The sequence below is a fragment of the Scyliorhinus canicula genome, chromosome 6 (assembly GCF_902713615.1).
Source record: "Scyliorhinus canicula chromosome 6, sScyCan1.1, whole genome shotgun sequence".
NCBI lineage: Eukaryota > Metazoa > Chordata > Chondrichthyes > Carcharhiniformes > Scyliorhinidae > Scyliorhinus > Scyliorhinus canicula.
The window spans coordinates 4,768,227-4,912,405 of record NC_052151.1 but is presented as its reverse complement, the minus strand read 5'-3'; the positions used below and the strand labels follow the sequence as shown (position 1 = coordinate 4,912,405).

The window sequence follows — 144,179 nt, the reverse complement described above, 5'->3', positions numbered from 1 at the left end:
AGCTCATTCAGAGACTGTCCCACCGTGGGACCCACCTTCAGCAAGCTCATTCAGAGACTGTCCCACCGTGGGACCCACCTTCAGCAAGCTCATTCAGAGACTGTCCCACCGTGGACCCACCTTCAGCAAGCTCATTCAGAGACTGTCCCACCGTGGTACCCACCTTCAGGAAGCTCATTCAGAGACTGTCCCACCGTGGGACCCACCTTCAGCAAGCTCATTCAGAGACTGTCCCACCGTGGGACCCACCTTCAGCAAGCTCATTCAGAGACTGTCCCACCGTGGGACCCACCTTCAGCAAGCTCATTCAGAGACTGTCCCACCGTGGGACCCACCTTCAGCAACATCATTCAGAGACTGTCCCACCGTGGGACCCACCTTCAGCAAGCTCATTCAGAGACTGTCCCACCGTGTGACCCACCTTCAGCAAGCTCATTCAGAGACTGTCCCACCGTGGGACCCACCTTCAGCAAGCTCATTCAGAGACTGTCCCACCGTGGGACCCACCTTCAGCAAGCTCATTCAGAGACTGTCCCACCGTGGGACCCACCTTCAGCAAGCTCATTCAGAGACTGTCCCACCGTGGGACCCACCTTCAGCAAGCTCATTCAGAGACTGTCCCACCGTGGGACCCACCTTCAGCAAGCTCATTCAGAGACTGTCCCACCGCGTCCCACCTTCAGCAAGCTCATTCAGAGACTGTCCCACCGTGGGACCCACCTTCAGCAAGCTCATTCAGAGACTGTCCCACCGTGGGACCCACCTTCAGCAAGCTCATTCAGAGACTGTCCCACCGTGTGACCCACCTTCAGCAAGCTCATTCAGAGACTGTCCGACCGTGGGACCCACCTTCAGCAAGCTCATTCAGAGACTGTCCCACCGTGGGACCCACCTTCAGCAAGCTCATTCAGAGACTGTCCCACCGTGGGACCCACCTTCAGCAAGCTCATTCAGAGACTGTCCCACCGTGGGACCCACCTTCAGCAAGCTCATTCAGAGACTGTCCCACCGTGGGTCCCACCTTCAGCAAGCTCATTCAGAGACTGTCCCACCGTGGGACCCACCTTCAGCAAGCTCATTCAGAGACTGTCCTACCGTGACCCACCTTCAGCAAGCTCATTCAGAGACTGTCCCACCGTGGGACCCACCTTCAGCAAGCTCATTCAGAGACTGTCTCACCGTGGGACCCACCTTCAGCAAGCTCATTCAGAGACTGTCCCATCGTGTGACCCACCTTCAGCAAGCTCATTCAGACACTGTCCCACCGTGACCCACCTTCAGCAAGCTCATTCAGAGACTGTCCCACCGTGGGACCCACCTTCAGCAAGCTCATTCAGAGACTGTCCCACCGTGTCCCACCTTCAGCAAGCTCATTCAGAGACTGTCCCACCGTGGGACCCACCTTCAGCAAGCTCATTCAGAGACTGTCCCACCGTGTCCCACCATCAGCAAGCTCACTCGGAGACTGTCCCACCGTGGGACCCACCTTCAGCAAGCTCAGTCAGAGACTGTCCCACCGTGGGACCCACCTTCAGCAAGCTCATTCAGAGACTGTCCCACCGTGGGACCCACCTTCAGCAAGCTCATTCAGAGACTGTCCCACCGTGGGACCCACCTTCAGCAAGCTCATTGAGAGACTGTCCCACTGTGTGACCCACCTTCAGCAAGCTCACTCGGAGACTGTCCCACCGTGGGACCCACCTTCAGCAAGCTCATTCAGAGACTGTCCCACCGTGGGACCCACCTTCAGCAAGCTCATTCAGAGACTGTCTAACCGTGGGACACACCTTCAGCAAGCTCATTCAGAGACTGTCCCACCGTGGGTCCCACCTTCAGCAAGCTCATTCAGAGACTGTCCCACCGTGGGACCCACCTTCAGCAAGCTCATTCAGAGACTGTCCCACCGTGTGACCCACCTTCAGCAAGCTCATTCAGAGACTGTCCCACCGTGGGACCCACCTTCAGCAAGCTCATTCAGAGACTGTCCCACCGTGTCCACCTTCAGCAAGCTCATTCAGAGACTGTCCCACCGTGTCCCACCTTCAGCAAGCTCATTCAGAGACTGTCCCACCGTGTCCCACCTTCAGCAAGCTCATTCAGAGACTGTCCCACCGTGTGACCCACCTTCAGCAAGCTCATTCAGAGACTGTCTCACCGTGGGACCCACCTTCAGCAAGCTCATTCAGAGACTGTCCCACCGCGTCCCACCTTTAGCAACATCATTCAGAGACTGTCCCACCGTGTGACCCACCTTCAGCAAGCTCATTCAGAGACTGTCTCACCGTGGGACCCACCTTCAGCAAGCTCATTCAGAGACTGTCTCACCGTGGGTCCCACCTTCAGCAAGCTCATTCAGAGACTGTCCCACCGTGTCCCACCTTCAGCAAGCTCATTCAGAGACTGTCCCACTGTGTGACCCACCTTCAGCAAGCTCATTCAGAGACTGTCCCACCGTGGGACCCACCTTCAGCAAGCTCATTCAGAGACTGTCCCACCGTGGGACCCACCTTCAGCAAGCTCATTCAGAGACTGTCCCACCGTGTGACCCACCTTCAGCAAGCTCATTCAAAGACTGTCCCACCCTGTGACCCACCTTCAGCAAGCTCATTCAGAGACTGTCCCACCGTGTGACCCACCTTCAGCAAGCTCATTCAGAGACTGTCCCACCGTGGGACCCACCTTCAGCAAGATCATTCAGAAACTGTCCCACCGTGGGACCCACCTTCAGCAACATCATTCAGAGACTGTCCCACCGTGGGACCCACCTTCAGCAAGCTCATTCAGAGACTGTCCCACCGTCGGACCCACCTTCAGCAAGCTCATTCAGAGACTGTCCCACCGTGGGACCCACCTTCAGCAAGCTCACTCGGAGACTGTCTCACCGTGGGACCCACCTTCACCAAGCTCATTCAGAGACTGTCCCACCGTGTCCCACCTTCAGCAAGCTCATTCAGAGACTGTCCCACCGTGGGTCCCACCTTCAGCAAGCTCATTCAGAGACTGTCCCACCGTGGGACCCACCTTCAGCAAGCTCATTCAGAGACTGTCCCACCGTGGGACCCACCTTCAGGAAGCTCATTCAGAGACTGTCCAACCGTAGGTCCCACCTTCAGGAAGCTCATTCAGAGACTGTCCCACCATGTCCCACCTTCAGCAAGCTCATTCAGAGACTGTCCCATCGTGGGACCCACCTTCAGCAAGCTCATTCAGAGACTGTCCCACCGTGGGTCCCACCCTCAGCAAGCTCATTCAGAGACTGTCCCACCGTGTGACCCACCTTCAGCAAGCTCATTCAGAGACTGTCCCACCGTGGGACCCACCTTCAGCAACATCATTCAGAGACTGTCCCACCGTGTGACCCACCTTCAGCAAGCTCATTCAGAGACTGTCCCACCGTGTGACCCACCTTCAGCAAGCTCATTCAGAGACTGTCCCACCGTGGGACCCACCTTCAGCAAGCTCATTCAGTGACTGTCCCACCGTGGGACCCACCTTCAGCAACATCATTCAGAGACTGTCCCACCGTGGGACCCACCTTCAGCAAGCTCATTCAGAGACTGTCCCACCGTGGGACCCACCTTCAGCAAGCTCATTGAGAGACTGTCCCACCGTGTCCCACCTTCAGCAAGCTCATTCAGAGACTGTCCCACCGTGGGTCCCACCTTCAGCAAACTCATTCAGAGACTGTCCCACCGTGTGACCCACCTTCAGCAAGCTCATTCAGAGACTGTCCCACCGTGTCCCACCTTCAGCAAGCTCATTCAGAGACTGTCCGACCGTGTGACCCACCTTCAGCAAGCTCACTCGGAGACTGTCGCACCGTGGGACCCACGTTCAGCAGCATCATTCAGAGACTGTCCCACCGTCGGACCCACCTTCAGCAAGCTCATTCAGAGACTGTCCCACCGTGGGACCCACCTTCAGCAAGCTCATTCAGAGACTGTCCCACCGTGACCCACCTTCAGCAAGCTCACTCGGAGACTGTCCCACCGTGGGTCCCACCTTCAGCAAACTCATTCAGAGACTGTCCCACCGTGTCCCACCTTCAGCAAGCTCATTCAGAGACTGTCCCACCGTGTCCCACCTTCAGCAAGCTCATTCAGAGACTGTCCCACCGTGGGACCCACCTTCAGCAAACTCATTCAGAGACTGTCCCACCGTGTGACCCACCTTCAGCAAGCTCACTCGGAGACTGTCCCACCGTGGGACCCACCTTCAGCAAGCTCACTCGGAGACTGTCCCACCGTGGGACCCACCTTCAGCAAGCTCATTCAGAGACTGTCCCACCGTGGGACCCACCTTCAGCAAGCTCATTCAGAGACTGTCCCACCCTCTTCCAGGTCATTTATAAAAATGACAAACAGCAGTGGCCCCAAAACAGATCCTTGCGGTACACCACTAGTAACTGAACTCCAGGATGAACATTTGCCATCAACCATCACCCTCTGTCAGGTCCCTGTTCCTGTGTTATACTTTTCTTTGTTCTTTGTTCTAACTGTAAGGGACCTACATTTGTCTTCACCATTCTTTTTCTCTTCACATATCTATAGAAGCTTTTGCAGTCAGTTTTATGTTTTCTGCAAGCTCACTCTCACATTCTATTTTCCCCTTCTGAGTTAAACCCTTCGTCCACCTCTGCTGAATTTTAAATTTCTCCCACTTGTTGCACGTTTTACTTGAGTGTAATACGCGTTTATTGGAGTGTATTAACACGCCTCCGTTTAAAGGCCGTGTGCTTAACACTGCTAGGCTCTGTATGTGTAATTTCAGCTCGGGAGTCGCCAGGTGTCGTATATAAACACCTCACAAATATTCCAAGGTCAGGTTCAAAGTAATAAAACTATACACCGATTAGTAAGTTCCAACGATCAATATTTATTATACAAATATAATAAATACGCATGCACACGCTAAAGTCTAATACCTATTTCTACTATTAAACGACTAAATACTTATCTAAGTGGGAACCAGCAAGGTCAGGGGACAAGGCCTTTGGTCCTTTATGGGCTGCACCTTCTGTTCGTTATTAGAAGAGTACTGTAAAAGTTCACGTAGCGAGCGTCGTTTTGGGACTTACTGAACGGTGGCTGGTGCTCAACGGCTGGTGATGGAAGACAGGATCAACGGCTGGAGTCGGAGTCAGGATACAACAGCAGATCTGGGTCGAAGTCAAAACAGGAGTCCAAGCCGGAGCACAAAAAACAGACAGAACCATGTGCGGGGTCTATCTTTATAGTGGTCCCCAATGTCCGTGCCTTTTCGGGGCGGGCCTTTACCTTCCATGCATTGATTGGATCATTTCCCAATCGATGTCTCACTAATCCCCCAATCTGAGGGTCCCTTCTCGATGTGTGGGGTGGTCTCTAGGGTCTTTTGAGATGGATACTTCTGGTGCCGTTTTGTCTGGGCCTTCACTTAAAGTATCCATTCAAACCCAAATGTTGCTATTGTGTGTGCCCAGATCTGGATTGCCTCATTAATATGCAAAACGTTTTGCTATTAACACCTTTGGTTGAGATCTTCCACCTGGCCAGAAACTAGTTTTGCTGCGTGCAAAATGCTAATCGGTCTTTGCAGACTGCTTGTCTTGGCTAAACTGCTTTCTCCCTGCAGTCTTAGCAGTTCTCCATTTTGTTAGCCCAGTGTCCATCTTAGGTGGCTACACACTCCTCAGGCTTGCTGCTTTTTCTGGCCAATTTATAGCTTCCTCTTTGGCTTTAACACCCTCCCTGATTCCCCTTGTTAGCCATGGTTGAGCCACCTTATCGTCTTACGTTTGCGCCGGACAGTGATGTACAATTGTTGAAGTTCAACTGATGAACTTGCTCTGCTTGTTTTGAGGAACTTCTCTTCTCTTATCTGGTATGTTGGGCTGGATTCTCCGGACCCCCTTCCGTGTGTTTCTCAGCCGCATGGCGTTGGCTGCCGGCACGATTCTTTCTTCCTGCCGCTTGTCAATGGAATTTCCCATTGTAACCGCCCCACACTGCCGGGAAAGCTGCAGGCGGGAAAAGTGAATCACAACGACCTGGGAATTCCTGCCCTTGTCCCTAAAGAAAGCTCTTCACAACCTCATTACGACCTCAAGTACATTTGAAATCTCAGTGTAAAGTCAATGATTTCTCTGCTGGCTTGGCCATGTTAATTGGATGAATGTCGGCTGTATACATCATTTCCTGACTCTTTGGAAGGGCATTTGAAAAGGTGCAGAAATGGAGAATTCTGCTGGATGAGAACAGGATCCAGAGAAAGCAGAAGCCAGAGAATCGTTTACCTTCTCAGTTCACTGTCTTCATCTGCAGCAAGTGCGGCAGAGACTGCCATGTCAGAGTGGGCTCCTTCATCACACCAGGCGAAGCACTAACCCTTGTCTCACCAGAATGTTGCCTGGGATGGAACATTTCAGTTATGGAGAGGTTGGATAGGCTTGGGTTGTTTTCTCTGGAGCAGAGAAGACTGAGGGGCGATCTGATCGAGGTGCACAAGATTGAGGGGCATGGACAGGGTGGATAGGGAACAGCTGTACCCCTTAGTTGGAGTGTCAGTTACGAGGGGACACAAGTTCAAAGTGAGGGGTGGGAGGTTTAGGGGGGATTTGAGGGAAATTTTTTATCCACAGGGTGTGACGGTGTGGAATGCAGTGCCTGGGAGGGTGCTAGAGGCGGGTTGCCTCACACCCTTTAAAACATACCTGGCACATCTTAACATTCAAGGCTATAGGCCAAGTGCTGGCAAGTGGGACAGGTCAGGGCCTTTCATGCATCAGTGCAGACTTGATGGGTCAAAGAGCCTCTTCTGCACTGGAGTATTCTGTGATTCTGTGAAGACTGCCACCATCACCACTTTTCAAGTGTAATCACTATTACAATGTAGGAAACATGCAGCAAATTGGTGTATAACAAACAGGAACACAGCAGCAAGTTGGTGTATAACAAACAGGAACACAGCAGCAAGTTGGTGTATAACAAACAGGAACACAGCAGCAAGTTGGTGTATAACAAACAGGAACACAGCAGCAAGTTGGTGTATAACAAACAGGAACACAGCAGCAAGTTGGTGTATAACAAACAGGAACGCAGCAGCAAGTTGGTGTATAACAAACAGGAACACAGCAGCAAATTGGTGTATAACAAACAGGAACACAGCAGCAAGTTGGTGCAGTAACACAGCAGCAAGTTGGTGTATAACAAACAGGAACACAGCAGCAAGTTGGTGTATAACAAACAGGAACACAGCAGCAAATTGGTGTATAACAAACAGGAACACAGCAGCAGCAAGTTGGTGTATAACAAACAGGAACACAGCAGCAAGTTGGTGTATAACAAACAGGAACACAGCAGCAAGTTGGTGTATAACAAACAGAAACACAGCAGCAAGTTGGTGTATAACAAACAGGAACGCAGCAGCAAGTTGGTGTATAACAAACAGAAACACAGCAGCAAGTTGGTGTATAACAAACAGGAACACAGCAGCAAGTTGGTGTATAACAAACAGGAACACAGCAGCAAGTTGGTGTATAACAAACAGGAACACAGCAGCAAGTTGGTGTATAACAAACAGGAACACAGCAGCAAGTTGGTGTATAACAAACAGGAACACAGCAGCAAGTTGGTGTATAACAAACAGGAACACAGCAGCAAGTTGGTGTATAACAAACAGGAACACAGCAGCAAGTTGGTGTATAACAAACAGGAACACAGCAGCAAATTGGTGTATAACAAACAGGAACACAGCAGCAAGTTGGTGTATAACAAACAGGAACACAGCAGCAAGTTGGTGTATAACAAACAGGAACACAGCAGCAAGTTGGTGTATAACAAACAGGAACACAGCAGCAAATTGGTGTATAACAAACAGGAACACAGCAGCAAGTTGGTGTATAACAAACAGGAACACAGCAGCAAGTTGGTGTATAACAAACAGGAACACAGCAGCAAATTGGTGTATAACAAACAGGAACAGAGCAGCAAGTTGGTGTATAACAAACAGGAACACAGCAGCAAGTTGGTGTATAACAAACAGGAACACAGCAGCAAATTGGTGTATAACAAACAGGAACACAGCAGCAAGTTGGTGTATAACAAACAGGAACACAGCAGCAAGTTGGTGTATAACAAACAGGAACACAGCAGCAAGTTGGTGTATAACAAACAGGAACACAGCAGCAAGTTGGTGTATAACAAACAGGAACACAGCAGCAAGTTGGTGTATAACAAACAGGAACGCAGCAGCAAGTTGGTGTATAACAGGATAACGATCAGATAAAGTGTTTTATTAATGTTGATTGAGAGACAAATATTGACGAGGATAAAACTGTTTTTCTTCACAATGGTGTTGTGTGATCTTTTACATAATAATAATAATAATCTTTATTGTCACAAGTAGGCTTACATTAACATTGCAATGAAGTTACTGTGAAAAGCCCCTGGTCACCACATTCCGACGCCTGTTCGGGTCACAGAGGAAGAATTCAGAATAACCAATCCACCTAACAGCACGTCTTTCGGGACTTGTGGGAGGAAACCGGAGCACCCGGAGGAAACCCACGCAAACACGGGGAGAACGTGCAGACTCCACACAGACAGTGACCCAAGCCGGGAATCGAACCTGAGACCCTGGAGCTGTGAAGCCACTGTGCTAACCATTGAGGGGAGTTGGGACCTGGGTTTAAGGCTCAATAGATTTAGATTTATGGTCACATGTACCAAGGTACAGTGAAAAGTATTGTTCTGCGTCCAGTCCAGGCAGATCGCTCCATACATGATAAACATAGGACATGTGAGAAATACACAATGTAAATACATAGACATGGACATTGGGTGAAGCATATGGAGTATAGTGCTGTAATAGTAGAGAAGATGGGTGGAGAGATCTGTTCAGCAGGGAAGAAGCTGTGTTTGATTCTGTTGGTGTGTGTTCTCAGACCTTTGTATCTTCTGCTCAATGGAAGAGGTTGGAAGAGAGAATAATCCGAGTGGGAGGGGTCTTTCCCAAGGCAGCGGGAGGTGTAGATGGAGTCAATGGATGGGAGGCAGGTTCGTGTGAAGGACTGGGCTGCGTTCACGACTCTCTGAAGATTCCTGCGGTCCTGGGCCGAGCAGTTGCCATACCAGGCTGTGATGCAGCCAGATAGGATGCTTTCTATAGTGCATCTGTAAAAGTTGGTAAGAGTCAGTGTGGACATGCTAAATTTCCTTAGTTTCCTGAGGAAGTACAGGCACTGTTGTGCTTTCTTGGTGGTAGCGTTGACGTGGGTGGACCAGGACAGATTGTTGGTGATGTGCACACCTAGGAATTTGAAACTGCTAACCATCTCCACCTCGGCTCCGTTGATGCTGAGAGGGGTGTGTACAGTACTTTGCTTCCTGAAGTCAATGACCAGCTCTTTAGTTTTGCTGATGTTAAGGGAGAGATTGTTGTCGTTACACCACTCCACGAGGTTCTCTGTCTCCCTCCTGTACTCTGACTCATCATTGTTTAAGATCTGACCCACTACAGTCGTGTCGTCAGCAAACCTGTAGATGGAGTTGGAGCCGTATTTTGCCAAACTGTCATGTGCATGTGTGTATCCGGGGTATAGTAGGGGGCTAAGATCGCAGCCTTGCGGGGCACCGGTATTTAGGACGATCATGGAGGAAGTGTCGCTGTGGGCGGCATGGTGGCACAGTGGTTAGCACTGATGCCTCACAGCTCCAGGGACCCGGGTTCGTTTCTGACCTCGGATGACTGTGGAGTTTGCACATTCTTCCTGTGTCTGCGTGGGTTTCCCCCGGGTGCTCTGGTTTCCTCCCACAGTTCAAAGATATGCAGGGTAGATGAATTGGCCATGTTAAAAGTGCCTCTTAGTGTCCAAAGGTTAGGTAGGGTTACACGGATAGGGCAGGGGATTGAGCCTAGGTCGGGTGTTCTATCGGTGCAGGGGCCAGTGCAGACTCGATTGGCTTAATGGCCTCCTTCGTGTCGTATGAGGAATGGTTGAGGACTCTGGATCTGTACTTGTTGGAGTTTAGGATGAGGGAGGATCTTGTTGAAACTTACAGGATACTGCGAGGCCTGGATAGAGTGGACGTAGAGAGGATGTTTCAACTTGTAGGAAAAACTAGAACCAGAGGACACAATCTCAGACTAAAGGGAGAATCCTTTAAAACAGAGATGAGGAGGAATTTCTTCAGCCAGAGGGTGGTGAATCTGTGGAACTCTGCTGCAGAAGGCTGTGGAGAAGGCTGTGGTCACTGAGTGTCTTTAAGACACAGATAGATAGGTTTTTTATCAATAAGGGGATCAGGGGTTATGGGGAGAAGGCAGGAGAATGGGGATGAGAAAAATATCAGCCATAATTGAATGGCGGAGCAGACTCGATGGGCCAAGTGGCCTAATCCTCCTCCTATGTCTGCTGGCCTTATGGTCTTTTGCACTGTTGGGATGCTGTGTCTATCCATACTGCTTGTGGTCTATGGGTCAGAAAGGGGCTGGTTTAGCAGACCAAGCAGGCCAGCAGCACGGTTCGATTCCCGTACCAGCCTCCCCGGACAGGCGCCGGAATGTGGCGACTAGGGGCTTTTCTCAGTAACTTCATTGAAGCCTACTCGTGACAATAAGCGATTTTCATTTCATTTCAAAGTCAAGGATCCAGTTGCAGAGGGAGGAGCCAAGTCCTAGATGATTTTGGAGCATGGCTGGGATTATGGTGTTGAAGGCAGAGCTGTAGTCAATGAACAGGAGTCTGATGTAGGATGCCTTGTTGTTGAGATGCTCCAGGAATGAGTATAGGGCCAGGGAGATGGCGTCTGCTGTGGACCGGTTGAGGTGGTATGTGAATTGCAGTGGATGGAGGCATTCTGGGAACATGGAGTTAATGTGTCTCACGACCAACCTCTCGAAGCACTTCATAATGATAGATATCAGGGCCACCGGACGGTAGTCATTGAGGCAGGTTGCCTGGTTTTTCTTTGGCACCAGTATGATGGTGGTCTTCTTGAAGCAGGTGGGGACCTCGGAATGGAGTAGGGAGAGGTTGTGGATGTCCGTGAACACGCCCTGTCGGTCCGCAGGATCTGAGTGCACATCCAGGGACTCTGTCAGGACCCTTTGCTTTCCTTGGGTTCACTTTCAAGGAGGCCTGATCTGACTTCTGAGGCTGTGAGGATAGGTATGGGTGTGTACGAGGCTGTTGAAGTAGATGACAACGGTTTGTTGGCTTACTGCTTGGAACGAGCTTTGAATTCATTGAGTTCATCAGGCAGGGGCGCGAGGAGATTCTGCTCAGCTTCGCTTTGTAGCCCGTTATGTTGTTTAAGCTTTACCACATCTGACGAGAGTTTGTGACGTTAGTTTATGACTCTAGCTTCGTCTGGTATTCTCTCTTGGCATCCTGATGGCCTCATGAGGGAGGTCAGCAGATCTTACAGTGCAGCACTCCCTCAGTTCTGAAATGTCAATCTGGGAGGGAGGTCAGCAGATCTTACAGTGCAGCACTCCCTCAGTTCTGAAATGTCAATCTGGGAGGGAGGTCAGCAGATCTTACAGTGCAGCACTCCCTCAGTTCTGAAATGTCAATCTGGGAGGGAGGTCAGCAGATCTTACAGTGCAGCACTCCCTCAGTTCTGAAATGTCAACCTGGGAGTGAGGTCAGCAGATCTTACAGTGCAGCACTCCCTCAGTTCTGAAATGTCAATCTGGGAGGGAGGTCAGCAGATCTTACAGTGCAGCACTCCCTCAGTTCTGAAATGTCAATCTGGGAGGGAGGTCAGCAGATCTTACAGTGCAGCACTCCCTCAGTTCTGAAATGTCAATCTGGGAGGGAGGTCAGCAGATCTTACAGTGCAGCACTCCCTCAGTTCTGAAATGTCAATCTGGGAGGGAGGTCAGCAGATCTTACAGTGCAGCACTCCCTCAGTTCTGAAATGTCAACCTGGGAGTGAGGTCAGCAGATCTTACAGTGCAGCACTCCCTCAGTTCTGAAATGTCAATCTGGGAGGGAGGTCAGCAGATCTTACAGTGCAGCACTCCCTCAGTTCTGAAATGTCAATCTGGGAGGGAGGTCAGCAGATCTTACAGTGCAGCACTCCCTCAGTTCTGAAATGTCAATCTGGGAGGGAGGTCAGCAGATCTTACAGTGCAGCACTCCCTCAGTTCTGAAATGTCAATCTGGGAGGGAGGTCAGCAGGTCTTACAGTGCAGCACTCCCTCAGTTCTGAAATGTCAACCTGGGAGGGAGGTCAGCAGATCTTACAGTGCAGCACTCCCTCAGTTCTGAAATGTCAATCTGGGAGGGAGGTCAGCAGATCTTACAGTGCAGCACTCCCTCAGTTCTGAAATGTCAATCTGGGAGGGAGGTCAGCAGATCTTACAGTGCAGCACTCCCTCAGTTCTGAAATGTCAATCTGGGAGGGAGGTCAGCAGATCTTACAGTGCAGCACTCCCTCAGTTCTGAAATGTCAATCTGGGAGGGAGGTCAGCAGATCTTACAGTGCAGCACTCCCTCAGTTCTGAAATGTCAATCTGGGAGGGAGGTCAGCAGGTCTTACAGTGCAGCACTCCCTCAGTTCTGAAATGTCAACCTGGGAGGGAGGTCAGCAGATCTTACAGTGCAGCACTCCCTCAGTTCTGAAATGTCAATCTGGGAGGGAGGTCAGCAGATCTTACAGTGCAGCACTCCCTCAGTTCTGAAATGTCAACCTGGATTGTGAGCCCAACTCTCAGGATTGGATTGACCAACAGGGGAGCTGCAGGGAGGGAGGGGGGGGGCTGGGGGAAAGGGGAGCTGCAGGGAGGGAGGGGGGGCTGGTGGAAAGGGGAGCTGCAGGGAGGAGGGGGTAGGGAAGAAGGAAGGAATTGGGGCAAAGAACAATAGAGGAGGGGAGGGGGGAATGACGAGGAAACACAAACTGGGAGGAGAAGATGGGAAATTACAACAACCATAACGAACACAGCAGGGCAACAAAGAGTAAGAAAGTACAGGAGGAAGGAACAGGAGGCCGAAGCAGAAGCAAGCGCACAACAGCAACAGCGAAATCCGACCGGGAGAAGCAACAACTCCACACCACCTAGTTTGATTTTGTATTGCCGGCGTTGTATGTAACCTTTTTGTAAAAAAAACAAGAAAAGAAGGTGGAGATGCTCTCTCCCCGCCCCCCCCCCTCCCCCCCCAAACAGGTATAATGTAATTGTCTCTCCAGTGCTTCTATGTATATACACTTCCCCAGTTTTTACTTTCACACCGCTTGGCTTTTATTTATGTGGATTTTAAAAATCCATATAGTGTTTTTGTTTTTATTGTTTTTTTTTTGGTTTCTCTTTGTGTACACCTCTAAATATACCATGTGCAAAAAACCCAATAGAAACGTCTAAACAAACTCTCAGGATTGGATTGAAAACTTTTGACTCTGAGTTCCAAACAGCAGACTGGGGCTGAGGGCAGACAACAACCCCTGGCAGGAAAATATTTACTGTGATTTCAGTTGGTTTCTCACTACATCACGTGTAACCTTTGTGGGAGATTAGTAGAAATCCAGGAGAAATAGTGACTGTAAAACATCTACTTGATGCTTTGTCTGGTAATTTCACTGCCTCCTTCCCTAAACATTAGGTAACATGACAATTTACAATTAACAGTTCAGGAGGCCGTGTTCACTGATGAGAGTTTGAGTGTATGTCCAGAAGGGTGAGCACAGTAAGAAGTCTTACAACACCAGGTTAAAGTCCAACAGGTTTGTTTCAAACACGAGCTTTCGGAGCACGGCTCCTTCTTCAGGTGAAGAAGGAGCCGTGCTCCGAAAGCTCGTGTTTGAAACAAACCTGTTGGACTTTAACCTGGTGTTGTAAGACTTCTTACTGTGCTCACCCCAGTCCAACGCCGGCATCTCCACATCATGTCCAGAAGGGGGCAGCAAACACACATCAAATTAGCAAATCCACTATCTGAGTTTTCTATTGCTGTCTGATTTATTCTGTGGTTTCCCTGGCTTTTCAGATCCTTCTCTCTGTCCTGATGTGAACTTAGGCATTTACAACTCTGAATCAAACTATTCAGCGCACTCTGTCTGTGCCAGTCAAAGGAGAGCTATCCAGTCTAATCTCACTTCAGCTCTTGATCCGGAGAATCACAGAATTGTTACGACGCAGGAGGCCTTTGGCTCAACGTGCACTGCACTGGCTCCCCCAATGAGTAACTCACCGAGTGCCATTCCCCCACCTCCTCCCCATAACCCCGCACAGTCTTCCTCTTTCGATAATTCCCTTTTGAATGCTTCACTTGAATCTGCCTCGACCACACTCTCAGGCACTGCATTCCAAACCTTAACCACTCGCTGTGTAAAGTAGTTTCTCCACGCACCACTTTTCTTTCTTTGGCTAATTATTTTGAATCCGTGCCTTCTCTTTCTCAATCTATTCATGAGTGGGAACAGATTTTCCCGAACTCCTGGGTCCAGACCCCACATGATTTTAAATACCTCTATCAAATCTCAGCTCCAATCTGTCGTCATAACTGAAATTCCTCACCCCGAGAAGCACTCTTGTGACTTTTCTTTTTTTTAAAATTGAGAGTACCCAATTTTTTGTTTCCAATTAAGTGGCAATTTAGCGTGGCCAATCCACCTACCCTGCACATCTTTGGGTTGTGGGGGTGAAACCCACGCAGACACGGGGAGAATGTGCAAACTCCTCACAGACAGGGACCCCCGGGCCAGGATTCGAACCCGGGTCCTCAGTGCTGTAGTCCCAGTGCTAAGCACTGTGCCACGTGCTGCCCTTGTGACTCTTTTCTGCATCCTAAGCAAATGTTCACACCCTTCCGAAGGTGCAGTACTCAGAACTAGAAACAATAATTTAGCTGAAGCCAATCTATTGACTTACACAAATTGAACATACCTGTCTTGCTCTTGTGCCCTGTGCCACTGTTAATAAAGCCCAGAATACTGTACTCTTTATTAACTGCTCTCCACCTGTCCTGCCAGGTTAATGATCTGTGCACATATGCACCCAGGTCTCCCTGTTTGTTCACCCCTTTTAGAGGAGTACTGTGTTTAAGATTGTCTCTCCATGTTCGTCCTACCACAATTAATCATTTCACATTTCTCGGCATTGAATTTCATCTGCCACTTGTTCGCCCATTCCACCAATCTGTCTATGGCCTTTTGAACTTTTATACCATTCCCCTCAAGTTCAGTCACAGATTTTATATCCTCCAGCATGAAAAACATCCATGAACCATTACTCTGTCATTTAGCCAATTCCCTATCCATACTGCTACTGTATTTATTTGTTCCATGAGCTATAGCTTTGCTCCCAAGTCTGTTGTAACAAATTCACTGGGTAAAAACAAAATCTGCCGTCTTCTCTGGTTATTTTGTCAATTACCTTAAATCTGTGTCCTCTGATTATCAACTCTTCTGCCATTGAAAACAGCTTCTCCTTATTTACTTGATCAAAACCATTCATGATTTTGAACAACCTCAATCTCCCTTTAATCCTCTCTGTTCTAAATAACTCCTGCTTCTCTACGCTCTCCACATAACTGAAACCCCTCTCTCCGTCACAGTGCTGAAGGGCACTATGCTGTCTCGGTGCCCTACGCTACTTCAACAGATACACAATTTGTCTGCTCCTCTCTTCTTTAATAATAATAATCTTTATTATACAGTAGTCACAAATAGGCTCACATTAACATTGCAATGAAGTTACTGTGAAAATCCCCTAGTTGCCACATTCCGGAACCTGTTCAGGTACACAGAGGGAAAATTCCGAATGTCCAATTCACCTAACAGCACGTCTTTTGGGACTTGTGGGAGGAAACTGGAGCACCCGGAGGAAACCCACGCAGACACGGGGAGAACGTGCAGACTCCGCACAGACAGTGACCCAGCCGGGAATCGAACCTGGGACCCTGGCGCTGTGAAGCAACAATGCTACCCACTGTGCTACTGGGCATAGTCAATTTTTGAAATAAGATCAGTAAATGCTGCAAATACTCAACAGGCCTGGCAGTGTCTGTGGAGAGAGAAACAGAGTCAACATTGTTCCAGAACTTCTGATTTCTGGATAGTCGGAGCCAGAAGATACCCCAGAAGATGTGCTATCCCCAACTGTGGTCTAGATCACTGGTATTCCTTTCTCAGGCTCAATCCACCTAGCTTTGGGTTGTGGGAGTGAGACCCACACAGACTCTGGGAGAATGTGCAAACTCCCATCCTTTCTCCCGAAACTCATTGGAACAGCTGCCGACCTATCCTAGGCCTCTCACCAAACCTACCTCCACCTGCCCCGTCCTCACACTCTCAGCTTCTCCACTTTCTCAAAGTTGCTGGTATCTTTAAACATACCTGCTTTAGCTTTAGGACAGTGAGTACTGTCAAAAGCAGGCGTGGTCACTTCCCCCGCTGGCCCACACAGAGGAGGCCCAGTAGCCAGGGTACTGCACATTTCTTAGCAGGCCCAGGTCAGAAGGCTGGGCAGGAAATGTGCAGCTCCCGTCTGACATGTGTAAAAAGGAGCAAATTGGCAATGCGACTGTGACTGTCAGTCCCTGGAAGTTCTGCTCCAATATTTCACACTCATGACCTCTCATTACTTTTGAAATGTAATCACTAATGAAACGTAGGAAATTTATATTCAGCAAGTTCCCGTAAACACCAATGAGATGGTGACCAGCTAATCTGTGCCACTGATATTGCTTGAGGAATAAATAATGGGAGAATTATATTAATAATAATTATAATTAATAATCATTATAATAATATTATAAAAATTATAAAAATAATTTTTATTGAAAAATGTTGAATTTATACAACAACGAACCATAATAAAATACCAAAAATAACAATAATATTAGCAATCATAAACATTCGCCCCACCTCCATGAACAACACAGCATTTTAACAACAATGCAAATTAACACAATATGAAGTTACTTAATAGAAACTACAATTACCCCCCCCCCCCCAGGGTTGCTGCTGCTATTGACCAAGATACCTTTGAGCCAGGAAGTCCAGAAAAGGCTGCCATCGTTTATAGAACCCTTGTATTGATCCTCTCAGGGCAAATTTGACCCTTTCCAATTTTATAAATCCCGCCATGTCACTGATCCAGGTCTCCACACTTGGGGGCCTCGCATCCTTCCACTGTAGCAAGATCCTTCGTCAGGCTATCAGGGACGCAAAGGCCAGGACACCGGCCTCTTTCGCCTCCTGCACTCCCGGCTCTACCGCAACTCCAAAAATCGCGAGTCTCCACCCTGGTTTGACCCTGGATCCAACCACCCTCGACACCATCCCCGCCACCCCCTTCCAGAATTCTTCCAGTGCTGGGCATGCCCAGAACATATGGGCGTGGTTCGCTGGACTCCCCGAACATCTGGTGCACCTGTCCTCACCCCCAAAGAACCTACTCATCCTAGTCCTGGACATGTGGGCCCGGTGCAGCACCTTAAATTGGATGAGACTAAGCCTCGCACATGAGGAGGAAGAGTTTTTTTTTTATAAATTTAGATTACCCAATTATTTTTTCTAATTAAGGGGCAATTTAGCGTGGCCAATCCACCTACTCTGCACATTTTTGGGTTGTGGGGGCGAAACCCACGCAGACACGGGGAGAATATGCAAACGCCACACGGACAGTGACCCAGAACCGGGATCGAACCTGGGACCTCAGCGCCGTGAGGCGGTTGTGCTAACCACTAGGCCACTGTGCTGCCCTATGAGGAGGAAGAGTTGACTCTCTCCAAGGCATCGCCCAAGTCCCGTCCTCTATCTGCTCCCCAAGTTCCTCCTCCCATTTAGCCTTCAGCTCCTCCACTGACGACTCCTCCACCTCCTGCATTACCTTATAGATGTCAGACACCTTCCCCTCTCCGACCCACACCCCCGAAAGCACTCTGTCCATCGGCCCTCGCGAGGGCAGCAAAGGGAATCCCTCCACCTGTCGCCTAGCAAACGCCTTTACCTGCAAGTATCTGAACATGTTCCCTTGGGGAAGCCCAAATTTATCTTCCAGTTCCCCCAGGCCCGCAAACCTCCCGCCAATAAACAGGTCCCTCAATTTACTGATGCCCACCCTCTGCCACCCCCTAAATCCCCCATCCTTGTTCCCCGGGATGAACCGATGATTGCCACCCAATGGAGCCTCCATCGAGCCCCCTGTTTTCCCCCTGATGCCGTCTCCACTGTCCCCAGATTCTTAGGGTCGCCGCCACCACCGGGCTCGTGGTAAACCTCTTAGGGGAGAGCGGCAACGGCGCCGTTACCATGGCACCCAGGCTCGTACCTCTACATGACGCCATCTCCATTCTTTTCCACGCCTCCCCTCCCCCCTCCATCACCCATTTATGCACCATTGACACATTGGCCGCCCAATAGTACCCCAGAAGGTTGGGCAGTGCCAGCCCGCCTCTATCCCTCCCTCGCTCCAGGAACACCCTCTTCACTGTCGGAGTCCCATGTGCCCACACAAAGCTCAAAATACTGCTAGTCACTCTCCTAAAGAAGGCCCTGGGGATAAGGATGGGCAGGCACTGAAAGAGGAACAAGAACCTCGGAAGCACCGTCATTTTGACGGACTGTACTCCCCCCGCCAACGACAATGGCAGCATGTCCCACCTCGTGAACTCCTCCTCCATCTGATCTACAAGTCTGGTGAAATTATGTTTGTGAAGAGTCCCCCAGTCCCTGGCCACCTGCACCCCCAGGTACCTAAAGCTCTCCCCTGCCCGCCTAAGCGGGAGCCTACCAATTCCTTCCTCCTGGTCTCCAGGGTGCACCACAAACACCTCACTCTTGCCTAAATTTAGTTTATAACCTGAAAAGGTCCCAAACTCAGCTAGCAGCTCCATCACCCCCGGCATCCCTCCCACCGGGTCCACCACATATAGTAACAGGTCGTCGGCATACAACGACACCCTATGTTCCTCCCCACCTCGCACCAAACCTCTCCATCTCTCTGAATCCCTCAACGCCATCGCCAGCGGCTCGATTGCCAGTGCAAACAACAAGGGGGACAGGGGGCAACCCTGCCTGGTCCCTCGGTAAAGCCGGAAGTACTCCGACCTCCTCCCATTCGTGGCCACGCACGCCATCGGGGCCTCATGGGAATTATGTCTTGTGATCTTTTACATCTCGCTGAAAGGGAAATTGGGGCTTTGACTTAACTCATCCAAAGTGCACACGTCTGCAATACTGCACAGAATCCAGTAGCACCCTGAATAATCTATTCAGAGCTCTGTAATGGGACTTGAAACCACAAACTTCTGATTTGTGCAGCGAGTAACTCACCTTGCGACTGTCCAAGGCCTGTCCACCATTTGCAATGCACAATCAGGAGTGTGATACTCTCTACTTTCCCGGGAGAGTACAGCTCCAACAACACTCAAGAAACCCGTCATCATCCAGGAAAAGTACCCCATCCCTAACTTAAACATTCACTGTCCACCACCACCAATGAACAGTGACAGCTGTGTGCACCATCCACAAGGGGAAGTGTGGCGATCATCAAAGCTCCTTTGACAGCACATTTCAAACCCACATCTTCTACCATCTAGAAGGACAAGTCGAAGTCCAACAGATATGTTTGGAATCACTAGCTTTCGGAGCGCAGCTCCTTCATCAGGTGAGTGAAGAAGTGGGTTCCACAAACACATATATGGACAAAATCAGTCATGTGTTTGTGGAACCCACCTCTTCACTCACCTGATGAAGGAGCTGCGCTCCGAAAGCTAGTGATTCCAAATAAACCTGTTGGACTTTAACCTGGTGTTGTAAGACTTCTTATTGTGCTCATCCCAGTCCAACACCGGCATCTTCACATCGTAGAAGGTCAAGGACAGCAGACACATGGGAGCACTACTCACTGGAAGTTCCCTCCCAAGCCACACAACACTCTGACTTGGAAATATATCACTGTGCCTTTACCGTCGCTGGCTCAAAATCCTGGAATTCCTTTCCTAACAATACTGTGGGCTTTCCTTCACCACACTGACTGCTGCAGTTTAGGCTTCTGGCTGTAATTCCACTGAAAGGAAGTGGTTAATGAATCCGATGCATTTGACTGGGTGAAACAGTGAGCTTGAGTGAGCAGGAGGTCGTGAGAGTGGACGAGGAGAATACCATCCCTTCATGAAGCATAGGGAATCGACTGCCTTTAGCTGAGCAACCTCGGCTCCCAAATTTCAGACACCAATCTTCAGAAGAACATGTGCAAACAGTCCGGGTGGTTTCAGTGTAGACAATTTCTGCAGGAAATGAAGAATTAGGAAATGAAAATGAAAATCGCTTATTGTCGCGAATAGGCTTCAATGAAGTTACTGTGAAAAGCCCCTAGTCACCACATTCCGGCGCCTGTCCGGGGAGGCTGGCACGGGAATCGAACTGTGCTGCTGGCCTGCTTGGTCTGCTTTAAAAGCCAGCGATTTAGCTCAGTGAGCTAAACCAGCCACGATTCACAATTAGAATATGTTTGCATGTGTTTCATGCAACCTGCAGCATCTCCTGGAAGGAGTGACAATTTGGGAGATTTCTGCAGTAAGAAGGTGACAGGAGCAAGTTGTCAGGATGTCGATGAATCCACAGTTCCTTCAACAAATGTTTTGAGGATCAGCCGAACACAGCACAGAGCTCCTGAAATTGACTGTGGTTAGTCATTCTATAATGACACTGGCTCGGTGAAAAAGACCTGTTAATTACTACTCTTTGTTTCCTGTCTGAAATCCAGTTTTCTATCCATGCCAATACACTACCCCTAATCCCATGCACTTTAATTTTACACCCTAATCTTTTATGCGGGACTTTGTCAAAAGCCTTCAGAAAATCCAAATATACCATGAGGCTTCCCCTCATCAACTTTACCAGTTACATCCTTGAAGACTTCCAGTAGATTTGTCTGTCATGATTTCCCAACATAAATCCATGCTGACTCTGTCTGATCCTGCCACTGGTTTCTAAGTGCTCTGCTATAAAATCTTTGATACTGGATTATAGAATTTTCCCCACTACTGACGTCAGGCTTACTGGTCTAGAATTCCCTGTTTCTCTCTACCTCCCTTTTTGAATAGTAGAGTTACATTAGCCACCCTCCAATCCATAGGAACTGTTCCAGAGTTTATAGGATCCCAGAAAATGACCACCAATGCATTCACTTCCATAAGTGCTCTGGGATGTAGATTGCCAAGGCCTGGGGATTTATCCACCTTCAACCTCATCAATTTCCCCAACACCATTTCTCCACTAGTATTGATCTCCTTCAGTTCCTCCCTCTCACTGAAGCCTGCATTCCCCAACATTTCTGGTATCTGATTTGTGTCTGTATTTGTGAAGACAGAACCTAAGTATGTATTTAGTTGCTCAGCCATTTCTTTGTCCCCTATTATACATTCCCCTGTTTCTGACTGTCAGGGACCCACATTTGTCTTCACCAATCTCTTTCTCTTTGCGTACCTATAGACACCTTTACAGTCAGTTTTTATGTTCCCTGCAAGCTTACTCTTGTACTCTATTTTCCCCTTCTTAATCAATCATCTCCCATCGGAGGCTCCGAGCTAGACAATTTCTGATAATACGCCCCATTCACCTCCTCCAGCTCCTTAACTATTCTACCCCCCGCCAGCTCTCATTCTCCCAATTTCCTTTGCTGCTGTCTGACCTCTGAGGTGGAGAAGTTTCTGGAATCAGTCATTAAGGAGATGATTGAACATTTGGAAACCTCAGTCCAACTATATCAGCATGGTTTTATGAAGGGTAAGTCATGCTTGACACACTTGCTCGAGTTCTTTGAGGATGTAACCAGCAATGTGGATAATGGGGAACCTGTGGATGTGGTATATCTAGACTTCCAGAAGGTGTTTCATTAGGTACCACATAAAAGACTGATCCAGAAGGTGAGATCACAGGGAATTGGGGGTAGAGTACTAGATTGGATTGGGGATTGGCTGACTGACAGAAAGCAGAGGGTCAGGATAAATGGGTCCTTCTCTGGCCGGTGAACTGTAACTAGTGGGGTGCTGCAAGGGGATCAGTCCTCGGACCGCAACTGTTCACAATCTATATAAATGATCTGCAAGCAGTGTAACATAGCAAACTTTGCAGATGATATTAAAATAGGTGTGAAAACAGGCAGTGAAGGAGAGATAGTTTACAGGCGGATATAGATAGGCCAGAAGATTGGGCCAAAATTTGGCAGATGGAGTTTCATGTGGTTAAGTGTGAGGTTATCCAATATGGCCCAAAAAATAGAAAGGCAATTAATTATGTAAATGAAAAGCAGATTCAGAATGTGACTGGGCAGAGGGATCTGGGTGTCTTTGTTCATGAATCGCAGAAAGTGGGTATGCAGGTAAAGCAGGTAATTAAAAAGACAAATGGAATGTTAGCGTTTATTGCTATAAAGGACTGGAGTATAAAAGTAGAGAAGTGTTGTTGCAATTGTCTAGGGTGTTGGTGAGACCACATCTGGAGTATTGTGTCCAGTTTTGGCCTCCTTATTTGAGGAAGGATGTGGTGGAGTCCACCGCACTATGGGGCAGCGTGTTCCACAATTTTACCACCTTCTGTGAGTCATAGTTTCTCCTTATCTCAGTTTTAAATCTGTCGCCCCTCAACCTATATCTGTGACGTGTCATTCTAGATTGCCCCACAAGGGGGAACATTTTGTCTACATTTACTTTACCAATCCCTCTTGGTGTTTTATATACCTCAATCAGATCCCCTCTCATCCTTCTAAACTCCAGCGAGTTTAAACCCAAACTGTTTAATCTCTCCTCATACATCAACCCTTGCATCCCCGGAGTCAATCTGGTGAATCTCCTCAGAACTGCATTAAAAGGGGCTGGTTTAGCACAGGGATAAATTGCTGGCTTTTAAAGCAGACCAAGGCAGGCCAGCAGCATGGTTCAATTCCCGTACCAGCCTCCACGAACAGGAGCTGGAATGTGGCGACTAGGGGCTTTTCACAGTAACTTCATTTGAAGCCTACTCGTGACAATAAGCGATTTTCATTTCATTAGCGAAAGCGCGAGACCTCTTAATTGGCAAATTCAACCCCGAACGTTCTATGTAATCAAATGGTGCAGAGGTGGTCTCCTGCCCCTCATCCCCAATCAGTCATCGCCCCTCTTTATCCCGCTCCCTGAGGTCCACGCCTTGCTCACCCACTGGGCCGCCCCAAGATGTCTGCCACTATCTCCCCTTAACCAGCTACGCCACACCAACTCCGGCGACGTTCATATCCCCCCTCCCCCAACCCCTCCCCTCCCCATAAACAAAGAAAACAACACACTCTACCCCCCCTCCCCCACACCCTCCACGGATCGTCCCCCCCATTGCTCTCCTGTTAACTGGACTGCCTGGTAGCAGGGTGGCCCCCACTCGAGGAGACCGCCTACCCCCCTTCTCCTCCACCACCCCTCACCTACAACTTCCCAAAAAACAGTTACATGAAATTATTTTTACATTTAAATTGGACAACCAATTTCTACCCTTCAGAAAACTAAAGCAACCTCGTTATCTCTAAAGATGTGTAAATGTTCACTGTGACTGCGGAAATTAAATAGCAAAGAACTGCACAAAGGCCCGTTACATTTCTGTGGCCAAGTCCTGGCTTAAACAATCTGTGAAGACAAAGAACGTTGAAATGTCTGGATGAAACATTAACAATATCAGGAATAAATATTAGACAGGGTAGATTTGGAAAGAATGTTCCCGATGGTGGGGAGTCCTGAACTAGAGGTCATTGTTTGAGGATAAGGAGTAAACCTTTTAGGACTGAGGTGAGGAGACATTTCTTCACCCAGAGAGCGGTGAATCTGTGGAAAGTAGTTGAGGCCAAGGGAGAGAGTTCCAGGATTTTATCTCAGCGACAATGAAGGAACGGCGATATATTGCCAAGTCAGGGTGGTGAGTGACTTGGAGGGGAACCTCCAGGTGGTGGGGTTCCCAGGTATCTGCTGCTCTTGTCCTTCTAGATGGTAGTGGTTGTGGGTTTGGAAGGTGCTGTCTAAGGAACCTTGGTGAGTTACTGCATCTTGTAGATGGTACACACGGCTGCCACTGTGCGTCGGTGGTGAAAGATTTGAATGTTTGTGGAAAGGGGAACAATCAAGCAGGGCTGCTTTGTTCCGGATGGTGTCGAGCTTCTTGAGTGTTGTTGGAGCTGCACTCACCTAGGCAAGTGGAGAGCATTTCATTACTCTCCTAACTTGTGCCTTGTAGATGGTGGGCAGGCTTTTGGGGGGGGGGGGGGGGGGTCAGGAGGTGAGTTACTCACCGTAGGATTACTAGCCTTTGATCTGCCCTGGTATCCACAGTATTAATAGGTATAGTCCAGTGTTACTAGACTCCTAAGCGGCCCTCTTATGGACTGACCTCATTAACACTACACCCCTGTATGCTTCACCCAATGCCGGTGTTATGTGTACCTTGTGTTGCCCTATTATGTATTTTCTTTTATTTCCTTTTCTTTTCATGTACTTTAATGATCTGTTGAGCTGCTCGCAGAATAATACTTTTCACTGTATCTTGGTACACGTGACAATAAACAAAATTCCAAATCCAAATCCAGTTCAGTTTCTGTTCAATGGTAATCCCCAGGATGTTGATTGTGGGGGATTCAGAGATGGTTATGCCATTGAATATCAAGGTGCGATAGTTAGATCCTCTCTTGTAGGACATGATCATTACCTGGCATTTGTGGGGAGCCAATATAACTTACCCCTTGTCAGCCCAAGCCTGGATATTGTCCAGGTTTAACTGCATTTGGACATAGACTGCTTCATTATCTGAGGAGTTGCGAATGGTGCTAAACATTTTGCAGCCATCCCCAAACATCCCCACTTCTGACCTTTTAATAGAAGGGAGGTCATTGATGAAGTAGCTGAAGATGGTTGGGCCGAGGACACTACCCTGAGGAACTCCTGCAGTGATGTCCTGGAGCTGAGATGATTGACCTCCAACCACCACAACCATCTTCCTTTGTGCCAGGTGTTAGGGCCAGGGATTAGCAATGGAGTCCACCTGGCCTACAACCTTTATGTTGAATTTGGCGAAGATGAGCACAAGGGCCTGCCCTTCAGGCATTATTCAACAGACTTCTTAGGCGTATTTAACCCAAAAAGACAAGCTTTATTCTAAGAATATAGTTAACATTTGTATAAGCACATACAGGTACCTGCCAGTAACCTTTAAGTAAATCCAGTTTGGAAATAAAAGCTGATTGTCCCAATTTCTCAATGCAATCCTCCAAATGTGGAATAGGGTAAAAGTCCGTTCTTGTAACTGCATTAACCTTTCTATAGTCCACACACAACCATTGGGCACCATCTGATTTTCGTACCATCACTATGGGTGAGCTCCATTGGCTGCAACCCACTTCAGTTATGCCATTTTTAAGCATACTCTCAATCTCTTTGTTAACCTGTGCCAATTTTAAAGGGTTAAGTCTATATGGATGTTGTTTGATTGGAACAGCATTTCCCACATCTACATCATGTATGGCCATTTTAGTATTTCCCAATTTATTTCTACAAACTTGCCCATGTGATATTAATAACCCTTTCAGGTCAGTTTGCTTTTCCTCTGGAAGGTAACACAATAATTTATCCCAATTTTTAAGAACATCTTCATTATCTAACTTAATTTGAGGAATGTCAGAATCATCTGGATTTGGTTCTTCACTTTGAGTTAGAATCACTAAAATCTCATCTGGATTTGTTTCTTCACTTTGAGTTTGAATCACTAAAACCTCCTCCTTTTGCTCTCCTTCCCTTTCAAAATACCTTTTAAGCATATTCAAATAATTGACCTCACTTAATTTCCTTTCAATCTGATAAGGTCCACAAAACCTTGCTTTTAAAGGTTCACTTACCACTAGTAACAATACTAAAACTTTATATCCAGTAGCAAAACTACGAACTTTTGCTTTCTTGTCTGGTACCCGTTTCATCACATGCTGTGCAACTTTTGAATGTTGTCCAGCCAATTCACCTGCTCTATTTAATCGTTCCCTAAAATTTGACACGTAATCCAATAATGTAATTGGAGACTGCTCACTCACCAATTTCTCCTTAATCAATTTAAGTGGTCCTCTTATGTCATGACCAAAAGTTAGTTCAAAAGGACTGAATTTGGTTGACTTATTAGGGCATCCCTAATTGCAAATAGTACGAATGGAATTCCTTTATCCCAATCCTCTGGATAATCTTGACAATACGCCCTCAACATTGTCTTTAACGTCTGATGCCACCTTTCTAATGCTCCCTGCGATTCTGGATGGTACGCATTTGATTTAAATTGTTTTATTCCTAAACTATCCAGAAGCTCCTTGAATAAAAGGTAAAATTTGATCCTTGATTCAATTGTATTTCTGTGGGAAGTTCACATCTAGCAAGAAATTTAAGTAACTCCTCCACAATCTTTTTAGCTGTAATATTGCGTGCTGGAATGGCGTCTGGAAACCTAGTAGACACATTCATTATAGTCAAAAGATATTGATTCCCACTTTACATTTTAGGAAGCAGTCCTGCGCAATCAATTAGCACTCTTGTAAAAGGTTCCTCAAATGCTGGAATGGGTATTAAGGGCGTTGGTTTTATCACCGCTTGAGATTTCCCTATCACTTGACATGTGTGACATGATCGACAACATTTTACGACATATTTATGTAGTCGAGGACAATAAAAATGTTTTTGTATTTTAGATTGAGTTTTCCTTACTCCTAAATGACTTCCTACTGGTAATTCGCAACACATCCTTTCTATACTCGACCGGTAATACCACTTGATGAACTTCTGCCCACTTTTCATCTGCCTGTATATGCAAAGGTTTCCATTTTCTCATTAAGACATCATTTTTAAGGTAATAACATTCTGGTATACACTCAGATTCCTCTTCCGTGTATGCTTACTGATATATCTCTTTCTGTTGTAACTTTCCTGAACTATAAATGTTCGCCTCATCCTCCACCTGATCTTGTTCTTTGCCAACTATCTGATAAAAAATAATTTCTGATAATTCAACCTCAACTTTATCTTCACTCTTTGATTTCTCCTCTTGTCTTAACCTTTTACTTTGTGACCTTGTTACGACACAATCAAGAAAAATTCCAGGATATTCGTCCTTCAACAATTCAGTTGTTTGATTTTCCACTGGCTTATCAACCGCAGTAGGCACCACTCCCACCTGCGATCCAGCTATATCATTACCCCAAATAAACAGTATTTCTGGACAAAATAGTTTCTCTATTACTCATACTACCACTTCACACTCTTAACTGGACTTTCCAACCTTACCTTATGTAATGGAACTCTACTCTTCTCACCCTGAATTCCACATATTACCACCCTTTCTGGCAATATTCCAGATAATATTCCACAATATTCTACATAATTCCTTATCTCTTACTATCAAGGATTGACTAGCTCCCGTATCTCTTAAAATTGTGACTTCTTTACCTACTCCTCCTGGTACACATGAGTAAACTTTACCCACACAAGTAAATTCTGTACATTTACTGGCACCTTCTTATCAATCACCTCTTGATCAGGCTGTACAATCTTTTGCACCTCTTTTGCTTCAATTGGGCTTTCCTTTACCACTTTAATAAATCCCACTGGCTTATCCTGTTTTACCACATCAGCCTTTCCAGTGCTTTTCCTCAACCCCCAGCACTGTGACTTTACGTGGTCTAGTTTATTACAGTAGATCATCTGAAACTTTTCATTTCTCTTCCACCCTCCTGGATTTCTTTTTTAATCTGAGGTACACTATCTTTAAGTTCACTAAGCCAGCCCAATCACGATACATAGACTTTTATCCCAGGAGCCCCCCAATGTTGTTATAGGCCAGGGTTTAACAACTCCAAAGTATATTATGGAGTCCACCTGACCTCCAACCTTTATGTTGAATTTGGTTAAGATGAGCACCTGCCCTTCAGATGTTATTCAACCGACTTCTTAGGCACTTTTAATAAAACAAAAAAAGCTATATTCTAAGAATTAGTTAATATTTGTATAAACACACACAGCAAGAGTTTTTATCAAATTCAAACATAAAGACCTCACACAGCTACAGTAATCTATGTATAACTTTTAATGAATTCCCCCTTAACTGTTCCAATTCGATAACAAAATCCATGTAAAACCAGAAACCCCTTTTCAAAGGTGTGGCGCAGCACATGGCATTCACACTGGCATAAGACTTGTTATTGATATCCTGTTCCCATTCTCAAACAGCAGATTTGAATTATTTCCAGAAAGCAATTATCTCTTTTAAGTTACCAAGCAGTCTGGAAACAGCTTTTTTTTTTTTTTATAAATTTAGAGTACCCAATTATTTTTTTCCAATTAAGGGGCAATTTAGCGTGGCCAATCCACCTACCCTGCACATCTTTGGGGTTGTGGGGGTGAAACCCACGCAGACACGGGGAGAATGTGCAAACTCCACACGGACAGTGACCCAGAGCTGGGATCGAACCTGGGACCTCGGCGCCGTGAGGCAGCAGGGCCAACCCACTGCACCACCGTGCTACCCTGGAAACAGCTTTTAACATGAAGATAGAGAGACACTTCTTTCAACCTGTGCAGTTCAAACCAGTCCAAAACTCAAAGTGAAAGTAAAAACTCACAGAGCCACAGCCCAGCTCCACCCACACAATGACATCACTGAAGCCATGTAATAAGACAAAAACATTCTTAAAGGGACACTGCCATGACACAGGTATGACTCCAACCATGGGCAGCACGGTAGCATTGTGGATAGCACAACTGTTTCACAGCTCCAGTGTCCCAGGTTCGATTCCGGCATGGGTCACTGTCTGCGCGGAGTCTGCACATCCTCCCCATATCTGCGTGAGTTTCCTCCGGGTGCTCCGGTTTCCTCCCACAGTCCAAAGATGTGCAGGTTAGGTGGATTAGCCATGATAAATTGCCCTTCGTGTCCAAAATTGCCCTTAGTGTTGGGTGGGGTTACTGGGTTATGGGGATAGGGTGGAGGTGTTGACCTTGGGTAGGGTGCTCTTTCCAAGAGCTGGTGCAGACTCGATGGGCCGAATGGCCTCCTTCTGCACTGTAAATTCTATGATAATAAAGTTCCCCCCCTGATTCCCATTGCCCCCAGTTCAGCTAGGGCTCCTTGATGTATTGAACTTGATGATCAGCCATGATCATAATGAATGGCAAGGAGGCTGTTTCTACTTTCTATGTATGTTTCTATGTATCCTTTGCCCAAACCAAGCGGAATAACTGTGATTTATGTCACATAAATCCCCCTTTCCACACACTGCTCGATACTGTAATATTGTCTTCTGAAACTGAACAAAGAACAAAGAAAATTACAGCACAGAAACAGGCCCCTCGGCCCTCCCAGCCTGCGCCGATCCAGATGCTTTATCTAAACCTGTTGCCTATTTTCCAAGGTCTACTTCTCTCTGTTCCCCACCCGTTCATATATCTGTCCAGATGCATCTTAAATGATGCTATCATACCCGCCTCTACCACCTCCGTGGCAAAGCATTCCAGACACCCACCACCCTCTGTGTAAAAAACTTTCCACGCACATCTCCCTTAAACTTTTCCCCTCTCACCTTGAAATCGTGACCCCCTTGTAATTGACACCCCCACTCTTGGGAAAAGCTTGTTGCTATCCACCCAGTCCATACCTCTCATAATTTTGTAGACCTCAATCAGGTCTCCAGTCAACCTCCATCTTTCCAATGAAAACAATCCTAATCTACTCAATATTTCCTCATAGCTAGCACCCTCCATACCAGGCAACATCCTGGTGAACCTCCTCTGCACCCTCTCTAAAGCATCCACATCCTTCTGGTAATGCGGCGACCAGAACTGCATGCAGTATTCCAAATGTGGCCTAACCAAAGTCCGATACAACTGTAACATGACCTGCCGACTCTTGCACTCAATACCCCGTCTGATGAAAGCAAGCATGCTGTATGCCTTCTTGACCACTCTATCGACCTGCGTTGCCACCTTCAGGGTACAATGGACGTGAACTCCCAGATCTCACTGTACATCAATTTTCCCCAAGACCCTTCCATTGACCATATGGTCTGCTCTTGAGTTAGATCTTCCAAAATGCATCACCTCGCATTTGCCTGGATTGAACTCCATCTGCCATTTCTCTGCCCAACTCTCCAATCTATCTATATTTTGCTGTATTCTCTGACAGTCCTCCTCACTATCTGCAACTCCAGCAATCTTAGTGTCATCTGCAAACTTGCTCATCAGACCACTTATACCTTCGTCCAGATCATTAATGTAGGGAAGGAAGCAATTTGCCATCTTCCATCAACCAAACAGTTGCAGAATCACAGCTCTGCCCAGGTTTAAATTGCCTGACCCTCATCAACATGCTTTCTGCTGGAAAGTTTGAACCTCTGGACCAGTTCCTAAGTAACTGAAGTGCGCAATCGCTATATGCTTCACACATTGTGGAAGTCTGCTGGTAAGTGGAAAGTGGATCAACTTGCACCCCCTAACATCTCAGAAGTAATACACCATTGGATTTTTGATTCTTGACTCTGGACCCACCTGAAACAATAATTCTTATCTTCTCTGTAGTATTTTCCCTGTTCCGCTTTCAATCCCAAATCTCTTTTATTGTACGAATGCAGAAGGCGGAGGGGTGACATTACAAACATTCTTCCCACATTTTAAGTGTATGCAAAATAAACCAATCCCCTGATTTTACCCAGAGAGCATTGCTGTGGAGTTACAAATAGAGATTGGATCACTCCAACAGTTGAGGGTTGGGGAAAGGATGTCACAATTTGTAAAGGGGGAAATCAAAACTTAAAAGAGCATTCTGCAAAAGGTCAAGTGGTGAGGGAGAATTCAGGGATGGTTCAAACTAACCCCCCACCAGAACAACTGTCATTATGGTATATATAGTTGCCGTATAATGTTGCTGATGTTTGGGTGTCACTATGTTAGATATAGTCGATGTTTAAGTCATCATTATGGTAGATGTAGTTAGTGTTTAAGTTGTCACTATGGTAGATATAGTTGGTGTTTGGGTTGTCACTACGGTAGATATAGTTGGTGTTTGGGTGTGACTATGGTAGTTATAGTTGGTGTTTGGGGGTGACTATGGTAGTTATAGTTGGTGTTTGGGGGTGACTATGGTAGTTATAGTTGGTGTTTGGGGGTGACTATGGTAGTTATAGTTGGTGTTTGGGGGTGACTATGGTAGTTATAGTTGGTGTTTGGGGGTGACTATGGTAGTTATAGTTGGTGTTTGGGGGTGACTATGGTAGTTATAGTTGGTGTTTGGGGGTGACTATGGTAGTTATAGTTGGTGTTTGGGGGTGACTATGGTAGATATAGTTCGTGTTTAAGTTGTCACTGTGGTAGATATAGTTGGTGTTTGAGTGTCACTAAGATAGATATTTGTTGTTTAAATTGTCACTATGGTAGATATAGTTGGTATTTGGGTATCACTATGATAGATATAGTTGGTGTTTAAGTTGTTGCTATCATAGGTATAGTTGATGTTTGGGTGTCACTATGGTAGACATAGTTGGTGTTTGGGTGTCCTATGGTAGATTTGGTTGGTGTTTGGGTGTCCTATGGTAGACATAGTTGGTGTTTGGGTTGCCAATATGGTAAATGTAGTTGGTGTTTAAGTTATCGCTATGATATATATAGTTGCTGTTTGGGCATCACTATGGTTGATATAGTTGGTGTTTCAGTTATCGCTCTGGTAGATATGGTTTGTGTTAAAGTCGTCACTATGGTAGATATATAGAACATAGAACATAGAACATTACAGCGCAGTACGGGCCCTTCGGCCTTCGATGTTGCGCCGACCTGTGAAACCATCTGAAGCCTATCTGACCTACACTATTCCATTTTCATCCATATGTCTATCCAGTGACCACTTAAATGCCCTTAAAGTTGGCGAGTCTACTACTGTTGCAGGCAGGGCGTTCCACACCCCTACTACTCTCTGAGTAAAGAAACTGCCTCTGACATCTGTCCTATATCTACTACCCCTCAATTTAAAGCTATGTCCCCTCGTGTTGGTCATCACCATCCGAGGAAAAAGACTCTCACTGTCCACCCTATCTAACCCTCTGACTATCTTATATGTCTCTATTAAGTCACCTCTCACCCTTCTCCTCTCTAACGAAAACAACCTCAAGTCCCTGAGCCTTTCCTCGTAAGACCTTCCCTCCATACCAGGCAACATCCTAGTAAATCTCCTTTGAACCCTTTCCAAAGCTTCCACATCCTTCCTATAATGTGGTGACCAGAACTGCACGCAGTACTCCAGGAGCGGCCGCACCAGAGTTATGTACAGCTGCAGCATGACCTTGTGGCTCCGAAACTCAATCCCCCTACTGATAAAGGCTAGCACACCATATGCCTTCTTAACAGCCCTATTAACCTGGGTGGCAACTTTCAGGGATTTATGTACCTGGATGCCGAGATCTCTCTGTTCATCTACACTACCAAGAATCTTGCCATTAGCCCAGTACTCTGCATTCCTGTTACTCCTTCCAAAGTGAACCACCTCACACTTTTCCACATTAAACTCCATCTGCCACCTCTCAGCCCAGCTCTGCAGCTTATCTATGTCCCTCTGTATCCTATAACATCCTTCAGCACTATCCACAACTCCACCGACCTTCGTGTCATCTGCAAATTTACTAACCCATCCTTCTACACCCTCTTCCAGGTCATTTATAAAAATGACAAACAGCAGTGGCCCCAAAACAGATCCTTGCGGTACACCACTAGTAACTGAACTCCAGGATGAACATTTGCCATCAACCACCACCCTCTGTCTTCTTTCAGCTAGCCAATTACTGATCCAAACCGCTAAATCACCTTTAATCCCATACTTCCTTATTTTCTGCAATAGCCTACTGTGTGGAACCTTATCAAACGCCTTACTGGAATCCATATACACCACATCAACCGCTTTACCCTCATCCACCTGTTTGGTCACCTTCTCAAAAAACTCAATAAGGTTTGTAAGGCATGACCTACCCTTCACAAAACCGTGTTGACTATCGCTAATCAACTTGTTCTTTTCAAGATGATTATAAACCCTATCTCTTATAACCTTTTCCAACATTTTACCCACAACCGAAGTAAGGCTCACAGGTCTATAATTACCAGGGTTGTCTCTACTCCCCTTCTTGAACAAGGGGACAACATTTGCTATCCTCCAGTCTTCCGGCACTATTCCTGTCGACAAAGACGACATAAAGATCAAGGGCAAAGGTTCTGCAATTTCCTCCCTGGCTTCCCAGAGAATCCTAGGATAAATCCCATCTGGCCCAGGGGACTTATCTATTTTTACACTTTCCAAAATTGCTAACACCTCCTCCTTATGAACCTCAATTCCATCTAGCCTGGTCGACTGAACCTGAGTATTCTCCTCGGCAACATTGTCTTTCTCCAGTGTAAATACTGACGAAAAATATCCATTTAACGCTTTCCCTATCTCCTCTGATTCCACACACAACTTTCCACTACTATCCTTGATTGGCCCTAATCTTACTCTAGTCATTCTTTTGTTCCTGATATACCTATAGAAAGCCTTAGGGTTTTCCTTGATCCTATCCACCAACGACTTTTCGTGTCCTCTCCTCGCTCTTCTTAACTCTCTCTTTAGGTCCTTCCTGGCTAACTTGTAACTCTCAAGTGCCCTAACTGAGCCTTCATGTCTCATCCTAACATAAGCCTTCTTCTTCCTCTTGACAAGTGCTTCAACTTCCTTAGTAAACCACGGTTCCCTTGCTCGACAACTTCCTCCCTGCCTGACAGGTACATACTTATCAAGGACACGCAGTAGCTGTTCCTTGAAAAAACTCCACATTTCGATTGTACCCATCCCCTGCAGTTTCCTTCCCCATCCTATACATCCTAAATCTTGCCGAATAGCATCATAATTGCCTTTCCCCCAGCTATAATTCTTGCCTTGCGGTATATACCTATCCCTGCCCATTGCTAAAGTAAACATAACCGAATTGTAATCACTATCTCCAAAGTGCTCACCTACATCTAAATCTAACACCTGGCTGGGTTCATTACCCAGTACCAAATCCAATGTGGCCTCGCCCCTTGTCGGCCTGTCTACATACTGTGTCAGAAAACCCTCCTGCACACACTGCACAAAAATTGACCCATCTATAGTACTCAAACTATAGTATTTCCAGTCAATATTTGGAAAGTTAAAGTCCCCCATAACAACTACCCTGTTACTCTCGCTCCTGTCGAGAATCATCTTTGCAATCCTTTCCTCTACATCTCTGGAACTATTCGGAGGTCTATAGACAACTCCCAACAGGGTCACCTCTCCTCTCCTGTTCCTAACCTCGGCCCATACTACCTCAGTAGACGAGTCCTCAAACGTCCTTTCTACCGCCGTAATACTTTCCTTGATTAACAATGCCACACCCCTCCCCCTCTTTTACCATCTTCTCTGTTCTTCTCTGTTCTTACAGAAACACCGAGTTGGTGTTTAAGTTGTCACTATTGTAGATGTAGTTGGTGTTTAATTTGTCATTATGATAGATATAGTTAGTTTTTAAGTTGTCACTATGGTAGATATAGTTGCTTTTTGGGTTGTCACTATGTTTGATATAGTTGGTGTTTGGGTTGTCACTATTGTGGATATATTGGGTGTTTGGGTTGTCACTATAGTGGATATAGTTGGTGTTTAGGTTGTCACTATGTTAGATATAGTTGGTGTTTAAGTTGTCCCTATGGTAGATCTAGTTGGTTTTTAAGTTGTCCCTATGGTAGATCTAGTTGGTTTTTAAGTTGTCCCTATGGTAGATATAGTTGCTATTTACGTTCTAACTTGATAGATATTGTTGGTGTTTAAGTTGTCACTATGTTAGATATAGTTGCTGTTTAAGTTGTCACAATGGTAGATATAGTTGGTGTTTAAGTTGTTGCTATGGTAGATATAGTTGTTATTTAAGTGACCCTATGGTAGATAGCGTTGCTTTTTACGTTCTCACTACGGTAGATATAGTTGGTGTTTAAGTTGTCACTGTGATAGATCTAGCTGCTGTTTAAGTTCTCCCTATGGTAGATGTAGTTTTGTTTAAGTCCTCACTATGTTAGATATAGTTGTGTTTAAGTCCTCACTATGTTAGATATAGTTTGTGTTTAAGTTGTCACTATGATAGATATAGTTGGTGTTTAAGTCCTCACTATGTCAAATATAGTTGGTGTTTAAGTCCTCACTATGTTAGATATAGTTGGTGTTTAAGTCCTCACTATGGTAGATATAGTTGGTGTTTAAGTCCTCACTATGGTAGATATAGTTAGTGTTTAAGTCCTCACTATGAAATGAATGAATGAATGAAAATCGCTTATTGTCACGAGTAGGCTTCAAATGAAGTTACTGTGAAAATCCCCTAGTCACCACATTCCGGCGCCTGTTTGGGGAGGCTGTTACGGGAATCGAACCGTGCTGCTGGCCTGCTTTCAAAGCCAGCGATTTAGCCCTGTGCTAAACAGCCCCAGTATGGTAGATATAGTTGGTGTTGAAGTCCTCACTATGTTAGATATAGTTGGTGTTTAAGTCCTCACTATGGTAGATATAGTTGGTGTTTAAGTCCTCACTATGGTAGATATAGTTGGTGTTTAAGTCCTCACTATGGTAGATATAGTTGGTGTTTAAGTCCTCACTATGATAGATATAGTTGGTGTTTAAGTCCTCACTATGAAATGAATGAATGAATGAAAATCGCTTATTGTCACGAGTAGGCTTCAAATGAAGTTACTGTGAAAATCCCCTAGTCACCACATTCCGGCGCCTGTTTGGGGAGGCTGTTACGGGAATCGAACTGTGCTGCTGGCCTGCTTTCGAAGCCAGCGATTTAGCCCTGTGCTAAACAGCCCCAGTATGGTAGATATAGTTGGTGTTTAAGTCCTCACTATGGTAGATATAGTTGGTGTTTAAGTCCTCACTATGTTAGATATAGTTGGTGTTTAAGTCCTCACTATGGTAGATATAGTTGGTGTTTAAGTCCTCACTATGATAGATATAGTTGGTGTTTAAGTCCTCACTATGATAGATATAGTTGGTGTTTAAGTCCTCACTATGATAGATATAGTTGGTGTTTAAGTCCTCACTATGATAGATATAGTTGGTGTTTAAGTCCTCACTATGAAATGAATGAATGAATGAAAATCGCTTATTGTCACGAGTAGGCTTCAAATGAAGTTGCTGTGAAAAGCCCCTAGTCGCCACATTCCGGCGCCTGTTCGGGGAGGCTGTTACGGGAATCGAACCGTGTTGCTGGCCTGCTTTCGAAGCCAGCGATTTAGCCCTGTGCTAAACAGCCCCAGTATGGTAGATATAGTTGGTGTTTAAGTCCTCACTATGATAGATATAGTTGGTGTTTAAGTCCTCACTATGGTAGATATAGTTGGTGTTTAAGTCCTCACTATGATAGATATAGTTGATGTCTAAGTCCTCACTATGGTAGATATAGTTGGTGTTTAAGTCCTCACTATGGTAGATATAGTTGGTGTTTAAGTCCTCACTATGGTATATATAGTTGGTGTTTAAGTCCTCACTATGATAGATATAGTTGGTGTTTAAGTCCTCACTATGGTAGATATAGTTGATGTCTAAGTCCTCACTATGGTGGCTGTAGTTGGGTTTGTTTTTGGGGCGCCCTCTATCTCTGTGCTAGATTTCTCGGTGGGTTATTACTGGCTTCTCCCTCTCCATGGGAGCAGAGTTCTGTTACTTTGCTGTTTAACGCTGTCGCTTGTTGTGTGAGCCGGCAGCCGGCAGCCAATGAGTTGGGAAGTGTTGAGGGAGGCGGGCAGAGGGTGGAATGTGACAGTGAGGAGTTTTTCCAGGAAGGGGCATCAATTCTCCCTGTCTCTGCCAGCTGACTATCTGCTGACCCCTCAGCAGCTCCGAGTGTCAGTTCAGTATCTGGGGGAAAGGCTTGGCCAGTAACAATCCGGACTGCCTGCCAAATTGCTCAGATTGAAAGGATTTCGCTGCCATCCGGCTGTGCAGAGTGTTGAAGTGAATGTTTTGAAAGTATGTCAGAGGAAGGGGATTAGAAACTGTCAGGAGGTGTGGAGATACTGAGGGCGATCCAGGGAAAGTTCCCAGTCAGGATTAGACACTGCCTCTGACTGCCTGGAGATCCTTGGAGCTGACATTTTCCCGCTTGGATTTGCTGGAGGCTGTCGGAAGGGATCCGATGGGAATTGCGGAAATTTGGGATCAAGTCGCCAAGATCGGGAGAAATGATGGCGTTTACATTCGCTGCCTTCTGTTACATGCTGTCCCTGGTGCTCTGCTCGTCTCTCATCTTCTTCGCTATCTGGAACGTAAGTAAAAGCTGCGGGGAGAGAGAGAACATCGTGAATATTGGATAGAGAAAAAGAGAGAGACACTGGCTCAGAGAGTGACTGGGGAAAGGGACTGGGCAGTGTGGAGAAAGAGTCGGGAGAGAGAGAGAATGGACTCCAGGGGAGAGACAAAGGGAGAGAGAGATGGAGAGACACTGTGGAGAGAGATTAGGGAGAGAGAGATGGTGAGAGACACTGTGGAGAGAGATTAGGGAGAGAGAGATGGTGAGAGACACTGTGGAGAGAGATTAGGGAGAGAGAGATGGTGAGAGACACTGTGGAGAGACAAAGGGAGAGAGAGATGGTGAGAGACACTGTGGAGAGAGATTAGGGAGAGAGAGATGGTGAGAGACACTGTGGAGAGACAAAGGGAGAGAGAGATGGTGAGAGACACTGTGGAGAGAGATTAGGGAGAGAGAGATGGTGAGAGACACTGTGGAGAGAGATTAGGGAGAGAGAGATGGAGAGACACTGTGGAGAGAGATTAGGGAGAGAGAGATGGTGAGAGACACTGTGGAGAGAGATTAGGGAGAGAGAGATGGTGAGAGACACTGTGGAGAGAGATTAGGGAGAGAGATGGTGAGAGACACTGTGGAGAGAGATTAGGGAGAGAGAGATGGTGAGAGACACTGTGGAGAGAGATTAGGGAGAGAGAGATGGTGAGAGACACTGTGGAGAGAGATTAGGGAGAGAGAGATGGTGAGAGAGGCTGTGGAGAGAGATTAGGGAGAGAGAGATGGTGAGAGACACTGTGGAGAGAGATTAGGGAGAGAGAGATGGTGAGAGACACTGTGGAGAGAGATTAGGGAGAGAGAGATGGTGAGAGACACTGTGGAGAGAGATTAGGGAGAGAGAGATGGTGAGAGACACTGTGGAGAGAGATTAGGGAGAGAGAGATGGTGAGAGACACTGTGGAGAGAGATTAGGGAGAGAGAGATGGAGAGACACTGTGGAGAGAGATTAGGGAGAGAGAGATGGTGAGAGACACTGTGGAGAGAGATTAGGGAGAGAGAGATGGTGAGAGACACTGTGGAGAGAGATTAGGGAGAGAGAGATGGTGAGAGACACTGTGGAGAGAGATTAGGGAGAGAGAGATGGAGAGACACTGTGGAGAGAGATTAGGGAGAGAGAGATGGTGAGAGACACTGTGGAGAGAGATTAGGGAGAGAGAGATGGTGAGAGACACTGTGGAGAGAGATTAGGGAGAGGGAGATGGTGAGAGACACTGTTGAGAGAGATTAGGGAGAGAGAGATGGTGAGAGAGGCTGTGGAGAGATTAGGGAGAGAGAGATGGAGAGACACTGTGGAGAGAGATTAGGGAGAGAGAGATGGTGAGAGACACTGTGGAGAGAGATTAGGGAGAGAGAGATGGTGAGAGACACTGTGGAGAGAGATTAGGGAGCGAGAGATGGTAAGAGACACTGTGGAGAGAGATTAGGGAGAGAGAGATGGTGAGAGACACTGTGGAGAGAGATTAGGGAGAGAGAGATGGTGAGAGACACTGTGGAGAGAGATTAGGGAGAGAGAGATGGTGAGAGACACTGTGGAGAGAGATTAGGGAGAGAGAGATGGTGAGAGACACTGTGGAGAGAGATTAGGGAGAGAGAGATGGAGAGACACTGTGGAGAGAGATTAGGGAGAGAGAGATGGTGAGAGACACTGTGGAGAGAGATTAGGGAGAGAGAGATGGTGAGAGACACTGTGGAGAGAGATTAGGGAGAGAGAGATGGTGAGAGACACTGTGGAGAGAGATTAGGGAGAGAGAGATGGAGAGACACTGTGGAGAGAGATTAGGGAGAGAGAGATGGTGAGAGACACTGTGGAGAGAGATTAGGGAGAGAGAGATGGTGAGAGACACTGTGGAGAGAGATTAGGGAGAGGGAGATGGTGAGAGACACTGTTGAGAGAGATTAGGGAGAGAGAGATGGTGAGAGAGGCTGTGGAGAGATTAGGGAGAGAGAGATGGAGAGACACTGTGGAGAGAGATTAGGGAGAGAGAGATGGTGAGAGACACTGTGGAGAGAGATTAGGGAGAGAGAGATGGTGAGAGACACTGTGGAGAGAGATTAGGGAGCGAGAGATGGTGAGAGACACTGTGGAGAGAGATTAGGGAGAGAGAGATGGTGAGAGACACTGTGGAGAGAGATTAGGGAGAGAGAGATGGTGAGAGACACTGTGGAGAGAGATTAGGGAGAGAGAGATGGTGAGAGACACTGTGGAGAGAGATTAGGGAGAGAGAGATGGTGAGAGACACTGTGGAGAGAGATTAGGGAGAGAGAGATGGTGAGAGACTGTGGAGAGAGATTAGGGAGAGAGAGATGGTGAGAGACACTGTGGAGAGAGATTAGGGAGAGAGAGATGGTGAGAGACACTGTGGAGAGAGATTAGGGAGATAGAGATGGTGAGAGACACTGTGGAGAGAGATTAGGGAGAGAGAGATGGAGAGGCACTGTGGAGAGAGATTAGGGAGAGAGAGATGGTGAGAGACACTGTGGAGAGAGATTAGGGAGAGAGAGATGGTGAGAGACACTGTGGAGAGAGATTAGGGAGAGAGAGATGGTGAGAGACACTGTGGAGAGAGATTAGGGAGAGAGAGATGGCGAGAGACACTGTGGAGAGAGATTAGGGAGAGAGAGATGGCGAGAGACACTGTGGAGAGAGATTAGGGAGAGAGAGATGGTGAGAGACACTGTGGAGAGAGATTAGGGAGAGGGAGATGGTGAGAGACACTGTGGAGAGAGATTAGGGAGAGAGAGATGGTGAGAGACACTGTGGAGAGAGATTAGGGAGAGAGAGATGGTGAGAGAGGCTGTGGAGAGAGATTAGGGAGAGAGAGATGGTGAGAGACACTGTGGAGAGAGATTAGGGAGAGAGAGATGGTGAGAGACACTGTGGAGAGAGATGGAGAGAGAGAGAGATGGTGAGAGGCACTGTGGAGAGAGATTAGGGAGAGAGTGATGGTGAGAGACACTGTGGAGAGAGATTAGGGAGAGAGAGATGGTGAGAGACACGGTGGAGAGAGATTAGGGAGAGAGAGATGGTGAGAGAGGCTGTGGAGAGAGATGGAGAGAGAGAGAGATGGTGAGAGGCACTGTGGAGAGAGATTAGGGAGAGAGAGATGGTGAGAGACACTGTGGAGAGAGATTAGGGACAGAGAGAAGAAAGGCAAAGAGGAACCAGGAAGAGGAGATGGGGGGCGGCGAGAGAAAGAGAGAGACTGTGGATGGACAGGGTGTGAATAGATGAGTGTTGAGGGAGAGACAGTGGATGAAGATGTGGAAAATGGGACTGCGATTGGCGAAATAGACAGGGAGAGTGTGTTGAGAGGAAATAGCCAGTGGGGGAAAGCTCACAGAGAGAGACTTAGGTGGGGAATTATTGGAGGAGAAAGGGAGATCGAGATAATAGTAAAACATTGGAGATATGTCGACCCTGGGAGAAAAGAGAGACTAAATTGGTAGGAAGGTAGAAAGAGAGACTTAAAGAGAGAGAAGCTATTGGGAGAAATTGGGGAGAAGGAGGAATAGGGAGAGGAAGGGGAAGAAATGAGAGATTGGGAGAGAGAAGCTAGGTGAGAAAGAATCTGAGAAGTAGAAAAGATGCAAGTGGAGTGAAAATTTGGAGAGAACCTTTTTTTGATTCATGTACGGGATGTGAGTGTCACTGGCTTGACCAACATTTCCGACTCTTCCCTAATTGTCCTTGAGAAGGTGGGCTCAACTGCATTCTCCATCTGCTGACCCTGAGGGGACGAAATACCGAGAGGGCTGAGGGGAGATAAAGTCTGAGACTGGGAAGATGAAGAGAGCAAAGGAAGGAGATTATAATATTAATAATAATCTTTATTAGTGTCACAAGTATGCTTACATTAACATTGCAATGAAGTTACTGCGAAAAGCCCCTAGTCGCCACATTCCGGCGCCTGTTCGGGTCACAGAGGGAGAATTCAGAATGTCCAATTCACCTAACAGCACGTATATTCGGAATTTGCGGGAGGAAACCGGAGCATCCGGAGGAAACCCACGCAGACACGGGGAGAACGTGCAGACTCCGCACAGACAGTGACCCAATCGAACCCGAGACCCTGGTGCTGTGAAGCAACAGTGCTAACCACTGTGCTAACGTGCCGCCCACCTTATAATGACTGAGAAAACAGAGGGAAATAACAGCCAAATGAATGAGAAATTGTTGGAGATAAATGCAAAGAGCAGCAAGAAGGGGAAATAGGGAGCAAGACATAATCTTTAGCTGGGTAATGTTGCCGTGTAATAATTAGGAAGGCAAGGCAGTGGGAAGTGTTCTGTTAGTAAACCCTGTCTAGGCAGTGTGAGGAAGGAATCAGCTTCACTGCAATAATTTCACAGTATACATTTCATATCCAGAACAATTCTGCTCTATATATTTTCGCTTTAGAATTAATTCCACAGAGTACATTTTAGATGTAGAATTAATTCCACAGAGTACATTTTAGATCTAGAATAATTCCACAGGATACATTTTATATATTTAGAATAATTATACTGTATATATTTTCAATCCAGAATAATTACAGAGGGCACATTTAATATATAGAATAATTCCACAGTGTACATTTTAGATTTAGAATAATTCTACAGTATACATTTTCAATCCAGAATAATTCCAGAGGATACATTTAATATATCCAGTAATTCATGATATTTATACATTCATTTTCTATAAAGTGTACGAATATATTTCTGGAGTGCCATCATTTTTTGACTTAGAAATCTGTTGTTTGTGAGAAATGCAATGCTAAGAATTCCAGTGTTTGGTTGGTTTACCTGTCACATTGTATAATGTTGAGGTCTGGGATTAAGAAGCATTCAGTGACATTAATCCTGTGCTGCTTCATATCACACTCTCCTGAAACAAAAGATCAGACCATCTCCTTCCACCCTGTCCCATTTATGAGAAGTTGTCCAATGCATTTAATGTGTGAGGAAATCAGATCACAGAGTGAAAGCAGGTTTAAAATCCTTCACGCCTACTCTCAATGTGACGCTGACCTGTGCTTTATCTGGGGGGGAATGAGGATGGAGAAACTCTCAAATGACAGAGAGTGTAGCACAGGACATTTCTCTTGATTGACAAGATGCTACCCTCCAAGATCAGGCATGTCAGTGCAGCTTGAGGTGTAATGGAAAGCTTTTCTGTCCTAACATGTGAATCATACATTACTGTCTTCTATCCATCCCACCACATGACAGACCTGCCTGTGGTATGCAGCCGGGAGTCCTCAACATTGACTCCAGTCCCCATGAGATTTCATGTCATTGGGTCAAACTCGGGGAAAGAAACCTCCTACTGATAACCATCTTCCACACCGTGCCCCTCACACTCCCCCCTCAGCTGATGAATCAGTACTCCTCCATGTTGGAGGAAGCACTGAGGGTGGCAGGGACGCAGAATGTACTCTGGGTGGGGACTGTAATGTCCATCACTAAGAGTGGCTCGGTCGTACCTATAATGAACAAGCTGGCTGAGTCCTGATACACATATCTGCCAGACTGAGCACGCAGCATGTGGTACAGGAACCAATAAGAAGGAAAAACCTACAAGACTTTGTCCTGACCAATCCATCTGTCCATGATAGTATCGGTAGCAGTGACCACAGCACAGTCCTTGTGACGACAAAGTCCCATCTTCACATTGAGGATACCCTCTATCGTGTTGTATGGCACTACCATCATGTTAAATGGAGTAGATTCAGAACAAATCTAGCAACTCAAAACTGAGCATTCATGAGGTGCTGTGGACCATCAGCAGCAACATAATTATATACAACCACAATCTGTAACCTCACGACTTTTATAATAATAATCGTTATTGTCATAAGTAGGCTGACATTAACACTGCAATGAAGTTACTGTGAAAATCCCCTAGTCGCCACATTCCGGCGCTTGTTCGGGTCACAGAGGGAGAATTCAGAATGTCCAATTCACCTAACAGCACGTCTTTCAGAATTTGTGGGAGGAAACCGGAGCACCCGGAGGAAATGCACACAGACACAGGGAGAACGTGCAAACTCCACACAGACCCAAGCCGGGAATCGAACCTGGGACCCTGGCGTGGTGAAGCAACAGCGCTAACCACTGTGCTACCAGGCCTGATAATCTGCATCCCAAAGTACTTAAGGAGGTGGCTCTAGAAATAGTGGATGTCTTCCAGGATTCTATAGACTCTGGAACAGTTCCTGCAGATTGGAGGGTGGCTAACGTAACTCCACTATTTAAATAGGGAGACAGAGAGAAAACAGGGAATTATAGACCAGTAAGTCTGGCATCGGCAGTGGGGAACATTCTAGAATCCATTATCAAAGATTTTATAGCAGAGCACTTGGAAACCAGTGGCAGGATGGACAGAGACAGCATGGATTTATGAAGGGAAATCATGCTTGACAAATACAATCATAGCAAGGTCGAATGATATGGGTCTATTCAAGAAGACCTTTCATTTAACCAACCATGTTCTGTCATTCAATAAGAATGGGTTGGCACTGTGGCACAGTGGTTAGCACTGCTGCCTCACAACACCAGGGACCTGGGCTCGATTCTGGCCTTGGGTGACTTCATTTCTGGGTTGTGGGCGTCGCTGGTTAGGCCAGCATTTATTGCCCAGCCCTAGTTGCCCTTCAGAAGGTGATGGTGAGCTGCCTTCTTGAACTACTGCAGTCCTCGAGGTGTAGGTACACCCACTGTGCTGTTAGGGAGGGTATTTCAGGACTGTCTTTGCAGAGTCTGCACATTCTTCCCGTGTCTGCGTGGGTTTCCTCCGGGTACTTCAGTTTCCTCCCACAGTCCAAAGATGTTCAAGTTAGGTGGATTGACCATGCTAAATGCAGCATGGGTTTCATAACATTATTTAACATAGGTTAAAGTCCCAAGGTGAGAGGGTCCAAGAGGGGACGGTGCAGTGCTGGATCTAACTCTGAGGAATGAAGCCGGACAGTTGGCTGATGTGTTGGTGGGGGAGCATTTTAGTGATAGTGACCACAACATGGTACAATTTAAGCTTGTTATGGACAAAGAAATAGACAAGTTGTAAAAAAAGGTTTTGGATTGGAGGAGAGTCGATTTTAGTAAAATAAGCAGGATCTGGCCAAGGTAGACTGGAAAGAGTTACTTGTGGGGAAATCTATAAAAGGGCAGTGGGGGGCATTGAAAAAGGAAATGAGGCCCAACATGTTCCCTCCAGGGTAATAGGAAGGAGTTGACAAACCCAGGGAACCATGGATGACCAGAGACATTCAGGATACGATGAGAAGGAAAAGAGAGGCTTTTAGTAAGTACAAGGGGAGCAAATCAATGGATGCATTAGTGGAGTACAAAAAGTACAGGTTGGAGCTTAAGAAAGCAATTAGCAGAACAGAAAATAACAATAATAATCTTATAATAATCTTTATTGTCACAAGTAGGTTTACATTACAAAGAAGTTACTGTGAAAAGCCCCTAGTTACCACATTCCAGCACCTGTTCAGGTACATAGAGGGAGAATTCAGAATGTCCAAATTCTCAATTTGGAGCACCCGGAGGAAGCCCACGTAGACACGGGAAGAACGTGCAGACTCCGCAGAGAGTGACCCAGCCGGTAAACAAACCTGGGACCCTTGCGCTGTGAAGTCACAGTGCTAACCACTGTGCCACCGTGCTGACCTAGGGAATATGAGAGAGCTCTGATTGGTAAAAGTAGGGAAAATCACAAGATATTTCTTTTTTTAATCAATTTAGATGACCCAATTCACTTATTTTTCAATTAAGGGGCAATTTAGTGTGGCCAATCCACCTACCCTGCACACCTTTGTGGGTTGTGGGGGTGATACCCACACAGACACGGGGAGAATGTGCAAACTCCACACGGACAGTGACCCAAGCCGAGAATCGAACCTGGGACCCTTGTGCTGTGAAGCAACATTGCTAACCACTGTGCTACCGTGCAAGGGAAGATGCTAAAGCCCTGGAGAGAGGTGCAGAGGTAATTTACTACAGTAGAATGATACCAGGAATGAGGAATTTTAGATGCAAGGAAAGATTGGGGAAATTGGGCTTTTTCTCCTTGGTGCAGAGAGGATTAAAGAGGCGACTTTATTGAGGTGTTCAAAATCCTGAACAACTTTGACAGGGTAAAGGAAGATATTCTGTTTCCATTGGTTGTTAAGTCAGTGACTAGGGATCGCAATTTCAAGATAGTCAGCAAGAGAGCTCGGAGTGAGGTGAGAAAGTTCTTTACCAGAGTTGTTTGGATTAGGAATGTGCTGTTTGGGAGAGTGGTGGAGGTGAATTCCATCGGACGTCCAAAAGAGATCTGGATATATATTGGGGGCAGCACGGTAGCACAGTGGTTGTCACTGTGGCTTCACAGCGGCAGGGTCCCAGGTTCGATTCCCGGCTGGGTCACTGTCTGTGTGGAGTCTGCATGTTCTCCCCATGTCTGCGTGGATTTCCTCCGGATGCTCCGGTTTATCCCCCAAGCCCCGGAAAATGTGTTGTTAGGTGAAATGGACATTCTGAATTCTCCCTCTGTGACCCGAACAGGGGCCGGAATGTGGCGACGAGGGGATTTTCACAGTAACTTCATTGCAGTGTTAATGTAAGCCTACTTGTGACAATGAAGATTATTATTATTATTTGATGTGATTGAATTTAGGGGGCTCCGGAGTTAGGGCTTGGGAATGGGACTAGCTAGGCTGCTCTTTTGGGAGCCGGTGCAGACACAATTGTCCAAATGGCGTCCTTCTGTGCTGTAAATAATAAAATCAAAATATCAACATTTCCTCGGCTAGGGGTTCAATAGCTATTGCAAACAATAGGGGATAATCTGCAACCCTGCCTAGACACTCGCTGAAAATCATGATCAGATTTATTTTTTTATTCTAATTTTTAATAAAAGTATTTTTATTAAGGTTTTGGAGAATTTTTCGTAATAAAACAGTAGTAACAATAATTTTTTTTTATAAATGTTTTTATTCAGTTTTCGTATTTTATATTGAACAAATTACAAATTGTTAGGAGAGAGAAAAAAAAACAAACAAAAACAAACACGCAAAAATTAACACACATATTTACAGGTAAGCATCTTCGTAGTAGTAACTGCGCCCCCCCCCCCCCCCCCCCCTCAACATGTTTATTTAGCTTGGTTTTGGGCCTTAGCTAGCCATCGAACCCCCGTAACGAACCTGTAGCCCCCCCCCCCCCTCCCGCTACCTTCCCCCGACTATTCTTCCTCTTGTACATTGGCCACAAATAGGTCCCGGAACAGTTGCATGAATGGCTCCCACGTTCTGTGGAAGCCGTCGTCCGACCCTCGGATGGCAAATTTGATTTTCTCCATTTGGAGAGATTCCGAGAGGTCGGACAGCCAGTCCGCAGCTCTGGGCGGTGCTGCTGACCGCCAGCCAAACAGGATTCTACGGCGGGCGATCAGGGAGGCAAAGGCAAGGGCATCCGCCCTCCTCCCCAGGAATAGATCTGGCTGTTCTGAAACCCCGAAGACCGCCACTATCGGGCATGGCTCCACCCTCACTCCCACCACTTTGGACATTACCTCGAAGAAGGCTGTCCAGTACTCCACGAGTCTGGGGCAGGACCAGAACATGTGGGCGTGGTTGGCCGGGCCTCTTTGGCACCGCTCACATCTGTCTTCCACCTCCGGGAAGAACCTACTCATACGGGTTCTTGTTAAGTGGGCTCTATGTACCACTTTTAGTTGCGTCAGGCTGAGCCTTGCGCACGTGGAGGTGGAGTTGACCCTATGCAGTGCTTCGCTCCAGAGTCCCCACCCGATCTCCATCCCCAGGTCGTCCTCCCATTTCCTCCTTGTTGCGTCCAGTACGGTGTCGTCCCTATCTACCAGTCGGTCATACATGTCACTACAGTTCCCTTTCTCTAGGATACTTGCGTCCAGTAGGTCTTCCAGTAGTGTCTGTCGTGGCGGTTGTGGGTACGTCCTTGTCTCCTTTCGTAGGAAGTTTTTGAGCTGCAGGTACCGTAGCTCGTTCCCCCCAGCTAGCTGAAATTTCTCTGTCAGTTCGTCCAGTGTTGCGATCCTGTCGTCCGTGTACAGGTCCCTGACTGTCAGTGTCCCCCCGTCCTGCCTCCACCTTTTGAAGGTGGCGTCGGTCAGTGCTGGTTTGAACCTATGGTTGTTGCAGATGGGAGCCCTGTTCGACATTTTGGTCAGGCCAAGTTGCTGCCGCAGTTGGTTCCAGGATTGGAGGGTGGCTGTCACCACTGGGCTGCTGGAGTGTTTTTTGGGTGGGGATGGGAGTGCTGCCGTGGCGAGGGCCCGGAGGGAGGTTCCCATGCAGGAGGCCTCCTCCGCACGCACCCACTCAGCTTCTGGCTCCTGGATCCATCCCCTTACTCGCTCGGCTGTTGCTGCCCAGTGGTAGAGTTGTAGATTCGGGAGGGCTAACCCTCCCCTGGTTTTTGTTTTTTGTAAGACCTTCTTTGGGATCCTAGCATTTTTACCCCCCCATACGAACGCCATGATGAGTTAGTAGTAACAATAATAACAAAACAAACTAGAGTGAACATTAACATAGTGCAAAAAGAGAATATACAATAACAATTAAATAGACATTACCCCACGCGACCCAGTCTTCCCACAGCATCCCAATGAAGCACTCACTCCCCCCTCCCCCCCCCCCCCACGGATTGCTGCTGCTGCTGACATTTTAATTTTCCCGACAAAGTTGATGAACGGCTGCCACCTCCGAGAGACCCCTAGCGTAGACCCTCTTAAGGCAAACTTTATTTTCTCGAGGCTGAGAAACCCAGCCATGTTGGTAACCCAAGTATCGAAACTCGGGGGCTTCGAGTCCCTCCACATTAATAAAATCTGTCTCCGGGCTACTAGGGAGGCAAAGGCCAAGACGTCGGCCTCTTTCGCCCCCTGAACGCCCAGGCCTTCCGACACGCCAAAGATCGCTATCGCTGGACTCGGCACCACCCGTGTGTTAAGCACCTTGGACATTGCCCTCGCGAACCCTTGCCAGAACTCTCTAAGCTCCGGGCATGCACAAAACATGTGGACATAGTTTGCAGGGCTGCCTTTGCACTTCATACAACTGTCTTCTACCCCAAAAAACTGGCTCATTCTCGCTGCCGTCATGTGTGCCCAGTGAACCACCTTAAATTGAATTAGACTGAGCCTGGCACATGATTAGGAGGAATTAACCCTGCCCAGGACCTCTGCCCACAGACCCGCTTCCAACTCCTCACCTAGCTCCTCCTCCCACTTGCCCTTGAGCTCCTCCACCGGGGTTTCCTCCACCTCCTGTAGTTCCTGGTAGATATCAGACACCTTCCCCTCCCCCACCCAGGTGCCAGAGACCACCCTGTCCTGTATCCTCAATGGCGGCAGCGTCGGAAAGGGCACTACCTGTTTTTTCAGGAAGACTCATGATCCGATTTATAACTGTTCGGAAGAACTTCTGGCAGAGGATTTTTATCAAGTACTTCACAAACTCCCTTCCCAGCCCAAAGTTCGACAGCGTGTAAAATAAATAATGTCACTCCACCTAGCCCAAAGCTTTATCTGCATCTAATGAGATCACTAAGCCGTCTATTGCCGGACAAGATCTAGATGTACATTTTTTATTTTGGAAATGATTTTTCTTAAATTTTTAACATTTCATACAAAAGAATATAAAAGGCGTGCCCAAAACACACATTTTGCTGACGCACTGTCAGAGGGTCAGTACTGAGGGAGTGCTGCACTGTCAGAGGGTCAGTACTGAGGGAGCGCCGCACTGTCAGAGGGTCAGTACTGAGGGAGTGCTGCACGGTCAGAGGGTCAGTACTGAGGGAGTGCTGCACTGTCAGAGGGTCAGTACTGAGGGAGTGCTGCACTGTCAGAGAGTCAGTACTGAGGGAGTGCTGCACTGTCAGAGGGTCAGTACTGAGGGAGTGCCGCACTGTCAGAGGGTCCGTACTGAGGGAGTGCTGCACTGTCAGAGGGTCAGTACTGAGGGAGTGCTGCACTGTCAGAGGGTCAGTACTGAGGGAGTGCTGCACTGTCAGAGGGTCAGTACTGAGGGAGTGGCGCACTGTCAGAGAGTCAGTACTGAGGGAGTGCAGCACTGTCAGAGGGTCAGTACTGAGGGAGTGCTGCACTGTCAGAGAGTCAGTACTGAGGGAGTGCTGCACTGTCAGAGCGTCAGTACTGAGGGAGTGCTGCACTGTCAGAGGGTCAGTATTGAGGGAGTGCTGCACTGTCAGAGGGTCAGTGCTGAGGGAGTGCCGCACTGTCAGAGGGTCAGTACTGAGGGAGTGCCGCACTGTCAGAAGGTCAGTGCTGAGGGAGTGCTGCCCTGTCAGAGGGTCAGTACTGAGGGAGTGCTGCACTGTCAGAGGGTCAGTACTGAGGGAGTGCTGCACTGTCAGAGGGTCAGTACTGAGGGAGTGCCGCACTGTCAGAGGGTCAGTACTGAGGGAGTGCCGCACTGTCAGAGGGTCAGTACTGAGGGAGTGCCGCACTGTCAGAGGGTCAGTGCTGAGGGAGTGCCGCACTGTCAGAGGGTCAGTACTGAGGGAGTGCCGCACTGTCACAGGGTCAGTACTGAGGGAGTGCCGCACTGTCAGAGGGTCAGTACTGAGGGAGTGCCGCACTGTCACAGGGTCAGTACTGAGGGAGTGCTGCACGGTCAGAGGGTCATTACTGAGGGAGTGCCGCACTGTCAGAGGGTCCGTACTGAGGAGTGCTGCACTGTGAGAGGGTCAGTACTGAGGGAGTGCTGCACTGTCAGAGAGTCAGTACTGAGGGAGTGCCGCACTGTCAGAGGGTCAGTACTGAGGGAGTGCTGCACTGTCAGAGGGTCAGTGCTGAGGGAGTGCTGCACTGTCAGAGGGTCAGTACTGAGGGAGAGCTGCACTGTCAGAGGGTCAGTACCGAGGGAGTGCCGCACTGTCAGAGGGTCAGTACTGAGGGAGTGCCGCACTGTCAGAGGGTCAGTACTGAGGGAGTGCTGCACTGTCAGAGGGTCAGTACTGTGGGAGAGCTGCACTGTCAGAGGGTCAGTACTGAGGGAGTGCTGCACTGTCAGAGGGTCAGTACTGAGGGAGTGCTGCACTGTCAGAGGGTCAGTACTGAGGGAGTGCCGCACTGTCAGAGGGTCAGTACTGAGGGAGTGCCGCACTGTCAGAGGGTCAGTACTGAGGGAGTGCCGCACTGTCAGAGGGTCAGTACTGAGGGAGTGCTGCACTGTCAGAGGGTCAGTACTGAGGGAGTGCTGCACTGTTAGAGGGTCAGTACTGAGGGTGCCGCACTGTCAGAGGGTCAGTACTGAGGGAGTGCTGCACTGTCAGAGGGTCAGTACTGAGGGAGCGCCGCACTGTCGGAGGGTCAGTACTGAGGGAGTGCTGCACTGTCAGAGGGTCAGTACTGAGGGAGTGCTGCACTGTCAGAGGTTCAGTACTGAGGGAGTGCTGCACTGTCAGAGGGTCAGTACTGAGGGAGTGCTGCACTTCAGCTGTTCAACATGCCTGCTATCTCCCCATTATCACTGACCACGTGTCCATTTTCAGCTTTCAATGGGCCTACATTGGCGTTGACCACCCACTTTCCCTTTGTCTAACTCTAACATTTCATATTCTTGATCTTTTTGCCCTGTGCAAATTTCCTTTTATAATCCCTTTTGCTAGCTCCTGTAAGTTGCTTTGTGATTCTTTGCTGGTTTGATATCTATCCCATTCATCTGGATCTGTGCTGTGTTTTGCGTTTTTCTAAGCCCTTTATTTCAGTTTAATGTTGTCCCTCGCCTGTTTAGTTGTCCATGGCTGTTTGTTTTGTGAAGTGGAGCCTTTTCCCCTCGGTATATACTCGCTCTGTATCTCGTTAAATGTTTCTTTAAATATTCTCCACTGATCTTCAGTTGTTTGCTGCATTAACAGACCTTCCCAGTTTACCGTGGAGAGTCTCTGTCTTATCCCGTTAAAGTCAGCCTTACCCAAGTTTAAAATTCTAGTGTCTGAAAAGTGCTTTTCACTTTCAAACGTTCCACTAAATTTTACTATTTCATAAATGTTACAGTTAGGCTGTTAATTAAATTGGCTTATTGCTCATAACTAAATCTAATATTGCCTGTCCCCTTGTTGCACCTGGAACATATTGCTGCAGGAAACTATCCTGGACACAGTCCTGAAATTCACTACTTTTCATAGAATCAGAGAATCCCTACAGTGCAGAAGGAGGCCATTCAGCCCATCGAGTCTACACCTAACCATGTCACACCCTATCCCTGTAATGCCACAACCTAACCTTCATATCCCTGGACACTAAGGGACAATGTGGCTTGGCCAATCCACCTACCCCATACGTCTTTGGACTGTGGGAGGAAACCAGAGCACCCGGAGGAAACCCACGCAGACACGGGGAGAAAGTGCAACTCCACACAGTGACTGTTACTGGGGGAAACACTGCATCATTGGAGTAACAGTATTGAGGGAGAGCTTCCATGACAGAGGGGCTTTACTGGGGGAAACGCTGCATCATTGGAGTGACAGTATTGAGGGAGAGCTTCCGTGACAGAGGGGCTTTACTGGGGGGAACGCTGCATCATTGGAGGGACAGTATTGAGGGAGAGCTTCCGTGACAGAGTGACTGTTACTGGGGGAAACGCTGCATCATTGGAGGGACAGTATTGAGGGAGAGCTTCCGTGACAGAGGGGCTTTACTGGGGGAAACGCTGCATCATTGGAGGGACAGTATTGAGGGAGAGCTTCCGTGACAGAGGGGCTTTACTGGGGGAAACGCTGCATCATTGGGGTGACAGTATTGAGGGAGAGCTTCCGTGACAGAGGGGCTTTACTAGGGGAAACGCTGCATCATTGGAGTGTCAGTATTGAGGGAGAGCTTCCGTGACAGAGGGGCTTTACTGGGGGATTCTACAGCGTGTGATTAGGGAAGCGAAAGCGAGGGCGTTTGCTCCCTTCCCCATGTGTAACTCTGGCTGCTCCGATACCCAGAAGATTGCCACTATTGGGCATGGCTTCACCCTCACCCCCACAACCTTGGACATTGCCTTGGAGCAGGCTGTCCAGAACCCAACAAGTTTGGGACAAACCCAAAATATGTGGGTGTGGTTGGCCGGGCCTCTCTGGCACCGTTCACATTTATCCTCCACATCCGGGAAGAACCTGCTCATTCGGGTTCTGGTCAGGTGTGCTCTGTGCACCACTTTGAGCTGGATTAGGCTGAGCCTTACGCAGGAGGAGATGGAGCTCACCCTGCTCAGTGCTTCGCTCCAGAATCCCCACCCCATCTCTGTCCCCAGTTCGTCCTCCCATTTTTATCTGGTCTCGTCCAGTGGAGTCAGGGCTCTGTCCAGCAGCTGTCCGTATATTTTCCCACATAGCCCCCCTTCTCATTGCTTGTGCCTGTCAGGTCCTCTCGTAGTGTGGTTTCTGGGGCCCCGGGGTACCCCACTGTCTCTTTGCGGAGGAAGTGTTTTATTTGGAGGTGTCTCATTTCCTGTCCTTTTGCTAGCTTTCCCTTCCTCGCCGTCTAGTGCCGCCAGTCTGTGCCCTTACGCAGGAGGAGGTGGAGCTCACCCTGCTCAGTGCTTCGCTCCAGAATCCCCACCCCATCTCTGTCCCCAGTTCGTCCTCCCATTTTTATCTGGTCTTGTCCAGTGGAGTCAGGGCTCTGTCCAGCAGCTGTCCGTATATTTTCCCACATAGCCCCCCTTCTCATTGATTGTGCCTGTCAGGTCCTCTCGTAGTGTGGTTTCTGGGGCCCCGGGGTACCCCACTGTCTCTTTGCGGAGGAAGTGTTTTATTTGGAGGTGTCTCATTTCCTGTCCTTTTGCTAGCTTTCCCTTCCTCGCCGTCTAGTGCCGCCAGTCTGTGCCCTACATAGAAGTCCCCGACCGTCACTGTCCCCGTCCCGCCTCCATCTTTTGAAGGTGGTTTCCAGCATGGCTGGGGGGAGTCTGTGATTGCTGCATATGGGAGCCATGGGGGACATTTTGGTTATCCCGAAGTGTTGTCTCAGCTGGGTCCACGTTCTCAGTGTGGCCGCTACCACTGTGCTCATTGTGTAGTTAGTTGAGGAGGACGGGAGTGCTACCGTGGCCAGGGCCCGGAGGGTTGTTCCTTTACAGGATGCCTCCTCCATTTGTACCCAATCTGTGTCAGGTTCTTGTACCCATCCCCTCACTCTTTCTGCCATTGCTGCCCAGTGGTAGTATTGTAGGTTTGGTAAGGCCAAGCCCCCTTTGATTTTCCTTCTTTGCTGTGTCGGTTTGGGAATTCTCGGGTTCTTACCCCCCCCCTTGGGGATGAAGATCGGGTGGATCTAAACAGGAAGAGGAATCTTGGCAGTACGTACGCTTTGATTGTCTGCACTCTTCCCGCAAGGGAGAGTGGGAGTGAGCTCCAGCGTTGAACATCTTTTCTTACTTCATCTACCAGGCTGGTCAGGTTCCACTTGTGGATCTGTGTCCAGTGTCCGGCTATCTGGATCCCCAGGTAACGGAATTTGTTCTGGCCTGTTTTGAACGGGAGCCCCTCCAGCTCTGTCCCTCCCCCATTTGGGTTCACTGGCATTGTCTCGCTTTTGCCCAGGTTAAGTTTGTAGCCTGCGAATGTTCCAACCTCTTTCAGTATTTGCAGTATTGCCTTCAGTCCCTCCTGTGTAACTCAACTTGTCTGAATTGCCTTGAAGTCTCATAACATCCTCCTCACCACTCACATTCTCACCAGGTTTGGAGTCAGCAGCAAAGTTGGAAATATCACGTTTGTTCCTTGATCCAAATCATTGATACAGACTATTAATAGCTGGGGCCCAAGCACCGATCCCTGCGGTACCCCACTAGTCACCGCCTGCCACTCAAATAAAACATTTTTCCTACTCTTTGTTTTTAATTAATAATAATCTTTATTGTCCCAAGTAGTCTTACATTAACACTGCAGTGAAGTTACTGTGAAAAGCCCCTAGTCGCCACATTCCGGCGCCTGTTCGGGTCACAGAGGGAGAATTCAGAATGTCCAAATTCAGCACGTCTTTCGGGACCTGCGGGAGGAAACCGGAGCATCCGGAGGCAGGATTCAGGAACCGTGGATGACCAGGGAAATTGTAAGTCTAGTCAAAAAGAAAAAAGATGCATATGTGAGGTATAGGCAGCTAAAAACAGATAAAGCACTTGAGGAATACAAGGAAAGTAGAAAAGAGCTCAAACAGGGAGTTAGGAAGGCAAAAAGGGGTCATGAAATGTCCTTCGCAGACAGGAGAATCCCAAGGCATGTTATACGTATATTAGGAACAAGAGGGTAGCTGGAGAAAGTGTTGGTCCACTCAAGGACAAAGGAGGGAAATTATGTGCAGAACTAGAGGAAGTAGGTGAATTCCTCAATTAGTATTTTGCACCGGTATTCACAAAGGAAAGGGACACGGTGACTGGTGGTGTCCCAGAGAGATGTGTAAACACTTTAGAACAAGTTGTTATTACGAGGGAGGAAGTGTTAGGTGTATTTAAAAAGCATTAATTTAGACAAATCCCCAGGACCAGATGGCATCTATCCCAGATTAATGAGGGAGACGAGAGATGAAATTGTTGGGCCTCTGACAGAAATCTTTGTGTCCTCATTGGCCACAGGTGAGATCCCAGAGGATTGGAGGGTAGCCAATGTTGTCCCATTATTTAAGAAGAGTTGTAAGGATAATCCAGGTAATTATAGGCCAGTGAGCTTGATATCAGTGATAGTGAAATTGTTAGAAAAGATTCTCAGAGATAGGGGCCGGGATTCTCCGAGTCCGCGCCGGGTCACGCTGGAAATTCCCGGCACGCCGCTCTGACGCCAGGACGCGATTCTCTGCGGTCGACCGGCTGAGTTCTGGCCGAGTTCCGCCGGCATGGTTCCAACCTCGTACCACCCGGCAGGAGCTCGGACCCGCAGCCATGGTGGCCGTTCTGGTGGGGGGGGGGGGGATAAGACTCTGGGGGGGCCTGCATGATGGGCAGGCCTGCGATTGGGGGCTATCGATAGGCGGGCGTGTGCAATCTGGAGGGGGCCTACCTCCTTCCGCGTAGGCCCGCTGTGGTTTGAAATAGGGTGGGGAATCTGGAGTGAAGCACTACATGGGGTTAACTCCACCTCCACATGCGTAAGGCTAAGCTAATGCAGCTAAAAGTGGTACACTGAGCCCACGTAACCAGAACCCGAAGGAGCACTTTCTTCCCGGAGGGGGAGAACAAATACGAACGGTGTCAAGGAGGTACGGCCAACCATGCCCACATGTTATGGTCTTGTCCCAGACTTGTTGAGTTTTGGACATGTCAATGGTGGTGGAGATGAAGGTTGAGCTTTGCCCAAGAGTTGCAGTCTTCGCAGTATCAGAACAGCCAGATCTCTTGGGTAGGAGGGCTGACTCCCTTGCCTTTGCCTCTCTAATAATCTGTCGGAGAATTCTGCTCGGCTGGCGATCACCACCACCCAAAACTGCAGACTGTCTGACCTATCGGAATTTGTCCAGATGGAGAAAATTAAATTTGCCATCTGAGGGTTGGAAGAATGCTTCCACAAAATGTGGGAACCATTCATTTGGTTTTTCTGAGACCTGTTTGTAGCCATCAACTATGAAGCCATAAAAAAAAAAATCAATGGTGGCATCCTGGGAGCTCTCCTCCAGGCTGTTCTTTTGGGAGGCATGGGGGGCACACTGGGTGGGCCAGCACCACCAGCTGGAAATCCTGTGGGAGAAAGGACAGGTAGTCAGTGAGAGGAAAGGATCACCTTGCTGGATGAATAATTCACGTGTAACAGGTCATCTGGGTGGGGGCCCATTGACCCTCACCTCTGTGGCGTAGGTCAGGCTATGATCAATCTGTCCTTGGCCATCCCCGCGACCTCCAAGGCTTGTTCCTCATAGGGGGTGAGGACAATGAGGTCCGGCAACCTGCCGCCCGTCTGGGCCCTTTCCCGCTGATTGTGTGCCAAATTCTCCTGCGGGGACACGGGGGGAACAGTACTGCTGGGCATGGGTGGGCTGTGCTAGTGGATGCCAGGGTGGGCACGGCATTGTGCTGACAAAGGGTCATCTGGACTCGGAACCTTAGCTCTTTTCTCTCCCGGCAGGTGCTACCAGACCTGCTGAAATTTTCCAGCATTTTCTCTTTGGCTTCAGATTCCAGCATCCGCAGTAATTTGCTTTTATCCAGTAGAATTACCTCACCAGGTCGTACTTATCAAAGTCCTACTTCTCTTGCCCTGGCTCCCGGTTCCATTCGATGAACTGGTCTCCAATCAGCTTTCTTCCCATAGCACCTCCTTCCACTCTTCACTGAACTCCCTTACACACCAAACTTCAATGTAAGCACTCCAACGCAGCGCAAAGCAGCACTTCAGTGCAGAGCAGTGCTGCATTGTCAGAGGTGTTTCATCGTCTGAATGAGACATTAAATGGAGATTCTTGCGTACCCACTCAAATGGATGTAAAGGATTATGTGGGTGAGGTTGTGTGTGGTGCTTGCTGGTATCTTCTTTGTCCCTTTTCTGGAAGCTCTGAATTCTCACGGGAGGTAGTCCATTTCAGACAGAACTTCTCTCAAGTCGGCCTTCTGCATGGAATCCCAACGTTTTTTTTATTATTCGTTCAGGGGATCTGGGTGTCGCCGGCTGAGTGAGCAGTTATTGTCCATCCCTAATGGCCCTTGGACTGAGTGGTTGGCTAGGTCATTTCAGAGGACATTTAACAGTCAACCATATTGCTGAGGATCTGGAGTCTCATGTAGGCCAGACTGGGGAAGGATGGCAGATTTCCTTCCCTAAAGGGCATTGGTGAACCAGATGGGTTTTTACAACAATCGGCAATGGTTTCATGGTCATCATTAGACTTTTAGCAAGTTCAAATGTCACCATCGACTGTGGTGGGATTCGAACCGGGTTCCCAGAGCATTATTCTGAATCTCTGGATTACTAGTCCAGTGACAATATTACTTCACCACTGCCTCCCCGGTGACAGCAGATCTCACAGCACAGAAGGAGAAGCCATTCGGGCACTGCCCTGCACCAGTGTCAGCTCTGATCCCACTCTTGGCTCTTTTCCTTTGCATTTTCCCTTTAATTCCCATCTTCAACAGCAATTTGTGAAATGTGATTGAATGTCTGCAGGTGCTGAAAGGCATCTCGGAGACGGACATCGTTGAAGAGTGCTTTTGCACCTGCAATAAATTCAGGATGAGGGATGGGAGATAATCGGTGAAATTGGACAGAGAGAGTCATAATAATAATAACAAGTAGGCTTACATCAACACTGCAATGAAGTTACTGTGACAATCTCAGTAAAGTGGTGGCGTCTGCTTCACAATAATTTCAGTTTGAATATTTCAGCACCGAGCTGCTTATTTGTGACTAAAACACGCAGACAACAGGTGTAAATCCACAGGACATCGTCAGATAATTATCGACAATGAGTGAAGCCAAAATAAAGTGGAGCTATGGTGTGAATGGAAATATCATGGTCACATTTCTGAGAGAATAAATAACCCAGAGAATGAGAGTACAAAACCTAGCAGGGTAGTTAGAGTTTGAATGACATTTAAAAAAAATCTTCAAATAATAAGCTGGCATCAGCAGGGTTGATGGTGAAGCTATCAGTTGTCATCAAAAACTCATTTATGTGGATTTGTATATTTAATCACACAAATACTTGTCTGAGTGCGTCTCTCTGGGTGTGTGTGTCTGTTGTGCGAATATCTCCTTCTTGGAGCCATTCGGTTTCTAATCAGATCTCCATGAAATTCTCATATTGATTTTTTTCTCATTAAATGCAAGTTAGGTCAGGTCAGGGTTCAGATTCCACTATGATGGTTGGCGAAATTTAAATTCAATTAATAAATTTGAAATTGAAAGCTAGCCTCAGTAATGGCAACCAGGAAGCTATTGTCGATTGTTGTCAAAACCCATCTGGTTCATTAATGTCCTTTATTGAAGGAAACCTTCCTATCTGGCCTGGCCTGTATATGACTCCCACAGCTACGCAGTTGACTGTTAACTGCCCTTTTAAATGGGGGCCACTCAGTTCAAGGACAATTCGGGATGGGCAATACATTCTGACTTTCCCAGGGAATCTCACTTCCCATGAAATAATGCAGAAAAATATTTAATGTTTGTATCTGTGTATATATCTGTCTGCATGTATCTTTCTCAGTTTATATATCTGTGTGTACACCTATTAAAGTGTTTTTCTGAGTGTCGGTACCTGTGTATGCACATCTATCTGAATATGTTTTATATTTAATTTATGGATGTGGGTGTTGCTGGCTAGGCCAGCAGTAAATGCCCATCATTAATTGCCCTTGAGAACAGTAAGACGTCTTACAACACCAGGCTAAAGTCCAACAGGTTTATTTGGAATCACTAGCTTTCGGAGCACAGCTCCTTCCTCAGGTGAGTGAAGAGGTGGGTTCCACAAACGCAGCGTATATATAGACAAAGTCAATGATGCAAGATGATACTTTGAATGTGAGTCTTTGCAGGTAATTGAGTCATTAGAGGTCCAGACGGTGTGACTGGAGAGAGCGATAATTACAGGTTAAAGAGGTGTGAATTGTCTCAAGCCAGGACAGTTGATAGGATTTTGCAAATCCAGGCCAGATGGTGGGGGATGAATGTAATGCGACATGAATCCAAGATCCCGGTTGAGGCCGCACTCATGCGTGCGGAACTTGGCTATCAGTTTTTTGCCCGGCAATTCTGTATTGTTGTGCGTCCTGAAGGCCGCCTTGGAGAACGCTTACCCGAAGATAAGAGGCTAAATGCCCTTGACTGCTGAAGTGTTCCCCGATTGGAAGGGAACATTCCTGCCTGGCGATTGTCGCGCGATGTCCGTTCATTCGTTGTCGTAGCATCTGCATGGTCTCGCCAATGTACCACGCTTCGGGACATCCTTTCCTGCAGTGTAAGAGGTAGGCAACATTAGCTGAGTCGCACAAGTATGTACTGCGTACCTGGTAGGTGGCGTTCTCACATGCAGTGGTGGTATCCATGTCAACGATCTGGCACATCTTTTTTTTTATAAATGTTTTTTATTGAGTTTTCATATTTTATATATGACAAATTACAAGTTATTAGAGAGAGAGAAAAAAACAAAACAAAAAAAAACAAAGGAAAACACAAAAATTTTTTTTACATGAATATTTACAGGTAAGCATCTTCATAACAATAATTGTGGCCGCCCCCTTTAGCCAGCATACATATTTTACATTCCCCAATATGGCCGAGGCACATGTTTATAGGCATTTATTTATAGTTTGGTTTTGGGCCTTGGCTTGCCATCAAACCCCCATACCGAGCCCGTAGCCCCCCCCCCCCCCTCCCCCCGGCTACCTTCCCCCGATTCCCGCCCATTTTCCCCTGGTTCTTGGCCACCCGACTATTCTTCCTCATGTACGTTGGCCACAAACAGGTCCCGGAACAGTTGCATGAATGGCTCCCACGTTCTGTGGAAGCCGTCGTCCGACCCTCGGATGGCGAATTTGATTTTCTCCATTTGGAGAGATTCCGAGAGGTCGGACAGCCAGTCTGCAGCTCTGGGCGGTGCTGTTGACCACCAGCCAAACAGGATTCTACGGCGGGCAATCAGGGAGGCAAAGGCGTCCGCCCTCCTCCCCAGGAATAGATCTGGCTGGTCTGAAACCCCGAAGACCGCCACTATCGGGCATGGCTCCACCCTCACCCCCACCACTTTGGACATAGCCTCGAAGAAGGCTGTCCAGTACTCCACAAGTCTGGGGCAAGACCAGAACATGTGGGCGTGGTTGGCCGGGCCTCTCTGGCACCGCTCACATTTGTCCTCCACCTCCGGGAAGAACCTACTCATACGGTTTCTCGTTAAGTGGGCTCTATGTACCACTTTTAGTTGCGTCAGGCTGAGCCTTGCGCATGTGGAGGTGGAGTTGACCCTATGCAGTGCTTCGCTCCAGAGTCCCCACCCTATCTCCATCCCCAGGTCGTCCTCCCATTTCCTTCTTGTTGCGTCCAGTACGGTGTCGTCCCTGTCTACCAGTCGGTCATACATGTCACTACAGTTCCCTTTCTCTAGGATACTTGCGTCCAGTAGGTCTTCCAATAGTGTCTGTCGTGGCGGTTGTGGGTACGTCCTTGTCTCCTTTCGTAGGAAGTTTTTGAGCTGCAGGTACCGTAGCTCGTTCCCCCCAGCTAGCTGAAATTTCTCTGTCAGTTCGTCCAGTGTTGCGATCTTGTCGTCCGTGTATAGGTCCCTGACTGTCAGTGTCCCCCCGTCCTGCCTCCACCTTTTGAAGGTGGCGTCGGTCAGTGCTGGTTTGAACCTATGGTTGTTGCAGATGGGAGCCTTGTCCGACATTTTGTACAGGCCAAATTGCTGCCGCAGTTGGTTCCAGGATTGGAGGGTGGCTGTCACCACTGGGCTGGTGGAGTGTTTTTTGGGTGGGGATGGGAGTGCTGCCGTGGTGAGGGCCCGGAGGGAGGTTCCCATGCAGGAGGCCTCCTCCGCACGCACCCACTTGGCTTCTGGCTCCTGGATCCATCCCCTTACTCGCTCGGCTGTTGCCGCCCAGTGGTAGAATTGTAATCTGGCACATCTTGCAGAGATTGCCATGACAGGGTTGTGTGGTGTGTGTGGTCGCTGTTCTCCTGCAGGCTGGCTAGTTTGCTGTAAACAATGGTCTGTTTGAGGTTACGCGGTTATTTGAAGGCAAGTAGTGGGGGTGTGGGGGTGGCCTTGGCAAGATGTTTGTCTTCATCGATGATGTGTTGAAGGCTCCTAAGAAGATGTTGTAGTTTCTCCGCTCAGGGACGACGAATGGTACTCTATCGGTTTTGTGTCCTGTGTTTGTCTTCTGAGGCAGTCGGTAAGGTTTTTCCCTGTGAAACTGTTGATCGATGAGTTGAGCGCCATATCCCGTTCATACAAGGGCATCTTTCAGCGTCTGTAGATGTCTGTTACACTCCTCCTCATCTGAGCAGATCCTGTATACGGAGGGCTTGTCCATAGGAGATGGCTTCTTTAATGTGTTTAGTGTGGAAGCTGGAGAAGTGGAGCATCGTGAGATTATCGTTGGGCTTGCGGTAAAGCAAAGTGCTGAGGTGACCTGTATTGATGGAGATTTGTGTGTTCAAGAACACAACCAATTCTGGAGAGTAGCCAAGGTAGTATGGGAAGGTATTTAATTGAGGGAGGGGAAATTATATTGCTATTAGACAGGAGCTGAGGAGCATAAATTCGGAACAGGCAAATGCACAACAGGTAATGTGGAGGTTGTTTAAGGAGCACTTGCTGCGAGTGTTGGATAGTTTTGTCCCACTGAGACAAGGAAGGAATGGTCAAGTGAAGGAGCCTTTGAAGACAAGAGAAGTGGAGCTTCTAGTCAAGGGGAAGAAGGAAGTTTACATAAGGTTGGGGAAGCAAGGATCTGACTCGGCTCTAGAGGATTACAAGGTAGCCAGGAAGGAACTCAAAAATGGACTGAGGAGAGCTAGAAGGGGGCATGAGAAAGCCCTGGTGGGAAGAATTAGAGAAAACCCTAAGGTGTTTTTCTTGATCAGAATCAGAGTTGGGCCAATCAGGGATAGTGGAGGGAACTTGTGCTTAGAGTCTGAGGAGATGGGGAGGCCCTAAATGAATATTTTACTTCAGTATTAACTGGAGAGAGGGACCTTGTTGCTGATGAGAACAGTGTGAACCAGGTTAATAGACTCGAACAGGTTGATATTAAGAAGGAGGATATGCTGGAATTTTTGAAAAGCATCAGGATAGATAAGTCCCCTGGGCCAGACGGGATATTCCCAAAGTTACTACGGGAAGCGAGGGAGGAGATTGTTGCGCGTTGGCGATGATCTTTGTGTCCTCACTCTCCATTGGAGTAGTACCGGATGATTGGAGGGAGGTGAATGTTGTTCCCCCTGTTCAAGAAAGGGAATAAGGAAATCCGGGGAATTACAGACCAGTCAGTCTTACGTCTGTGGTGAGCTGGAAAGGATCCTGAGAGATAGGATTTATGATTATTTAGAAAAACATAGTTTGATTAAAGATAGTCAGCATGGCTTTGTGAGGGGCAGGTCATGCCTTACAAGCCTCATTGAATTATTTGAGGATGTGACGAGACACATTGATGAAGGTCGGGCAGTAGATGTGATGTATATGGATTTCAGTAAGACATTTGATAAGGTTCCCCATAGGAGGCTCATTCAGAAAGTTAGGGGGCATGGGATACAGGGTAATTTGTCTGTCTGGATACAGAAATGGCTGGCATGGTAGCATAGTGGTTAGTACCATTGCTTCACAGCGCCAGGGTCCCAGGTTTGATTCCCGCCTTGAGTCACTGTCAATCTGGAGTCTGCACATTCTCCCCGTGTCTGCGTGGGTTTCCTCCGGGTGCTCCAGTTTCCTCCCACAAGTCCCGAAAGACGTGCTGTTCGGTAATTTGGACATTCTGAATCCTGAACAGGCGGCAGAATGTGGCGACTAGGGACTTGTCACAGTAACTTCATTGCAGTGTTAATGTAAGCATACTTGTGACAATAAAGATTATAATTATATCTATTGGTCAGAGTCATCACACCTGGTGTGGTGTATCCTTTCTTCACTGTTTTACAAATTGTTTGGGGTTCTTGTCTGCTCTCCTTGCAACAAATGGAGTCTGGTCCAGTGTCCCAACAGCCTGTCTTCTTGGCTGGAAGACTCCCAGAAACTGACTGCCTCAAGAAAGGAGTTGTTAACTGATCCTTGAACACATTTGGTGACCTGTCCAAACCCTCCCAGAGGGTCCCACAATCGTTGCTAGGTGAGAATCAATGTAGAAACATTGGAAAACCCTGTTCCTTAATGTTACGATCTCTAAAGACTGAGAAATTAGCACCCAGGAACACAGATCAACGGATTTTGAGATAGCATTTGTCCATCTATGAGTGTTTATTTTTGTTGTACTTCTGTCCACATGTGTGTACCTGTATTTGTGTGTATACATCAATCAAGAGTGCGTCTGCTCCTTCGCTTAATAATGAAGGATGAAGAGTTTAATAATTGACTCTGTTGGTTGTATTGCAGATAATTGCATTTGATGAATTACGTAAAGACCTCAGGAGCCCCATTGACCAGTGCAATCCTCTCCATGCAGTAAGTGCACTAAAGACTATGAGATAGATGGTATAAACCTCCATATCATATTCACTGACTGAGGGGGTGGGCATTGATACATGGGCAGAGGTGATACCAATGGGCATAGTGCCATCTGGGATTTGTACTTTAACCAAATCAGTGCGTGTCCCCTCAGGTCCTGTCCCTTAGTTCCTAATGTCCCTTATTCCATATCCCTAAATTCCTGATGTCTGCTCAGTCCCTGTCCCTTATTCCCTGTGCCTAGGTTCCTGATGTCCCTTCAGTCCCTGTCCCTTATTCCCTGTGCCTAGGTTCCTGATGTCCCTTCAGTCCCTGTCCCTTATTCCTTGTGCCTAGGTTCCTGATGTCCCTTCAGTCCCTGTCCCTTATTCCCTGTGCCTAGGTTCCTGATGTCCCTTCAGTCCCTGTCCCTTATTCCCTGTGCCTAGGTTCCTGATGTCCCTTCAGTCCCTGTCCCTTATTCCCTGTGCCTAGGTTCCTGATGTCCCTTCAGTCCCTGTCCCTTATTCCCTGTGCCTAGGTTCCTGATGTCCCTTCAGTCCCTGTCCCTTATTCCCTGTGCCTAGGTTCCTGATGTCCCTTCAGTCCCTGTCCCTTATTCCCTGTGCCTAGGTTCCTGATGTCCCTTCAGTCCCTGTCCCTTATTCCCTGTGCCTAGGTTCCTGATGTCCCTTCAGTCCCTGTCCCTTATTCCCTGTGCCTAGGTTCCTGATGTCTGCTCAGTCCCTGTCCCTTATTCCCTGTGCCTAGGTTCCTGATGTCTGCTCAGTCCCTGTCCCTTATTCCCTGTGCCTAGGTTCCTGATGTCCCTTCAGTCCCTGTCCCTTATTCCCTGTGCCTAGGTTCCTGATGTCTGCTCAGTCCCTGTCCCTTATTCCCTGTGCCTAGGTTCCTGATGTCCCTTCAGTCCCTGTCCCTTATTCCCTGTGCCTAGGTTCCTGATGTCTGCTCAGTCCCTGTCCCTTATTCCCTGTGCCTAGGTTCCTGATGTCCCTTCAGTCCCTGTCCCTTATTCCCTGTGCCTAGGTTCCTGATGTCCCTTCAGTCCCTGTCCCTTATTCCCTGTGCCTAGGTTCCTGATGTCCCTTCAGTCCCTGGTATCCATCAATCTCTGGAGTCTCCACTGAAACCTGTCCCTCAGTTCCCGGGGTCCCATCAATCTCAGTCCTTTTTCTCTCCGGATTATTGACTGTATTGATTGTAAATCATTTCGCCTCCTGATCTTATTCTTTGTTCCTTTCCCAGCGAGAGAGGCTGAGAAATATCGAGCGGATCTGCTACTTATTGCGGAGGGTGAGTAAATCAGTGAAGAATGAGATACATTCCTCAGCTCTGTGTGGGATACTGAAGCAATGTTGATTTATGACAGAAGATTCTGTGATCTGACGGGATGTAAGAGAAAGAATGCTGGTGCCAGTATCAGATCGCAAGGTGCTGTGAAATGCGATATTTCCAACATGACAAGAGTAACTCTGCTTCAAAGAGTGTAACATTAGCTGTACAGACTTTGAGATTGTGAAAGGCACTATATAAATGCAAGTATTTAATCAGAACAGGCCCTGATTGGAAACCAAAACTCTTTGTTCCGTCCTCCACAGATGCTGCCAGACGTGCTGAGTATTTCCAGCATTATCTGTTTTATTTCAGATTTTGAACCTCCGAATTGTAGCAACACAGCAGGACAGAGCATAACAGGGATAATAGGAACTTGTCAGAAAGATACTTCAACAATCATGGAAGATTTTAATCTACATTTTGATTGGAAAAAACAGATGGGCAAAGGTAGCATAGAGTTTGTGCAATGTTTCAGAAAGTTTCTTTGAACAGCACATTCTGGAGCCAACCAGAGGACAGGCTATACAAGATCTGGTACTGTGCAATGAGACAGGATTAATTGATAACCTCAGTGAAAGCATCCTTAGGTAATAGCGATCATAATATGATTGAATTTTACATTCAGGGAGAAGAGTGCGTCCAAGACAAGTATTTTAAACTTAAATAAGGGCATGAAAGCGGAGCTAGCTAAAGTGAACTAGCGGAGCTAGCTAAAGTGAATCTGTTCAAGGGATAGATCAATAGATGTTCAGTGGCATACATGTAATGGAACGTTTCAGCATTCACAGAATAGACACATTCCAATGAGAATGAAAAATTCCAAGCGGAGGGCCCATCATGTGTGATGAACTAAAAATGTTAAAGACAATATTAAACTTAAAAGAAAAAGCATATATTTGTGTGAAGACGAGTGGCGGGTCAGAAGATTGGAAAGAATATAAAGAACATCAAAGAATGACAAAAAGTAAAATAAAATAAATGCGACAATCTGATGTTTGTCAGCATCTATGCAACAGTTAACACCTCAGGTCAGCAATTGCTTTGAAATATTTCTTGTTGCATATCATGGTAATGGAGAAAATATAGGATAATTCACACAAGTTGGCCATCAGACTGATGCTGAAAGCAGCAAAGTCAATTTTAGATCAAAAGCGAAATACTGTAGATGCTAAAATTAGTCATTTTTCCAGCACACTTTTTAAATATACATCCAAGAGCCATATGGTGAAAGTACATCCGATCTTACCAGTCAGACATTGACTACAAAACAGAAATTGTAAATATCAGTCAGGCATTGACAGGACAATCGAAGAACTAGAGTATGAGAGAAAGCTAGCTAGAGATAGCCAAAGACAGACAGTAAGAGTTTCTTCATATATTTAAATTAAATATGAGAGTTCCTTTAGAAAGTGCGTCTGGGGAATTGGTAATGGAAAGTAGGGCTATGATGGATGAATTAAACAGATATTTTGCATCGGTCTTCAGTATAAAGGATTCAAGTAACACCTCAGAATTGGCTGCAAATGAAATGAGGAAATGGAAGTGGGGGGAGGAACAAAAGAACAAGGGACAGGTAGTATTGAGGAAGCAAGGGCGCTGCAGAAGGACTTAGACAGGCTAGGGGAGTGGGCAAAGAAGTGGCAGATGGAATACAATGTGGAAAAGTGTGAGGTTATGCACTTTGGAAGGGGGAATGGAGACATAGACCATTTTCCAAATGAGAAAATGCTGAGGAAATCAGAAACACAAAGGGACTTGTTCACAATTCTCTTTAGGTTAAGGTGCAGGTTCAGTCGGCAATTAGGAAGGCAAATGCAATGTTAGCATTTATGTCGAGAGGGCTAGAATACAAGACCAGGGATATACTTCTGAGGCTGTATAAGGCTCTGGTCAGACCCCATTTGGAGTATTGTGAACAGTTTTGGGCTCCGCATCTAAGGAATGATGTGCTGGCCTTGGAAAGGGTCCAGAGGATGTTCACAAGAATGATCCCTGGAATAAAGAGCTTACCGTATGAGGAACGGTTGAGGACTCTGGGTCTGTATTCAGTGGAGTTTAGAAGGATGAGGGGGGATATTATTGAAACTTACAGGATACTGCGAGGCCTGGTTAGAGTGGATGTGGAGAGGATGTTTCCACTTGTAGGAAAAACTAGAAGCAGAGGTCACAATCTCAGACTAAAGGGACAATCCTTTAAGACAGAGATGAGGAGGAATTTCAGCCAGAGGGTGGTGAATCTGTGGAACTCTTTGCCACAGAAGGAATTACTGAGTGTCTTTAAGGTAGAGATAGATATTTTCTTGATTCATAAGAGGATCAGGGGTTATGGGGAGAAGGCAGGAGAATGGGGATGAGAAAAATATCAGCCATGGTTGAATGGTGGAGCAGACTCGATGGGCCGAGTGGCCTAATTCTGCTCCTATGTCTTATGGTCTTAAGTGGTATTGAGAAAATTGTTGAATCTGCAGGCTGATAAATCGCCTTTAAAAAACCATGTTGGCTTTGCCTGATTACCATAAGCTTATCTAATGAAAGATATACTAGCATTGGAGGTTGTGCAGAGAAGGTTCACTTTTAAGTTTTTAAAAAATATATTTTTATCGGTGTTTTTCCTTTTATATACAAATGAAATTAAAAATAATCAAATCTGTACAAACCAATTATATTTTACAAAAGCCCACCATTTGAGTTAAAATCCAAAACCCTACTCCCCCTACCCCCCTCCCCTTTTTATGTTTGTTCTTTATTTGTTTCTGGGCTGTAGGTGTCGCTGGCTGGGCCCATCATTTATTGGCCCATCCCTGAGGCCATTTAAGTGTCAACCACATTGCTGTGGGTCTGGAGTCACGTGTAGGCCAGACCAGGTACGGACGGCAGATTTCCTTCCCTAAAGGACATTAGTGAACCAGATGGGTTTTTACGACAATCGACAATGGTTTCATGGTCACCATTAGACTTTTAATTCCAGAATTTTTATTTTATTTTTTTTAAATTTAAGAGTACCCAATTATTTTTTTCCAATTGAGGGGCAATTTGTAGCGTGGCCAATCCATCTATCCTGCACATTTTTTTTTTTTGGGTTGTGGGGGTGAAACCCACGCAGACACGGGGAGAATGTGCAAACTCCTCACGGACAGTGACCCAGAGCCGGGATTCGAACCCGGGTCCTCAGCGCCGTAGGCAGCAATGCTAACCACTGTGCCACCGTGCTGCCCTCTAATTCCAGAATTTAAAAAATGTAATTGAAATGTCATCATCTGCCTGGCAGGATTCGAACATAGGTCCCCAGGGCATTACCCTTGGTTTGTGGATTCGTAGTCACTACGCTTCTGTCTCCCCATAAAGCATGTTCTCTTTATTGGCATTTCATTATCATACAGAATAGGATCATACAACGGCACATATTACATCATGGTAGGATGCCCGTATTCAGCTGCCTGTATTTACAAACTATCGTTCCTGGGGGGGGGGGGGGGGGGGGGGGAGAATGTGCCTCCCCTCCCTGGGTAGGGTGTGGTCGGTGTATTCTCTTCCCCTCCCTTCCCCCCTCTCCCCTTTTCGTTGATGTTGTGGTCCCTTTGTGGCGCCCCCCTTCCCTTTGCTCTATTGGCTGTTGACTACAAACAGATCCTGCAACAGGCTGATGAGTGGCCTCCATATCTTGTGGAAACTCTCTTACGACCCCTGGATGGTGAATTTGATTTTCTCCAGTTGGAGAAATTCCGACAAGTAGGCTAGCCAGTCCGCAGCTTTGGGTGGCTCTGCTAACCGCCAGCCAAGCAGGATTCTTCAGTGGCTGATTATGGAGACAAAGGCTAGGGCGTAGGCCCCCTTCCCCCCCTTCCCCCCTTCCCGAAGACAGCCATTTTTGGGCACGGCTCCACCCTCACCCCCACAATCTTGGACATTGCCTCGAAGAAGGTTGTGCAGAACCCGACAATCCTGGGACAGGCCCCGAACATGTGGGTGTGGTTGGCCGGGCCTCCCTGGCATCGTTCACATATATCCTCCACCTCCAAGAAGATTCTGCTCATTCGGGTTGGGGCCAGGTTTGCTCCATATACCACTTTCAGCTGAATTAGGCTTAGCTTCGCGCATGTGGAGGTGGAGTTGACCCTGTTCAGTGCTTCGCTCCACAGTTCCCAACCTATTTCAATCCCGAGCTCTTCCTCTCTTTTTCTCTTGTCTTGCCCAGTGGGGAGCGTGCCTTTCCCAACAGTTGCCCATACAAGTCCCGCAATTTCCCCCCTCTCAACTTCCCACGTCCAACAGTTCTAATAGTGATTGGCCAGGCACCTGAGGGTATGTCTTTGTTTCCCTACGGAGGAAGTTTTTGACTTGCATGTGTCGCAACTCATGCCCAATGGGCAGTTGAAGCCTCTCCATCAGTTCTTCTAGCATTGTCAGTCTGTTGTCAGTGTAGAAGTCACTAACTGTCTGTCTTCACCGTTTAAAGGTGGTGTCCATTTTGGTTGGCGCGAACCTGTGGTTGTTGGAGATGAGGGCCATAGTGGACAATTCAGTTAGACTCAAGTGTTGTCTTCGTTTGTTCCACATCCGAAGCGTGACTACTACCACTGGGCTATTACCACAGGAGCTTGTCGAGTGCTTGGCTGGTGGGGTTGGGAGTACAGCTGTAGCCAGGGCCCTGAGGGACGTCCCTGTGCAGGAACTCACCTCTTTGATCCTGGGAATGGAGGGATTTTGTAATGAGAAGAGGTTGAGGAGGTGGGCCTGTGCTTATTGGAGTTTAGAAGATTGAGAGGAGACCTTATGGGGGCATATCGGATTCTCAGGGGGGGTTTGATAGGGTAGATGCTGAGAGGTTGATTCCCCTTGTGGGAGAATCTAGGACCAGAGGGCAAAATCTCAGAGAAAAGGGGTCACCCATTTCAGGCAGAGATGAGGAGGAATTCCAGCTCTCTGAGGGTAGTGAATTTGTAGAATCCTTTACTGCAGAGAGCTCTCGTCGTTAATTTGGATATTCTGAATTCTCCCTCTGTGACTCGAACAGGCGCCGGAATGTGGCGACTAGGGGCTTTTCACAGTAACTTCATTGTAGTGTTAATGTAAGTCTACTTGTGACAACAAAGATGATTATTAAGTATGTTCAAGGCTGAGAGAGACAGATTTTTAATCAGTAAGGAAATCATTGGGAGAAACATAGGAACAGAAGTAGGCCATTCAGCCCCATGAGCCTATCCCACCATTCACTGAGATTATGGCTGCTCTGTGACTGAACCCCATATATTTAACCCATATCCGTTCATATCTTTGCTCAACAAAAATCTATCTCAGTTTTAAAATTAACAACTTTTTGTGAGGCCCATGAAGAATCCAGCGCGAGTTTGGAGATTCAAACAGAAAGTAACTTTATTTACAATTATATATACACAACAGTAGTAGTACACCATTGCTTCTGGGGTTCCTCAGATAGGGGTCTTCCAGGTGTGTGACCTTCACCCCACAAATGGCATCACTCCAGGTCATTCCCATTGGCATCATGCCCAGGCCCCGAAAGAAAAGAGACAAGGGGATAGTGAGGAAATTGCAGCAGCTGTCACTGCTCCCTGAACAGGGTGCTTCGGGGTCAGACCTCACCCTAGGGGGCTTGATCCGCCCAGTGCAATTTAACCCCCTGGACTTGTTTGATTTCTCAGGGGAGGGTGCCAGTGATAACCCCCTGCTTCTTGGGTTCTCGGCAGGTTATGGTTTGGGAAAACCTCCGTCCTATCCGCTGTCTTCGGGCACCTCTGCCACCATCTCTGAGCTATTTCCGGAGTTGTTCCCGGGGCCTTCTGGTGACTGGGTGGCGGGGACAGAGCAGGGATGTACCACACCGCCTCCCTCTGGCCTGGGATCCTGGGAGGAGCCCGAGGAGATCCCGCCTACCCATTATCCTGGTGGCAGGATTGAGGCAGGCACGAGGTTGGTTGGTGGGCCCATGTTGCCCACCGCACTCAGCATGGTGGAGGTTCCGGGCCTGGAGGGCGACTTCCAGAAGGCTGCCAACTGTCTGATGTCGGGAGCGCAGTGTGCACGTGAGGCTCTCTGCAGTGTGGTGCAGGGCTTACTGGTGCCTGACATTGTGTCGCCCCCTCACCCCCTCTGGGGGACTCCTTGAATCTGTCACATTATAATTGAAGATTCTTTGTTTTTCTGCCTCCATAGATAGTTCATGCAGTGCTCGATTGGGCCCCCTCCACCAACACCCCCCTTCCTCTCCACCACCCCTCTCTCCCCACCACCCCAACTTCCTCACCCTTCTGTTGGTACAGACGTGAGGGTATCTGGTCTCTCTAGCGCAACGTTTAGTGCTTGTACAGTTTGTTTTTGTACAGCAGTGTTGTTAACCGTTTTAGAATCAGAATATCACACCCCACCCCACAGAGGCAAGGGAACCCAGTTTCTCCAATGCAACAATAGTGTTTGTAATATTTGGCCTTGTACAACTGTAATGTTTACTGTTTTAATCAAAATATTTCATGGGATGGCCAATAGTCTCCAGCCAACAGGAATCAGGCAGGTATAACCCAACTGTTCAAGTTTCTGCTGTTTGTTGGAGAGGTTCCAAACCCCTACCACCCCCTGAGTGAAGACTCTCTTCCTCACATCTCTCCTGAATGGTCTGACCCTAACCTTTACACCATGCCGCCTGCTTTTAGAATCTCCAACCAGTGGAAATAGGGTAGTCTACCTTGTCTTTCTCGGTTAATATTGTGAAGACGCTGATCAGACCAACTCTAATTCTAGCGAAACACCTAATTTGTGTAATCTCTCCTTGTAACTCTACTCCTGTAATCTAGGTATCATTTTTGTAAACCTAAGTTGCACTCCTAATGTGTTGTTCCCAGAGCTGCTCACCGTGACTCCACCAGGGTTTTGTATAGCTGCATTGACATGGTTGAGTGGCAGAGTGGGGATAATGGATAATTACTCTAATTGGCAGGGGGTGACCAGTGGTGTACCACAGGGATCTGTGCTGGGGACTCAGTTATTCACATTATTCATTCATGACTTGGATGATGGCATAGAATGTCACATATTCAAATTTGCTGATGATAAGAGTTAGGTGGCATTGTAGACTGCCTAGATTAAAGCATAAAATTGCAAGGAGATATTGACAGACTAGATGAATGGGCAACTTTGTGGCAGATGGAATTGAATGAAATGAAAAATGAAATGAAAATCGCTTATTGTCACGAGTAGGCTTCAAATGAAGTTACTGTGAAACGCCCCTAGTCACTACATTCCGGTGCCTGTTCGGGGAGGCTGTTACAGGAATCGAACCGTGCTACTGGCCTGCCTTAGTCTGCTTTAAAAGCCAGCGATTTAGCCCTGTGCTAAACAGCCCCAAGGTAAGCAAATGTGCGATTATCCATTTTTCATAGATTATCATAGAATTTACAGTGCAGAAGGAGGCCATTTGGCCCATCGAGTCTGCACTGGCTCTTGGAAAGAGCACCCTACCCAAGGTCAACACCTCCACCCTATCCCCATAACCCAGTCACCCCACCCAACACTAAGGGCAATTTTGGACACTGAGGGCAATTTATCATGGCCAATCCACCTAACCTGCACATCTTTGGACTGTGGGAGGAAACCGGAGCACCCGGAGGAAACCCATGCACACACGGGGAGGATGTGCAGACTCCCACAGACAGTGACCCAAGCTGGAATCGGACCTGGGACCCTGGAGCTGTGAAGCAATTGTGCTATCCACAATGCTACCGTGCTGCCCCTGGACTGAAAACGGACAGAGCAGAGTTCTTCCTCAGTGGAAAGACGTTAGGTACAGTGGATATCCAAAGAAACTTGGCAGATCAGGTGCATCGATCCTGGTGACAAGATCAAGTGGGTTTGGGTGATGCACAAGTGCAGAAAAGAGTCAAAGGCTATTTTCTGCACAAAGGGGGTTATATCTAGAGGATTGGAGTATAAAGATACAGAGGTAGAACTAGAGGAAATAGGTTTGAGGTAAGAGGAGAGAGACACACAAAAGAGACCAGAGGGGAATTTCTTCACACACAGGGTGGTGAGTATCTGGAATGGGCTGCCACAGGCAGTGGTAGAGGCCGGTACAATATTGTCCTTTAAAAAGCAGTTAGACAGTTACATGGGCAGGGTGGGTATGGAAGGATATGGGCCAAATGCAGGCAAGTGGGACTAGCTTAGTGATAGAAACTGGGCGGCATGGACAAGCTGGGACGAAGGGCCTGTTACCAAGCTGTAAACATCCATTACTCTATCTATGACTCTGTGTACACATGTCTGCCACTGTTTGTCGGTGGTGGTGGGTTTGAATGTGTGTGGAAGGGGAGCAATCAAGCGGGGCTGCTTTGTCCTGGATGGTGTCTAGCATCTTGAGTGTTGTTGGAGCTGCAAGTGGAGAGTATTCCATTACACTCCTGACTTGTGCCTTGGAGATGGTCGACAGGCTTTGGGCGGGGTCAGGAGGTGAGTGATTCGCCATAGGATTCTTTATCAGACGTATATCTATCGCCTTCTTGAAACCATTTAATTTTTAAAAACAATTTTCCAATTAAGAGGCAATGTAGCTTGGCCAATCCACCTACTCTGCACAATCTTTATTAGTGTCACAAGTAGGCTTACATTAACACTGCAATGAGGTTCCTCTGAAAATCTTTTGGGTAGTGGGATTAGACCCATGCAGACATAGGAAGAATGTGCAAATTCCACACGAACAGTGACCTGTGACCGGGATTGTTGAAGCCATTTAATGATTCGGACTCCACCCCACTATGGGGCAGCGAGTAATTCCACCACCTCCTCATCTCAGTTTGAAATCTATAACTGTGATCTCTCATTCCAGATTGCTCTACAAGGGGGAACATTTGGTCTGTGTTTATTTTATTAATCCCGTTTAGCATCATATATGCCACGATTAGATCCTCTGTCATCCTTCTAAACTCCAGCGAGTATAAATCCAAATTGTTTAACCTCTCCTCATACGTCAACCCTTTCATTCTGGAATCAATCTGGTGAATGTCCTCGAAACTGCTTCCAATGCTGCCACATCCTTCCTTAACTAAAGAGACCAAAACTGGACACAGTATTCCAGATGTGGTCTCACCAACACTTTGATGCACTATCAATGACCACAAAGACGAGAATAGTGGAATAATCGAGGCTTTATTGAGCAAAGAAGTTGTGCCTCCTGTAGCTGGAACCAGAGTGGCTGCAGCACCGGCAAACACACACATTTATACTCCGCCTACTGGGCGGAGCCAGCAGGCAGGGATTTACCCATGTACCTCTATTATACATGTCTTACCGTAATACATATAATACTGCTAGTGGTGACTACCACACACTTCTCTACTTTTATACCCCAGTCCTTTTGCAATAAACGCTAACATTCCATTTGTTTTTTGAATTACATTATGCACCTGCATACCCACTTTCTGCAATTCATGAACAAAGACACCCAGATCTCTCTGCCCAGACTCATTCTGAATCTGCTTTCCATTGAGACTTTTTCTTACTATTTCTTACTCATTGGAATGGATTTATTCTGTACAGTGAGAAATTGCCCCGGAAAGGTCTGTCATTGCATCTCTATTGGCTGATCCCTATGGGTGGCATGGTAACCCTTATTTATACAGCGATGCCATGAGTCACTCTGTGGCTTAGCTTCCTGCCACTGTATCTACACCTATTCAGGCCCTATCCAGGCAAAAGGCTTTCAGGTGATTGACCACTCTGCCTGTTTAACAAACCTAACTTACTGAAAGGCTTTCTGGCAACCCCCCAGGATGTTGATAGTGGGGAACCACAATGGTGGGAATGCCATTGGATATCAAGGGATGATGGTTCGACCTTCTCTTGTCGGAGATGGTCATTGCCTGGCATTTGTGGGGCGAATGTCAGCTCAAGCCTGGATATTGTCCAGGTCTCGCTACATTTGGACACGGACTGCTTCATTATCTCAGGAGCCGCGATTGGTGCTGAACATTGTGCAGTCATCCCCAAACATCCCCACTTCTGACCTAATGATGGATTGAAATGCAGCGATGAAGCAGCTGAAGATGGTTCAGCCTAAGGCACGACCCTGAGGAACTCCTGCAGTGATGTCCCGGGACTGAGATGAGTGTTTGATGTGACAAACTGCATCAGTTTGTCATATCAAGGATAGAGGGAGCTTCACCCTGCATCTAACCCCGTGCTGTACCTGTCCTGGGAGTGTTTGATGGGGACAGTGTAGAGGGAGCTTTACTCTGTATCTAACCATGTGCTGTACCTGTCCTGGGAGTGTTTGATGGGGACAGTGTAGAGGGAGCTTTACTCTCTATCTAACCCCGTGCTGTACCTGTCCTGGGAGTGTTTGATGGGGACAGTGTAGAGGGAGCTTTACTCTGTATCTAACCCGTGCTGTTCCTGTCCTGGGAGTGTTTGATGGGGACAGTGTAGAGGGAGCTTTACTCTGAATCTAACACCGTGCTGTACCTGTCCTGCGTGTGTTTGATGGGGACAGTGTAGAGGGAACTTTACTCTGTGTCTAACCCCGTGCTGTACCTGTCCTGGGAGTGTTTGATGGGGACAGTGTAGAGGGTGCTTTACTCTGTATCGGACCCCGTGCTGTACCTGTCCTGGGAGTGTTTGATGGGGACAGTGCAGAGGGAGCTTTTCTCTGTATCTAACCCCGTGCTGTACCTGTCCTGGGAGTGTTTGATGGGGACAGTGTAGAGGGAGCTTTACTCTGTATCTAACGCCGTGCTGTACCTGTCCTGGGAGTGTTTGATGGGTACAGTGTTTAGGTAGCTTTACTCTGTATCTAACCCCGGGCTGTACCTGTCCTGGGAGTGTTTGATGGGGACAGTGTAGTGGGAGCTTTACTCTGTATCTAACCCCGGGCTGTACCTGTCCTGGGAGTGTTTGATGGGGACAGTGTAGAGGGAGCTTTACACTGTATCTAACCCCGTGCTGTTCCTGTCCTGGGAGTGTTTGATGGGGACAGTGTAGAGGGAGTTTTACTCTGTATCTAACCCCGTGCTGTACCTGAACTGGGAGTGTTTGATGGGGACAGCGTAGAGGGAACATTACTCTGTATCGGACCCCGTGCTGTACCTGTCCTGGGAGTGTTTGATGGGGACAGTGTAGAGGGAGCTTTTCTCTGTATCTAACCCCGTGCTGTACCTGTCCTGGGAGTGTTTGATGGGGACAGTGTAGAGGGATCTTTACACTGTATCTAACCCCGTGCTGTGCCTGTCCTGGGAGTGTTTGATGGGGACAGTGTAGAGGGAGCTTTTCTCTGTATCCAACCCCGTGCTTACCTGTCCTGGGAGTGTTTGATGGGGACAGTGTTGAGGTAGCTTTACTCTGTATCTAACCCCGTGCTGTACCTGTCCTGGGAGTGTTTGATGGGGACAGTGTAGAGGGAGCTTTACTCTGTATCTAACCCCGTGCTGTACCTGTCCTGGTAGTGTTTGATGGGTACAGTGTTGAGGTAGCTTTACTCTGTATCTAACCCCGGGCTTTACCTGTCCTGGGAGTGTTTGATGGGGACAGTGTAGAGGGAGCTTTACTCTGTATCTAACCCCGTGCTGTTCCTGTCCTGGGAGTGTTTGATGGGGACAGTGTAGAGGGAGCTTTACTCTGTATCTAACCTTGTGCTGTACCTGTCCTGGGAGTGTTTGATGGGGACAGTGTAGAGGGAGCTTTACCCTGTATCTAACACCGTGCTGGACCTGTCCTGGGAGTGTTGGATGGGGACAGTGTAGTGGGAGCTTTACTCTGTATCTAACCCCGTGCTATACCTGTCCTGGGAGTGTTTGATGGGGACAGTGTAGAGGGAGCTTTACTCTGTATCTGACCCTGGGCTGTACCTGTCCTGGGAGTGTTTGATGGGGACAGTGTAGAGGGAGCATTAGTCTGTATCTAACCCCGTGCTGTACCTCTCCTGGGAGTGTTTGATGGGGACAGTTTAGAGGGAGCTTTACTCTGTATCTAACCCCGTGCTGTACCTGGCCTGGGAGTGTTTGATGGGGCCATTGTAGAGGGAGCTTTACTCTGTATCTAACCCCGTGCTGTGCCTGTCCTGGGAGTGTTTGATGGGGACAGTGTAGAAGGAGCTTTACTCTGTATCTAACCCCGTGCTGTACCTGCCGTGGAAGTGTTTGATGGGTACAGTGTTGAGGTAGCTTTACTCTGTATCTAACCCCGGGCTGTACCTGTCCTGGGAGTGTTTGATGGGGACAGTGTAGAGGGAGCTTTACTCTGTATCTAACCCCGTGCTGTACCTGTCCGGGGAGTGTTTGATGGGGACAGTGTAGAGGGAGCTTTACTCTGTATCTAACCCCGTGCTGTACCTGGCCTGGGAGTGTTTGATGGGGCCATTGTAGAGGGAGCTTTACTCTGTATCTAACCCCGTGCTGTGCCTGTCCTGGATGTGTTTGATGGGGACAGTGTAGAGGGAGCTTGACTCTGTATCGGACCCCGTGCTGTACCTGTCCTGGGAGTGTTTGATGGGGACAGTGTAGAGGGAGCTTTACCCTGTATCTAACCCCGTGCTGTACCTGTCCTGGGAGTGTTTGATGGGGACAGTGTAGAGGGAGCTTTACTCTGTATCTAACCCCGTGCTGTACCTGTCCGGGGAGTGTTTGATGGGGACAGTGTAGAGGGAGCTTTACTCTGTATCTAACCCCGTGCTGTACCTGTCCTGGGAGTGTTTGATGGGGACAGTGTAGAGGGAGCTTTACTCTGTATCTAACCCCGTGCTGTACCTGTGCTGGGAGTGTTTGATGGGGACAGTGTAGAGGGAGCTTTACTCTGTATCTAACCCCATGCTGTACCTGTCCTGGGAGTGTTTGATGGGGACAGTGTAGAGGGAGCTTTACTCTGTATCTAACCCCGTGCTGTAGCTGTCCTGGGAGTGTTTGATGGGGATAGTGTAGAGAGAGCTTTACTCTGTATCTAACCCCGTGCTGTACCTGTCCTGGGAGTGTTTGATGGGGACAGTGTAGAGGGAGCTTTACTCTGTATCTAACCCCATGCTGTACCTGTCCTGGGAGTGTTTGATGGGGACAGTGTAGAGGGAGCTTTACTCTGTATCTAACCCCGTGCTGTAGCTGTCCTGGGAGTGTTTGATGGGGATAGTGTAGAGAGAGCTTTACTCTGTATCTAACCCCGTGCTGTACCTGCCCTGGGAGTGTTTGATGGGGATAGTGTAGAGAGAGCTTTACTCTGTATCTGGGGGATGACAGAGTGATGGAGATGAGGAATTCTGCAGTATGTGGTGATGAATTCTGATTTCAGTGGGGATGTAGTTGGGTTAGTTGAAACCTCAGAGGAACAAAGGAGGAGAGATGAGAGGAGGATTAATCATTGTTGTATTAGGAAAGGGAGAGAGAGAGGGTTTAGGTAGATGTTGCTGACAGGGTTTGTGACTGACAGGCCTGTTTGTGTCGTGTGTCAGGCAGCACAATGCAGCCACAGGTAAACCTGTCAAAGGTCTCTGCTTTCACTACTAGCCAGTGTCCTGTACTTTGATGATTGGAAAATAAAGAGTTTGGTATAATCTTGGAGTCACGCAGAAATTGCTAATAGCAACATCAGTATGTCCCCATGGCAACAGGATTTGCAATGTTACTGGGAGCATTGGTTGGTGGAGAGTATAGTTAGCACCAGTTTGGGAAGCTCTGTATGCAGATCCAGTCATTTATTTATCCATAATATTCTCTCTGGTCTCTGTTACAACCCCCTGGGCTAGTACGCAGTCAACTCCAGCCCCACTGCACCCAGACTCACAGTACAGGTGAAATTAGATTTTATTTAAAATACCCAAAGTCCTTGATTGAACCCAATAAACTAGTCACTAGGTTTGTAACTATAACATCCAAGTAACCTTTTATTATGTAGAGCGTTATAATTAAATGTACAGAGAATGTAACTGACTATCTATTACCCCTTTCCCAACCCACCCCCTCCTTCTAACTCGCCCTATTCTCTACACACACACACACAAAATACCAACAAACATCAAAGGATCAGGTTCTTTCCTGCACTGGGATGACTTCTCGTCAATGTCTTTCGAGTTCTGGCTTTCGTTTTGATACTTCTTCCCTCTAGTGTTGGGATGGTTTACTCTGCGCAGGGTTGTCTACCTTCTATAAAGACTCAGCATCATTTTTAATAACAATCTTTATTAATGTTACAAGCAGGCACTGCAGTGAAGTTACTGTGAGAACCCCCTAGTTGCCACACCCTGTTCGGGTACACTGAGGGGGAATTCAGAATGTCCAATTCACCTAACAAACACGTCTTTCGGGACTTGTGGGAGGAAACCGGAGCACCCGGAGGAAACCCACGCAGACACAGGGAGAACATGCAGACTCCACACAGACAGTGACCCAAGCTGGGAATCGAACCCTGTTCAGGTTCACTATTTTGAGAGCAATGGATCAGTCCTTTCACTTCAACAAGCAGGAGGGAGTGCGATAGAGTTCCTTTAACTTCCAAGGTCTGAACACTTCTACCCAGTTCTCTGAGAAAGCATCACATCACACAGGAACCAGTCACTGCCCATTGTCAGGCAGAACACTGTCCTTGGCCAACCCAGTGGTTGATAGCTACCCAGTTGAACTGCCCCCCTCCAAAGCTAGTCTGTAAGACCCACTAGGTGCCGAGGAGTCTGGTTTCTCCTCTCCAAAATGCAAAGCCTGGGAACGCATTGTCCTGACAGGCAGGCTGTTTCAAGCAGTCCTCTGCTTAAAGTTTCAGCTTGGCGATTCTGCGTCTTCGCGCACCCTGAAGGCCGCCTTGGAGAACGCTTACCCGAAGATCAGAAGCTGAATGCACTTGACCACTGACGTGTTCCCCGACTGGAAGGGAACATTCCTGCCTAGCGATTGCCGCGCAATGTCTATTCATCCATTGTCTACATGCAGCACTCACCACTCCAGCAAAAAAAGCATCAGTAAATCTGCGAAGCATTTCTTCAACGGTATCGTTAGATGGCCCAATTAGATCGATATCATGCACCAGGTCCTGTAGAATCTTCTTGCTTCAAATTGGATTGCCTTCTGGACTCACATATTCCCCTGAGCCCAATGTTCCAGAACCCAGATATCTTAGAAATAATTGTCCTTTTTTCCGGCTACAGAAAAGGAAGGAAACAGCAACAGCAGCCTCCAGGCATCTACAGCCACCAGCAGGAGCAATGCAGCAAACACAACCTGCAAATATTTTGATTTATTGATAGTATCAAAAATACAAAAGACAATACAATGAGGACACCAATCACTTGGCACCGAGTAAGCATAAAACATGGGTCATCATCGTAGGAAACAACAGAACAAAATGCAGAACGAGTAGTAAAAAAAAACAGGAAGACAAACCCTCCAATATCAACTGGCTAAAAAATAAACTGTAGTAACATGGTACCCCTCATACAATTCCCCTCCCCCACCCCGGGCAAACAGACCCAACAGTGCATAAATGAAACTAGGAACACCATCGACCTGCACAGCTACCAGAATGGGAGCAGCAGATGGCTACTGAACACAAAAGGTCACTGGTAGTCCATGAAAGTCTCTTGACCCCACTTCTGGTGGCAGCCATGGAGTGAGTGGTCGCTCACAGGGCAGCTCCGGCTTGAAGGCGTGGATTTGAGCTCTTTTTACCCGAAAACGGGAGAAATTTGACGGGAAAGTATAGCTGAAGTTGTGGAGGAGAAGTTCCCTCCCCCCAGGAGTGGCATGTCTGCTGGTTGAGTCCCGGCAGAAGAAGGTTAAAGACCCGGCCAAGGAATTGGAAGTGACCTGTGGCACAGCAACAGTTGGAGAGGTGGTAGAGGGGGAAGGGCTGTGGCTTGCTGGAAAACCCCTGATGGAGCAGCTGATGGTGTTTGTCAGAGAGGAGGTCCACTAACAAAGAGATGAGATGCAGGAAGACCGATCAAAGGAGCGGCTGCCCCCCTGAAAAGCTCATGGAGAGAGTTGAGAAGTACTTGGAGGCACAGGGGTTGTAGATGAAATGAAAAATGAAAATCGCTTATTGTCACGAGTAGGCTTCAAATGAAGTTACTGTGAAAAGCCCCTAGTCGCCACATTCCGGCGCCTGTTCGGGGAGGCTGTTACGGGAATCGAACCGTGCTGCTGGCTTGCCTTGGTCTGCTTTCAAAGCCAGCGATTAGCCCTGTGAGCTAAACAGCCCCTGTTTACGGGAGATGGAGAGGGTGATATCTGACAATAGTGATCGTGTGGTGGCATTGGAGATGGAGGTGGGACTCCTGCGGGAGCTTCACAAATCGGTAAGAGCAAAGGTAGAGGACCAGATGAACAGATCCAGAGGACAGAACCTGCAGTTGGCCTGCCTGAAGGCGTGGAAGGCACGAGTGCTTCGGGGGTGGGCAAGGTAGCACAGTGGCTATCACTGTGGCTTCACAGCACCAGGGTCCCAGGTTTGCTTCTCGGCTTGGGTCACTATCTGTGTGGAGTCTGCACGTTCTCCCCATGTCTGCGTGGGTTTCCTCCGGGTGCTCCGGTTTCCTCCCACAGTCCAAAGTTGTGTAGGTTAGGTGGATTGGCCATGCTAAATTGCCCTTTGTGTCCAAAAAGTTTAGGTGGGGTTACTGGGTTACGGGGATAGGGTGGAGGCGTGGGCTTAGGTAAGGTTTCCTTTCCAAGGGCTGGTGCAGACTGGATGGGCCGATTGGCCTCCTTCTGCACTGTATATTCTACGCTCTTTGATATGTCTCAAGGACGCTGCCGTGACTGGTGGTGGAAGGAGTGCTGGACAAGGCCCCAGAGGTGGATAGGGAGCACAGGCCCCTAAAGAGGAGAAGATGAGAGGAGGGGTGGAGGGGTAGATAGGAGGGGTCTTCGGGCAGGCGCTACCACACTGGCAGGTAATGCTGGTGAAGAGATGTGAGGTTGGGGAGATGGCTGTCGGAGAGGAGGAGAGTGGGAGGGGGGAACGCAACATGGCGGTTTTGGAGTAGGAATGGGGTCATGAATCTTGAATGGGCGGTGGGGAGTGGCCACTCTGCTGAGAAAAATTACCGAGTTTGTAGGTGTGACAGTCGTGCGGGATCCAGGGGAGAGATACATGATAGTGAGCGTGGTGTTGGAGGGAACGCCGGTGGTGCTAGTGAATGTTTATGTGCCGAATTGGGACAACATGGGGTTTGCTGGAAACTATTCCTGGACCTGGACATGCATCAGTTGATTATGGTGGTTGATTTTAACTGTGTGCTGGAACTGAGGGTGGATAGATCGAGCCCTAAGTCAATAGGAAGGTTGAGGATGGTGAAAGGGCTGGGGGAGTTTATGAAAAGGGTGGCATGATGGATCCGTGGAGGTTTAGGAACCCGGAGGAGAGGGAGTACTCCTTCTTCTTGCTCGTGCATATGGTATACTCTAGAATTGACTTTTTGGTAGTGAGGCGGGTGGTGGGGGCGGTGTTTGTGGAAATTGTGACCTCAGAACATGTGGTGAACTGGCTGGAGGGCAGGCTTAGTCGCAGCAGGAGCAGAGGCCGGGATGGGGCTTCCAGCAGACAAGGGGCTCTGTCAGAAGGTGCGGTCGGTGATCAGAGACTATGTGGAGTTGATTCAAAATGAGGAGGTATCGCGACCACATTTTGGGAGGCGTTGATGGCGGTGGTTGAAGGGGAAGTGATCTTGTTCAAGGTGCACAGACAGGAGGAGGAGGGAGGACTTTGGAGGATTGTTGGATGAGATAGTCAAGGTGGACAGGAAATATTTGAGGGCCCCCACCAAGGAGGGGAGAGAAAGAGGTTACAGGGGCAGTTTGATAGGCTGACGATAGGGGAGGCAGTGGGGCAGCTATGCAGGGCGGGGGGGGGGGGGGGGGGGGGTGCAGTACGAATATGGAGAGAAGGCGAGCTGAGCTAGCCCATCAGTTACAGAGGCAGGTTGAGTCTCAGAAAATCCTGAGAGTACACAGGGAAGGGGGAGGTAGTGTCGGAGGCTGTAAAGATAAATCATAGATCATAGAAGGAGGCCATTTGGCCCATCGAGTCTGCACAGGCCCATGAAAAGATCACCCTACATAAGCCCACACCTCTACCCTCCCCGTAACCCAGTAACCCCATCTAACCTTTTGGACACTAAGGGTAATTTATCATGGTCAATCCAACTAATCTGCACATCTTTGGACTGTGGGAGGAAACCGGAGCACCCGGAGGAAACCCAGGCAGACACGGGGAGAATGTGCAGACTCCGCACAGACAGTGACCCAGTGGGGAATTGAACTTGGGCCCCTGGAGCTGTGAAGCAACTGTGCTAACCACTGTGCTACCATGCTGCGCACGGCTGGACGAGAAGAGGAGGCAGGCGCTGGAGGAGCCTTTAGGGTGAAGAGAGGTGATGGATATTATAAAAGGGATGAAGTCGAAGAAGGCTCCCTAGGCCAGACGATTACCCAGCAGAATTGTATAAGGAGTTCGCAACGGAGCTGGTACCACATCTATTGGGGATGTTTAGCGAGGTGCTGGAGAGCTGCCAGAGACACTGACCCAGGCAATGATCATGCTAATCCCGAAGAAGGGGAAAGATCTGCTATATTGTTTATAGAGGTCCATATCACTGTTAAATATAGATGTGAAAGTGTTGGCTATGCTAGTGGCGAGGGGGATGGATGGATGTGTTCCGGGGGTGGTTGTAGATGATCAGGTGGGTTTTGTGAAGGGCAACTTCCCAGTAACATCAGGCTGTTACTAAATGTAATCATGACCCCATTGGAGGGACGGGTACCGGAGGTAGTGGTCTCTATGGAGGCGGAGAAGGATTTCGACTGGGTGGATGGCGGCACCTATTCGAGGAAGGTTTGGGTTTGGGCCGAAGTTTGTGGTGTAGGTGCGTCTGCTGTACGTGGGCCTGGTGGCGAGCATACGGCCTAACGAGATAAGTTCACAGAGCTTTGGGCTGTACAGGGGTACGAGGCAGGGGTGTCCATTGCCGCTGTTCATGCTGGCGATAGAGCCCTTGGCGATGGTCCTCAGGGGGTCAGTAGTGGGGCAGGGGATTGTGAGGGGGAGTAGAGAACACCGGGTATCACTGTATGCAGACAACCTGCTGCTGTTGGTACTAGACCCACTGGAGAGATTGGGGAGAATTACAACCATACTAGAGAGGTTCGGGGCCTTCGTGGGCTAGAAACTGAATGTCGGAAAGAGTGAGGTCTTTCCGGTGAATGAGGCGGGTAGGGGAGCTAATCTGGGGGTGTTACCAATTCTGGTAGCCAACGATAGGTTCAGGTATTTGGGGGGTTCAGGTGACGGGGGAGTATGCGACGGTGCACAAATGGAACGTAATAAAGTTGGCGGAGGAGGTTAGAGAGTGCTTTCGGATATGGGGTACGTTACACCTGACACAGATGGGGAGAGTCAAGGTGGTAAAAATTAATGTTCCACCAATTATTCCAGACCCCCCTGTTCTTCAATCCGAAGGTCATTTTCCGGAAACTAGATGCAGTGATTTTGGAGCTGATGTGGGAGGGAGGTTTATATGGGAGAGGTGAAGAGGGCCCTGCTACAGATGCAAAGGTAGAAAGGGGGGAGTTGGCATTACTGAATCTGCTGCACTATTATTGGGCGGCGAATGTGGGAAGGAGAGGGGTTAGGATGGAGGGGGAGTCCTATAGGGGTTCCAGCCAGAGTGTCATGGTGACGGGGGCACTACCGCTGGCATTGAGGAGGTACACGGAGAGCCTGGTGGTACAGTCCACAATTAGGGTGTGCAACCAGTTGAGGAGACACTTTAGGATGGAGGGGAAGTCGGTGAAGGTACCGCTGTGTGGGATCCATGGGTATAAGCTGGGGGGAGACGGATGGCATGCATAGGAAGTGGAGGGAGGTGGAACTGGTGAGGGCAAGGGATCTATACCTGGAGGAGAGGTTTGCAAGTCTGGCAGAGCTGCAGGAGAGGGTGGAGCTGGCGAAGGGAAGCGAGTTCAAGTCTATGCAAGTGAGGGGCTTTGCGTGGATGGAGAGGGTTTCCCAAGCTGTCGGAGTATCTCCTGTTGGAGCGGTTGCTGCTCCCGGATGTGGAAGGGGAAGGTAGGATTGGAGATATATATGGGTGGCTGGGGGAGCAGGTGGTGAGGATTAAGGGGAAATGGATGGTGGAGCTGGGGGGGAAGATAGGTGTGGAGTGAGGCACTGCGCAGGGTGAATTTGACCCCCTCGTGCATGAAGATGAGTTTGATACAGTTTAAGGTGGTGCACAGGATGTAAATGACTCAGGCGAGGATGAGTGGGTTCTTCCAGGGGGTGGAAGACGAGGGTGAGGAGTTTGGGCGAGGACCAGCTAATCACGTGGATATGTTCTGGGGCTGTAAGAAGTTGGAGAGATACTGAGAGGGGGTATTTGGGATGCTGTCAATGATTATGGGGGTAGAAGCCGGACCGGACCCAATGATGGTGAGATTTGGGGTATTGGAAATGCCGGAGCTGATGGAGGGGAGGAGGGCTGATGTTGTGGCCTTCGTCTCTCTTGTTGCCCGGTGAAGGATGGGGTGAAAAGGAGAGAAAATAGCACAAACTGTGAACTGTGAGGTGTGGAAAATGTTTTTCGATTTATTTATACTTTTGTACTTTTGAATATGTCTGGACTAAAATACATTTAAAAAAAGAAAGTGTCCTGACGCAACTTCCGGGCTGTGCAATTGAGCCGGACCATTGCCCCTCCTTCCCTGCACTATCGCCATCAATTCTTCCATCACCATCCTGTCCAGGGACCGGGCCACAGGAACACAGGGGGTATTAAGGGTGACCCACAGGTATACAGTCAAAAGTCAACACTTAAAACAGGCGTTCCAAGGACACCTACAACCTGCAAGCCCTCCTGCATCTTCAGCCTGCTAGCAGATCCACCAAAACTGTCCCCTCGCCTCACTCCAGGTAAAAGAGTCCGAAAGGCAGCTGCCTTTAATCCTTTAATCCAGAAAGCAGCAGGCAAGTCCAAGGGGAAGAGGCAGCAGGCAAACAGCAGAGTAGCAGCAAGTACACCGAAGGGCAGCAACAGCAGCCTCCAGGCATCTGCAGTCATCAGCAGGAGCAGCAGCTCATACAACCTGCAGTCAAACAATGAAACTAAAGGAAATAAGCTCAGGGACAATCTTAAAGGAGTTGTACTTGATATGGGCACTGCCCAAACAGAACGAAGGTCAACGGAAACTTACAGAGATAGGGGCCTCCATAACGGTGCGCATGGAGCTCTGGGAGAACTCTGACAGATCCCCAGTAGGCGCCTGGAAGGACCCTGTGGCGTAGAAGTTCAGGGTGACCGGAAGTGGTTGCCCTGCTCTATATGGGCGTCCTCCCCATATCCCTGCAGTGTCAGCTGCACTATGATCTGGAAGATATGTTGCACTGTTTCTCTGCCCAGCTGGAGTCTTCAATGGCATGTCTGGTCAGGCAGGTCCTTGAATGACACTCGAGGCTTCATCGGCACCCCCTTTCCATCACCTCCTCCTCAGCCTGTTGGGCTGGTTCTCCATCCTCACCGGCTGGCTCCTGTTCCTCTGGAGCAGGATCCGCTGCTGCACAGTCCCCCTCGAGCAGTGGGGATAACAGACATCCCTGCCTTGTGCCTCTGTGCAGCTGGAAGTACTTAGAGCTGGTGGTATTCATCCATACGCTTGCCATGGGAGTGTTTTATAGGAGTTTCATCCAGGAGGTGAACCCTGTTCCAAGCCCAAACCACTCCAGTACCTCTATGGCACACTTCCACTCAACTCTGTCGAAGGCCTTTTCTGTGTCCAGGGAGACAATCACCTCAGGTGCTCTCTCCCTGGGTGGGGTCATGATCACGTTCAGCAGGCGCCTGATGTTCAATGTTCGCTGTCTACCTTTGACAAAGCTCGTCTGGCCTTCTGCTACCACCTGTGGAATGCAGTCCTCTTGCCTTTTGGCCAGGATCTTGGCCGGTATTTTTGGGTTGAAGTTTAGCATCGAGATGGGTCTGTAGGAACCACATTCTGTTGGGTCTTTGTCTTTCTTGGGTATCAGTGAGATTGAGGCTTGTGCTAGGGTATGTGGCAGTGTGCCCCTTAACATCTACTGCAGGTGTGGGCCACTGACGCTGGCAAACCGTCTGGGCCTGGCGCCTTCCCCGTCTCCATGGAGCTAATACTCTCCATGATCTCTCCCAGTTCCAGCGATGCTTCCAGGCCCCGTTTCCTGTCAGCCCCATGACTGGCTTTTTATTTTTAAATTTTTTAAAATAATGTTTATTGTCACAAGTCGGCTTACATTAACACCGCAATGAAGTCTCCGTCAGGAGCTCCATGGTTGGGGCCTCGGAGTATCGCCGGTCTACCCCAGTATGGAGTTGACCAGCTCTTGCCTAGCCGCCCTCTCTTCTCTTTGTGCTTTGTTAGCAATAATATTCCACTTGATCACAGCCTTCAGCGCCTCCCAGAGGGTGGAGGGTGAGACCTCCCCATTCTGGTTATTAGTAATATACTCGTCTATGGCCTGTGATATTTTCTTGCATAAAGCCTTGTCGACCAGGAGGTCCGTGTCCATCCTCCATGGGGGGCGTTGGGCACAGCCCGTCTCCAACCTCACATCCATATAATGTGGAGCGTGGTCGGAGATTACGATCGGGGAATATTTCGCTCTTACTAGCCCTGGTAACACCGATTTTCCCACTACAAAGAAGTCAATCCGTGAATAGACGTTATACACTTGAGAGAAGGAGAACACCTTCTCCCCTGGGAGGGTGAATCACCGTGGGTCCACCGCCCCCACCTTCTCCCCTGGGAGGGTGAATCACCGTGGGTCCACCGCCCCCACCTTCTCCCCTGGGAGGGTGAATCACCGTGGGTCCACCGCCCCCACCTTCTCCCCTGGGAGGGTGAATCACCGTGGGTCCACCGCCCCCACCTTCTCCCCTGGGAGGGTGAATCACCGTGGGTCCACCGCCCCCACCTTCTCCCCTGGGAGGGTGAATCACCGTGGGTCCACCGCCCCCACCTTCTCCCCTGGGAGGGTGAATCACCGTGGGTCCACCGCCCCCACCTTCTCCCCTGGGAGGGTGAATCACCGTGGGTCCACCGCCCCCACCTTCTCCCCTGGGAGGGTGAATCACCGTGGGTCCACCGCCCCCACCTTCTCCCCTGGGAGGGTGAATCACCGTGGGTCCACCGCCCCCACCTTCTCCCCTGGGAGGGTGAATCACCGTGGGTCCACCGCCCCCACCTTCTCCCCCGGGAGGGTGAATCACCGTGGGTCCACCGCCCCCACCTTCTCCCCTGGGAGGGTGAATCACCGTGGGTCCACCGCCCCCACCTTCTCCCCTGGGAGGGTGAATCACCGTGGGTCCACCGCCCCCACCTTCTCCCCTGGGAGGGTGAATCACCGTGGGTCCACCGCCCCCATCTGCTCCCCTGGGAGGGTGAATCACCGTGGGTCCACCGCCCCCACCTTCTCCCCTGGGAGGGTGAATCACCGTGGGTCCACCGCCCCCATCTGCTCCATAAATAGACTCAGTTCTTTCACCATGTTGGAGGTCTTTCCCGTTTTGGGATTCGACCTGTCCATCATTGGGCCCTGTACACAGTTAAAGTCACCCCCCCCCCCCCCCCCCCCCCCACATGCCCATGCCCCCCCCCCCCCCAACACCACCACCACCCATGATCAGTTGGTGGGTGTCTACGTCAGGGATTTCTGCCATGGTCTTCTTTACAAACTCCGCGTTGTCCCAGTTGGGGGTGTACACATTCACCAGGACTACCGGTGCCCCATCCAGGACAATGCTGACCCCCTGATCCCTAACTGTCCTCGTCACCGTGAACATCATCCTCTTATTGAGCAGTATGGCTGCCCCCCTGGCCCTCGTCCCGTAACAGGAATGGTAAGTGTGTCCCACCCAGCCCTTCCTTACCCACAGTCAGTTCTTCTCCATCAGGTGAGTCTTTAGGAGGAAGACTATGTCGGCTTTCATACTTCTCAGGTGGGCGAAGACTCTGGATCTCTTCACTGGGCCGTTGAGCCCCCCGACGTTCCAGGTGACTATCCTAATGGGGGGATTTTAGGCCCCTGTTCCTGCGGGATCAACCATACTTACCTTGTGGATGTGCCCCTGCGCTCCGGGGTATCCCTTTGTTAGGGGGCCGTCCAAGATGGCCGCAGCCACTCTTCTGACCATGAGGTCAGGCCCCTGCGCTCCAGCGTTTCCATTTGTTCAGGGACCCTCTCAAGTGTTTGCTTGCCGCGCCATTTTGTTCCCAGTCGCCACGTGGCCTGTTATAGCCAGTCTAATGCCCTCAATCTTTATTTACCTATCACTCCCTTGTAGTTTCTTCCCCCCCCAGCCTTCTTTCCTCTCTACCCTACAGCTACTACCCCCTTTCCCCCTCTTTCTTCCCCTAATTGTCCCCTATACCCGGTGTTTTCCCCCTCTTCCCCCTCCCGTGAGGCCCTTTCCCCCTTTCAGGAGACGTGCCGGGGCCCCTCTCTACTGCACGCTTCCCGGTGCTAGCTACCTCACCAGCCTGGTGGCCCCCTCCGGGGTTAGATGTCCCATCGCCCAATCCCTGGGCTCCCTGTCCGCCATCCCCTCACCTTCTCCTGCGTTTTGCTGTGCTCGTTCATACCTCCCTCTCTTTCTGCTGTCAGCCCCAGAACGAAGCAGTAAACTGCCGCGCAACATAGTTGCTGTGGTGATGGTTCACACGTGGCTGTATTTTACAGAATGTAAAAATAAACACAAAGCATTAAGCGTCTCCTTATTGCGATCTCTGCTGCCGCTTTTCCAGTCTGCGTCCACAGGAGGTGGGAAGAAATGCTCCTTGTCTTGTTACTCAGAGCTTGGCTGGGTCCAGAATCCCCAATCTCACGCCGTTTCTGTACAGCATGGCCTTAGCCTTGTTAAATTCAGCCCGCGCTTGGCCAGGTCGGCACCAATGTCCTGATCAATCTGGATCCAGTGGCCTTCCCAGTTATAGTTTCTGGTTAGTCTGGCCTAGGGCAGGATTTGCTCCCAGTCCTGGTATCGGTGCACCGTGGCAATTATTGCCCTCGGCTGTTCCCCGGTTTTGGGCTTTGGGCGAAGTGACAAATGTGCCCTGTCGATTTCTGGTGGGTTTGGGAAGCAGCCCCTTCCCACCAGGTTGCCCAGCATTTGGGCCACATAGTTAACCTGGTCCTTGACTGTTCCCTTGCGTTAAGCCCGGCCTTGCCACCTCCTTTTCCAGGACGGCAATCCGGGTGCCCTGGTCTGTTTCAGCCCTTTCCAGCTCCTTGATTGTTTCTTCCTCAGTTTCCGGTCGTCTTTCCACCTTGTCCAGGGCCAGAGCTTCGGTAACCATACCCTTCACCACAGCTTGCATGCCCGATTCTGTTTCCTCTCAATGTTCTCTCAATTCTCCTGAGAGGATCATCCTCCACCACCCCTGGTGGGAGGGGTGGTGCTCCTCGTGTGGCGGGGGCGGGGGGGGGGGGGGGGGCTTCTTGTCTGGTGGGATGGGGGGAAGCTGTCCCCCCCCCCACAGCATGAGGGAGCTGCCCCCTCCCCCGCCCCCGGGGACCATGAGGAAGCTGCCCCCTCCCGAACAGCATGAGGAAGCCATGCCACCTCCCCCCCCCCCCCCCCCCCCCCCCGGGCACGAGGAAGCTGTCCCCCCCCCCCCCGACAGCACGAGGAGGCAGTGTGTCCCTGCCCCCCCCCCCCCCCCCCCCCTCCCCACACACGTCTAAACCCCAGCTGCCTGGCACTTCAGCCAAAAAACAAGGTCTAGGAAAACAGGTCACTACTGATTAATGAATCAAAGCACAGGGTGGGTTCAGATCAATGTCTACCAACTAAAATTAAATAAAAAATGACTTTAATATATTCATTCCAGGTTTAAAATCAAAGCAGAGCAGAAATAAAATGCAAAGTAGAGAATTAGAAAGTATAATGACTGCAGGCCTCAGGCCTGTACATTTTGGTGTTGGGAAAGGGATCTGAGCTGATGATGGGGATTTGAAATTATTATGTGAATCCTTCTAACTATGATGTGGAGATGCCGGCGTTGGATTGGGGTGAGCACAGTAAGATGTCTTACAACACCAGGTTAAAGTCCAACAGGTTTGTTTCAAACACGAGCTTTCGGAGCACAGCTCCTTCTTCAGGTGAATCTCTGCAAGACGTGCCAGATCATTGACATGGGTACCACCATTACACGTGAGAACACCACCCACCAGGTACGCGGTACATACTCGTGCGACTCGGCCAACGTTGTCTACCTCATAAGCTGCAGGAAAGGATGTCCTGAAGCGTGGTACATTGATGAGACAATGCAGACGCTGCGACAACAGATGAACGGGCATCGTGCGACAATCACCAGGCAGGAATGTTCCCTTCTAGTCGGGGAACACTTCAGCAGTCAAAGGCATTCAGCCTCTGATCTCCGGGTAAGCGTTCTCCAAGGCGGCCTTCAGGACACGCGACAGCGCAGTATCGCCGAGCTGGAACTTATAGCTAAGTTCCGCCCGCATGAGTACGGCCTCAACCGGGACCTTGGATTCATGTCGCATTACATTCACCCCCCCACCATCTGGCCTGGACTTGCAAAATCCTACCAACTGTCCTGGCTTGAGACAATCCACCTCTTTAACCTGGGGTTTCCTCTCTCTCTGCATCTGTAAAGACTTAATTCCCTGCAAATGCTCGCATTCCAAGCATTGTCTGGCATCTCTGACTTTGTCATTATAACTCTGTGAGGCATATCTTTGTTGCATCGACAATTGAAGTGAAATCTAACTTTTAATTTGAAATATCATTCACCTGTTAACTAATGTTTATTATCTTTAGTTGGTTTGTTCCAGTAAAAGTTTTAAGTTCCATTGTCTTTTCTTTCATTGGCATCATTGCTGATGGATTTCTATGGGGAATACCTCTTGGCAAAGTCAATGGGAAAAGTTTGTTATTGTCAAGCTCTTGTGTTAACCACTCGTTTTCTTTTGTGATGTAGCTGGTGTTTCCGGAATATTCCATCCACGGATTGTTCTGTATAATGTTCCTGTGCGCACAGGAATGGCTGACACTGGGTCTCAATATCCCTCTGCTCTTCTATAACCTCTGGAGGTGAGTCTAATATTGTTTTACTCTGATTGATTCACCAACACGGCAGGGAAGGAGGAGGAAGCTCACCAACCTCTCAAGGACAATTTGGAAGCTGCAGCGCATGTTGGCCTCGTCAGAGTCACTGACGCTCCAATAAAGGTCAACCTTGGCTCCAACAGGAGGTCTCCTTCCCTGAGTGCCAGCCAAACATTACAAGGGAGAGCCCACGAGGGGGAGACAGACCACGAGGGGGAGACAGACCACGAGGGAGAGAGAGATCACGAGGGGGAGAGAGATCACGAGGGGGAGACAGACCACGAGGGAGAGAGAGATCACGAGGGAGAGAGAGATCACGAGGGGGAGACAGACCACGAGGGGGAGACAGACCACGAGGGGGAGACAGACCACGAGGGGGAGACAGACCACGAGGGAGAGAGAGATCACGAGGGGGAGACAGACCACGAGGGGCAGACAGACTACGAGGGGGAGACAGACCACGAGGGGGAGACAGACCACGAGGGGGAGACAGACCACGAGGGGGAGACAGACCACGAGGGAGAGAGAGATCACGAGGGGGAGACAGACCACGAGGGGCAGACAGACTACGAGGGGGAGACAGACCACGAGGGGGAGACAGACCACGAGGGGGAGACAGACCACAAGGGGGAGACAGACCACGAGGGGGAGACAGACCACGAGGGAGAGAGAGATCACGAGGGGGAGACAGACCACGAGGGGGAGACAGACTACGAGGGAGAGAGAGATCACGAGGGGGAGAGAGATCACGAGGGGGAGAGAGCCCATGAGGGGGAGAGAGATCACGAGGGGGAGAGAGATCATGAGGGAAAGAGATCATGAGGGGGAGAGAGATCACGAGGGGGAGAGAGACCACGAGGAGGAGACAGACCACGAGGGGGAGACAGACCACGAGGGGGAGAGAGACCACGAGGAGGAGACAGACCACGAGGGGGAGACAGACCACGAGGGGGAGAGAGATCACGAGGGGGAGAGAGATCACGAGGAGGAGACAGACCACGAGGGGGAGACAGACTACGAGGGAGAGAGAGATCACGAGGGGGAGAGAGATCACGAGGGGGAGAGAGCCCACGAGGGGGAGAGAGATCACGAGGGGGAGAGAGATCATGAGGGAAAGAGATCATGAGGGGGAGAGAGATCACGAGGGGGAGAGAGACCACGAGGAGGAGACAGACCACGAGGGGGAGACAGACCACGAGGGGGAGAGAGACCACGAGGAGGAGACAGACCACGAGGGGGAGACAGACCACGAGGGGGAGAGAGATCACGAGGGGGAGAGAGATCACGAGGAGGAGACAGACCACGAGGGGGAGACAGACCACGAGGAGGAGAGAGATCACGAGGGGGAGAGAGATCACGAGGGGGAGAGAGATCACGAGGGGGAGAGAGATCACGAGGGAGAGAGAGATCACGAGGGGGAGAGAGATCACGAGGGGGAGAGAGATTACGAGGGGGAGAGAGATCATGAGGGAAAGAGATCACGAGGGGGAGAGAGATAACGAGGGGGAGAGAGATCACGAGGGGGAGAGAGATCACGAGGGGGAGAGAGATCACAAGGGGGAGAGAGATCACGAGGGGGAGAGAGATCACGAGGGGGAGAGAGATCACGAGGGAGAGAGAGATCACGAGGGGGAGAGAGATCACGAGGGGGAGAGAGATCACGAGGGGGAGAGAGATCACGAGGGGGAGAGAGATCATGAGGGGGAGAGAGATCACGAGGGGGAGAGAGATCACGAGGGGGAGAGAGATCACGAGGGAGAGAGAGATCACGAGGGGGAGAGAGATCACGAGGGGGAGAGAGATCACGAGGGGGAGAGAGATCACGAGGGGGAGAGAGATCACGAGGGGGGAAGATTACGAGGGGGAGAGAGATCAGAGAGAGAGAGAGACCCTAATAATAATAATCTTTATTATTGTCACAAGGAGGCTTACATTATAATCCAGGGGATGCTTTTGCACAGTGGGCTAAACATAGAACATACAGTGCACAAGGAGGCCATTCGGCCCGTCGGGTCTGCACCGACCTACTTAAGCCCTCACTTCCACCCTATCCCCACAACCCAATATCCCATCCTAACCGTGTTGGACACTAAGGGCAATTTATCATGGCCAATCCACCTAACCTTGGACTGTGGGAGGAAACCGGAGCACCCGGAGGAAACCCACGCAGACACAGAGAGAATGTGCAGACTCCGCACAGTGACCCAGTGGGGAATTAAACCTGGGATCCTGGCGTTGTGAAGCCACAGTGCTAACCACTGTGCTGCCGTGCTGCCCACGATAGCACAGTTGGCTTGTAATGCAGAACAATGCCAGCAGCACGGTTCAATTCCTGTACCAGCCTCCCCGAACAGGCGCCAGAATGTGGCGACTAGGGGCTTTTCACAGTAACTTCATAGGGGCTATTTAGCACACTGGGCTAAATCGCTGGCTTTTAAAGCAGGCCAGCAGCACGGTTCGATTCCCGTAACAGCCTCCCCGAACAGGCGCCGGAATGTGGCAACTAGGGGCTTTTCACAGTAACTTAATTGAAGCCTACCCGTAACAATAAGCGATTATTATTAACATTGCAATGAAGTTACTGTGAAAATCCCCTCTTCACCACATTCTGGCACCAGTTCGGGTCACAGAGGGAGAATTCAGAATGTCCAACTCATCTAACAGCACGTCTTTCAGGACTTGTGGGAGCAAACCGGAGCCCCCGGAGGAAACCCACGCAGGCACGGGCCCTGGTGCACACGCCAAGTGGCCTCCCATGCCTGCCTGGGCCCATGTCCCTCAACCTCCTTGTCGAATGAGGCCTGGCGTTCACCTTCCTCCTGTAGCACGTCACCCCTCTACTGCACGATGCTGTGGAGGACGCAGCAGGGCACCACAATGCGGGCAACCCTCTCAGCATCATACTGGAGGGCCCCTCCAGAGTGGTCCATGCACCTGAACCGCACCTTACGGAAGCTGAAGCACCACTCGATCATGCTCCTGGTTGCTGCATGGACGTCTCTGTAGCGATCCTGTGCTTCAGGTCTGTGCCTCCAGATAGGTGTCATCAGCCACGACTGCAATGGATAACCCATGTTGCCCAAGAGACAAACCCACTGCCCGGGTAATGGGCGCAGAGGTGAATGATGCTCAGCTGGTGGTTACATATCAGCTGCATGTTCATCGAGTGGAACCTCTTTCGGTTTGTATAGAGCGGCCTGTTATCCATAGGTTCTTGTAGAGAGACATGCATCCTGTTGATCACCCCCTGGACCTGGGTCATGTCGGTGATGGCGGCGAAGTTCGCTGCCCGGCCATTCTGATGGGCTCAGTCCACATTGAAGTGGCTGCAGAGGGAGGACACCATAGCAGAATCAAGTAACAAGGCACTGTGGGTGGAACTCAGACAGGAAAGGGGCAGTCACTGTGATGGGGGCGTACTACAGGCCTCCCAACAGCCCACAGGAAATTGAAGAATTGATATGTAATTACATTCTGGATAGATGTAGAAATAATAGAGTTGTTGTAGTGGGAGAGTTTAATTTACATCATATTGACTGGAAATTCCTCAGGGTTAGGGGTCTGGATGGTGAAGAATTTGTTAAGTGTGTCCAAGGCGGTTTTTTGGAACAATATGTGGAGAGTCTGATTAGCGAGGTGGCTATACTGGACCTAGTACTCTGGAACGAGCCTGGCCAGGTCATCAAAGTTGCAGTGGGAGAAGATGTGACGAACAGTGAGCACAATTCCGTAAGCTTTCGGATACTCATGGAAAAGGACGAGTGTTGTCCTCAGGTTAATGGGCTAAATTGGGGGAAGGCTAACTACAACCAGATTAGGCAGGATTTGGAGGCTGTTGTTTGGGAAAGGTTGTTTGAGGGTAAATCCACATTTGGCATGTGGGCGTCTTTTAAGGAGCAGTTGATGGAAGTGCAGGACAGGCACGTGCCAATGAAAAGGGAAGACAGGAAAGGCAGGATTCGGGAACCATGGATGACCAGGGAAATTGTGAGTCTAGTCAAAAAGAAAAAGGATGCATACATGAGGTCAAGGCAACAAAAAAAACATGAAGCAGTTGAAGGATACAAGGAAAATAGAAAGAGCTCGCTCAAACAGGGAGTTAGGAGGGCAAAAAGAGGTCACAAAATGTCCTTGGCAGACAGGATTAAGGAGAATCCCAAGGCATTTTCTATGTATATAGGAACAAGAGGGTAGCTAGAGAAAGAGTTGACCCACTCAAGGACAAAGGAGGGAAATTATGTTGCAGAATCAGAGGAAGTAGGTGAGATCCTCAATTAGTATTTTGCATCGGTATTCACAAAGGAAAGGGACACGTTGATTGGTGGTGTCTCAGACGGATAGAACGTAGAACATAGAACAGTACAGCACAGTACAGGCCCTTCCGCCCACGATGTTGTGCCGACCATTCATCCTAATCTAAGATTAACCTAACCTACACCACTTCAATTTACTGCTGTCCATGTGCCTGTCTAAGAGTTGCTTAAATGTCCCTAATGACTCTGACTCCACCACTTCTGCTGGAAGTGCATTCCACACACCCACCATTCTCTGTGTAAAGAACCTACCTCTGACATCTCCCCTATACCTTCCTCCAATCACCTTAAAATTATGTCCCCTCGTGACAGCCACTTCCGCCCTGGGGAAAAGTCTCTGGCTATCCACTCTATCCATGCCTCTCATCACCTTGTACACCTCTATCAAGTCACCTCTCTGCCTTCTTCGCTCCAGTGAGAAAAGCCCTAGCTCCCTCAACCTTTCTTCATAAGACATGCCCTCCAGTCCAGGCAGCATCCTGGTAAATCTCCTCTGTACCCTCTCCAAAGCATCCACATCCTTCCTATAATGAGGCGACCAGAACTTGACACAATATCGCAAGTGTGGTCTAAGACCATAAGACCATAAGACATAGGAGCAGAATTAGGCCACTCGGCCCATCGAGTCTGCTCTGCCATTTAATCATGGCTGATATTTTCTCATCCCCATTGTCCTGCCTTTTGCCCATAACCCCTGATATCCTTATTAATCAAGAACCTGTCTATCTCTGTCTTAAAGACACTCAATTATTTGGCCTAATTTTGTGAACCTCCTCTGGACCCTTTCTAAGGCCAGCACATCCTTCCTTAGATATAGGGCCCAAAACTGCTCACAATACTCCAAATGGGGTTTTATAAAGCTACAGCAAAACCTCGCAGCTCTGAAACTCAATCCCCCTGTTAATGAAAGCCAACACACCATACACCTTCTTAACAACCCTATCAACCTGGGTGGCAACTTGGGAAGGATCTATGTACGTGGACCCCAAGATCTCACTGTTCCTCCACACTTCCAAGAATCCTGCCTTTAACACTGTATTCAGCTTTCAAATTCAACCTTACAAAATGAATCATTTCACATTTATCAAGGTTGAACTCCATCTGCCACTTCTCAGCCCAGCTCTGCATCCTGTCAATGTCCTGTTGTAACCTGTAACAGCCTTCAACACTGTCTACAACTCCACCAACCTTCGTGTCATCGGCAAACCTACTAACCCACCCTTCCACTTCCTCAATCAAGTCATTTATAAAAAGCACAAAGAGCAGAGGTCCCAGAACAGATCCCTGCGGGACACCACTGGTCACCGACCTCCAGGCGGAATATTTTCCAACCACTACCACACGCTGTCTTCTTTCAGCCAGCCAATTCTGTATCCCAATCCCCCTGACTTTCTGAATGAACCTACCATGGGAAACCTTATCAAATGCCTTACTGAAATCCATATACACCACATCCACTGCCCGACCTTCATCAATGTGTCTCGTCACATCCTCAAAGAATTCAATGTGTAGAAACTTTAGAACAAGTCGTTCCACAAGGGAGGAAGTGATAGGTGTGTTACAAAGCATACAGTAGACAAATCCCCAGGGCCAGATGGCATCTATCCCAGATTAATGAGGGAGACAAGAGACAAATTCACTGGACCTCGAACAGAAATCTTTGTTTCCTCGTTGGCCACAGGCGAGACCCCAGAGGATTGGAGGATAGACAATGTTGTCCCGTTATTTAAGAAGGATAATCCGGGTAATTATAGGCCAGTGAGCTTGGCGTCAGTGATAGTGAAATTGTTGGAAAAGATTCTGAGATAGGATCGATGCACATTTGGAAGGGAATGGTCTGATTAGTGACAGACATATGGTTTTGTCCGAGGGAGCGCATGTCTCACTAGTTTGTTAAAAATTTTTGAGAAGGTGACAAAAATGATTGATGAGGGAAGGACTGTGGATGTTGTCTACATGGACTTTAGCAAAGCATTTGATAAGGTCTCTCATGGCAGGCTGGTGCAAAAGATTAGATCACATGGGGTCAGGGGTGAACTAGCTGGATGGACCCAGAACTGGCTTGGCCATAGAGGACAGAGGGTAGCAGTGGAAGGGTGTTTTTCTGAATGGAGGTCTGTAACTAGTGGTGTTCCGCAGGGATCAGTACTGGGACCTCTGCTCTTTGTAATATATATAAATGACTTGGAAGAAAACGTAGCGGGTCTGATTAGCATGTTTGCAGATGATACTAAGATTGCAGGAGTTGTGGATAGTGATGAAGGTTGTCAGAGAATACAACAGGATATAGATGGGTTGCAAAATTGGGCAGAGACATGGCAGATGGAATTTAACCCGGACAAATGCGAGGTGATGCATTTTGGTCGATCCAATTCAGGTGGGAGCTATAAAATAAATGGCAGAACCATCGGGAGCACAGAGACACAGAGAGATCTGGGCGTGCAGGTCTACAGTTCCTTAAAAGTGGCAGCACAGGTTGAAATGGTAAAGATGCTTGTCTTCATCGGATGGGGCATTATGTTACAATTATATGGAACATTGGTTAGGCCACATTTGGAATACTGTGTCCAATTCTGGTCACCACACTACCAGAAGGACGTGGAGGCTTTGGAGAGAGTACAGAAAAGGTTTACCAGGATTCTGCCTGGTATGGAGGGTATGAGCGATGAGGAGAGATTGAAGAAACTGGGATTGTTCTCCCGAGAGCGACGAAGGCTGAGGGGCGACCTGATAGAAGTTTATAAAATGATTAGGGGTACAGATAGGGTGAACAGTTGGAGGCTTCTTCCCAGGGTGGAAATGACAATAACAAGGAGGCAAAAGTTCAAAGTGAGGGGGGAAGGTTCAGTGGAGATGTGTGGGGGAAGTTTTTTACACAGAGGGTGATGGTGGGCTGGAATGTACTGCCAAGTGAGGTGGTTGAGGCAGATACATTAGCGACCTTTAAGACGTATCTGGATAGGCACATGAACAGATGGAGGTTAGAAGGATAGGCAGTTGGTCTAGATAGGACATGTGATCGACGCAGGCTTGGAGGGCCGAAGGGCCTGTTCCTGTGCTGTATTGTTCTTTGTTGTTCTTTGTATTTTCTATGGAAGCTAAAGAAATTCAGCATGTCTACATCGACTCTCACAAACGTCGACAGATATGCGATAGAGAGCATCCTATCTGGCTGCATCACAGCCTGGTATGGCAACTGCTTGGCCCAAGATTGCAAGAAACTGCAGAATGTGGTAAACTCAGCCCAACGCATCACACAAGCTTGCCACCCTCACATTGATTCTGTCTACACCTCCCGCTGCCTCTTGAAATGAAAATGAAAATCGCTTATTGTCACGAGTAGGCTTCAATGAAGTTACTGTGAAAAGCCCCGAGTCGCCACTATTTTCACCACAATCGAACCGGTTCGATTCCCGTACCAGCCTCCCCGAACCGTGCTGCTGGCCTGCCTTGGTCTGCTTTAAAAGCCAGCAATTTAGCCCAGTGTGCAAAATCAGGAAGGCAGACACCATTATCAGAAACCCCTCCCACACAGGCATTGCCTTCTTCCAGACCCTTCCATCAGGCAGAAGGTACAGAGTCTGAAGACCCGCACATCCAGACATAGAAACAACTTCTTCCCCACAGCTACAAGACTCCTCAATGACCCCCCCTTGGACTGATCTGTTCCCTGTAAGACACTATTCACGACGCCCTATGCTGCTCGTGCTCATGTATTTGCTTTGTTTGGCCCCTTGTTCCGCACAGTAACTGTTTGTCGATGTACTATTTGTCGATGTACTATTTGTCGATGTGCTATTTGTCGATGTGCTATTTGTCAATGTACTATTTGTCGATGTACTATTTGTCGATGTGCTATTTGTCGATGTACTATTTGTCCATGTACTATTTGTCGATGTACTATTTGTCGATGTGCTATTTGTCGATGTGCTATTTGTCGATGTACTATTTGTCGATGTGCTATTTGTCGATGTACTATTTGTCAATGTACTATTTGTCCATGTACTATTTGTCGATGTACTATTTGTCGATGTACTATTTGTCGATGTGCTATTTGTCGATGTGCTATTTGTCGATGTACTATTTGTCGATGTACTATTTGTCGATGTACTATTTGTCCATGTACTATTTGTCCATGTACTATTTGTCGATGTACTCTGTCTCTCTACGGTGTACGTTGCCTTGGCTGCAGAAAAAACTTTTCACTGTACTTCGGTACATGTGATAATAAATATCAATCAAACAATCAATCACGGCCTGGAACCAGCTGAGGAGGTATTTCAGGATAGGAGGGATATTGATGCTGGTGTCGTTGTGCAAAAACCACAATTTTGCGCTGGGGGGGGGGGGGGGGGGGATAGATGGTATGCACAGGAAGTGGAGAGAAGCGGGGCTGGTTAAGGTGAGCGATCTGTACCTGGGAGATGGGTTTGCCAGTCTAGGGGAACTGAGGGAGAGGGTAGAGCTCCCGAGAGGAAGTGAGTTTAGGTACCTGCAGATAAGGGACTTTGCGTGGAAGGTTTGGAAAGAGTTCCCCAGGTTGCCTGCTGGAGTGACTGCTGCTTCCGGATGTGGAAGGGAAAGGCAGGATCAGAGATATATACAGGTGGCTGGGAAAACAGGGAGGTCAGCAGGTGGTGAAGATAAAGGAGAAGTGGGGGGGGGGGGGGGGGGGGGATGGGTGAGGGGAGATAAACTGGGGAGTATGGAGTGAGGCGCGATGAAAGGTAAATGCGACCTCCTCGTGCGCAAGGATGAGCCTGATACAGTTCAAGGTGGTACACAGGGTACACATTACTCGGGCAAAAATGAATGGGTTATTCCAAGGAGTTGGCAGACGAGTGGGAGAAGTGTGAGCAGGGGCCAGCGAATCACACACATATGTTGTGGGGCTGCAAAACGGAGAGATTGTGGGCAGGAGTGTTCACGGGGAGGTTGAGCCATGGTTTGGTGGTGATATTTGGAATCTGGGAGAAGCTGGATCTGATGGAGGGGAGGAGGGCCAGCGTTGTGGCCTTCACCTCTCTGATTGCCCAGCGCTGAACTCTGTTTGAGTGGCCGTCAGTAACCGGGGTAGCGGACTGGCTGGGAGACTTATATAAGTTCTTTTGGGGGGGGGGAGGGGGGTGCGAGAAAGGGGGAACATTTGTACAAACTCTGTGGTTGTGTGTTGGGGGTTATATTTTATAACCTTTTATATCAGTTTGGAATAAAATACATTTAAAAAAAACTTGCCCTTTCCCGAGTAGGACCCTCCACACACTGCCGGAGGAAACTTTCCTCAGCACTCAACAAATTCCACCCAATCTAAGCCCTTATCTCTATGGCAGTCCCAGTCTATGTTGGGAAAATGTAAATCCCCTACTATGACAGCCCGGTTACTCCTGCGTCTCCCCAATCTCTCTGCATATTTCTTCTTTTAATTCCCGTTGACTATTTGGGGGTCCCTTCTTATTTCTTTGTTCCACCCACAAAGTCACAAAGTCTCGCTGGGTCATCCCTCGGTTAATTAATCTCTGACTACCGCCATGATGCTTCCCTTAATCAAAAATGTAATTCCCCCTTCTCTCTTCCCTCCACCCTATCCCTCCGAAAGTACCGGTCCCCTCAAACATTCAGCTGCCAGTCCTGTCCTTCTGTTAGCCATGTTTCAGTTATGGCTATAATATCCCAGTCCCACGTTCCTATCCCTGCCCTGTGTTCAGCATTATGCTTTTTCTCGTGCTCTTTCATCCTCCGGTCTCTGCTCTCTCTTTAGCGCGCTCTTGTACCTCCCTGGCTCCGCTCCCTGTCTTGCTCTTTCTCGCGCTCTTTCGTCCTCCAGTCTCCACATTCAGTCACGTTATTTCTCACTCTTTACCATCCCAGCTCCGATCCCAGTCTCGCTCTTTCTCACTCTGTATCCTCCCACCTCCGATCTCAGTCTCGCTCTTTCTCACTCTTTACCATCACAGCTCCGATCTCAGTTTCACTCTTTCTCACTCTGTATCCTCCCACCTCCGATCACAGTCTCGCTCTTTCTCACTCTGTATCCTCCCAGCTCCGATCTCAGCCTTGCTCTTTACCCTCCCAGCTCCGATCTCAGTCTTGCTCTTTCTCTCTCTGTATCCTCCCAGTTCCGATCTCAGTCTCGCTCTTTACCATCCCAGCTCCGATCTTAGTCTCACTCTTTCTCACTCTGTATCCTCCCAGCTCCGATCTCAGTCTCGCTCTTTCTCACTCTGTATCCTCCCAGCTCCGATCTCAGTCTCACTCTTTCTCACCTTGTATCCTCCCAGCTCCGATCTCAGTCTCACTCTGTATCCTCCCAGCTCCGATCTCAGTCTCACTCTGTATCCTCCCAGCTCCGATCTCAGTCTCACTCTTTCTCACTCTGTATCCTCCCAGCTCCGATCTCAGTCTCCATCTGTATCCTCCCAGCTCCGATCTCAGTCTCACTCTTTCTCATTCTGTATCCTCCCAGCTCCGATCTCAGTCTCACTCTTTCTCACTCTGTATCCTCCCAGCTCCGATCTCAGTCTCACTCTTTCTCACTCTGTATCCTCCCAGCTCCGATCTCAGTCTCACTCTGTATCCTCCCAGCTCCGATCTCAGTCTCACTCTTTCCCACTCTGTATCCTCCAAGCTTCTATCTCAGTCTTGCTCTTTCTCACTCTGTATCCTCCCAGCTCCGATCTCAGTCTCACTCTTTCTCACTCTGTATCCTCCCAGCTCCGATCTCAGTCTCACTCTTTCTCACTCTGTATCCTCCCAGCTCCGATCTCAGTCTCACTCTGTATCCTCCCAGCTCTGATCTCAGTTTCACTCTTTCTCACTCTTTACCCTCCCAGCTCCGATCTCAGTCTCACTCTTTCTCACTCTGTATCCTCCCAGCTCCGATCTCAGTCTACCTCTTTCTCACTCTTTACCCTCCCAGCTCCGATCTCAGTCTCGCTCTTTCTCACTCTGTCTCCTCCCCGCTCCGATCTCAGTCTCACTCTTTCTCACTCTTTACCCTCCCAGCTCTGATCTCAGTCTCACTCTGTACCCTCCCAGCTCCGATCTCAGTCTCACTCTTTCTCACTCTGTATCCTCCCAGCTCCGATCTCAGTCTCACTCTGTATCCTCCCAGCTCCGATCTCAGTCTCACTCTTTCCCACTCTGTATCCTCCCAGCTTCGATCTCAGTCTCGCTCTTTCTCACTCTGTATCCTCCCAGCTCCGATCTCAGTCTCACTCTTTCTCACTCTGTATCCTCCCAGCTCCGATCTCAGTCTCACTCTTTCTCACTCTGTATCCTCCCAGCTCCGATCTCAGTCTCACTCTGTATCCTCCCAGCTCTGATCTCAGTCTCACTCTTTCTCACTCTTTACCCTCCCAGCTCCGATCTCAGTCTCACTCTTTCTCACTCTGTATCCTCCCAGCTCCGATCTCAGTCTACCTCTTTCTCACTCTTTACCCTCCCAGCTCCGATCTCAGTCTCGCTCTTTCTCACTCTGTATCCTCCCCGCTCCGATCTCAGTCTCACTCTTTCTCACTCTTTACCCTCCCAGCTCTGATCTCAGTCTCACTCTGTACCCTCCCAGCTCCGATCTCAGTCTTGCTCTTTCTCACTCTGTATCCTCTCAGCTCCGATCTCAGTCTCGCTCTTTCTCACTCGGTATCCTCCCAGCTCCGATCTCAGTCTCACTCTATATCCTCCCAGCTCCGATCTCAGTCTCACTCTTTCCCACTCTGTATCCTCCCAGCTCTGATCTCAGTCTTGCTCTTTCTTACTCTTTACCCTCCCAGCTCCGATCTCAGTCTCACTCTTTCTCACTCTGTATCCTCCCAGCTCCGATCTCAGTCTACCTCTTTCTCACTCTTTACCCTCCCAGCTCCGATCTCAGTCTCGCACTTTCTCACTCTGTATCCTCCCCGCTCCGATCTCAGTCTCACTCTTTCTCACTCTTTACCCTCCCAGCTCCGATCTCAGTCTCGCTCTGTATCCTCCCAGCTCCGATCTCAGTCTTGCTCTTTCTCACTCGGTATCCTCCCAACTCCGATCTCAGTCTTGCTCTTTCTCACTCTGTATCCTCCCAGCTCCGATCTCAGTCTCGCTCTTTACCCTCCCAGCTCCGATCTCAGTCTTGCTCTTTCTCACTCGGTATCCTCCCAACTCCGATCTCAGTCTTGCTCTTTCTCACTCTGTATCCTCCCAGCTCCGATCTCAGTCTACCTCTTTCTCACTCTTTACCCTCCCAGCTCCGATCTCAGCCTCACCCTTTCTCACTCTGTACCATCCCAGCTCCGATCTCAGTCTCACTCTTTCTCACTCTGTATCCTCCCAGCTCCGATCTCAGTCTTGCTCTTTCTCTCTCTGTACCCTCCCAGCTCCGATCTCAGTCTTGCTCTTTCTCTCTCTGTATCCTCCCAGTTCCGATCTCAGTCTCGCTCTTTACCATCCCAGCTCCGATCTTAGTCTCACTCTTTCTCACTCTGTATCCTCCCAGCTCCGATCTCAGTCTCGCTCTTTCTCACTCTGTATCCTCCCAGCTCCGATCTCAGTCTCACTCTTTCTCACCTTGTATCCTCCCAGCTCCGATCTCAGTCTCACTCTGTATCCTCCCAGCTCCGATCTCAGTCTCACTCTGTATCCTCCCAGCTCCGATCTCAGTCTCGATCTTTCACACCCTGTATCCTCCCAGCTCCGATCTCAGTCTCACTCTTTCTCACTCTGTATCCTCCCAGCTCCGATCTCAGTCTCACTCTTTCTCATTCTGTATCCTCCCAGCTCCGATCTCAGTCTCACTCTTTCTCACTCTGTATCCTCCCAGCTCCGATCTCAGTCTCACTCTTTCTCACTCTGTATCCTCCCAGCTCCGATCTCAGTCTCACTCTGTATCCTCCCAGCTCCGATCTCAGTCTCACTCTTTCCCACTCTGTATCCTCCCAGCTTCGATCTCAGTCTCGCTCTTTCTCACTCTGTATCCTCCCAGCTCCGATCTCAGTCTCACTCTTTCTCACTCTGTATCCTCCCAGCTCCGATCTCAGTCTCACTCTTTCTCACTCTGTATCCTCCCAGCTCCGATCTCAGTCTCACTCTGTATCCTCCCAGCTCTGATCTCAGTCTCACTCTTTCTCACTCTTTACCCTCCCAGCTCCGATCTCAGTCTACCTCTTTCTCACTCTGTATCCTCCCAGCTCCGATCTCAGTCTACCTCTTTCTCACTCTTTACCCTCCCAGCTCCGATCTCAGTCTCGCTCTTTCTCACTCTGTATCCTCCCCGCTCCGATCTCAGTCTCACTCTTTCTCACTCTTTACCCTCCCAGCTCTGATTCTCAGTCTCACTCTGTACCCTCCCAGCTCCGATCTCAGTCTTGCTCTTTCTCACTCTGTATCCTCCCAGCTCCGATCTCAGTCTCGCTCTTTCTCACTCGGTATCCTCCCAGCTCCGATCTCAGTCTCACTCTGTATCCTCCCAGCTCCGATCTCAGTCTCACTCTTTCCCACTCTGTATCCTCCCAGCTCTGATCTCAGTCATGCTCTTTCTCACTCTTTACCCTCCCAGCTCCGATCTCAGTCTCACTCTTTCTCACTCTGTATCCTCCCAGCTCCGATCTCAGTCTACCTCTTTCTCACTCTTTACCCTCCCAGCTCTGATCTCAGTCTCGCTCTTTCTCACTCTGTATACTCCCCGCTCCGATCTCAGTCTCACTCTTTCTCACTCTTTACCCTCCCAGCTCCGATCTCAGTCTCGCTCTGTATCCTCCCAGCTCCGATCTCAGTCTTGCTCTTTCTCACTCGGTATCCTCCCAACTCCGATCTCAGTCTTGCTCTTTCTCACTCTGTATCCTCCCAGCTCCGATCTCAGTCTACCTCTTTCTCACTCTTTACCCTCCCAGCTCCGATCTCAGTCTCGCTCTTTCTCACTCTGTATCCTCCCCGCTCCGATCTCAGTCTCACTCTTTCTCACTCTTTACCCTCCCAGCTCCGATCTCAGTCTCGCTCTGTATCCTCCCAGCTCCGATCTCAGTCTTGCTCTTTCTCACTCGGTATCCTCCCAACTCCGATCTCAGTCTTGCTCTTTCTCACTCTGTATCCTCCCAGCTCCGATCTCAGTCTCGCTCTTTCTCACTCTGTATCCTCCCAGCTCCGATCTCAGTCTCGCTCTTTACCCTCCCAGCTCCGATCTCAGTCTTGCTCTTTCTCACTCGGTATCCTCCCAACTCCGATCTCAGTCTTGCTCTTTCTCACTCTGTATCCTCCCAGCTCCGATCTCAGTCTACCTCTTTCTCACTCTTTACCCTCCCAGCTCCGATCTCAGCCTCACCCTTTCTCACTCTGTACCATCCCAGCTCCGATCTCAGTCTCGCTCTTTACCCTCCCAGCTCCGATCTCAGTCTTGCTGTTTCTCACTCTGTATCCTCCCAACTCCGATCTCAGTCTTGCTCTTTCTCACTCTTTACCCTCCCAGCTCCGATCTCAGTCTCACTCTGTATCCTCCCAGCTCCGATCTCAGTCTTGCTCTTTCTCACTCGGTATCCTCCCAGCTCCGATCTCAGTCTCGCTCTGTATCCTCCCAGCTCCGATCTCAGTCTCACTCTTTCTCACTCTGTATCCTCCCAGCTCCGATCTCAGTCTACCTCTTTCTCACTCTTTACCCTCCCAGCTCCGATCTCAGTCTCGCTCTTTCTCACTCTGTATCCTCCCCGCTCCGATCTCAGTCTCACTCTTTCTCACTCTTTACCCTCCCAGCTCCGATCTCAGTCTCGCTCTGTATCCTCCCAGCTCCGATCTCAGTCTTGCTCTTTCTCACTCGGTATCCTCCCAACTCCGATCTCAGTCTTGCTCTTTCTCACTCTGTATCCTCCCAGCTCCGATCTCAGTCTAACTCTTTCTCACTCTCTTTACGCTCCCAGCTCCGATCTCAGCCTCACCCTTTCTCACTCTGTACCATCCCAGCTCCGATCTCAGTCTCACTCTTTACCCTCCCAGCTCCGATCTCAGTCTTGCTCTTTCTCACTCTGTATCCTCCCAACTCCAATCTCAGTCTTGCTCTTTCTCACTCGGTATCCTCCCAGCTCCGATCTCAGTCTCGCTCTTTCTCACTCGGTATCCTCCCAGCTCCGATCTCAGTCTCACTCTTTCTCACTCTGTACCCTCCCAGCTCCGATCACAGTCTCGCTCTTTCTCACTCTCTGTATCCTCCCAGCTCCGATCTCAGTCTCGCTCTTTCTCACTCTGTACCCTCCCAGCTCCGATCTCAGTCTCGCTCTTTCTCACTCTGTACCCTCCCAGCTCCGATCTCAGCCTCACCCTTTCTCACTCTGTACCATCCCAGCTCCGATCTCAGTCTCGCTCTTTACCCTCCCAGCTCCGATCTCAGTCTTGCTCTTTCTCACTCTGTATCCTCCCAGCTCCGATCTCAGTCTCGCTCTTTCTCACTCTGTATCCTCCCAGCACCGATCTCAGTCTCACTCTTTCTCACTCTTTATCCTCCCAGCACCGATCTCAGTCTCACTCTTTCTCACTCTTTATCCTCCCAGCTCCGATCTCAGTCTTGCTCTTTCTCACTCTGTATCCTCCCAGCTCCGATCTCAGTCTCGCTCTTTCTCACTCTGTAACCTCCCAGCACCGATCTCAGTCTCACTCTTTCTCACTCTTTATCCTCCCAGCCCCGATCTCAGTCTCGCTCTTTCTCACTCTGTATCCTCCCAGCTCCGATCTCAGTCTCACTCTTTCTCACTCTGTATCCTCCCAGCACCGATCTCAGTCTCACTGTTTCTCACTCTTTATCCTCCCAGCTCCGATCTCAGTCTCGCTCTTTCTCACTCTGTATCCTCCCAGCTCCGATCTCAGTCTCACTCTTTCTCACTCTGTATCCTCCCAGCTCCGATCTCAGTCTCACCCTTTCTCACTCTGTATCCTCCCAGCTCCGATCTCAGTCTCACTCTTTCTCACTCTGTATCCTCCCAGCTCCGATCTCAGTCTCACTCTTTCTCACTCTCTGTATCCTCCCAGCTCCGATCTCAGTCTCACTCTTTCTCACTCTCTGTATCCTCCCAGCTCCGATCTCAGTCTCACTCTTTCTCACTCTGTATCCTCCCAGCTCCGATCTCAGTCTCACTCTTACTCACTCTGTATCCTCCCAGCTCCGATCTCAGTCTCACTCTTTCTCACTCTGTATCCTCCCAGCTCCGATCTCAGTCTCACTCTTACTCACTCTGTATCCTCCCAGCTCCAATCTCAGTCTCACTCTTTCTCACTCTTTACCCTCCCAGCTCCGATCTCAGTCTCGCTCTGTATCCTCCCAGCTCCGATCTCAGTCTTGCTCTTTCTCACTCGGTATCCTCCCAACTCCGATCTCAGTCTTGCTCTTTCTCACTCTGTATCCTCCCAGCTCCGATCTCAGTCTACCTCTTTCTCACTCTTTACCCTCCCAGCTCCGATCTCAGCCTCACCCTTTCTCACTCTGTACCATCCCAGCTCCGATCTCAGTCTCACTCTTTCTCACTCTGTATCCTCCCAGCTCCGATCTCAGTCTTGCTCTTTCTCTCTCTGTACCCTCCCAGCTCCGATCTCAGTCTTGCTCTTTCTCTCTCTGTATCCTCCCAGTTCCGATCTCAGTCTCGCTCTTTACCATCCCAGCTCCGATCTTAGTCTCACTCTTTCTCACTCTGTATCCTCCCAGCTCCGATCTCAGTCTCGCTCTTTCTCACTCTGTATCCTCCCAGCTCCGATCTCAGTCTCACTCTTTCTCACCTTGTATCCTCCCAGCTCCGATCTCAGTCTCACTCTGTATCCTCCCAGCTCCGATCTCAGTCTCACTCTGTATCCTCCCAGCTCCGATCTCAGTCTCGATCTTTCACACCCTGTATCCTCCCAGCTCCGATCTCAGTCTCACTCTTTCTCACTCTGTATCCTCCCAGCTCCGATCTCAGTCTCACTCTTTCTCATTCTGTATCCTCCCAGCTCCGATCTCAGTCTCACTCTTTCTCACTCTGTATCCTCCCAGCTCCGATCTCAGTCTCACTCTTTCTCACTCTGTATCCTCCCAGCTCCGATCTCAGTCTCACTCTGTATCCTCCCAGCTCCGATCTCAGTCTCACTCTTTCCCACTCTGTATCCTCCCAGCTTCGATCTCAGTCTCGCTCTTTCTCACTCTGTATCCTCCCAGCTCCGATCTCAGTCTCACTCTTTCTCACTCTGTATCCTCCCAGCTCCGATCTCAGTCTCACTCTTTCTCACTCTGTATCCTCCCAGCTCCGATCTCAGTCTCACTCTGTATCCTCCCAGCTCTGATCTCAGTCTCACTCTTTCTCACTCTTTTACCCTCCCAGCTCCGATCTCAGTCTACCTCTTTCTCACTCTGTATCCTCCCAGCTCCGATCTCAGTCTACCTCTTTCTCACTCTTTACCCTCCCAGCTCCGATCTCAGTCTCGCTCTTTCTCACTCTGTATCCTCCCCGCTCCGATCTCAGTCTCACTCTTTCTCACTCTTTACCCTCCCAGCTCTGATTCTCAGTCTCACTCTGTACCCTCCCAGCTCCGATCTCAGTCTTGCTCTTTCTCACTCTGCATCCTCCCAGCTCCGATCTCAGTCTCGCTCTTTCTCACTCGGTATCCTCCCAGCTCCGATCTCAGTCTCACTCTGTATCCTCCCAGCTCCGATCTCAGTCTCACTCTTTCCCACTCTGTATCCTCCCAGCTCTGATCTCAGTCATGCTCTTTCTCACTCTTTACCCTCCCAGCTCCGATCTCAGTCTCACTCTTTCTCACTCTGTATCCTCCCAGCTCCGATCTCAGTCTACCTCTTTCTCACTCTTTACCCTCCCAGCTCCGATCTCAGTCTCGCTCTTTCTCACTCTGTATCCTCCCCGCTCCGATCTCAGTCTCACTCTTTCTCACTCTTTACCCTCCCAGCTCCGATCTCAGTCTCGCTCTGTATCCTCCCAGCTCCGATCTCAGTCTTGCTCTTTCTCACTCGGTATCCTCCCAACTCCGATCTCAGTCTTGCTCTTTCTCACTCTGTATCCTCCCAGCTCCGATCTCAGTCTACCTCTTTCTCACTCTTTACCCTCCCAGCTCCGATCTCAGTCTCACTCTTTCTCACTCTGTATCCGTCCCCGCTCCGATCTCAGTCTCACTCTTTCTCACTCTTTACCCTCCCAGCTCCGATCTCAGTCTCGCTCTGTATCCTCCCAGCTCCGATCTCAGTCTTGCTCTTTCTCACTCGGTATCCTCCCAACTCCGATCTCAGTCTTGCTCTTTCTCACTCTGTATCCTCCCAGCTCCGATCTCAGTCTCGCTCTTTCTCACTCTGTATCCTCCCAGCTCCGATCTCAGTCTCGCTCTTTACCCTCCCAGCTCCGATCTCAGTCTTGCTCTTTCTCACTCGGTATCCTCCCAACTCCGATCTCAGTCTTGCTCTTTCTCACTCTGTATCCTCCCAGCTCCGATCTCAGTCTACCTCTTTCTCACTCTTTACCCTCCCAGCTCCGATCTCAGCCTCACCCTTTCTCACTCTGTACCATCCCAGCTCCGATCTCAGTCTCGCTCTTTACCCTCCCAGCTCCGATCTCAGTCTTGCTGTTTCTCACTCTGTATCCTCCCAACTCCGATCTCAGTCTTGCTCTTTCTCACTCTTTACCCTCCCAGCTCCGATCTCAGTCTCACTCTGTACCCTCCCAGCTCCGATCTCAGTCTTGCTCTTTCTCACTCGGTATCCTCCCAGCTCCGATCTCAGTCTCGCTCTTTCTCACTCGGTATCCTCCCAGCTCCGATCTCAGTCTCACTCTTTCTCACTCTGTATCCTCCCAGCTCCGATCTCAGTCTACCTCTTTCTCACTCTTTACCCTCCCAGCTCCGATCTCAGTCTCGCTCTTTCTCACTCTGTATCCTCCCCGCTCCGATCTCAGTCTCACTCTTTCTCACTCTTTACCCTCCCAGCTCCGATCTCAGTCTCGCTCTGTATCCTCCCAGCTCCGATCTCAGTCTTGCTCTTTCTCACTCGGTATCCTCCCAGCTCCGATCTCAGTCTAACTCTTTCTCACTCTCTTTACGCTCCCAGCTCCGATCTCAGCCTCACCCTTTCTCACTCTGTACCATCCCAGCTCCGATCTCAGTCTCACTCTTTACCCTCCCAGCTCCGATCTCAGTCTTGCTCTTTCTCACTCTGTATCCTCCCAACTCCAATCTCAGTCTTGCTCTTTCTCACTCGGTATCCTCCCAGCTCCGATCTCAGTCTCGCTCTTTCTCACTCGGTATCCTCCCAGCTCCGATCTCAGTCTCACTCTTTCTCACTCTGTACCCTCCCAGCTCCGATCACAGTCTCGCTCTTTCTCACTCTCTGTATCCTCCCAGCTCCGATCTCAGTCTCGCTCTTTCTCACTCTGTACCCTCCCAGCTCCGATCTCAGTCTCGCTCTTTCTCACTCGGTATCCTCCCAGCTCCGATCTCAGTCTCGCTCTTTCTCACTCTGTACCCTCCCAGCTCCGATCTCAGCCTCACCCTTTCTCACTCTGTACCATCCCAGCTCCGATCTCAGTCTCGCTCTTTACCCTCCCAGCTCCGATCTCAGTCTTGCTCTTTCTCACTCTGTATCCTCCCAGCTCCGATCTCAGTCTCGCTCTTTCTCACTCTGTATCCTCCCAGCACCGATCTCAGTCTCACTCTTTCTCACTCTTTATCCTCCCAGCACCGATCTCAGTCTCACTCTTTCTCACTCTTTATCCTCCCAGCTCCGATCTCAGTCTTGCTCTTTCTCACTCTGTATCCTCCCAGCTCCGATCTCAGTCTCGCTCTTTCTCACTCTGTATCCTCCCAGCACCGATCTCAGTCTCACTCTTTCTCACTCTGTATCCTCCCAGCTCCGATCTCAGTCTCACTCTTTCTCACTCTGTATCCTCCCAGCACCGATCTCAGTCTCACTGTTTCTCACTCTGTATCCTCCCAGCTCCGATCTCAGTCTCGCTCTTTCTCACTCTGTATCCTCCCAGCTCCGATCTCAGTCTCACTCTTTCTCACTCTGTATCCTCCCAGCTCCGATCTCAGTCTCACTCTTTCTCACTCTGTATCCTCCCAGCTCCGATCTCAGTCTCACTCTTTCTCACTCTCTGTATCCTCCCAGCTCCGATCTCAGTCTCACTCTTTCTCACTCTCTGTATCCTCCCAGCTCCGATCTCAGTCTCACTCTTTCTCACTCTGTATCCTCCCAGCTCCGATCTCAGTCTCACTCTTTCTCACTCTGTATCCTCCCAGCTCCGATCTCAGTCTCACTCTTACTCACTCTGTATCCTCCCAGCTCCAATCTCAGTCTCACTCTTTCTCACTCTGTATCCTCCCAGCTCCGATCTCAGTCTCACCCTTTCTTACTCTGTATCCTCCCAGCTCCAATCTCAGTCTCACTCTTTCTCACTCTCTGTATCCTCCCAGCTACGATCTCAGTCTCACTCTTTCTCACTCTCTGTATCCTCCCAGCTCCGATCCCAGTCCCACTCTTACTCACGCTCTGTTATTCTGACTGCTCTTCTCCCAGTCGCACTATGTCCAAACCACCACTCAGGATCCTTTCTGCAACCTCTGCTCCCAATTCAAATCAATGCTGAGCTAAAGAATGAAGGAGGAGACAGATAATGACCAGTAGATTTGTTAAGAGTTGAGCATTACGGAGAAGAGTGATTTGGCGATGGGAGGGATTTTCAGAGGGAATTTCAAAGAGGTAAATGCCAGCAGGTGGTTTGCCTTTTGTGTGTTGCAGATATTTTCACAGCCCCACGGATAGTAACGAGTTAATGTATGACCCAGCGACAGTGATGAATGATGAGACCCTCAACTACTGCCAGAAGGAAGCCTGGTGCAAGATGTCCTTCTTCCTGATCTCCTTTTTCTACTATCTGTATTGGTAAGGAGACTTCTGACTGAGTCAGAGAGTGATTGAAAGGCGCGGCACACTGGGGCTGGGAAAGGCAATGTTGCAGATGGGCTTGTCAGTTCTGCTGACTGCTGGTAGTAAGCATACCACAGACTGAGTATCAATGTACAGAGACTTCATGAGTTAACGGCACATACAGTTTAGATTTCCAGAGTAAATGGTGTTACCTCTGTCACAATAAAACAGTTCGAAATGCCGGCAGAGTTTGTGGTTTCCTGCAAACCCGGCTCTCTCAATCCATATGCAAACTACAGCAAACACAGTCTGTGAACTCACATTGAAACTACAGCAAACACAGTCTGTGAACTCACATTGAAACTACAGCAAAAACAGTCTGTGAACTAACATTGAAACTACAGCAAACACAGTCTGTGAACTCACATTGAAACTACAGCAAAAACAGTCTGTGAACTCACATTGAAACTACAGCAAAAACAGTCTGTGAACTCACATTGAGACTACAGCAAACACAGTCTGTGAACTCACATTGAAACTACAGCAAAAACAGTCTGTGAACTCACATTGAAACTACAGCAAAAACAGTCTGTGAACTCACATTGAAACTACAGCAAAAACAGTCTGTGAACTCACATTGAAACTACAGCAAAAACAGTCTGTGAACTCACATTGAAACTACAGCAAACACAGCCTGTGAACTCACATTGAAACTACAGCAAACACAGCCTGTGAACTCACATTGAAACTACAGCAAAAACAGTCTGTGAACTCACATTGAAACTACAGCAAAAACAGTCTGTGAACTCACATTGAAACTACAGCAAAAACAGTCTGTGAACTCACATTGAAACTATAGCAAACACAGTCTGTGAACTCACATTGAAACTACAGCAAACACAGTCTGTGAACTCACATTGAAACTACAGCAAACACAGTCTTTGAACTCACATTGAAACTACAGCAAACACAGTCTGTGAACTCACATTGAAACTATAGCAAACACAGTTTGTGAACTCACATTGAAACTACAGCAAACACAGTCTGTGAACTCACATTGAAACTACAGCAAACACAGCCTGTGAACTCACATTGAAACTACAGCAAACACAGTCTGTGAACTCACATTGAAACTACAGCAAACACAGCCTGTGAACTCACATTGAAACTACAGCAAACACAGCCTGTGAACTCACATTGAAACTATAGCAAACACAGTCTTTGAACTCACATTGAAACTACAGCAAACACAGTCTGTGAACTCACATTGAAACTACAGCAAACACAGTTTGTGAACTCACATTGAAACTACAGCAAACACAGTCTGTGAACTCACATTGAAACTACAAACACAGTCTGTGAACTCACATTGAAACTACAGCAAAAACAGTCTGTGAACTCACATTGAAACTACAGCAAACACAGCCTGTGAACTCACATTGAAACTACAGCAAACACAGTCTGTGAACTCACATTGAAACTACAGCAAACACAGTCTGTGAACTCACATTGAAACTACAGCAAACACAGTCTGTGAACTCACATTGAAACTACAGCAAACAGTCTGTGAACTCACATTGAAACTACAGCAAACACAGTCTGTGAACTCACATTGAAACTACAGCAAACACAGTCTGTGAACTCACATTGAAACTACAGCAAACACAGCCTGTGAACTCACATTGAAACTACAGCAAACACAGTCTGTGAACTCACATTGAAACTACAATAACACAGTCTGTGAACTCACATTGAAACTACAGCAAACGCAGCCTGTGAACTCACATTGAAACTACAAACACAGTCTGTGAAATCACATTGAAACTACAATAACACAGTCTGTGAACACACATTGAAACTACAGCAAACACAGTATGTGAACTCACATTGAAACTACAGCAAACACAGCCTGTGAACTCACATTAGAACATAGAACATAGAACAGTACAGCACAGAACAGGCCCTTCGGCCCTCGATGTTGTGCCGAGCCATGATCACCCTACTCAAACCCACGTATCCACCCTATACCCGTAACCCAACAACCCCCCCCCCCCCCCCCCCCCCCCCCCTTAACCTTACTTTTTAGGACACTATGGGCAATTTAGCATGGCCAATCCACCTAACCTGCCCATCTTTGGACTGTGGGAGGAAACCGGAGCACCCGGAGGAAACCCACGCACACACGGGGAGGACATTGAAACCCCATTGTGCCCCCAGCCCCTGCCAAAGTCCTCCCTGCCTGAGAATCGGCTCTCCCTGGACTGAGTCCGCAGCTGCCACACGAGTTTGCAACAAAAAATAGCAGACATAGCCAACGCTGCCGGGAACTCGGCCGGTTGGTGGGGGTGGAGCATCGGGGGGAGGGTCTCAGGTAACGTCCTGAGGCCGTTGATACAGTGTGAGGCATACTTCTGGAGTACACTGCTATGGAGGGGGCGGAGCAATGCGAAAGCGGCGTGGCCCCCGATTTTGGCGCAAGCGGGGTTCGGCGTCAGAGACCGAGGAATCCCACCCTCTGTCTTTAGGTCGAGGGCAGTCACTCTCCCCTCACCTCTGAAATGTTCCTCTTTGTCAATGTGTGGTGAATGTGTAACTGGTAATTCACACAGTACCTTACTGTAGGCCCTGTGGGCCCCATCTGTGAGTTGCTGCACGGCTCTGCCCACAGGGGGAGATGACGTGCATGTACAGGGCTCCGCCCTAGGCTCCGCCCCCTTTAGGGAGTTTAAGTGCTGCGGTCATGTGAGACCGCCCTCAGTATTGTGCAGTCACAGGCAGGCTCAGTTGTAAGCCGATTCAAGCCACAGTTTACTCCAACTCGTGTCTCAGAGTGAAATGATGGTCACATCAATTTAATCGACTTAAAGAACTACTATGGAATCAGCCCTCAAACCTGACCGACTGGAACTCGATCCACAGGCCGCAGAGGCAAAAGAATATTTTTTGCATTGGCTTTGGTGCTTCAAGGCCTACCTGGCTGCGTCGACGACTTCCTCCATTACAGATGAACAGAAACTAAGTCTTCTCCACGCAAGGGTGAACCATCGTATTTCTACTCAACTTGATGAAGCTAACTCTTATACTGAGGCCCTCGCGATACTCGAACGCCTGTACATGCGGCCCGTGAACGAAGTCTACGCGCGACACATCTTCACAACTCGTCGCCAGCGCCCTGGGGAGTCGCTAGATGACTATCTGCGCGACCTCAAAGCCCTCGCGTGCAAATGTAACTACCAGGCCGTGACAGCCACTCAGCACATGGAACTCGCCGTCCGAGACGTGTACGTTGCAGGGGTCTGATCAAATTATGTGCAGCAGAGTCTCCTTGAGAAAGGAGCCCAGGACCTGGAGGACACGGTAAAACTAGTGACCTTGTTAGAGGTCGCTTTCCAAAGCCTAACTGGGTCCCATCTGTGAGGCACTGTGTGGCTCTGCCCACAGGGGGAGATGAGGAGCATATACACGGCTCCGCCCTTGGCTCCGCCCCCTTTAGGGAGTATAAGTGCTGCGGTCCTGCGAGACCACCCTCAGTATCGTGCAGTCACAGGCAGGCTCAGTTGTAAGCCGATTAAAGCCACAGTTTACTCCAACTCGTGTCTCAGAGTGAAATGATGGTCACATCACAATGTTTGCACAAAAGCTGTCAAAAGGTCTGGAGCTGAGTGGCTTTGATGTGAACTGGTTGGGATTGGGGACTGTGTGTGCAGATGGTCAGAATTGGTGATGACACATACGGGATGAGTAGATGAAGGAATGAAGGAGTGAAGGAAAGAACATAGAACATAGAACATAAAACAGTACAGCACAGTACAGGCCCTTCAGCCCACAATGTTGTGCCGACCATTCATCCTAATCTAAGATCAACCTAACCTACACCACTTCAATTTACTGCTGGCCATGTGCCTGTCTAAGAGTTGCTTAAATGTCCCTAATGACTCTGACTCCACCACCTCTGCTGGCAGTGCATTCCACACACCCACCACTCTCTGTGTAAAGAACCTTCCTCTGACATCTCTCCTATACCTTCCTCCAATCACCTTAAAATTCTGTCCCCTTGTGACAGCCATTTCCACCCTGGGGAAAAGTCTCTGGCTATCCACTCTATCCATGTCCCTCATCACCTTGTACACCTCTATCAAGTCACCTCTCTGCCTTCTTCGCTCCAGTGAGAAAAGCCCCAACTCCCTCAACCTTTCTTCATAAGACATGCCCTCCAATCCAGGCAGCATCCTGGTAAATCTCCTCTGCACCCTCTCCAAAGCATCCACATCCTTCCTATAATGAGGCGACCAGAACTGGACACAATATTCCAAGTGTGGTCTAACCAGGGTTTTATAAAGCTGCAGTAAACCCTCGCGGCTCTTAAACAGGCAGCCAAATGTCCGTGTGTCCCATGCCCCCTAACTTTCTGAATGAGCCTACCATGGGGAACCTTATCAAATGCCTTACTGAAATCCATATGCACCACATCCACTGCCCGACCTTCATCAATGTGTCTCGTCACATCCTCAAAGTGTTCAATGAGGCTTGTGAGGCATGACCTGCCCCTCACAAAGCCATGCTGACTATCTTTAATCAAACTATGTTTTTCTAAATAATCATAAATCCTATCTCTCAGAATCCATTCCAATATTTTCTTACCACAGATGTAAGACTGATGGGTCTGTAATTCCCCGGGATTTCCCTATTCCCTTTCTTGGACAGGGGAACAACATTCGCCTCCCTCCAATCATCCGGTACTACTCCAGTGGAGAGTGAGGACACAAAGATCATCGCTAACAGTGCAGAAATCTCCTCCCTCGCTTCCTGTAGTAACCTTGGGTATATCCCGTCTGGCCCAGGGGACTTATCTATCCTGATGCTTTTCAAAACTTCCTGCACATCCTCCTTCTACATATCAACCTGTTTGAGTCTATTAACCTGTTTCACGCTGTTCTCATGAGCAACAAGGTCCCTCTTTCTAGTGAATACTGAAGCAAAGTATTCATTTAGGACCTCCCCATCTCCTCAGACTCTAGGCACAGTTCCCTCCACTATCCCTGATCAGCCCGACTCTCACTCTGATCATCCTCTTATTTCTCACATAAGTGTAGAACGCTTTGGGGTTTTCCCTAATCCTTCCCGCCAGAGCTTTTTCATGCCCCCTTCTAGCTCTCCTCAGTCCATTTTTGCATTCCTTCCTGGCTACCTCGAGAGCCGAATCAGATCCTTGCTTCCTCAACCTTGCATAAGCTTCCTTCTTCCTCTTGACTAGAAGCCCCACTTCTCTTGTCATCCAAGGCTCCTTCACCTTACCATTCCTTCCTCGTCTCAGTGGGAGAAAACAATTCAGCACCAACAGCAAGTGCTCCTTAAACAATCTCCACATTACTGTTGTGCATTTCCCCAAGAACAATTGTTCCCACTTTATGCTCCTCAGCTCCTGTCTAATAGCCGTATAATTTCCTCTCCCCAATTAAATACCTTCCCATACTGTGTGTTCCTATCCCTCTCCATGACTATGGTCAAGGTCAAGGAGTTGTAGTCACTGTCACCGAAATGCTCTCCTACCGAGACATCTGACACCTGGCCTTGTTCGTTGCCAAGCACCAAATCCAACATGGCCTCTCCCCTAGTCGGCCTATCTACATATTGAGTCAGGATTCCTTCCTGTACACACCTGACAAAATCTGCTCCATCCAAACCATTTGCACTAAGGAGGTTCCAGTCAATATTAGACAAGTTGAAGTCACCCATTCCAACAACTCTTGTTACTTCTGCACCTTTCCAAGATCTGCCGCCCAACCCGTTCCTTTATCTCTCTGCTGCTTTTGGAGGGCCTATAGAAAACTCCCAATAAAGTGACTGCTCCTTTCTTGTTTCTGACTTTCCACCCAAACTGACTCAGTAGACAAGCCCTCCTCAACTACCTACTTTCTGCAGCTGTGATGCACTCCCTAATTAACAGTGCCACTCCCCCTCCTCTTTTACCTCCCTCCCTATTCTTCTGAAAACATCTAAACCCTGGAACATCTAACAACCATTCCTGCCCCTGTGAAATCCATGTCTCCGTAATGGCCACAACATGGTAGTTCCAAGTACTGATCCATGCTGTAAGTTCATCTCCCTTATTCCTGAAACTCCTTGCATTGAAACAGACACACTTTAAGCCATTCCACTGAATGCAACTTTGCCCTATCAACTGTCTATCTTTCCTCACAGACTTGCTGCAGAATATTTCTGCCTGTTGAACAGCTCCTCTATCCTCTGATCCATCGCTCTGGTTCCCACCCCCTGCCGAACTAGTTTAAACCCTCCCAAAGAGCTCTAGCAAACCTCCCACCCAGGATATTGGTGCCCCTCCAGTTTAGGTGCAATCCGTCCTTCACGTACAGGTCCCACCTTCCCCAGAAGGTATCCCAATGTTCCCCATATCTGAAGCCTTCCCTCCTGCACCAGCCCTGTAGCCGTGTGTTCAGCTGCACTCGCTCTCTGTTCCTTGCCTCACTTGCATATGGCACCGGTAGCAATCCTGATCTGCTTGTCCTGCTCTTTAGCTTCCAACCTAACTCCCTAAAATCACTTTTTAGTTCCTCATCCCATTTCTTAGCTGCCGTTGGTGCCTATGTGCACCACGACTTCTGGCTGCTCACCCTCCCCCTTCAGGATCCTGAAGACACGATCCGAAACATCCCTGGCCTTGGCACCCGGGAGGCAACATACCTTCCGGGAGTCTCGCTCGCGACCACAGAATCTCCTATCTATTCCCTGAACCATGGAGTCTCCTATCTCCCCCCTTCCCTTTTGAGCCACTGAGCCAGGCTCAGTGCCAGAGACCTGGCCGCTGGGGCCTTCCCCCGGTAGGTCATCCCCCCACCAGCATCCAAAACGGTATACTTGAAGGGGAATGGCCACGAGGGGTCCCTGCACTGTCTGCCCATTCGTTTTCCTTCCCCTGACTGTAACCCAGATACTCTTGTCCTGTACCTTGGGTGTGGCTACCTCCCTGTAAGTCTTCTCTATCACCCCCTCTGCCTCCCGGATGAAGGATAGTAGAATGTTACTCGTTTGGATTGGATGAAGATGTTTGACAGCATGGGCTTATATCCGTTTTCTGCGTTGTAAATTAGTTCTATGCAAACCTGACATTATATTAAAGCTGGGTTTTCTGTTGCCTCCCACAGTATGATTGACAAATTGGTAACTATCTAACCTGGAAGGCCCAGAGGCAGAGTCCAAAGCAGAGACGGAGAGGCTGTCATTTGAAGAAACTGATTCAGACATCGGCCCATCCCTTACCACATCTCCACCAAACAATGGAGCAGCAGAACAAAGATCCCTCATTACCTCTGCAGTGTTCAGTGTGAGGGTGAAGAAAACGTACTGAATAGACGCTGATTCTTGCGCTAAACACTTCTGCCTCATTATTGGATGTACAGTCTTAAAGTTTACATTTATTTAATCAGCTGTGATATCTATCTGATTGTTTCATTTAATAATAATAATCTTTATTATTGTCACAAGTAGATTTACATTAACACTGCAATGACATTACTGTGAAAAGCCCCTAGTCGCCACATTCCGGCACCTGTTCGGGAACACTGAGCATGTCTTTCGGGACTTGTGGGAGGAAACCGGAGCACCCGGAGGAAACCCATGCAGACACAGGGAGAACGTGCAGACTCCACAAAGATAGTGACTCAAGCCAGGAATCGAACCCGGGACCCTGGAGCTGTGAAGCAACAGAGCTAACCACTGTGCTACCGTGCTGCCCATGATTTATCCAATTATGTACAAATGTGTCCCCCCCCCCCCAAAATCATGATCCCTTTCTTTTAAAAATAAATAAATTTAGAGTACCCAATTATTTTTTCCAATTAAGGGGCAATTTAGCGTGGCCAATCCGCCTACTCTGCACATCTTTGGGTGGTGGGGCTGAAACCCACGCAGACACGGGGAGAATGTGCAAACTCCACACGGACAGTGACCCAGGGCCGGGATTCGAACGCAGGTCCTCAGCGCCGTAGGCAGCAATGCTAACCACTGTGCCACCGTGCTAGGATCCCTTTCTGAGAGGAAGATTTCTCATTGGGACCCTTTACAGTGAGGGAAATCTCTCCATTGGGACCCTTTACAGTGAGGGAAATCTCTCCATCAGGACCCTTTACAGTGAGGGAAATCTCTCCATCAGGACCCTTTACAGTGAGGGAAATCTCTCCATCAGGACCCTTTACAGTGAGGGAAATCTCTCCATCAGGGCCCTTTACAGTGAGGGAAATCTCTCCATTGGGACCCTTTACAGTGAGGGAAATCACTCCATTGGGACCCTTCACAGTGAGGGAAATCTCTCCATTGGGGCCCTTTACAGTGAGGGAAATCTCTCCATCAGGACCCTTTACAGTGAGGGAAATCTCTCCATCAGGGACCCTTTACAGTGAGGGAAATCACTCCATCAGGGCCCTTTACAGTGAGGGAAATCTCTCCATCAGGACCCTTTACAGTGAGGGAAATCTCTCCATCGGGACCCTTTACAGTGAGGGAAATCTCTCCATCAGGACCCTTTACAGTGAGGGAAATCCCTCCATCAGGGGCCCTTTGCAGTGAGGGAAATCTCTCCATTGGGACCCTTCACAGTGAGGGAAATCTCACCATCAGGACCCTTTACAGTGAGGGAAATCTCTCCATTGGGACCCTTCACAGTGAGGGAAATCTCACCATCAGGACCCTTTACAGTGAGGGAAATCTCTCCATAGGGACCCTTTACAGTGAGGGAAATCTCTCCATCAGGACCCTTTACAGTGAGGGAAATCTCTCCATTGGGACCCTTTACAGTGAGGGAAATCTCTCCATCAGGACCCTTTACAGTGAGGGAAATCTCACCATCAGGACCATTTACAATGAGGGAAATCTCTCCATCAGGACCATTTACAATGAGGGAAATCTCTCCATCAGGACCCTTTACAGTGAGGGAAATCTCTCCATTGGGACCCTTTACAGTGAGGGAAATCTCTCCATTGGGACCCTTTACAGTGAGGGAAATCTCTCCATCAGGACCCTTTACAGTGAGGGAAATCTCTCCATTGGGACCCTTTACAGTGAGGGAAATCTCTCCATCAGGGACCCTTTACAGTGAGAGAAATCTCTCCATCAGGGACCCTTTACAGTGAGGGAAATCTCTCCATCAGGGACCCTTTACAGTGAGAGAAATCTCTCCATCAGGACCCTTTACAGTGAGGGAAATCTCTCCATTGGGAACCTTTACAGTGAGGGAAATCTCTCCATTGGGATCCTTTACAGTGAGGGAAATCTCTCCATCAGGACCCTTTACAGTGAGGGAAATCTCTCCATCAGGGCCCTTTACAGTGAGGGAAATCTCTCTATCGGGACCCTTTACAGTGAGGGAAATCTCTCCATCAGGGCCCTTTACAGTGAGGGAAATCTCTCCATCAGGGACCCTTTACAGTGAGCGAAATCTCTCCATCAGGGCCCTTTACAGTGAGGGAAATCTCTCCATTGGGACCCTTTACAGTGAGGGAAATCTCTCCATCAGGGACCCTTTACAGTGAGCGAAATCTCTCCATCAGGGACCCTTTACAGTGAGGGAAATCTCTCCATTGGGACCCTTTACAGTGAGGGAAATCTCTCCATCAGGGCCCTTTACAGTGAGGGAAATCTCTCTATTGGGACCCTTTACAGTGAGGGAAATCTCTCCATCGGGACCCTTTACAGTGAGGGAAATCTCTCCATTGGGACCCTTTACAGTGAGGGAAATCTCTCTATCAGGGCCCTTTACAGTGAGGGAAATCTCTCCATTGGGATCCTTTACAGTGAGGGAAATCTCTCCATTGGGACCCTTTACAGTGAGGGAAATCTCTCCATCAGGGCCCTTTACAGTGAGGGAAATCTCTCCATTGGGATCCTTTACAGTGAGGGAAATCTCTCCATCAGGACCCTTTACAGTGAGGAAAATCTCTCCATCAGGACCCTTTACAGTGAGGGAAATCTCTCCATCAGGATCCTTTACAGTGAGGGAAATCTCACCATCAGGGACCCTTTACAGTGAGGGAAATCTCTCCATCGGGACCCCTTTACAGTGAGGGAAATCTCTCCATCAGGACCCTTTACAGTGAGGGAAATCTCTCCATTGGGACCCTTTACAGTGAGGGAAATCTCTCCATCAGGACCCTTTACAGTGAGCGAAATCTCTCTATCAGGACCCTTTACAGTGAGGGAAATCTCTCCATCAGGGCCCTTTACAGTGAGGGAAATCTCTCCATCAGGGACCCCTTTACAGTGAGGGAAATCTCTCCATCAGGGCCCTTTACAGTGAGGGAAATCTCTCCATCAGGGACCCTTTACAGTGAGGGAAATCTCTCCATTGGGACCCTTTACAGTGAGGGAAATCCCTCCATTGGGACCCTTTACAGTGAGGGAAATCTGTCCATCAGGGCCCTTTACAGTGAGGGAAATCTCTCCATCAGGGCCCTTTACAGTGAGGGAAATCTCTCCATTGGGACCCCTTTACAGTGAGGGAAATCTCTCCATTGGGACCCTTTACAGTGAGGGAAATCTCTCCATTGGGACCCTTTACAGTGAGGGAAATCTCTCCATTGGGACCCTTTACAGTGAGCGAAATCTCTCCATTGGGACCCTTTACAGTGAGGGAAATCTCTCCATCAGGGACCCTTTACAGTGAGGGAAATCTCTCCATTGGGACCCTTTACAGTGAGCGAAATCTCTCCATTGGGACCCTTTACAGTGAGGGAAATCTCTCCATTGGGATCCTTTACAGTGAGGGAAATCTCTCCATCAGGGACCCTTTACAGTGAGGGAAATCTCTCCATTGGGACCCCTTTACAGTGAGGGAAATCTCTCCATTGGGACCCTTTACAAGTGAGGGAAATCTCTCCATTCAGGACCCTTTACAGTGAGGGAAATCTCTCCATCAGGACCCTTTACAGTGAGGGAAATCTCTCCATTGGGACCCTTTACAGTGAGGGAAATCTCTCCATCAGGGACCCTTTACAGTGGGGGAAATCTTTCCATTAGGGACCCTTTACAGTGAGGGAAATCTCTCCATCAGGGCCCTTTACAGTGAGGGAAATCTCTCCATCAGGGCCCTTTACAGTGAGGGAAATCCTCTATTGGGACCCTTTACAGTGAGGGAAATCTCTCCATCAGGGCCCTTTACAGTGAGGGAAATCTCTCCATTGGGACCCCTTTACAAGTGAGGGAAATCTCTCCATAGGGACCCTTTACAGTGAGGGAAATCTCTCCATCAGGACCCTTTACAGTGAGGGAAATCTCTCCATCAGGGACCCTTTACAGTGAGGGAAATATCTCCATCAGGACCCTTTACAGTGAGGGAAATCTCTCCATCAGGGCCCTTTACAGTGAGGGAAATCTCTCCATCAGGACCCTTTACAGTGAGGGAAATCTCTCCATTGGGACCCTTTACAGTGAGGGAAATCTCTCCATCTGGGACCCTTTACAGTGAGGGAAATCTCTCCATTGGGACCCTTTACAGTGAGGGAAATCTCTCCATTGGGACCCTTTACAGTGAGGGAAATCTCTCCATTGGGACCCTTTACAGTGAGGGAAATCTCTCCATCAGGACCCTTTACAGTGAGGGAAATCTCTCCATAGGGACCCTTTACAGTGAGGGAAATCTCTCCATTGGGATCCTTTACAGTGAGGGAAATCTCTCCATCAGGGCCCATTACAGTGAGGGAAATCTCTCCATCAGGGACCCTTTACAGTGAGGGAAATCTCTCCATTGGGACCCTTTACAGTGAGGGAAATCTCTCCATTGGGACCCTTTACAGTGAGGGAAATCTCTCCATCAGGACCCTTTACAGTGAGGGAAATCTCTCCATCAGGGGCCCTTTACAGTGAGGGAAATCTCTCCATTGGGATCCTTTACAGTGAGGGAAATCTCTCCATCAGGACCCTTTACAATGAGGGAAATCTCTCCATTGGGATCCTTTACAGTGAGGGAAATCTCTCCATCAGGGCCCTTTACAGTGAGGGAAATCTCTCCATTGGGACCCCTTTACAGTGAGGGAAATCTCTCCATTGGGACCCTTTACAGTGAGGGAAATCTCTCCATTGGGATCCTTTACAGTGAGGGAAATCTCTCCATCAGGGACCCTTTACAGTGAGGGAAATCTCTCCATCAGGGCCCTTTACAGTGAGGGAAATCTCTCCATTGGGATCCTTTACAGTGAGGGAAATCTCTCCATTGGGAACCTTTACAGTGAGGGAAATCTCTCCATCAGGACCCTTTACAGTGAGGGAAATCTCTCCATTGGGATCCTTTACAGTGAGGGAAATCTCTCCATCAGGGACCCTTTACAGTGAGGGAAATCTCTCCATCAGGACCCTTTACAGTGAGGGAAATCTCTCCATCAGGGACCCTTTACAGTGAGGGAAATCTCTCCATTGGGACCCTTTACAGTGAGGGAAATCTCTCCATTGGGAACCTATACAGTGAGGGAAATCCCTCCATTGGGACCCTTTACAGTGAGGGAAATCTCTCCATTGGGACCCTTTACAGTGAGGGAAATCCCTCCATTGGGGCCCTTTACAGTGAGGGAAATCTCTCCATCAGGGCCCTTTACAGTGAGGGAAATCTCTCCATCAGGGCCCTTTACAGTGAGGGAAATCTCTCCATCAGGACCCTTTACAGTGAGGGAAATCTCTCCATTGGGACCCTTTACAGTGAGGGAAATCTCTCCATCAGGGCCCTTTACAGTGAGGGAAATCTCTCCATCAGGACCCTTTACAGTGAGGGAAATCCCTCTATTGGGACCCTTTACATTGAGGGAAATCTCTCCATCAGGATCCTTTACAGCAAGGGAAATCTTTCAATTGGGAACTTTTACAGTGAGGGAAATATCTCCATTAGGACCCTTTACAGTGAGGGATATAGAATATAGAACAGTACAGCACAGAACAGGCCCTTCGGCCCTCGATGTTGTGCCGAGCCATGATCACCCTACCCAAACCCACGTTTCTACCCTATACCCGCAACCCAACAACCCCCCAACCCTTAACCTTACTTTTAAGAACACTACGGGCAATTTAGCATGGCCAATACACCTAACCCGCACATCTTTGGACTGTGGGAGGAAACCGGAGCACCCGGAGGAAACCCAGGCACACACGGGGAGGATGTGCAGACTCCACACAGACAGTGACCCAGCCGGGAACCGAACCTGGGACCCTGGAGCTGTGAAGCATTTATGCTAACCACCATGCTACCCTGCTGCCCCAAATGGATATCTCTCCATCAGGACCCTTTACAGTGAGGGAAATCTCTCCATCAGGACCATTTACAGTGAGAGAAAAATCTCTGCATTGGGACCCTTTCCAGTGAGGGAAATCTCTCCATCAGGACCCTTTACAGTGAGGGAAATCTCTCCATTGGGACCCTTTACAGTGAGGGAAATCTCTCCATCAGGACCCTTTACAGTGAGGGAAATCTCTCCATCAGGGCCCTTTACAGTGAGGGAAATCTCTCCATCAGGGACCCTTTACAGTGAGGGAAATCTCTCCATCAGGACCCTTTACAGTGAGGGAAATCTCTCCATCAGGACCCTTTACAGTGAGGGAAATCTCTCCATCAGGACCATTTACAGTGAGAGAAAAATCTCTGCATTGGGACCCTTTACAGTGAGGAAAATCTCTCCATCAGGGACCCTTTACAGTGAGGGAAATCTCTCCATCAGGACCCTTTACAGTGAGGGAAATCTCTCCATCAGGGACCCTTTACAGTGAGGGAAATCTCTCCATCAGGACCCTTTACAGTGAGGGAAATCTCACCATTGGGACCCTTTACAGTGAGGGAAATCTCTCCATCAGGACCCTTTACAGTGAGGGAAATCTCTCCATCAGGGACCCTTTACAGTGAGGGAAATCTCTCCATTGGGACCCTTTACAGTGAGGGAAATCTCTCCATCAGGGCCCTTTACAGTGAGGGAAATCTCTCCATCAGGGACCCTTTACAGTGAGGGAAATCTCTCCATCAGGACCCTTTACAGTGAGGGAAATCTCACCATTGGGACCCTTTACAGTGAGGGAAATCTCTCCATCAGGACCCTTTACAGTGAGGGAAATCTCTCCATTGGGACCCTTTACAGTGAGGGAAATCTCTCCATCAGGGCCCTTTACAGTGAGGGAAATCTCTCCATCAGGGACCCTTTACAGTGAGGGAAATCTCTCCATCAGGACCCTTTACAGTGAGGGAAATCTCTCTATTGGGACCCTTTACAGTGAGGGAAATCTCTCCATTGGGACCCTTTACAGTGAGGGAAATCTCTCCATCAGGACCCTTTACAGTGAGGGAAATCTCTCCATCAGGGCCCTTTACAGTGAGGGAAATCTCTCCATTGGGACCCTTTACAGTGAGGGAAATTTCTCCATCAGGACCCTTTACAGTGAGGGAAATATCTCCATTGGGACCCTTTACAGTGAGGGAAATCTCTCCATCAGGGACCCTTTACAGTGAGGGAAATCTCTCCATCAGGACCCTTTACAGTGAGGGAAATCCCTCCATTGGGACCCTTTACAGTGAGGGAAATCTCTCCATCAGGGACCCTTTACAGTGAGAGAAATCTCTCCATCAGGGACCCTTTACAGTGAGGGAAATCTCTCCATTGGGACCCTTTACAGTGAGGGAAATTTCTCCATCAGGGACCCTTTACAGTGAGGGAAATCTCTCCATCAGGACCCATTACAGTGAGGGAAATCTCTCAATCAGGACCCTTTACAGTGAGGGAAATCTCTCCATTGGGACCCCTTTACAGTGAGGGAAATCTCTCCATCAGGGCCCTTTACAGTGAGGGAAATCTCTCCATTGGGACCCTTTACAGTGAGGGAAATCTCTCCATTGGGACCCTTTAGAGTGAGGGAAATCTCTCCATCAGGGCCCTTTACAGTGAGGGAAATCTCTCCATTGGGACCCCTTTACAGTGAGGGAAATCTCTCCATTGGGACCCTTTACAGTGAGGGAAATCTCTCCATTGGGACCCTTTACAGTGAGGGAAATCTCTCCATTGGGACCCTTTACAGTGAGGGAAATCTCTCCATTGGGACCCTTTACAGTGAGGGAAATCTCTCCATAAGGACCCTTTACAGTGAGGGAAATCTCTCCATCGGGACCCCTTTACAATGAGGGAAATCTCTCCATCGGGACCCCTTTACAGTGAGGGAAATCACTCCATCAGGGACCCTTTACAGTGAGGGAAATCTCTCCATTGGGACCCCTTTACAGTGAGGGAAATCTCTCCATCAGGGACCCTTTACAGTGAGGGAAATCTCTCCATTGGGACCCCTTTACAGTGAGGGAAAATCTGTCCATCAGGACCCTTTACAGTGAGGGAAATCTCTCCATCGGGACCCCTTTACAATGAGGTGTCTCGAGCTCCAGGGCCCGTCACTCAAGCAATTAGACATACGGTTTGTGTTTTGACAAACAACGTTGATGGTGTTATTGGAAGAGATCAATGTGGTGCACGGTCCTAAGTGGTGAAACGAGTCAGACCTCTCTTCCAAGATATTGAAACTGCTCTCCAATGCTCAACAGTTCCAGACTATCAATGGTCTGCGGGTTAAGGATGGAGATCCCATTGTATAGAGGATCTCTGATGGGTACCGAGCAGACCATGTGGAACACAAGCATGCAGTAACCAAGTAGAATAAAACCTGTCATACTGGATGGAACCATTTAATTGAATTGGAGAATGCATATCGAAATAGTTCTGTGAATGTGGTTCTTCATTTAAGGAAAAAACCTCCTGGTGGCAGGAAGTTCAGTAACCAGCAGACCCAGATTTCAGATCACTGACAAAGGAACCAGGGTGTTGTGATTTGGGGAACAATGGGTGAAAGTAGATTCAAGAACAGCCTTCAAAAGGGGAATTCAAAATTGTCCAAGGGGAAGATTTGCAGGGCTATGGGGAAGGAACCAAAGTATGGGATTGATTTGAGAAGTTATTCACTGATAGCCAAACATTACTCACAGCCTTGACTGTGTTCCATCATCACAAAGGAGACCATTTTCAGGTGACATTTAACCAGACTGAAATATGAAGATGTCCTTTGCTGGAACCAAATATTGGAAGCATGTGGATAAGTTCCCTTTAACTGGAGGATGAGGCCTCACCTGTTAAGTTCAGGGCAACATCACTGGGTTTAAATGGGACAATACAGAACAGTAATCATCATGTTGAGCTAGACCAGGCTGGGCCAATAGTGATCCTTAAGTTGTGGGGCGGGAGGGGATAGAGGGTGTGGGAGGTTAGGGCTCCAGGCTTGTGGTCTGCTACTCCCAGCAGCCCCCACCCATGACCCAGGGAGAACTCCACTGCACGATTGCAGCTCAGTTCCAAGCTGAGGACAACTCAGAGTAGAAGCAGCAGAGGGGTTTCTGGGCCTTTGCTGTTTTAAACTACCCACATCTGCCAAAATAATACAATGAAAGCTTCTAATACCTCATTTGTGAAGTTGAAGGAACAATGGCATTTATATTCAGTTTCGTTTTGAGTCTGAAAAATAGCCCTTTTTTATACAGCTTTGAAAATTAGTTATTAATTCAGGTTCCTGCCAACATTGAGATAGTCTTAGTAGCATTGCGATGCCATTTGGCAATGTACATAAGGTAGCCATTCACCTTTAAGGGCAATGTTCTGGTGATAATCCTGTCTCAAGGAACCAACACATCGAAGTGAAATGATGGTGTTTAAGCATTCTTGTAGGGGTGATTTGTAATATAAACTAACAAATAAATTTTGCATACAAGTGGACCTGTGTGTGACTGAATGTGACCTCTTGCCTGAATTGTAAATGTTTAGTTCCGACAGTATGGTTTTGGCATAGTGGCAATGCCACAGGACAGGAATCCCGAGGCGCAGGATCCGACCTGAGGGTCATGGGTTCAATGGTGGAATCTAAATTCAATTTGAAACCTCAAGAATTGGAAACTAGTCTCAGTGATGGTCACCACCATAAGACATTGTCTTATAAAAAACCCATCTGGTTCTCCAATATCCTTTAGGGAAGGAAATCTGCCGTCCTTACCTGGTCTGGTCTACACGTGACTCCAGATCCCCATCCAGACACACAACAATGAAGTTGATCTCTAGGGCAATTAGGGATGGCCAACAAATGCTGGCTTTGCCAGCGAGATCCACACACCACAAAAAATATAAACATAAATAATTCACGTTGTTTAGCTCAAAGGGCAGAATCACCGTACAGCTGTGAAAATCAACAGCTGGTTTTACACTCTGAACAATGTGCTTGTCCATTGATTGTATTTCAAATTATTTGTTTTTCCACAGAATCATAGAATTTACAGTGCAGAAGGAGGCCGTTTGGCCCATCAGGTCTGCACCGGCCCTTGGATTAATCATCCTACTTAAGCCTACATCTTCACCAGTACCCCCACCTAACCTTTTGGACACAAAGGGCAATTTAGCACGGCCAATCCAGCTAACCTGCTCATCTTTGGACTTTGGGAGGAAACCAGAGCGCCCATAGGAAACCCACGCAGACACTGGGAGGAAGTCCACACAGACAGTCACCTGAAGCCGGAATTAAACCCGGGTGTCTGGAGCTGTGAGGCAGCAGTGCTAACCATTGTTCCACCATGCCGCCCGGGTCCCTGTAGCTGTGAGGCAGCAGTGCTAAGCACTGTTCCACCATGCCGCCCGGGTCCCTGTAGCTGTGAGGCAGCAGTGCTAAGCACTGTTCCACCATGCCGCCCGGGTCCCTGTAGCAGTGAGGCAGCAGTGCTAAGCACTGTTCCACCATGCCGCCCGGGTCCCTGTAGCAGTGAGGCAGCAGTGCTAAGCACTGTTCCACCATGCCGCTCGGGTCCCTGTAGCTGTGAGGCAGCAGTGCTAAGCACTGTTCCACCATACCGCCCGGGTCCCTGTAGCTGTGAGGCAGCAGTGCTAAGCACTGTTCCACCATGCCGCCCGGGTCCCTGTAGCTGTGAGGCAGCAGTGCTAAGCACTGTTCCACCATGCCGCCCGGGTCCCTGTAGCTGTGAGGCAGCAGTGCTAAGCACTGTTCCACCATGCCGCCCGGGTCCCTGTAGCTGTGAGGCAGCAGTGCTAAGCACTGTTCCACCGTGCCGCTCGGGTCCCTGGAGCTGTGAGGCAGCAGTGCTAAGCATTGTTCCACCATGCCGCCCGGATCCCTGTAGCTGTGAGGCAGCAGTGCTAAGCACTGTTCCACCGTGCCGCCCGGGTCCCTGTAGCTGTGAGGCAGCAGTGCTAAGCACTGTTCCACCGTGCCGCTCGGGTCCCTGGAGCTGTGAGGCAGCAGTGCTAAGCACTGTTCCACCATGCCGCCCGGGTCCCTGTAGCTGTGAGGCAGCAGTGCTAAGCACTGTTCCACCGTGCCGCCCATCAATTGTGTTTCCAACTACCTTCAGTTTCTTCAGTGACCTTCCCTTCAGTCTGAGGTTATAAGTTGGACTGTTTACTGATTGTATAGTGTTCTGTACGATTAACAATTCCTCAGATAATGTAGCATGCCTTCATAATGACCTGGACAGCATTCGGGCATGGCCTGATAAACAGCAAGTAACATTTGTCCCATGCAAGTGTCCAAAAGCCCAGAAGACATAGGAGCAGAATTAGGATATTCGGCCCATTGAGTCTGCTCCGCCATTCAATCATGGCTATGTTTCTCATCCCCATTCTCCCCATAACCCCTGATCCCCTTATTAATCAAGAACCGGTCTATCTCTGTCTGAAAGACACTCAGTGATTTGGCCTCCACAGCCTTCTGCGGCAAAGAGTTCCACAGATTCACCACCCTCTGGCTGAAGAAATTCTTCCTTATCTCTGTTTTAAAGGATCGTCCCTTTAGTCTGAGATGGTGTCCTCTGCTTCTAGTTTTTCCTCCAAGTGGAAGCATCCTTTCCATGTCCACTCTATCCAGGCCTCGCAGTATCCTATAAGTTTCAATAAAATCCCCCCTCATCCTTCTAAACTCCAACAAGTACAGACTTAGAGTCCTCAACTGCTCATATGACAAACTCTTCATTCCAGGGATCATTCTTGGGAACCTCCTTTGGACCCTTTCCAAGGCCAGCACATCATTCCTCAGATATGGGTACCAAAACTGCTCACAATACTCCAAATGGGGTCTGACCAGAGCCTTATACAGCCTCAGAAGTACATCCCTGCTCTTGTATTCCAGCCCTCTCGACATGAATGCTAACATTACATTTGCCTTCTTAACTGCCGACTGAACCTGCACATCAACCTTAAGAGAATCTTAAACTATGACTACGAAGTCCCTTTGTGCTTCTGATTTTCTAAGCCTTTGCCCATTTAGAAAATAGTCTATGCCTCAATTCCTCCTTCCAAAGTGCATAACCTTACATTTTTCCACATTGTATTCCATCTGTCACTTCATTGCCCACTCTCCTAGCTTGTCCAATTTCTTCTGCAGCCCCCCCTGCTTCCTCAATATTACCTGCCCCTTACAGATCTTTGTATCATCTGCAAACTTAGCAACATTTCCTTCAGTTCCTTCTTCCAGATCATTAATGCATATTGTGAAAAGTTGTGGTCCCAACACCGACCCCTGAGGCACACCACTAGTAACTGGCTGTCATTCTGAAAAGTATCCCTTTATCCCCACTCTCTGCCTTCTGGTGCTAAGGATTAAATCACACGGGGTCAGGGGTGAACTATCTGGATGGATTCAGAACTGGTTTGGCCATGGTAGACAGAGGGTAGCAGTGAAAGGGTGTTTTTCCGAATGGAGGTCTGTAGCTAGTGGTGTTCCGCATGGATCAGTTCTGGGACCTCTGCTCTTTGTAATATATATAAATGACTGAGTGGGTCTGATTAGCATGTTTGTAGATGATACTAAGATTGCAGGAGTTGCGGATAGTGATGAAGATTGTCAGAGAATACAGCAGGATATAGATATGTTGCAAAATTGGGCAGAGAAATAGCAGATGGAATTTAACCCGGACAAATGCGAGGTGATGCATTTTGGGAGATTAAATTCAGATGAGAGCTATAAAATAAATGGCAAAACCATCAGGAGCATAGAGACACAGAGAGCGCTGGGCATGCAAGTCCTTAAAAGTGGCAGCACAGGTGGAAATGGTGGTAAAGAAAGCATATGGCATGCTTGCCTTCACAGGACAGGGTATCGAGTATAAAAGCTCAAAAATTATGTTGGTTATATAGAATGTTGGTTAGGCCACATTTGGAATACTGTGTCCAATTCTGGTTACAAGACTACCAGAAGGACGTGGAGGCTTTGGAGAGACTACAGAAAAGGTTTACCAGGATATTGCCTGGTATGGAGCGTATTAGCGATGAGAGATTGAATAAACTGGGATTGTTCTCCCCTCGAGAGACGGAAGCTGAGGGGGCGACCTGATAGACGTTTATAAAGATTTTTAAGGGTATAGATAGGGTGAACAGTTGGAGGCTTTTTCCCAGGGTGGAAATGATAATTACAAGGGGGCACAGTTCAAGGTGAGGGGGGAAAGGTTCAGTGGAGATGTGTGGGGGAAGGTTTTTACACAGAGGGTGGTGGTGGCCTGGAATGTACTGCCAAGTGAGGTGGTTGAGGCAGATACATTAGCGACCTTTAAGACTTATCTGGATAGGCACATTAAAAAATAGTCCATGCATTCAACCTATTGTCCCCAATCATCTGTATCTGCATTAAAAGGTTCCAGCTTTCCTATGAGTGGCATTTTGGTGGTTAGTAGTGGGCCTGCCGAACTAGAAGACTGCAGGCGGTTGGTCTAGATAGGACACGTGATTGGTGCAGGCATGGAGGGCTGAAGGGTCTGTTCCTGTGCTGAATTGTTCTTTGTTCTGCCAGTCAGCCAATCCTGTATCCATGCCAGTATCGTATCCTGAACTCCATCGGCTCTTAAATCTATTTAACAGCCTCCTATTTGGCAGCTTGTCAAAGGCCTTCTGGACATCTAAATAAATCACCTCCACTGGTTCTGCTTTGTCTATCTTCCTTGTTACTTCCTCAGAGAACTCTAACAGATTTGTCAATTATGACCTCCCCTTGACAAAGCCGTGCTGACTCAGTCCTATTTTATCATGCAGTTCCAAGCATTCCGCGGTCTCATCTTTAATAATGGACTCTAAAATCTTACTGTTATAACCCCATTGGAGGTCCCGGATCAGGACTATACGATTTCCCGTGACGTGCTCGGAACATGAACTTCCCCTTTAAGGCAGGCAGGCCTTCCCCTTTGAGGGGGCGGGGTTTCCCCTTTACCAGGAGAGCCCCAGTTGTATAAAACCCTGGCCTAGCTGCAGGACAGGGAAGGAGACCCCCGGGGAGTGGAGGAATATTGTAATTGTATCAAAATAAACCTTAGAACATAGAACATAGAACAGTACAGCACAGAACAGGCCCTTCGGCCCTCGATGTTGTGCCGAGCAATGATCACCTACTCAAACCCACGTATCCACCCTATACCCGTAACCCAACAACCCCCCCCTTAACCTTACTTTTTAAGGACACTACGGGCAATTTAGCATGGCCAATCCACCTAACCCGCACATCTTTGGACTGTGGGAGGAAACCGGAGCACCCGGAGGAATCTGTAACGTCCGTCTATGCGTTCTGCCTACCGCAAACTCAACACTGGTGATGAGGATTAAGTAGTGTTCAGTCGATACTGGTTGCTATGCGTCCGGCCTACCTCATCTAGGCTTCGGCAGTCCCACCACTAACCACCAAAATGTCACTCATTGGAAAGCTGGAACCTTGTGATGGCGATACGGACGATTGGGGGCAATATGTTGAATGCATGGACTACTTTTTTTTGAGTGCATGAGATTACTGGCAATGCACAAAAAACTGTGATATTACTGACGGCTTGTGGAGGGCCCACCCACAGTGTGATAAAGAGCTTGACTCACCCGCTATCCTCAGTTATAACCACTTCACTCACCTCTGCCCCCTGATTCTTCTGGCATCCCACTGGTGTCTTCCACCGTGAAGATTGATGGAAAGTAACTATTTTGTTCCTCTGCCATTTCTTTGTTTCCTATTACTACTTCTCCAGCCTCATTTTCCAGTGGTCCAATGTCCATTCTTGCCTCGCTCTTACCTTTTACATATTGAAAAAAACTCTTTCTGCCTTATTTTATATTATGAGCTAACTTGCACTCATATTTCACCTTCTCTCCCCTTATTGCTTTTTTAGTTGTCCTCTGCCCACTTTTAAAGGCTTCCCAATCTCCTGGATTCCCACTAATCCTCGCCACTTTGTATGCTTTTTCTTTTGCTTTCATGCTGTCCTTGACTTCTCTCGTCAGCCATGGTTGCCTCGTCCTCCCCTTAGCATGTTTCCTCCTCCTTGGGATGAATTTCTGTTGTGCCTCCCATGCAATGTCCATCCCCAATAAGAGGGAATTTGATAAGCTCCACTTGACAATTCAACAGCGTTATTGTCACGGAAACTCTCACAGTCAATATCCTGGGGGCTACTGTTGACTGGAATTAACTGATTCAGCCATGTACTGTGACGATTAGAGTAGGTCAGAGGCTGGAGGTTTTGTAGCAAAGAATTCACCTTCTGACCAATGTTCCACTGAAGCTGCATGCCTGTGCAGCAATCTGAAATTTCCCATACAACACACACACATGTTGGCTCCTTTAAGTTACCGTGTGCGCGGAAGCACAAAAATATTTAAGGGACCATGCACTTAATGAATGGTCCGCACAGTCCAAACAAAATTAGTGCGTACATGTTCCTGACACTTGGAAATATAACCTACACGGACAAGATATATTGTCTGAGGCAGGTCATATTCACTGGGACTGGGACACTGAAAATGTGCCCTGGAATAGGGAATTGGAAAACTTGGAGATGTGTTTTTCTATCCCATCATCTTAAATTGAGGTCCCAACACTAATTCCTGTGGGACGCCGTTAGTTACCTCCTGCCAATTGGAGTAACTGCCCATTATCGTCTCTGAACCAGATTCATAATTTCTCTTCAATTCCATAATCTTCAATTTTAGTTAACAGCAAGATATCCAATACTTTCTGGAAGTTCATATGACATCCGCATACACGAGTTTAGTAACCTCTTCGAAAAAGTTTAAATCAGGTTTGACCCACCATTTACAAATTCATGCTGACTGACTCTGGATCAGGTCAATATTTTCAAGGTATTCGCTCACTCTGTCCTTAATTGCCGACTGGAGAAATTTACTGATAACAGATGTTGATGATGATGGTCGACAATTCCCTCGGTCACAGTTTGACGTTGATGCGTGGGTGCATGCCCCACCTGGAATCGTCAGGAATTAGAACATAGAATATAGAACAGTACAGCACAGAACAGGCCCTTCGGCCCTCAATGTTGTGCCGAGCAATGATCACCCTACTCAAACCCACGTATCCACCCTATACCCGTAACCCAACCCCCCCCCCAACCTTACTTTTTAGGACACTACGGGCAATTTATCATGGCCAATCCACCTAACCCGCACATCTTTGGACTGTGGGAGGAAACCGGAGCACCCGGAGGAAACCCACGCACACACGGGGAAGACGTGCAGACTCCAGCACAGACAGTGACCCAGCCGGGAATCGAACCTGGGACCCTGGAGCTGTGAAGCATTTATGCTAACCACCATGCTACCGTGCTGCCCTAAATTGCACACATTATGGTCAGCGGCTGTGTGTGGCAATCTGAAGTGTGCCCACCGACAATTAAGCCAATTAAGGAGGTAATTGGTGGCGATTTAACATGGCCGGCCTTCTACTGGGCCCATCGGCCAGGCAACCTGCACGCTTTCACATAAGCCCGTTCCGGGGCTGGAAAAAATACCTGTGGGGATATAAAGAAAAGATGCTTGTGGGCTGAGATCTACTGTCAGCTGCTCGAACTTGTAGTGGAGACGGAGTTTGTGGCATTACTTTGGAGTCCTATTAAATTTAACAGAAGTGCTGCTCCCTGAGGTAGCTCACTCTAAAGCAGCTGTCAGCCTTCAGAGAACTGGCTGGAAACACCCTCACCCTTCACCATTATTTTGCTTACATTATCTCCCTATCACTGATTCAATATTAGTTTTGTTGAAATGTCAAGCATGCTGACCCATTTCCCTTATTTTTACAAAGACACTTTCCCGCTGAATCCAGCTGCTCCTGACACCCAGCCAATCTGGCCAACTAGGGCTAAACTTCAAATGCAGATTAAAATCAAAGCTCAATTCTAATATTTAAAAGCACAACCTGCCTCCTGAGACTCGGTTGGTCACCTTCCGCTCATCCTGCTTCAATAATGGGCAACATGGTGGCACAGTGGTTAGCACAGCGCCACGGTCCCAGGTTCGATTCCCGGCTTGGGTCACTGTCTGTATGGAGTCTGCACGTTCTCCCCGTGTCTGCACGGATTTCCTCCGGGTTCTCCGGTTTCCTCCCACAAGTCCTGAAAGACGTGCTGTTAGGTGAATTGGACATTCTGAATTCTCCCTCTGTGACCCGAACAGGCGCCGGAATGTGGTGACTAGACTTCACGACAATGTTAATGTAAGCCTACTTGTGAGAGTAATAAAGATTATTATTAAAGCTGAAAATTGACAAGTTGGAGGCGGATTGGAGATTTTCAAAAACATTTTGACACCCATCCAACCTAAATCCACAAATTTTGGGGGATTAATGTTTCTCTCGTCATTGTCAAAAATATATCTCAACAGACTCAGAAATTTGCTCGGTTTTTGGCATGAGCTAATCTGCTTATCCCAATATGTCTGAAAGATAAGTCCCCCATTTAAACAGATCTGTTTTTCCTACAGTAAACTAGACAAGCCTATGAACTGACAATGCATAGGAAATCAGTGGGCGGGGCTCAATGTGCCAGTATTCTAGCTGAAGAATACATTAGCCTATTTTAAGATCTCATGCTCCAATTTAATGATCCTATTGCCCCATCTGAACTAGACAGATGGGTTTTCACATGTTTCTTCTCAACTGATGTGATAAAAACATTCATCTCAATGCTGGGTGGGTATCTTGTGCGTAAAATGGATGCTGTTTGCCTACAGAACAGTGCGCAATTCACCATTTGTTAACAACTGAGGGATGGAAGTCGCTCTTGTATCAAGAGCCCTTTTTTCCCCAAGCTGTTGTTAGTTCAGTCTTGTGTCCAAATAAAGCCCAAATCGCCCTGAAATAGGCTGAGACGCGTAGCAGGAAGTTCTGCCGACAGGTAAACCCAACTCCAACTCATTCACTTTGATTTGTTATTCCAGGGATCTGACCAGAACAGGGGCTGATATCTGAAAATCGAGGAGCTCTCTGCCTCTCAGCATCTCTGCCCTCAGTTGGTAACATTTGTCAATGTCTCCCAGTTTCTCTGCTTGGTGAGGCTTATAGGCCAGAGTGACGTGGCGCTCCCTGATCTGATACCCAGATGTGAAGTGACGTTGCCGGGCTCATTCACTCCACTAAACGTCAATCTCTAACACCTCACATAGAGAGAGGGGCAAAACCGAGCCAAAATGAGCTGGATTTGTGTTGTGTACATCCATTCCTGCACCAACACAGTACTGTACATCCATTCCTACATCAACACAGTACTGTACATCCCTTCCTACACCAGCACAGTACTGTACATCCATTCCTGCATCACAGTACTGTACATCCATTCCTACATCACAATACTGTACATCCATTCCTGCATCACAGTACTGTACATCCCTTCCTACACCAGCACAGTACTGTACATCCATTCCTACACCAACACAGTACTGTACATCCATTCCTGCACCAACACAGTACTGTACATCCATTCCTGCACCAACACAGTACTGTACATCCATTCCTACACCAACACAGTACTGTACATCCATTCCTACACCAACACAGTACTGTACATCCATTCCTGCACCAACACAATACTGTACATCCATTCCTACACCAACACAGTACTGTACATCCATTCCTACACCAACACAGTACTGTACATCCATTCCTGCATCACAGTACTGTACATCCATTCCTGCACCAACACAGTACTGTACATCCATTCCTACACCAACACAGTACTGTACATCCATTCCTGCACCAACACAGTACTGTACATCCATTCCTACACCAACACAGTACTGTACATCCATTCCTACACCATCACAGTACTGTACATCCATTCCTACACCATCACAGTACTGTACATCCATTCCTACACCAACACAGTACTGTACATCCATTCCTACACCAACACAGTACTGTACATCCATTCCTGCATCAACACAGTACTGTACATCCATTCCTGCATCACAGTACTGTACCTCCATTCCTACACCAACACAGTACTGTACAACCATTCCTGCATCACAGTACTGTACCTCCATTCCTACATCAACACAGTACTGTACATCCATTCCTGCATCACAGTACTGTACCTCCATTCCTACACCAACACAGTACTGTACAACCATTCCTGCATCAACACAGTACTGTACCTCCATTCCTACACCAACACAGTACTGTACATCCATTCCTACACCAACACAGTACTGTACATCCATTCCTGCACCAACACAATACTGTACATCCATTCCTGCATCAACACAGTACTGTACATCCATTCCTGCACCAACACAGTACTGTACATCCATTCCTACACCATCACAGTACTGTACATCCATTCCTGCACCGACACAGTACTGTACATCCATTCCTGCATCAACACAGTACTGTACATCCATTCCTGCATCACAGTACTGTACATCCATTCCTACACCAACACAGTACTGTACATCCATTCCTGCACCAACACAGTACTGTACATCCATTCCTACATCAACACAGTACTGTACATCCATTCCTACACCAACACAGTACTGTACATCCATTCCTGCATCAACACAGTACTGTACATCCATTCCTACACCAACACAGTACTGTACATCCATTCCTGCACAACACAGTACTGTACATCCATTCCTGCATCAACACAGTACTGTACATCCATTCCTGCATCAACACAGTACTGTACATCCATTCCTGCATCAACACAGTACTGTACATCCATTCCTGCATCACAGTACTGTACAACCATTCCTGCATCACAGTACTGTACATCCATTCCTGCACCAACACAGTACTGTACATCCATTCCTACACCAACACAGTACTGTACATCCATTCCTGCACCAACACAGTACTGTACATCCATTCCTGCACCAACACAGTACTGTACAACCATTCCTGCATCACAGTACTGTACCTCCATTCCTACACCAACACAGTACTGTACATCCATTCCTACACCAACACAGTACTGTACATCCATTCCTGCACCAACACAGTACTGTACATCCATTCCTGCACCAACACAGTACTGTACAACCATTCCTGCATCACAGTACTGTACCTCCATTCCTACACCAACACAGTACTGTACATCCATTCCTGCACAAACACAGTACTGTACCTCCATTCCTACACCAACACAGTACTGTACATCCATTCCTGCACAAACACAGTACTGTACATCCATTCCTACACCAACACAGTACTGTACATCCATTCCTACACCAACACAGTACTGTACATCCATTCCTACATCACAGTACTGTACATCCATTCCTACACCAACACAGTACTGTACATCCATTCCTACACCAACACAGTACTGTACATCCATTCCTACACCAACACAGTACTGTACATCCATTCCTACATCAACCCAGTACTGTACATCCATTCCTACACCAACACAGTACTGTACATCCATTCCTGCATCACAGTACTGTACAACCATTCCTGCATCACAGTACTGTACATCCATTCCTACACCATCACAGTACTGTACATCCATTCCTGCATCACAGTACTGTACATCCATTCCTGCATCACAGTACTGTACATCCATTCCTGCATCAACACAGTACTGTACATCCATTCCTACACCAACACAGTACTGTACATCCATTCCTACACCAACACAGTACTGTACATCCATTCCTGCATCACAGTACTGTACATCCATTCCTGCATCAACACAGTACTGTACATCCATTCCTGCATCACAGTACTGTACATCCATTCCTGCATCACAGTACTGTACATCCATTCCTACACCAGCACAATACTGTACACCATCCTGCATCAACAGTACTGTACATCCATTCCTGCACCAACACAGTACTGTACATCCATTCCTACACCAACACAGTACTGTACATCCATTCCTGCACCAACACAGTACTGTACATCCATTCCTGCATCACAGTACTGTACATCCATTCCTGCACCAACACAGTACTGTACATCCATTCCTACACCAACACAGTACTGTACATCCATTCCTGCATCAACACAGTACTGTACATCCATTCCTGCATCACAGTACTGTACATCCATTCCTGCACCAACACAGTACTGTACATCCATTTCTGCATCAACACAGTACTGTACATCCATTCCTGCATCACAGTACTGTACATCCATTCCTGCATCAACACAGTACTGTACAACCATTCCTGCATCACAGTACTGTACATCCATTCCTACACCATCACAGTACTGTACATCCATTCCTACACCAACACAGTACTGTACATCCATTCCTGCATCAACACAGTACTGTACATCCATTCCTGCATCACAGTACTGTACATCCATTCCTGCATCACAGTACTGTACATCCATTCCTGCACCAACACAGTACTGTACATCCATTCCTGCATCACAGTACTGTACATCCATTCCTGCACCAACACAGTACTGTACATCCATTCCTGCACCAACACAGTACTGTACATCCATTCCTGCATCACAGTACTGTACATCCATTCCTGCATCACAGTACTGTACATCCATTCCTGCACCAACACAGTACTGTACATACATTCCTGTACCAACACAGTACTGTACATCCATTCCTGCATCAACACAGTACTGTACATCCATTCCTACATCAACACAGTACTGTACATCCATTCCTGCACCAACACAGTACTGTACATCCATTCCTGCATCACAGTACTGTACATCCATTCCTGCATCAACACAGTACTGTACATCCATTCCTACACCATCACAGTACTGTACATACATTCCTGCACCAACACAGTACTGTACATCCATTCCTACATCACAGTACTGTACATCCATTCCTGCATCACAGTACTGTACATCCATTCCTGCACCAACACAGTACTGTACATACATTCCTGTACCAACACAGTACTGTACATCCATTCCTGCATCAACACAGTACTGTACATCCATTCCTACATCAACACAGTACTGTACATCCATTCCTGCACCAACACAGTACTGTACATCCATTCCTGCATCACAGTACTGTACATCCATTCCTGCACCAACACAGTACTGTACATACATTCCTGTACCAACACAGTACTGTACATCCATTCCTGCATCAACACAGTACTGTACATCCATTCCTACATCAACACAGTACTGTACATCCATTCCTGCACCAACACAGTACTGTACATCCATTCCTGCACCAACACAGTACTGTACATCCATTCCTGCATCACAGTACTGTACATACATTCCTGTACCAACACAGTACTGTACATACATTCCTGTACCAACACAGTACTGTACATCCATTCCTGCATCAACACAGTACTGTACATCCATTCCTGCACCAACACAGTACTGTACATCCATTCCTGCATCAACACAGTACTGTACATCCATTCCTGCACCAACACAGTACTGTACATCCATTCCTACATCAACACAGTACTGTACATCCATTCCTGCATCACAGTACTGTACATCCATTCCTACACCAACACAATACTGTACATCCATTCCTGCATCAACACAGTACTGTACATCCATTCCTGCACCAACACAGTACTGTACATCCATTCCTGCATCAACACAGTACTGTACATCCATTCCTACACCAACACAGTACTGTACATCCATTCCTGCATCACAGTACTGTACATCCATTCCTGCATCACAGTACTGTACATCCATTCCTACATCAACACAGTACTGTACATCCATTCCTGCATCACAGTACTGTACATCCATTCCTGCACCAACACAGTACTGTACATCCATTCCTGCACCAACACAGTACTGTACATCCATTCCTGCATCAACACAGTACTGTACATCCATTCCTGCACCAACACAGTACTGTACATCCATTCCTACATCAACACAGTACTGTACATCCATTCCTGCATCACAGTACTGTACATCCATTCCTGCACCAACACAGTACTGTACATCCATTCCTGCATCACAGTACTGTACATCCATTCCTGCACCAACACAGTACTGTACATCCATTCCTGCATCAACACAGTACTGTACATCCATTCCTACATCAACACAGTACTGTACATCCATTCCTGCATCACAGTACTGTACATCCATTCCTGCATCAACACAGTACTGTACATCCATTCCTACACCAACACAGTACTGTACATCCATTCCTGCATCACAGTACTGTACATCCATTCCTACATCAACACAGTACTGTACATCCATTCCTGCATCACAGTACTGTACATCCATTCCTGCACCAACACAGTACTGTACATCCATTCCTGCACCAACACAGTACTGTACATCCATTCCTGCATCAACACAGTACTGTACATCCATTCCTGCACCAACACAGTACTGTACATCCATTCCTACACCATCACAGTACTGTACATCCATTCCTACACCATCACAGTACTGTACATCCATTCCTGCACCATCACAGTACTGTACATCCATTCCTGCATCACAGTACTGTACATCCATTCCTGCATCACAGTACTGTACATCCATTCCTGCACCAACACAGTACTGTACATCCATTCCTACACCAACACAGTACTGTACATCCATTCCTACACCAACACAGTACTGTACATCCATTCCTGCATCACAGTACTGTACATCCATTCCTACACCAACACAGTACTGTACATCCATTCCTGCATCAACACAGTACTGTACATCCATTCCTGCATCAACACAGTACTGTACATCCATTCCTGCATCAACACAGTACTGTACATCCATTCCTGCATCAACACAGTACTGTACATCCATTCCTACACCAACACAGTACTGTACATCCATTCCTACATCAACACAGTACTGTACATCCATTCCTGCACCAACACAGTACTGTACATCCAT

General features: G+C 48.4%; 1 protein-coding gene across 1 annotated transcript; it reads left to right on the top strand.

Annotated features, from left to right (window-relative positions):
* The first annotated feature begins 36,733 nt into the window (after nt 1–36,733).
* cnih3 (cornichon family AMPA receptor auxiliary protein 3) lies at nt 36,734–120,468 on the top strand. Its single transcript, XM_038798915.1, has 6 exons — nt 36,734–37,315; nt 63,383–63,451; nt 64,700–64,747; nt 91,735–91,847; nt 112,896–113,039; nt 120,188–120,468. The coding sequence occupies exons 1-6, from the start codon at nt 37,232–37,234 to the stop codon at nt 120,213–120,215; spliced, it is 486 nt and encodes a 161-aa protein (XP_038654843.1). The 5' UTR covers nt 36,734–37,231; the 3' UTR covers nt 120,216–120,468.
* The last annotated feature ends 23,711 nt before the right edge of the window (nt 120,469–144,179 follow it).

What these genes read in the sequence shown, in the direction of transcription:
- cnih3 (XM_038798915.1), top strand. Translation starts at nt 37,232, where the DNA reads ATGATGGCGTTTACATTCGCTGCCTTCTGTTACATGCTGTCCCTGGTG. An exon ending in CTCTTCTATAACCTCTGGAG is followed by an intron (nt 91,848 to 112,895) that starts GTGAGTCTAATA and finishes TGTGTGTTGCAG; the next exon opens with ATATTTTCACAGCCCCACGG. An exon ending in TTTTTCTACTATCTGTATTG is followed by an intron (nt 113,040 to 120,187) that starts GTAAGGAGACTT and finishes TGCCTCCCACAG; the next exon opens with TATGATTGACAAATTGGTAA.